Genomic DNA, 121896 nt, shown 5'->3' on the forward strand with positions numbered 1-121896 from the left:
TTCAAACTATTGAAATGTACCTACCTAGGCACCTATTATAATATTGACTTTCATCAGCAAAACGGCGTTCACTATTCGTACGAAACGACAAAACCAGTGGGAACCGTTCGACGTAATTATTATTCGCTCACACAGTTGTTACTCACTATTCTCGTCGTCGTATTACGATAGCCGGCCTATCGTTTTTTTCTACCCATAGTGTAGTGCAGTGCAGACGTTCACTAACAATTTATCATAGCGGCTATTGCGTCGAATTCATTTTGTATTTTTTCTGTAGTTTTTTTCGTATTCTGTTTTTACGCTTTTGGAAAATAGAGTAGTTTAGTTTTGCCGATTTTTCCTATTTTACCGCTATAATGTCATCTAACGTCGGCGATGGAGTGCCGGATGCCGTAGATGGACTTTATGATGTTTACAGCGTGAGCTTTTGGCTTAAAGTGTTGTTGAACGGCAGTCTGGTGGCCATTATCACGTTTCTATTAATGAAAATATTCATGAAACGCAACGAGCCTGAAGTCGAAGAACAAGAAGATGTGACGCTACCAAAAATGAAAAAGAGAGATTTTACCATCCAAGAGCTACGCGAATTTGACGGCACCAAAGGTGACGGACGCATTTTGGTAGCAATCAATGGCAAAGTGTTTGACGTCACTAAAGGAAAACACTTCTATGGACCTGGTATAATATTTCTTATGTTACATGGTCTTTAATTCAGTTCATTTATAACCGACAATTAAATACTTATCTACTCTATCACAGGTGGTGTTTACTCAACATTTGGTGGACATGATGCCTCTCGTGGATTAGCTACATTTTCAGTTAGTGGTAAAGATGAATACGATGACCTAAGTGACCTGAATTCTTTAGAGATTGAGTCTATGTTGGAATGGGAAACTCAATTTATGGGTAAATATAACATTTTATAATCGTTACCATTTTACATAAATTTGAGAGTAAATTATATCATAATTATGGATAATAATATTATAATATCTTAAATAATCATAATACAATAATTGTAGATATTTTAAAAATTAAAATTAAATGATCATGATTCTATTCATATTAAATACATTTTATTGATTTTATGCAATTGTTTTGTTATAACTTATCAATCCTAAGTAGGTAGAAAAATAAATAGGTCACTGTAGCATACTTGTATTAGTTACCTACATTAAGTAATATTCTTATAGTTTAGTTTTTAAAGTGTTTACTTATACTATAAAATCTATTGAAGTATTAAACTATAAGTTATAACTGTAATATTAATTAATTTTAAATAATTATATACAATTATGTTTAAATAATGTATTAGTGTAATACTAATTTTTTGAATTGTCCGCATTCCTTGTCTTTCTATCAATGGCACTGATGGAATTTATTAGCCTACTTAAAAGAATATTTATAACTCTGTAATTTTTAAACCACATACCTAAAGTAATTTTTTTCTAGAAAAACATATATACAACCATACTCAAAACTGCTGTCTATAATAATATAAATTCCATAATTTCTTTGTTTAAATATAATTATTTTGTTTGTTTCCTACAAAAGCTAGAATCTATTTGCATTCATTCTGATAGATGAAAAAACTATGAACCTACCCAAGTCTTAGTCTTGTGTCTCCAAAATACTGTTCATTTTATTTTAATAAACAAAATATTACCATAATAATTATTAACATAACTTTTGTAATTTAGAGTTTAGTGTAGTATTTATTTATTATTTAAACATTTTATAACCTAATTCAAATCTCTATCATTTTTTTGTCATTAAGTTGATTACCTAAATTGTAAGAATTAAAAATAAATGTTATACCTAGATAAATGAAATAAGCATAATATGTATTTATATCCTATATTATATAAATATCACTATTTTTTAGTTATAAATACATATAGGCATATATTGTAGAATTATTTCTCTTCAATTCAATTAACCATTTGTTATTCTGTAAAACTTTTTTCTATTGACATCGAAAATGCACAAGTTAAAAAACATAGGTCATCATGGGTCATACTGATAACTTATTCATTTTATGATAATTTTATATATATAATAAAATAAATACAGATTAATTAGTGTGTGTGTACCAGTGTAAATTTTATTTACATTTATAATATTAATATACATGTATATATTCTTTAAAGACAACTCCTATTCAGTGTTATTATGTTAATGTTTGATTTAATATAATACACATTTATATATTTTATTATACAGTTAGTATATTATATTTTAAGTATTAGCTTAAAAAAATATGTTAACTTAAACGCTAAGACAATAATTATTAATGTACCTGGTATAGTTATAGTAATTAATTTATGTATTGAACTCTTTCCCTTTTATTTGATATTATAATTTATTAGTAAATTTCTTATATCAAAATATTAAATTTAATAATAGAGAAATTCATTTTTTATTATTTATATCGTGTATAGTAAAAGCTTTTTATAAACGATATCTATAATTAATTTTATTTTTTACATGTCATCTTATATAATTACTCATACAACCACATTTATAATTTATTACTATTTCATGTCACAAATCTTTATCTAACAAATTAATCAGGTTTTATTTATGATTATTATTATTGTCACTATTTTCTAAAACCATCATAAACTAAATTATGTTAAGGTAATAAAATGTGTAGGTACCTTCAATTTTTTTTTTTATTTAGTAAATTAACAATTTTACTATTTAAATAATAAATCTGTCATATGACTTATGATTAAAAACCAGACTTTTGTGCAGATTACACCTTAAAAATGTGCGATTAAAATTCTGAAATGTGCAAATTTGTGCAAAAACTAATTGTTATTAAGAGGATGCCAGCATAGTATTTGTTATCTTTCTCTAATCCACATGCAACATTGCAAATTTTATGTTCACAAAAATGACTATAATCATATTAATTTCTCAAATTAGAGTGAAGTGACCTATTATAGAATTTAAAGTTAAGAACATTATCTAGGACATCTCATAAGTGTTTTAATATATTTTTATTTTAAAGCGAGTTAAAATTCTATAATAAGTTATTTCACTCTAATTTGAGAAATTAATATGATTATAGTCATTTTTGTGAATGGAAAATTTGCTATGTTGCGCGTGGGTTAGAGAAAGATAACTAATACTACTCTGGCATCCTCTTAAGAATTACATAACAAGTTTTCCACTATAGGTACTTATTGCTATTTTTTTTGTTAAATTATATATAAGTTGGCATTAACCATTAAGTAATGTATAAAAATATAAAATTTAAACTGATTTACAATATTTTATTAAAATGTTAAAATGTATTATCATATACATATTTAAGTTTTTTTCTGTCACTTAATATGTATTTTAATTATGAAAACACACAATCTACATCAACATTTGTTATTGGGCATTGTTTATAGCAGGATCTTCTTTTAAATCTACTTCATTTCCATTTATTAAATCATTGTATAGTTTCAAGTATTTTATCCATGATTTTTATCAAATACTGATGTGAATTTTTCATATAGTATTTATCCCTTCTCAATTTTCTTAGTCCATCTCTTACTATTTCAACTTCATCTATTTGATAATTAGTAGAATTTTATTTTTCAAGTTTTATAATTAAATTTAGCAACTGAAAATAGTTGTTTATTTATTCAAATAAACGAATGTAAGTCCTATTACAATTTCAAACATGTGAACATAAAATATTTACAAATTAGTAAACAAAAAAGAACAATATAACAAAAATTATACATATAACTAATAGTATTTAAATGAATATAATAAGAAAATTATAAAGTGTGTTAAGGTATATAATAAAGATAATAGACAAGTGATATAAAATCAAAGGGGTAGGTGTTACCAGCTATCATCAGAAGATTAGCAGGAGAATTAAAAAATATATTGAATATATAATCTTATATTATTAGATATAAAAGTCTTATACTATAACAACATAATATAGCAATAATAAAGTAAAAAACAACATCAAATATAAAATAATAGATGTTATAATAGATTATGGAACAAAAAAAATTGTACAAAAGTACTAATTAGGTAGTACATTTTTATAAAAAAAACCTGAAAGATGCAATTTTGTGCAAAATGAAACTTTCTTTAAATTAATCTACATCTCTTGATTTGGATTTGTAGCTTGTTTCTATAGTATTTAGAACACACCATAAAAAGATGCAATTGCATATGAATCTAGTTTTTACTTATGATTAATGCTTATACAGGTATATTTTTTAGATTTCAGCAAGAATTACATATGTTAAACGTTATACCAAATTTTCAAGCCTTAGCTATAAAAATGTTGTACATTTTTGAAATAAAATAATTTTAAAATGTTGATTTTGACATTTTTATTGATGTTTATAAAAATAAAAAAACAGAAAATTTCAAATATCCGTAAACACCTCAAATCGAGTAAAAAGATTTTAAATTATACTATACAAAAAAAAATTTGAACATAAATATTTTGTAAAAATTAAAATTATATAAAGTTATTCATGCTTTTCTCCAATTTTTTTTTTTATTAATTACTAAGAAAAAACAGAAATTTCGACTAAAAACTATTTTTTGACAACATTTATTTCTTTATTTTGTTATAATTCAAAAATGAATAATTGTAAAAACTTAAAATATTCTCTAAATTTTTATATTATCAATACTATACATGATATAATTGACAAAATATTTGTATTGTATTTAAACTATTTATTGAAAATTTAAATTTAAATTTTTTTTTCTATTAATTCCAATAAAAATGTATTGTCGAATAAATACTAATTATGCTTGACAATTTAATACAAGATTTCCCATAAATATTAATTTACTAATTAAAAAATATTGAATATATATAAGTGTTCAAAGTTTGAATTTTGACAAGATGCTTCAAAATCCTAATAATTATGAATTTTATAGTTATAAATTATATTTAGGAATTGAAAGTTGTTTAGGAACTTTTATCAAGGTTCCTAGATTAGTTTTTTTTTTACTTTTAACATTTTAACAAAAATAAAAAGTTAACATAAAAGTTAAATACGTTTTTTATAAGCATATGAAGTTCAAATTTTGAGAAAGTTGAAAATGTTTAAACTGTTCACAATTTATAACTAAGGTATACAATTTTAAAATAAAAGTTCTAATACATAGTTTATAGATACTTTAAAATTTATAAAAGCAAAACTTTTTGTAGACATTTTAATGTAAAATTTGGACAAAATAACATATTTATTTAAATTATGAATAATAATATTTTATTATTTTGTTATATTTCAAAAAAAAATGTTTAATACTTAAAAGTTAAAAATTTTAAACATATTATTGTTTTGTATACAAACAATGACTGAATGGCATTTTTAAATGTTAGAATTGTTTTTCTGTATCAATAATTTATCATTGAATTTAAATTTAACACATCCATCACAATGACCTACTCAATTCCTGCTGTATGGTAGAGTAATTCCCACTTAGCTATATTTTTATTTTTGTATTTTGTGTACTTGATATGAACGCTTTATTCAATTTTCAAAAAATGAATTTGAAAATAAACTAAGGTTTTTTTTATTAATTTGAATGGTTTTTTTAGTTTGTTGATAAGTAACTTACATAGACTTAAGCATAGATTAAACAGCACTATAAATACGCTATACCTATGCAATCATTTATCATTCATTATTTTAATTTGAATTCGAGTCACTAGTAATATATAGAGGCAGGTGACAATTAAATATTTATTTCCCACCTCCTGCCATAATATGCTGCTAATCAATTAAATCTGAATTAATATAAGGAACAATAAATTATTGTATTAGTGTTGCCTTTATAAAGTTAATTTAATCCATGACAATAGTTACACAACTATATAATAAACACTTATTACAAATATTTTATATCTATTATTGAAAAAGAAAATATATATAATATCAATATATCATATATTTATTTACTAGGTTTAGAAAAAATGAATTGTCGAATGTTTTTTATGTTTTTTCATTAACTTATTATTTATACTACGAATTAAATTTAAAATTAATGTACTGTGTGACTCTTATATAGTTAAGTATTTTTCCAAAGTTATTTTTATAATTCTTAATTTTAAAAAATATGGTTATTTATCTTCCAGTGTTTTAAATAAAATAAATATATAAAATTTAATATTTAAAAAGTGTTAATTTATATTTATATGTGTCCAAGAGAGCAAACATGTATGTGTTCTGAGTACCAAATCGATTTATTTCTATTCCAAAAATTTAACCGTAGTTAGTATGTTCTATGTGTTCATCATTTTAATGTTCTAATATTTGTTGTATTTTCTGAAAAAAAATTGTTCGGCACATAGAACAACATATTCACTATTTATATACTTGTATGAAACACTCCTGCAATAAATACCTACCTATTTCCAATTATCATTGACAATAATAATGCTTTATAATAAATACTTAATACTATATTTTAAAAACTGTTGTCAAACAAATATTTCATAATTCATAAATTTTGTTTTTGTAAAGGTACCTAACATTGATATTATATTTTACCTTTTCAAAAATAACTAACAATATTCAATGTAAATAAATTACTTTTATTTTGATTTGATGAACTTAATCTAATTAATTTTAAAAACCATAAATTAGAATTTATACTAATTTATAGTTAATGTCTAAAACTTTAACTTGAACTAATCCATCTTTAAAAAGAACTTTCCATATTGTATTTTTGTATAATTTGTATTAATTTATTAATTATTATAATATTCTATTTATTTTTTTTATATATTTTTATTTTATTTAGAAAAATATGATTATGTTGGGCGTCTATTGAAACCAGGAGAATCTCACAGTTACTATACTGATGAAGAAGAAACTCCTACCAATAAACTCCATCTGGAAAATCCAAAACAATGTGAAACTGAAAAACCTATAAACCATGCTGTAGGAGATTCTGCAAATATTAACGAATTATCAAAAACTGGAACCAAAGATAATGAGGAAATTATAGACAACAACAGTGATGTATCTTCAAATAGTAATGACGAAAAACCTGAGGCCAATAAATTATTAGATATCCCAACCAAGCAAGATGAAATTCATACCTTGGAAAAATAGTACAAATTATTTAAATTAACATCGGTATTTATTTTCAACTATGGGGGACTATGAACGGTTACGTCTGTTACGGTGATGGGATTCATTATATACTGTAAGGGTGTTAAAGTTTTTTGTTTTGTACTTAATAATATGACTGAAATCAACAATTATTATTGAATTTTAATTCTTTTTTTTTCTGTTTCTTCATTATACGAACAAAAATGAAGATAAAAATATCTATTTAAGTTCAAAATATTCAGTGTTAGTGTTTAAAATTTATGAATGAAGAATTATTTGGTTTTGTTCCTTTATTCAGTTTTTGTTGAATATAATTGAAGGAATTACATTTTTATATTTTATAACTATATAATAAGTATAAGTAATGTAGTAGTTGATTTTATCTTTTAGTATCTAAATAATTCAATTATTTTATTAAAATGTACCATTAAGTTACAGGGAACACAAAATATTTTTTTCTGAGAACTTAGAAACTAAGTTAACTACCAAAACTATTTTGATAGTAAATATTTTTTAAATTTTGCTAAATTACACATGGTATAATTATACAGCCTGCACATATATTTTGTTTTACTAATATAGCTTATATCAACAAAAAAAAAATTACTACCCATAAGGGTGTAATAATATTTTAATATATTATATAAGTAACCATTCCTTGAAACACTGTTGATAAAAGTAGATAACTACATAATTTTTGTATTGTATAAAAATTATGTTAATCATAATGAAATTTTCATGTATGCATTCTTATGTTTTTGGTGTGTTTTATTTGATAAAATTATAATTATATTTATACATACATATATAAATATATTGTATATATATATATATATATATATATGTTTTCTTACTATTTTCCTAATAAGTCAACATTACTGAAATGTTAAAAATATTGTTTGTTACATAAAGGTTTCTTACAAATAAAGAATTAAATTATTTTTTATAAACTTATTTAATTATTTATGTAAATTTCAAAAATCATAAGATCCATTACAAATTATCAATACATATAATTGAACAAACAATTAAACCACAATTATACATAATTTTTACACAAATATTAAAATTAAATAATTCAATTTTTGTTTTAATAGCAATGTTATCATTCTAGTTGTATTGATATTTGATAGACAAAACAAAATTGGAAATCCTAAATACTATCGCTATACTCAGAATACTACAAATGTCTATGATCAATTATTATTTATAAGTTTTAATGTACATTCCATATCGGAAATTTCAATATTCTAACATAAGGGAATAAAGATGTAAAAAAAATTTTAATTTTGCATAATAATATGAATTTGTTGATTTCGCCATATCAATTGTTGATAAAATGTTACAATTACATGATAATAACATTATAGGTAAAGGAATTTCATTTAAACGACTTCATACTCGTTCAAATTCTTTAAAAATATGAATTTTGTTTGTTTACATTCTATTTTATATACCAGTGTTGTTCTCAAAATTTCAATGATAACACATTTTTCTTGCAAATATTACTATATTGCTTATATTGCTGGTTAACAAATTGATTATTGTGAAAGCAACACTATAATACTTTATGTGTTTCAACATTCAAACATTTTTGATATAATAGAAAGTAAAAAAGTAGGTTGATAATTCGTCATACTAATATTACTTCTTACATTAAAAGTTAGTAATACAAAGTAGTGTATAGTCTATACATCCTAATAAGCAATAGGTACTGATTTATTTAGTTACCTAAAGTTTTTGCTTTGCAAAAGCAATCATAATTAAAGCGCTCAATTCAAAATTATTAAACTATGAATATTGAGATTTCCTACTACAGCTAGTGGAAAGTATTATCCAGTTTATGTTTTTATTTCTTAGGAAAATATAGTACTTATTAGTGAAGTAATTTTGGTTTTAAATGGGATTATCTATTAGTGCTTAATTATTCAGCATGTATATTTGTAACAAATTACTCTTAACTCTTTCAGTTCTTTGAATAATGTACAGTGCCGGATTGGCAAAATATCAGTCTACCGAGTTTTAAAATTTCTAACGCTTGATTACAGTTACAGCTACTGTACAATTTAAATAATTCAAATCAATTATATCAATATTTTCTACCAATGTTTGTACTAATTTATCACAAAAATAAAATAAAAAATATGACCAAACACTCAAAACCGGCCCACCGAATTATTACTCAGTAGCTCGTCAGATCAATCTGGCCCTAATTATGTAAGCTATGAATTTAGTTAAAATATTTTAATATATAACATCATATTTAAGGACCAAAGATCTGAATTTATGATGAATTTGCTCATCTAAATTACTAGGACTCCATATGAAATTGCGTGGACCCGAAGAGTTTTATAACTATGTTCTTAAATTTTTTCATAACATGTGATAACTTATTTATTTCTATCACATTCCCCAAATCTATTTAAATTTAAAGAAGTAATATTCTTACTAGTTACTACCTATGTTAATAAAATTGAAAATGCATTCATAATTCAAATATTATTCATTATTGACATTTGAAATGATAATGGTAAGTAAATAATTAAAATAATATTTATATATTTAATATGTATTATGTATAATAATTAAATATAAACAATAATAATTGTAATGACACAGAAATTTATATTTAGTGTATTCTACACTAAATCAATGTCTATATTTTGACTGGTTATTTAAAGTGTAAAGTACTAGCTGAAACAAAGTTTGATTGGGCAATTGTAAAAAAATGCAGAAATCATTAAATTGGAAATAGGTAGGTCAATCATTGCTATAATTATTGGAAAACCGAGTATGCTAGTACTTTCAGTCTACTTTAGCTTTTAAGTAACATATTCTTTTAATTTTGAAAACAGCCCCCTTTCTTTTTAAAAATATACTTGAATTCCTTTTAAAGTTTAACTTGTACCTTAAAATATAAATTTATTTTTTCTCTGACCAGATTATGTTGAACTTAAGGTATCAGTTAATTATTTTATATTTTTAAATATATTGCTTGACATGCAATCACACGATTGCAGAGAAGAATTATTATACTATGTATATTAATTTAAAATGTATACTTTTATATGAAAATTATTGACATCTATAGTTGAAAATATATTTGTATTTTTAATATACATAATATAAGGTTATAGTATTACAATTTTAATAGTAGATTTTGCCTAATGTAGACACCAATTAATATAGGCAAAATAGTTTTGTCCATATTCCAAACTATACTAACGAGGCTAAAAAAAATGCATAATATGGGCTCTCAGTTTAGTTTATGTGGGTAATATTTATTTATTTAATGTTAGAATTTATTATACATTTAAAAACAACTAATCTAATTGAATTTCCGTATCTATAAGATTGTGTTTATTAAAAGTAATAAAAATCATTACCTTAATCCAACCCTTAGATATGATCAAGACTCTCAAGGTTAAGAATATAATGAAGTTGGTTAAATTTATTTTTGTAAAAGTTGAGGAAAAAATATTTAATTTATCTACAATTACTAACAACTACTGCTTTTATAGATGCAGTGCCTCTGCTAATATGTAACAGAATAGTTAGTATTTCTGTTATAATATAATTTAGTCGATGTTATCAATGATCTTTAAGTTATAATTTTAATCATAGCTAGGAATCTTAAGTAGTAATATTTCTATAATATTACTTCTGCAGTAAGCAATATGTAACATTATGTGAGTACTAAAATGTTACTTGTTTGTAACATCCATTATAGTGAAAAACAAAATTTAATAAGAAATAGAGAATAAAAGAATATATTATATAAAGTTAATTTCGTCATTGACGGTCCTCAATCTATAAAAAAAAAAGAAGAAAAAAAGGCACTTTGAAAAAAAATTGCTTAATTTTCTGAATTATTAGATTAATTTTAATATAAAATTATGAACATATTATCTTAAATTTTTAAGAAGCAAATTAAATATTTTTGAAATAAATACAAATTTAAATAGTTATCATTTACAAATAAAAACCTTATACTTATTATAATACCTATTTATACTAAATTTAAGAAATTACTTGAAATCATTGAATCCACATAGTTTATAACAGTACTATTGTTTATACCACATCTAAATAAAACTCCCATTACATTTCTTACATTTTTTAAAAAACCATTAAATTATGGAATATTTTATGAATAATATATATTCTCAACTCCTTGTGAAAATATATTGTATCTTGCATGCTGACAGTTAAGTTTTCTTTTAAAAGTCAGGTTAAGTACATGGTTTGCTAATTTTATCAATCAAAGTTCAAAAAACTATTAAATCAAGAAATGAACATATAAAATTTATTGTTCATAAATTAATTTATATTCACTTAATGTATAATATACACCATCTGATATGAATAATTGTCATATGACTGTGAATGGTGGTTATACTAGACTATACATGTATTGCAAATAATATACCATAAAAAAACCAAGTCTATAATATTACAAAAATTTCCAATATTTATTGGAAAAATATATAATAAAAATTATCAAACATAATTTATTATCTTAAAATAAAATCGAAAAGAAATACATTTGTATATTACCTAACCTACATTTATGATACCTTTAACATATTTAAACATTTTAAATGAATAATGCTTACTACTAAATCCAAGTTCTATAGCCTACTTATATTTCACCAAATAAAAATCACTACTAATAGAAAACTGCACATTATTTGTTTCTATCTTAAGCATAATTTATTTGATAGGAAATATAATAATATAAACATCATGAATAATTTTAAATAGTATATTTATTTATAGAAAATATAGGAAACATTTTGGATTTGTCAATTAAATATATAAGACTTAAGTAGGATATTATTTTACAATACTAAGCTGTACAATACGATTCTTTTTAAGCTAAGAAATGAATTTTTAAAAAAATATTCTAGATATTTATTTCAAGTTAAATAAAACTGATTCTCTAAGTGTTATCTAATTATATTTTTGGTGTAGCTTATTACTTATTAGAAATATAACATTAAAATAAGAGTTTAATCTTTAATCTTTAACATCTAGTATTTAATTATTAAAATAAAAATATTAAAATAAATAAAAATAAATATATAATACTAGTAAAAACATATCAATTAGAAATTTATTTAAAAATTTTCAGTTTATAGCAATTCTTTCTATCATAATAATAAATACATACATGACACTTAAAAATCAATTGTTTAACAAATTATAGTATTTTTTTTATAACTAGCTATTTCAAAACAATACATTCATACATTTTTATTAAAATTTAATTAACTAAAATCCAAAAATTCTATAAGAAAAAAATGGCCAATATTTATTATGATACTTGCTATTGATGATTCAATTATAATTTTATAAATATAAACTGTCAACTAAGTAATGCTGTTAATGCATCAAAAAATGTTGGCCGATCTTTAATTTGCATTGAAGCAATAGATGAATCAAAGTAATCTAATGAAATATCTATATTCGTTTTATTGGCTACTTGTTCAAATGCTTTTCCAAAAAAACTGAAACATTAAAAATAATTATAAAAGTACAACTTTAAAATTAAAAATTATAAGTGATTTATAATATTGGAACTTAAAATATTTATAAATACATTAAAAATAAATTACATTCATATTCAATTTTTCAGGAAATCATTGAATGTTTTAATTTAAATTTACTTTTTATGAAACTATACATATATTTTTTTGATAAAAAATAAAAATGTTCACTACTTAATATATGAAAGAATCATTAATTCTATTAGTAATAATTTCAGTAAAAACTAACTTCTTACCAAATCATTATTTTATAATTTAAAGTGGTTTATACTTATTTTAATGTTAGAATAATTCTAAGTTACAATATTAATTAATATTAGTTATCACTTGTCACTTATTACTAATGGTAATTCAAAACTAAAATATAAAATTACAATTTATACCTTCTAGGTAATGATTCTGTTATAGGAGGAATACCAACTATAATACAAGTATCTTTGTCTGAATCAAGAACTGCTGAAGCAATTAATGGTAAACGAGTGTTTTTATTTTTATATGATGATGCAACTTGAGCCCGCAATGCAAATGTAGCTAACATAATTAATAGTTGAGGATTGGAATAATGCTGTGAATTTAATGTACCCTGCAACAATTAATAAAATTATTTTATTTAAAACTGTTAAAAAAATTTGAGCTTGGGAGGTAGATATATATCAGTAATATACTGAAGTTACAGCTAATTTGTTACCTCTTGAACAATTAAATAATAAAATGGACCAGCTAATATCACTTGTCTCATATCCAATGCTGCCTGTATGTGTTTAAACATATTAGTTAATATCCATTTGGCTCTTTCTATTCCTTCATCCAATAAATTTTTTTTGGATCTATAATAATTTTTCATAGTTAAATATTAGTTTAATATAATATAAAATTAATAATTTTATTTATTGTAAATACTTACCGAGACAATGAATCCATTGTATTATAAAAACACTCAGTAGATGAATTTCCATGAATCTAAAATTTATTAATGCTATTGTATATATTACATATACACACATATTGATAATATTTTTTCACAACTTACATTACTTTCTAAAGTAGCAATCATTGAATAAACATAATCAGAACTTTGATACCGGGTTTTAAAACCTTGATGTAATATAAATGAAGGATAAGTCAAGTGTAACAAATTATGAGTGTTAGACATTTTTTCCATCATCCCAAAAAATTGTTTTCGCAAATTTAAATCCATAGAATGGTACATTTGACGACTTTCCGATAAAGGTAACCTTTAACAAAATAGATTTTTTTTTTAAACAGAAAACTATAATTAATAAAACTAATTATTTGTTAAAAAAAACCTACTACAGTAGACTTAATTAAAATTATTTCTATTAACCTAATCTAACTTGAGGTACTAATTATAATTATAATTACCCCATCTCAGCTAAAATTTGTTTTAATCTTTTCTCTCCTTTTACAGTCCAAAGTTTTAAAGATACAGCTGTAAACATAGAATATCGAAGGCTTGATTCAATTGTCCAATGTCTGTATAAAGCTAATAATAAACTGAAAAGTATATTATTAATATTTTAATTTCTATATTTGAATATATGTATAGTTCAGGAAGTATTACTCACTCTTTTTCAGATTCAATTCTTAAATTTGAAGTATCGTTTGAAGATACAGTTTGTGATATAGAATTCAAATCACTATAATTAATAATAGGTTCACAAATACGACCAATATGATCACCAATTAACTCAACTTCTTTTAAATAACGCATATTTTCAGTTTTACCAAAAATGTATTGCTCAGTTACACCAATAATACCCCACCTAAAAATATATTGATATTAAGAATAATAATTAGACACATAACTATAATTTAATAACTGTAAATTAAAAAATAATAAAATAAAATTATTTCTTCCCGCTCCACCATCACTGAAAAAAAATTAAGCTTACCACAATATATCAACAGATTCTCTATGTAATTTCCAAGCAAGATCATACATTAATATAGCACTCTAAAAAAACAAAAATTAATTAATATATACAATATTAGTTAAAGCTTTCTTAAACAAAAAAAAATAAACAAACAGATCTTCCATAATATGAAAATTGAGTGTAATCAAATAAAAGCTTTTTTCTTTTTTCTTCCCAATTTCTTCTTTCTTTTCTTTTTATGAATGCATTTTGTTGAAGCGTTCTTCTTTTGTTTTGACGTTTCTCAATAGAATCATTATTTGAGTCATTGTTTAGATCATCAGAATTAGAATCTTCTTCAGATGACTAGAATTATATATATAAAAAAATATATATTATCTACACGTTTCTAAGAATATGTTATTATTTTACCTCTTCATCAATAAATATATCATCAAACTCAGGTATTTTTTCATCTCCTTCAGGAGTAGTGAGAATTCTTATCTGAAATACAAAATTATAAATTTTAAACTATTATACTACAAGTATATAGAAGGTAGTAATATTTACTTGTGAACTACTATATACATTGCAGATATCTGTAGGTCTATGACTATCAGTAATAAAAAAAATTATATCTTCCTCTGGTTCTAAAATGTCTACTATATCTAATGAACCACCACAGTTAATTAACACTATATGCTTTACCTATAAATTAGAAAATATTTTTTTAGTAGGTTAATAGTTTTTATTTCCAGCAAAGTAAGCTAATGAAGTAAAATCAATTAAAATCATTTACTTCTGCTTTTTGTTCCTCATAAGTTTTTTTTAATTCAGTAGTAGTTTTGACAGGCACAAGTACATAAACTACATTATCAAAACGTAATATATATTGAAATATTTTTGCAGCACAAATTGCATCCACGTCATAATTTACTAAAATTAAAATTTTCTAAACATAATAAAAAAAACAATTAAACAATAATAAAACATTATAATTTTGAAAATTGACATATTAAAATTACAAGACATTTAAGGAGCTTTTGATGTTATATTCTTAATTTGTTTTGTAATATTAGATAATATACTTTCATATAATTCAATTTACAAAATAAGTTATTTAGCTGTAATTTAAAGATACCTAATTGTATTTATATGACTAATTAATAATTTTACTGAAAACTTCTGTTTATTAAATTAATGTATTTTAGGTATATTTAAAAAATATAATTGTTTCAAATTTTTATTTATAAATAATTCAATCAAGGCATGAAAAAAAGAAAATAATTTATATTATTACATAGGAAAATCTAACATATATCCCATGAATAGATCAACAATCAAGAACAGAATTGAATTGAAATGTATATTGATTCTTCAAAGAAATATATCTATATAAATAATAAATTAAAGTAATTAATAATTATAAAACTTATTACCAATAATAGTTTAGTAATGTATTGTGTGTCTACGAAAATAAAAAACATTTTATAACTTAGTACCAACTAATTAAATATTTTTGAAACTGATTTACAGTAAATGAAACTAAACTACTCAACCATAACTTACTCTGTCTCATAATGTTTTAACTCAAATATTCTGCACATAAAAAACATTATTGATAAATGCTGATTGTATCATCATTAGTATTTAAGATTAAGAACAACATAAATTTAAAAAAAAATCAAATAGTTAGTAGTTAATAATAATAGCAAGTAGTGTGATCATAATGACTTTTAAAAAGTTGACCAATTTAAAATCTATGTTTAAAAAAATGAGTTAACTTTTCATGTGCAGAATGTATAAGATAAAAAATTATAAATTAGAGTAATTGATAGTCCAGTAATCTAGTTTATACTCTGCAAACCAAATCAAAATCAAAAATGTATATTTGAGTGTTTCCTTCTTCCACGGACACACAATATTATATAATATATATAATGTGAAGAGCATAGTTATTGTTACATAATCAAATAGGTAATGCTACATTTTAAACATAATATCATAATAAGTATACTTAAATAGTTATATTGTTCATCTATAATATATTAAAAAGTGTAATCATTACCTATTCAAAACCACATGGTATAGATAAACTTTTATTTTAATTCTTACAATATAAGGTACTAATGTTGTAACAAGTCTAATATAGGCAGATTTTATACACCATAATTATTGTTTATTGTCTAACATTATATTATATTATAGATTACTGCCTAACAAAATGTTAAAATTTTGTTTTTAGTACCAAAAAGGCAACAAAAGTTTAATGCGGCCTTGGATGATCCTTATGCTTGTGGATCCAATATAAAATGCTTTTGATTTGTTATAATAAAACTATGAGCACTATATAAATATCAGTGTGTAAGTGAACTAAAACATTGCGTTTCAAAATTAAAAACACGGTCGTGCGCGAGTACTGTGATCTCCTGAGCAAGATTAAACGAACTATTTACGGCGAAACTACTTACATTTTTTGAGACAACGTCGTAAAACTCTTTTACCAGATCGTCGACAAACATAATCACTGAGTTGCTCGACAAGTCCACATCACGCTTAAAATTCAAAATAATATTAATAACGATTAACAACGAAGTAGCTCGATTGCGAATTCGCGACTAATTGACAGTTAGGTATTAATTAAATTGATAACTATATAGGTAATGTTTGCAACGTTCACACAATATCGCACGTACGATTTTATTCATTCAAAAGTAATAGGTGAAATACCGTAAAGCTACCTAACCTAAATTAAATATTTATTACTAATACGAATAGATAAACCCGCGGGTTCGGCATATCGTAAACAACACGGTATATTATGATCGTACAACTTTTTGGCGGTCAGATCTTTCCTAACGTGACGTTTGCATGAGCTTAAACCGAATCTGGATTTTAACGAACATTACCGTGTTCGATGTTGCTTACATCATAAAGTTGGGCGCGAAAAATGAACAGCGGGTGAAATACAAAAACTGTACGATATTCAAACAAATAAACAACGTAGCCCGTACCTATACTCCGTATACTCGTCTACAATTTACTCCATAATCAGTAGTAATAATGTGACAAAATATAATAGTAAATATAGCCTATAGGTATCTATGATATACTATTCAATAATCAATGATGGTATATCTATCGAATAAATCACCACACCACGGTCACTTAAGTACAATAAATGGATATATTTAATATATAAATATATAATAGTAAGTAATTAGTAATGATGATATTGATGAAAGTGCTACCATAAGCGGTGATTGGGGGGCTTAGCCATAAAAAGCCCCACTTAAAAAAAAAAAATTATTGAACATTTTTCAAAGTCATGTAGCCGGGCCAGACATCGGACTTATTTAACAACAATTTCCAAAATCTTGGAACTGTACAAAAAATTATTTTTCCCGAAATTTAGTCAATATAATAATTATTACAACATTTATCTACCTACTCGTCATCGAGACGCACCGGGTGACCGTCATGACGGATTGAAAAATTTAATAACTCTTCAATATTATACATTGAAAAAAATATCAATATCAGTATTGAAAACATTATTAATATATTTGCTAATCAATATAGGTTTATTATACTAAAATGATAAAATATTTATTGTATTATAAATTAATGATTTTAAAGTACATATGTAGTTAGTAGGTTTTTTTTTTTTATTTGGTAATTATTAGTTGGTTATTTAGTTAACACGTATTGGAGGTAATACAGTAGATGCCGCTTATAAGACTTATTTTAGTACTAACACAAAGTGTCTTATAACCAAATGAATCTTATAGGCCAAGTGGGAAAAAAAATTGAATTATAAATTTATGAATTTTATTTTACTATATATTTTGTTATAATTTTAATTTATTTTAATACATATTACATATATATTATTGAATAAATTTAAAAATGCTGATAAAAAAATTAAACTTATAATACATATAATTATTATAAAAATTATTACATATTAATAAAAAATTATAAAAGATGTATAATGTATTTATAATTTATGAAAAAAATTTGTAATTTTGATTTGTTTTGAGTATTAATATTTCGAAAATATATTTCTCGTACTCATATTACAATAACGATAATTGCAAAAAATGTGAAATGCCATAAAATTTGTTGTAAATACACACATTTAAAAACATGAATTGAAACCAGAAATAACCCAAAAAATATGTAATTTTTAAAAACCAACTTATTTCTAAATTTCAACCTCTAAATTTGAGTCTTATAAACGAAGTGGTGAGTCTTATAACCGATTTTTTCTTTAATGTATTTGGATATGTCCGGATCGTTCCAGACGATGTATGTTGAGTCTAATAAGCGCGTGACTGAACCTTTTATCCGTGAGTCTTATAAACGGCGTCCCCTGTATATATTAATATTAGTGAGGAGGTGTGGAGGCAAAGCCCCCACGGCTTTTTTTGCAAAGAAAGAATTAAGCCCCCCTAAAATTTAATCAAATCTCCGCCTATGAGTGCTACACAATTATTATTACACCATTATTACACCATGCAGCATACGATTTTAACGAATATAAAATATCTTAGACGATGAATTTATTCATAGTTTATATAGCATGTAATTTTGTCCAAATTTAAAATTTAGGTATAGATTTAGTTTAGCGCCCACGCAGTTTTCTAAATTTTTTTTCTACCACATTGATGGGGTTTTTTATGCTGAATACGATGGTGCATCAGAATTAAGCGATCAAATTTAGTTTTTGAGTTATAACACTTTGATGTTGTAAAAATGTTAAATAACTTAATAGGGCACAGTTATCAGTACATTATCGTTTATTTATATTTATTTTTTTTAAATTTTTAAATATTATATTCCGTGTATAATAAGCAAATAAACTATAAAGCAATGTGCGAATGCGTAAAACACGTATAATCGCGAACTTCATGAAGCAATAATTTAAAATCTAATGATTTTCGCCAATTTGTTTTTGGACCATAATTCTTAAAAAGTTGACTAGCAGACTTACTTGGGGTGGTGTTGCATACCAAATCAAGGGATATTTTCGTTTTTAATAGTCCGACCGAGAGAGTGACCCCGCTCGGTGACTCGGTGCAACAAAAATGCATTTTATTTACCCTATCGCTAATTTAAGGTGGTGTTACATAATTGCATAGCAAATTAAGGGATATTTTCGTTTCTAAATGTACGAGCGAGCGCAAAAAAAAATGAAAAATTCGCGTAAGTGCTAGGTTATAAAAAAAGTGCAGAAAATCAATTTTTGTAAGAAGTAATTGACCCTGCTCATCAAGAATCATAAGGTATGAACATACCACCACATCACACTTGAAGTATTTCGATATTAAACATACTGGGTATTACGGATTATAATGTAAACAGAAAATTTTGATCAGTTGTAACTTAAAAACTATTGATTTCCGCCAATTTTTTTTTGCCCCATCATTCTTAAAATGTTGATTTACCTAGGTTTCTAAAAAAAAAATTCAAAAATTTATAGCGCTAAACTAGATTTGTTCCAAAATTTATCATAATGAAGTCTATAAACAAAAATTATGTTTATACCTATATTTCTTTAAATTTTTTGATTTCAGTATAAGCTTAATCAGCAACTACTGATGATAAACTTTAAAATTAATACTTAAGACTAGATTATAAAAATTATATATTTTATAAATTTTCAACTGCTAAACAATAATTTTCAAATTTTGTGAATTTGTCAAATGTTAACTCATTAAATTTTTTATAACAAATATTTATAAAAAAAATCAAAATATATTTTTAATACTTTTATACATTTATAAAACGATTTATATGGAATGTTGTATGTATTATTATTTCAAAAATTTCAAATATCTTTAAATAATTCAAAAGAGTAAAAATATTTAAATGTATGTATGGATAAAAATTGGTCATTTACACATTTAGAGAAATTGTCAAGCATATACGGTTCAAACTATATAAAAAAAAATTGATTTTTTGGTTTGTTTTTCCTGGTTATAATTTAAAAAATACTAGAAATATTTTGACGTTTCTAAAGTACAAACACTACAAACTAGATCAAATTTTCTATCTGAAACCACTCTCACAGTTGAAAATCAAAACATTTTTTCGACTATTTATCAAGTGACACACACGCACAATCCACATTATTGTAAAGTCAATATTGCTATTCACTCCGCTCAAAATTTAAATTGTGCTTAGATCCGTCAGTCGTTATTCATTTATATTGTTAATATTGTTAATACGTATAGGTAGCTTATATATATTAATATGTTATGAATAATTCTAATAATTTTTCAGTATGAAAATTAGAATAACTGAATAAGAATTATGATATACCATTGGAATTGGAATTGTCTATTTAAGCCTTGAAAGAAAAAGAAAATATTTTTATGGTAACAATAATTTTTTGCACGTACAATGGTATACATATCATAGAAGGTTGCATAAAAGTCTCGTCAACGCTTATATTTGGTAATGATAATATTTTCGACTAACACACCGACATGGTCGACGGTTGAATGCGTAAGATAATGACAAAGAAGTTGCCTTTAAAATGTTCCTTAAAATTTAATTGCGACTCGCGAAGCTCCTAAAATTAATAAAAACAAATATGATTTATTTTCTCCAGCTATAGATTGTTTGGATTTATTTAATAAAAAATAATATTTCAGAATTGTAATTAATAATTTTAAAAATTATGTTACTTTAATCCTTTAAAGTTTAAATAGGTATTGTAATATATTTCAAGTTTCTTTATCTTAATCTTCTTTAAAATGTCACTGAAGTTGCTAGTATAAACACTATAAGCCCATTGAAAAAAAAATCGATGAGACACTAATATGTTTTTATTTAAACATGACAAAACCAATCATAAGAGAAAAAATTAAGTACCTATCTCAGAGAAAAGCTAAAGATACTGAATAATAATTGTTAATTGTATAACTGAATTAAAATGTATGAGGGCATAAGCGTGCGCACAGTGGAAGCAGTGGAGGCAGCTGCCTCCCCTGCGACATTTTCCGCTTCCCCAAAATCTTATAATATACAATAATACCTACCAATTTTTGATAATATTTAAATAATTATATGTTCAAATGTTCAATATTGGTATATTGATACCTATGCTATTTTAAAATAGTAAATATTAAATAATATTAAAACAAAATAAAATACACATTTAAAATTTATGAAGAAGTAATAGAAATTTTTAAAACATTAGACTCTACCACTAAACGACGTATATGGAACTTTAATAAAACATATTACCTATTTAAAAAGTTGTTCAAATTATGTCTTCTTATTTAGTAATTTTGTTTTACTTTCTTGATTTTTAATCAAGTAAGTATGGTAATTGAAATGAAAAAAGTCTGAATTTTTAGAACTTCAAGAATTTGTGTCAAATTGGAAAATGATAAAAATGTAACTCGGTTATAATGAGTAGGTGGATAATTAAGCTAGCTTTAACATAAAATATTAATGAGATAGATCCGATATCACACCCAAGCGGTATAACGATTTGAATCCACAAAAACGTCGGTGTGAACAGTCCCAAAATTTCTATTTTTTTTAACTTTTTTCCAAAACTATTATAGCTAAAAAATTGGTTGATAGCTCATTAAAAAGGGATTATCAAGTAGATACAAAATTTTCTAAAAAAATTGTTTAATTTTTTACAGTTAAAAAAATAGTTATTTTTTGCTAAATTGTCATTTAGCGTGCTAGATTAACGAAACTGGAGAATGGATTTTGTTATTTGGGGTCTTGTTAGATTCACATCGATTTGGAAAAGTACTGTGAAGATTTTCAGAACTTTATCTTCAATCGTTAACTCATAACAAAGCTATAAAGCTGAAAAATATAAAAAAAACTCTCCATAAAATGTGTTTTAATGTTTTTTGAAGCTCTGTAGTGAATCAGCTATAAAAGATAAAGTTCTGAAAATCTTCACTGCACTTCTCCTAGTTGATGTAAATCTAACAAGACCCCAAATAACAAAATCTGCTTTCCGGTTTCAGAGATCTATCTCACTAAATGAAAATGAAAATAAAATACATTATACATACATATTGCATACAATTAATAAATTTCTAAAAATTGAAATCAAGAAAATTTACATGCCGATCTCTATCTTTGCAAGCGTTTTTGTTATGTATTCTTAATTATTTTTCACTATATCTTCTTGATCGTTAAAAATATTATTATTAAAAAGGACTTATTGAAAACTCTTTGTTTAACCTAACTGTTAACCCTATAGAACAATACCATAGTTTAATAGAACCATATACTTGAGTTTGTGTGAGAATTTATTTAAATTATCAATGCTTCACATCAAGGTCTTAGCTGGAAAAAATCGGGGGAAGGTGTTTGGAGTCTTGCCTCCCCTGCCAAGAAGACCTGCGCACGCTTATGTATGAGGGAGTTGATAATGTTGCTATATTTTTAGCATACATCTAGTTACTTATGCACCGTAGGTCTCTGATTAAGTAATATAATTAATTTAAGTAAACACGGTTGTTTTTTAGATACATACTCGAATTAATACATTAATAATGTGTATTGTGCTCGAGACATTTGTACATATAATGTTTTCAAATGTTAGGAATAAATCATAATATCATAGAACAATCATTACAGATTTACAGGAATATTAAAATATTAAATTGTAATTAAGTTATTAGTAGAGTATATTTAACAATTAATGCTGATTTGACATATTTCAATCTCAGATATGACACTATGGCAGTCCTTATCATAGCCATAATATTATGTTAGATATATAGTGTTTTGGTTAGGCCATTACATGACCCATTGATACTTTACGCTAGTGCGTTGTATCATTTATTTTATTATTATTATCCATCAGTATTAAAATTGTTTTAATTACTTTATTAATCTATATTCTATTTCATTCAACAGCGATAAGCCGATAAAAAACATTTAATGTGAGTACTGAGTAGGAAAGTCGTAATAATCATAATATGTATATTGTATAAGGATTTGAGTGTTAGGATTTATAAAACAATAATCGCCATATCGTCGCTGCATTTTAAATTGTCATTTCAATATATATATCAGAGTCTGAGAAAATTTTAAATAAAAAAAAATATCGATTGGATAATGTAAAACTTATAACTTTTATATATTATTAATTTTGAGTATAACTCTCGGGGGCACATTAAAATATTGAATCATTTGAGAAAATGTACAATTAATAAAAATTATTTTTGGAATAATAGTTTTGACAACAAAGCTCTTTGAAACTCCGATATTAATTTTATTACACCACGTATAAATGTATAATACTTATGTACCTATGTACATATCATTATATTATTCATTATTGTATTATATAATCTAATAATCTATAGATTATAGCCTATAGGTAAGTAGATATTTTTGTATAAAAGTAAATCTATTTAGTTGATAATTATTTTTTTTTAATAACTGATTTAAGTGTTAAGCCTTAGTAAAGATTATTATTGAAATAACTAAATAGCTATATTGATAATATGATTTCCATATGTCCTCCCATAATACGCAGTGCTTGCTTGCTTGCGTGAAGGAAAAATTAAGTGAAATGAGAATGGTCCTGAACATCCAAATAGGCGCATAATATAATATTATGAAAGCTGACGTATGTGGTAACGCCATCTACGACAAACGCTCGGAACTTCGCTTTCCGAATAATACATACATGAATAATAATTACTATACACAGTACAAGTGGTGTCTTCTTCTCATTTGTGACGGTTTCGATGTTTTCCCGTAATATATATAAAGAACAACGCATAACCGTTCATTGTACCGTCGGATGGCGGTGCCCGTTCTGGTGATGGCGGTTGACGGTGCTTGTTGCTTGCATACATTTCTGTTGTCGTCAACATTAATAGGAAACATTCGTCTTTATTCCCGGGCATTAAATGTTAATGCTCCGAAATCAAAAATAATAACGGTATCGTCGTTGTATACGCGCCATGCTGTAAGAATAATACACACACACGCACACATCATCACACAACTCCATTATTTCCTTCTTACTTTTCTATCTGCTGTAGTATTGCTGTCATAGCAGTACCGCGGTGAATTTTTTTTTTATTGTTATAATAAATTAAACGTATATTGTATTAATTTTAATTACATCTATTAAAATATAAAACTAGTGATTAAACATAAATATTTTTAGATTTTAAGCTGAGCGATGTATGTATTTGGTTTTATACGAGTAATTAATAATTATCTGTATATTTTTCACAAGTAAAAACACAATCTATACAAATTAATGCACAATAAGCATTTGAGATAAAAATCTATACATAACATGAATTACTTGAATAAGAAACCATCCATTAGTGACACTTAGCTTAGCTTTGCGAATATTTAAATTGTTGAGAGGTATTTTTAATATAAATGGTCACGACATCATTTCCTTTTGAATCTGCGTTGTGGATTTTCTGGAAGTGTGAAGGTATGTAACTCTTTTAATAGTGGGTTGGACCCGGTTGGGGTGATTTTCTAGTTTAGAAAAAAACCGTTTATAGACGGATACTTTTAACAGTAGAAAAATGATCAGATTTTCAATCTTGAAGGAAATTTCAGGAAGTGAATTTGATCTAATTTGTACTTTAGACGATAAAAGTAAAAATACATTTCTTAATAGTTTATTATCCTCGTTATTTTTATATATATTATTATTTTATTCTTATAAATCTTAATTATTAATGAGAATTTTTTCCAAATCTGCTTTTTGTAAAAAATCTTTTTCCTTACAATTTATTATTATTAAATAAATCAAAATACAAAAATATTTCACATTTTAAATTCTCTAAATATTATTAGCAGACTATGATAAACTAAATCGTCTGACTATAATTTTCACTAATTGGACTAATCTTGTCAGTTGCGCTGTATCTTAGTATTACCTAATTATTTTTGTTTGTCATGTGAACAACAATTTGGTTAGGTTAACGAAAATGATTCGATCGCAATCGAATAAAATATTGTACCTAAAATCATTAAAATTCAATATTAGCATAGGTTGACAGAAAAATAATATTAGGAAATTTATAAAAGATTATCTCCTATGCTACTCAGTCTCTGAAAACATTTGTGTATGTATATTGTCGCTTATATATTATATTGTAAAATCCTTTTTAATCGTAGTTTAAATTTTTAATTTTTAATGATAGAAAGTATAAAATTATCAAGAGATAATAAATTAATAAAATTTATTTTAATGATCATACGTACGTCGTTAAGCATTTTGGGAAAAATAAAATAACATGGCTTTGTATGAATGCGAGTTCTCGCAAATGCATGAGGACAATGTATAAAATATGTATTTAATGTGTAATAAAATTCCATATAATCATTTACCCGATACACAAAAAATAAATGTTACTAAATGTATATAGAAAATTAAGGATCAAGCAACTTCTTCTAATATAATACATTTTGTAGAAATATTTACAAAAAAATGAAAATACATTAAAAATAGAAACAAAAACTCAAGTTAGAATTCTTCTAAAGACACGATACAACGAATGCTAAAAAGAAACAACGATCAAAATACTATACGTATTATCTATTTTTCCCTATAATCGAAAGTAATCACATAAATTAAAACTTATTGTAAAATTAAATAAAAATTTGTTATTATTTATTAATACGTCATTACTCATTGTATTTTATAAACAATTAATTAAAATTATATTAGAAAAATGTAACGAGACGGAAATTTATCTGGATCCTTTCAGAGTCCATGTAGATTTTAATAAGACTATGGTTGGAACCTTGGAACATTAAAAAATACAATTTCATACAAATCATAACTGTATTAAAGGGTGTTTTTATTAGTTCACTCAAATTACATAAAAAAATATAGTCTTGGAATTAAAAATATGTACAAAAATAATAATTTTAGTAAATTTTATAGAAAACTAATAATAAATAATAATAATAGTAAAATTTATATTTACGAGTATGTTTAACATTTTTAAAAAACCTAACTTACTTAAACAAACATTAAAAATATCTCAATATCAATGTAGGTAGGTATATATAATAAATTAATAAAGGTAATTGATTTATTAGAATATCTACTCGACTACTTTCAAATATATGAGAAAAGAGAAAATATAAATCTCGATATTAATTATCCCAAAAACTTAAAGTATTTTTTTTTTTTATTTGAAATATAATTCAATAATTGTTATTTATTACTCAGCTACTTATGTATAAGTAATACGTTTATATGGATAATAATTTATTATTCTGTCGTACGGCATTTATGAAAAAATAATAAAATACCTATTCCAGAAGCCAGTAGATGAGATACCTATAGGCTATAGGTATATATTATCTATTAGGTATATATCAATAAACAAATAGGATTATAAAGTAAAAGTATAATATTATATACATATAGTGAAGAATAAATAATATAATTTATTATATGACTTATTACCTACTTATCTATAAATGTATTATTTATTACTACAGATATTTTTAAATTACATAGGTACTCTATAATATAATTCATAGAACATATAACTTTATTAGTTTATAAAATTGATAACTATTAATTTATTTAAGGTTGTTAATAAATTATAATTGTTTTTTATTTATAAACAAAGTTCTTAGCTTCTTATTGTTTATTATTTATAGTATAGTATTTTTAATTATTTCCATACAATAAATATTAAATTAATTAATAATATTATATAACGTTGCTTATACTAGGTATTTTTATTGTTTTATTTATTGTTTACTGACATTATTTGGGGTAGTTTGTTTATGTTATATACCTATATTATACAATACGTATGTTATAAACTTAAATAATACGCGTCTTTAATATTATATACATACTTAACAATTTTTATTGATTAGTGTTATGTTGAATGACTATTGACTATATGTCTATATGTTATCTAATTTATTAAATGATGTAGTTGTTATTGAACTAATAATACCAGACATAACCCAATTGTTACTTGGTTTATTGTTTTTTTCTGTCTACAGTGTGTGCTATTTTTAATTATTAGTACAGTTATGTAACTCAATGTAACTTATAAGTGATTGTAATTTATATTTCTTTTATTTCATTCTAATAAGCTTTTATTACGAATTGTTTTTCTACTCATTTATAGGAAACACTTTTCATTAACTTGTATTATTTTCCGTTGTGTAATTATGACAAATTAATATAAATAAGTTGGTTACAAAAATATTGATTTGTGACCTATAACTTACGAGTCAATAAATACTAAAGTGAATAATGACAACGACAAGGATAATATGTGATATGGATTTGGTCCATCGCATTTGATTTTTTTTATAAAGCTACCAAAAGTCTAATATAACAGCTTGTTACAATAGAAAAATTAAAACTGCTGAACACAAATTTGCTATGTTGTCCATTTGTAAGTCGGAAACAACACAATGATTTAAGATTTAGTCATTAGTTATCCTGATTATTATTATTGATCTTACTTTTATAATGATCTTTAAATCTTTAATAGAAATATTCCTATTACATCTGACTTCTGAGGAAGTAAGTAATACACAAGTTTAGTATTTTAATTCAACTTCCTATTTAATAATCTAAGATTAACTAATTATTGTAGTTAGTAGTTATACTTACATAGTTACATGTTACATCAATTTATTATGCAGATGCAAGACGTAGGTATTAATTGTCTAATAGGTAAGTAATTTTAATTTGGAGACTTGAGTTTCGCCTAAAACTTTTTTTTTAAGACATTATATAATGCTTTTTTTGTAAATTGTAATAGGTTAGGTTTCTCTATAGATCTTAACCCACCCATATAAAAATTATCTATAATATATCACAGTGTTACTAATCAGTAATCACTATTGCTCTACCAAATAACGAACATGATACATAGGAAATCAGATTTTATATAATATTGTTTAGTTAATCTTCCTGTCTAAATATGTGGCTAGCCACCACTGTTATTGGATGATAATATTAAATATACGTATAGGCAGGCCCTGATTTATGCAAGTGCAGATGGAGCACTTGTACTTGGCCCCCAATTTCTGGGGCCCCCTGGGCTCTGTAAATTGTAGAAAATTGTTTTTTTTTTTAAATTAATTCCACAGAAATGTATTTTTAAAATGTAATACCAACTGTCAATGTTCAAAGTTTAGTATATTCTTATCATTAAATTGTCAGTTAAATTTTGGTTATTTTTGTCATTCCACACCCCAGTGCTAATCAGTTATCATCATAAAATATTAAAATAATAATAATAGAAAATTATTTGACCATCAGAAATATTTGATACCTAATAACTAATTTAAACTTTTTTATGATAAAATGTTATAAAAATAGAAATTATAGAAATTGGTCATTTTTTATTTCATTTTAATTATATAAAATAAATTGTTAAAATAATAAGTTATTTTCCATTTTTATAATTTTATGGAAGACTGAAAATTAATTATTTTAATTTAAATTCATATAATAAAATCCTTAAGTATTTTTAATATTTTAATATAGTATAATTTTGTTATGTTATTTAATTAGTATTGTACTTTCATTGTCCTTAATTTACTAGACCAAGTAACTAAATTGTATTTATAGTACATGAAATAAAGTACAAATATTATATGAGTTTTGAGATAGGTATTTTGGCATTTAACACTTTTAACCATATAGAATATACTCTATGCTTTTAAAATATAGATATTTATTTTTATTATCAACATTCCCCCCTCTATGTAGATTTTTTCTAGAACATTTTTTTGACTTGAGGGCCCCCAAAAAAATTGTGCACTTGGCTCTAATTTTATTAAATCAGGCCCTGCGTATAGGTACGTATTTTAATGTTCTATATTTCTATAGAGGTCCTAATAAAGACGTGACCATATAATACACACCATAGCTAATAATAGGTAATGAACTAATGAACTAATGAATATTATACAAGTTATGTACTTGTAAACTTTGATGCACTAATCAAATAAAATAATTTTAAATAGTTAATTAAAGTATTAAGCATTGAATTTGTAGGTACCTATTTACTAAAGGTCTACGGCATGTCTCTCAATTTGTCTGTCAATAAAGAGAGATAACTTTTGAAATTTTATAAAATTGAGCACCTATCTTATAAAAACAATAAAAGAAAATATGATAATTTCTTTAAAAATTCATGCCTACAAAGTGCATTAGATTTATAAGTAATGGGCAATAATTTGCAAAAATTGTGTTATGAAGTTTAAAAATGTATGATAGAAAAACATGCATAAATGTGTTGATACTTTTCACTTGATAATACGAGTTTATCAATTAAATGTAAATAATGTAATAATCAAAGGCTTTATTACTTTATACAATATTTATATAAAAAGAATTTAAGCACCCTTAGTCCTTCATTTTTCTGAATTAATATGTGCTTATTAAATTGAGTTTAAATATATGTATATATAGGCACTTATATATTTGACATGTGTGTGTGTATTCTACGTACTTACCTATTTAAAAAAATATTTAGGGGGGATAGGCTAATAATAAGTGGAGTAGTTTGCAGACATAAGAAATAAAGCATTTTTATAAATATTATATAAGCCTTATTTATCATTTTATATAAGTTTTATATTAATTTAAAAAAAAAATCTTTAACATTTTGTTAAAACAATAATAAAAAATTTTCCACATCTTCAGAAATCCAAAAAAAAACTTTGACATAAATAATTTTTATAGGTAAAATCGATTTGATTTGTCTACAATTTGACGCAAAATTATTATTATTTCAAAAATATTCCCATAAAATTATCACATATTTGTATTCCAAAATTAACTTTAAGAAGTTAAATATTTTTTTGTATAATATGAAGTCAATACTTTGTTAAAAATAGTTCCAAGTTCCATAAGCCCTTATGATATTTATTCACAAATTTTATACTACATACGATTATTTTAAAACCACGAAAATAAAAAATAGTATACAAAAGTATAATTTATTGTAAAACACATTAAGAGGATGTAGAACCCGCGTGAGTTGTCTCTGTCTTACACACGTGCGACATTACAAATTTTCGTTAACCAGTTTCAATATTGTACTGTTAGTTTTGATATTAGAGTTAACTGACCTATTATAAAATTTAAAGGTAAGATTATTATCCAAGACTTCACGTAGACTTTTATTGATATTATTATTTTTAAGTAAGTTATGATCTTTTTGAAACTGTAAATTTTAAAATGATCATAACTTGTTCTACGTCCTCTTAAAATAAAATAAATTGGTATTGAAAACAAAACGGAATTATAAATTAGAATAATTATTAACCTATAGAAATATTAATATTTAATACTATCTCATTTGGATCATTATATAAAACATTCTAACATGTGTATTATTTCTAACATATAAACAACATTGTAATAATAAAAAAATGATAAAATAGGTTATTATTAATATGTAAAAGTGAATAATAAGTTACAATCTATAATATATTATTATCATAACCCGCAGCCCACAGGCCGCAGGTGGTACGTATAGCCATGTAAGTGACATTTAACCACACAGTATTTAGAAGAAATATATATATGTATATATTATAATATTAAATATATTATATAGCTTCACAACTAACACAAATGACAATAATTATTAATACAGTATAATTTAAATATTTAATATATGTATATATTATTAAGTTTACAATTACAAAATATTAATTTGTATATTATGAAAGGTAGCCTGCAGTAGGTATAAGTACTAGTGTACTACCGCACTAGGTATATATAAATAATATAATATATCTATATCATATTACACAATTGTACTGCATACAAGATTGGCTTACAATTACAAATTATAATAAATTCTTAAGGCTGCAATAAAGACAGCGTATTATAAGTACACCTATAAATTATAATACCTATTTGGCTATTTATAACATATATTATTAAAATTATTTCAATTTAAATATATCTAAATACTTATTATTAAAAAAAATAAAAAAAAAAAAAAATACAATATATATTAACTATTATAATTTAATATATACCTCCTATAGCATTTTTTTTTTTAATAATAATATAGTAAATAATAAGTAATAGTATCTTAAAACATTTTTTTTTATTATCAATACTCATTAAGCTATAGTAAATGTTAGTAAGAATCTAACACGAGAAAGTGATTAATAGTTTAAATTTAATTTCGGATATTTTAAATATAGCCATTCGTCACATAGGAAACAAAATGTTGATATCCCTATATGTAAATATTTAAAAAAAAAGTTGTTAAGTGGTTATCGCTTTGCTGTACAATAGGTGTTGAATGGGTGTTTAACTGTGATGGATATATTGTATTTTATTTAAATTATGTATTGTTGTATACGAAAAACGATTCCGAGTGAAGACAATCTATAGTATCATTAAGTAAATATTTGCATAATATATGTTGTATTTTTTGATATTGCTATTAAATTAATTAATTTTACTAAATATAATACAGTAAGTCAAATTAATTATTGTTGAAAATATTAGATTTGATGATTTTATTGTGTGTAAAACTGAAAAATAATTAAAATATACGTAAAAGTTTTATGTCATCACCAAGAATAATGTTTTTGAATAATAATTTTAACAAAAGAATGAATACCGTTATTCATAGTTTAATATAAAACTAATTATAAATTTGAACTTAAAATGTTTAAAAATTAAAAATATTATTCTTTTATAATTTTTGATTTCAATATCAATTACTTATAATAGAAATTTCGTATTCAATTTTAAAACTTTAGTTATAAAAATTGCACGTTTAAAAATGTCAACATTTTCATGATAAGTATCTACGGTTGTTCTTATTTGTTCTTAAATTACAACAAAATATCAAAAAAAATTTGAGAAGAAATAATTATTCTACGGTTGAATAAAAATGTATAACTCAAATACTCATAGTTAATTTGATTTTCCCATAGAAATTTTTTTTAATAATGTAACTCCTATTAAATTTTCAAATCTTAAATATACAAATAATTTGAAAATTCTCATGATTTTACAAATTTAGTTGACATTTCAAATCTAAATACTTATAATTATATAACAAATATTATGATAATAAATTGTTGATATTTTTTTAGTTGGAATCTATTCAATTTGTATGCATTTTTACCCCACAAATAATATATTTTATGGACATATATTAAAAAAATAAATAAAAATGTATTATATCTAAAAATAGCTTAAAAAGAGTTAAAATGTTATGAAAATTGATAATAGGTGTAGGAAACACTAAACAAATATTCTGTGAAAATTTCAAGTGTTTAAGGTTATTCGTTTTTAAGTTACACAAAAAAAACAAAATCAATTTTGTCGAAAACTGGTTTTGTGTAAAATTTCCGTTTTTCCTTAATTTATTGTTTGACTCTCCCGATTACTTTAAAAAATACTGAAAACTTTTTATTTTGACCTTTAGATCCAATTTCCGTCAGAAACTTCTCTCGAAAGTGAAAATTGAATCATTTTTTTGTTAACTTATTGCATATATAAGTACACACACAAAAAACTATACTTATAGACAGAATAATTTAATTTCACTAACCATCAACTATCAAGACAAAGTTGCAAGGTTTTGAACAATAATGTAAATTATTTGGCTACGATTTAATTTTTCATTTTATATCAGTATTAATGTATATGTTACGATCCAGGTGGATAAATGGTCATTGTAAACACTGCAGACCAGGAATTGTACACAATACCCGAGTTTTTCAAGCCATGTGGATAATTATATAAACAGACTAAACATTGTATACAATAGCCAGACTGATTGTGCCAAGTGGAAAAAATTAATAATAAGCTTAATTTAATAATAATAAAAATTTTAAATTTAAAACTTATTTTATTTTACACGTATTATAGGAAAATTTTTATTTATTTATTTATATTCATTTTTTACTTATTTATTTTGACACGTATTGTCATTATTGCATTTGGAGATGCATAAAATTCTAGTAGCTTTTCACTTGCATATCCTTGTCGTATTTTTTACCACAAATGCAGTGGTTATAGCCTCGACCTCCTATGTTGAAAAACAGCCTAACTACTTCCTTAAGTGACAACTGAATGTTGTGTATATCATCAATATTAAACAACTGTTCCTTGCAAATTGTTAACTGATTTCTACTGTAATAATGTTGTAGGTTACTTTTGGTTGTACCTAATTTGTAATTTCCGGTTTCCACACTGCAAACCAAACAAACCAAACCAAAAGTGGTAAAAAAATCCAATAACATATAAGCAACTTCCTCAGCGCGTAATTTCACAAATAGGTATTTAACTTAATGATTAAATTATACTTCTCTCAGTTCAAATCGATAAAAATTGTTTCTTATGATAAGTTACTGAAATACACATATACTTTTACTTTTTAGTATCTACGTATTAGGTAATGACCACACCAGTTTTAGCATTTTATACAATGACTAGTGTAAATGGGAAATAAATATTTATAATTTTCGTTTCCCAAATATTACGTGCATTATATACATTGCTCGGTCAGTGTTTACAATGTCCAATTTTCGATTTGGACCGTAACATATATATGGAAAAAGATATAGTATAAACACGTAATACATGTATTATGCATAATCTATAGTATATTATAGTATAAATGTTTAATATAGTGCTATAAACAATTATGATTATGCCTCCGACGTAACCTCAAATTTTGTTATTACAAAAACAATAATATTTACCTAATATAATAATGTATTTAATATTTATATTTTTCAGTTTTAAAAAGAAAATTTCAATTACTATGCTGAAATATAGGATCTTAGATGAGTAATCTCGATGAATATAAGTTAATTAAGTATAGTAGGTATACTTGTAAAGTAGTAAGTAGTAACTATATGTAGTATATACTATTTAGTATTATAATTCATTATAATTTTGTGTTATCACGTAAACGTGTATTGATTTACAATTTACAACCAAAAGTTATAAGTCTAGTGGTTAGTGGCATAAGTATTCCGAGTTGTTTCATGTGAGATATGTAAAAAAAATATTTTCAAGCATTTCTTGAATTTTGGATTATTTATTTTTATACGTAGTAACGTAGTACATTATATAATATGATTGAATACGTATATAATTATATAAATAAATTTATGTTGTTTTAGTGATAGTAAGCTATATTATAGTCTATTTAAATATATGTACATGAATACATCATACAACAAGAAATATGAAAACATTTTTGTATGGCATATGTATATCGTATATCATTTTTAGGAGGACCGGCTACATCACAATTTATTTTAGTCACTAAATAGTAAATCACCTTACCAAGAATGTACATGAGAAACAAGGCAGAAGCCCATAACAAAAAAAAAATGTTCACGATGGTAGATATATCTCTTCATCTCCTGCTGTTACATACGCTCTGGTTGTAACTCATAATAATATTAAGGTCGAGTGGAAAAGAGACTTAATCTCATCGCTATGTATATCATCGTGCCTATATACCTTATATACGCGATGTCGCGGTCTGTATATCGATGTGTCGAGACACAGTCGTTATTATTGTTGTCGCTACTCACTATTATAATAAAGCTATAGAATAATATTATAATAGGCAAATGCTTTTGATTATTTTCGCAGCGAATTTAATATATTACGTAGACACCTATATAAATCGTAGTGAACGCAACAATTTAAAACGGTCTAATTCGTAATTGACTTCATAATAGATACCTACTATAATGTTACAACGATAATATAATAACGACAAAGAGGCAGCAATGCAGTTTTTTTTTTATATATAATTTAATATTATATTAAAGAGACGGCAATAAACTGTACACAAACGGTACCGCCGGTCGGGTTATTTATAAGTGCGCGTATGACCGCGCTGTAATATATAACGCTGCGAGCGACGAAAAAAAATTCTCCTTACACGCGTATTATTATTATACGCATTGGTCGTCCGAGCGAAAACGGTGTTTCGTATTTGTATATTATTATTTTTATACACTCTCTCGAAATAATATACCGCCGGCACGCGCGCCAACCGACCAACGACGTATAGACCTCTCGCTCGCTCTGTATGCCGCTTGTGTGCCGTGTGCCAATGACACACACATACGAGACTGCATGGCTAACGGACAACGGTCATCCCTTCACCGCGGACGGCGATGCCAAATGGCCTGTGGGACTGTATAGTCAGTCTGAAGGCACTATGGTGACGGCGCGCCAACGATATCGTGACTGTGCCATGGGGAGGGGAGCATCGTTACACCCATTTGTAAGGAGGGGGAACAAAAATTAAAAGCCCAAACTCGGTATTTGCAGCATATAAGTGCAATTTTAGATAGTGCTCATTATAAAATACAATATATGTATCTATTGTATCCGTCTTATTACACCTGACACCTGACAGGTAGGTAACTTACACGACTAATGCATTATGTTTAGAATTATCTATTTTCTCTTGCTTTTTTTTAATATATTAGTCAAAATAGTAAAATTGACCTATTACTCTACGTATTTTAATATTTCGAAGCATTGTTTAAGTATTTTACAATTTTAAAATCCTCATACAATTCATAATTATTTTAAGATTAAAATATCAAAAAAACTTTATACGGTTCCCTCTAAATAATATTTTTAACTTTAATTTATAATAGGTCAAATTACTCTAATATTAAAAATAAAAACCGTGTAAAATATTTTATTTTGATTTTAAGTTAGTTTAGATGACGTGCAATACATCATGATGCGGGTACGACAATGTTAACCACGCCGTACATGGTACCTATAGACAAACAAATTAATGTAATAATGGTACGAGGTACCTACATTTATTAAAATGTGACTATACGGCTTATTATTAAAATTGAAATGCATACGTATACATTAAAAAATCTTATACATAATCAGATAATCTTGTTAAGAGGACGTCATAGCCGTATGTGTTGTCTCTGTCTTACGAACGTAAGGCATAGCAAACTTGCGTTCAGCAGATTCAATTTAATGCTGCTAGCTTTAATATTAGAGTCAATTTACCTATTATCAAACTTAATGATAACCATCCTATCTATAGAAAATGCCTCCGAGTGGCAAGTATAAAGTATAAAGTCAGTACTAGTCACTTATCTATACCTACCTGTTAAAATGACGTAGAAACGTTTTAATTCTTAAAACACGATTGACTAATAATGACTATAGTTGTAACTTATAAGTATTAAATAATGGTATACATTTTTAAGTTGCACTATTTAAAAATTCGATATCAGTGATATTATAAAATCTTTTATCAGTTATGATTATAAAATAACGACACCAATGCAACGCCAAACCCATGTACATCATACAGTATGTGCAGACGTGCATGCAGTGGGCAGTGGCGTACTTATCGGCGGAGATGAATGGATCACCCTTTTCCTCTCGCCATTTGAGAACGAGCTTTGATTTTCTTATATACCTACCTATACCAATATTTTATCATTATATATTTATTCTATCTATACAGCATAAAATTGTCGGATCCGCATTAAAAATAAAATAAAAATGAATATAAAAGTGGAATAAAAAATTTCAAAAAAGTTGATTTATGTTGGCGTAGAGCGCTCTTCTTACGTAATGATGCGTAGGAGTTGTATTAAAAACTATAAATCATCCCCTCCGGCCTCCACCATTGGCTGTACTTCAGATGTGTCGTCCGCCGGGACGATCGAAACGATTATTACGATCTGGGTTGTTTTATTTATTCATGTAAGAAACAGGCGTGCATCAACACTTCTATACAAATACCAGAAATATAACATGTCCATTGTCCAATAAACAATTTCGCATCAAAAATAAAATACGAATGATGTAGACAATACTAGACAAGGCGAATAAATCGATTGCAAAATTTGGTAAAAATAAATATAAAAGAGATTAGAGAATATTGAAAACAAAAGGAAAAAGTGTTGGTACTTGCAATTGACATAAAGCGGTATTTTATATAATTAAACCTACGAATTCATCAAGTTCGTATACTTATAATTGGTGAACCGGAAAGGAATGGAAAAAGTTTTAGTTGAACGGATTTTCGGACAATCGATTTACCGTCCGCGACTTTGCTCTGGCCCACACACTCGTGTTATGCTGTGTAATTATATATATAACACTACACCCGTTTAATACAACTAGTGTCGATGAGGTGTACCTACAGCGAAATTAGGGCAACAGCTGATCGGATTTTATTCGCGTGGATTCGGCGCGCAAGCGCCCAAGGGTTAGGGATCGCGCCTGCGTGTCCGTGCCTGATAACCCGTCCGGCCGGGAGGAAACAGGGAAAAAGAGTGGACAAAAAAAAATCGCAATCAATGATCGTCACATCTGCCGTCTTCCAGACCGGCCGTCGCGCTATACGCTTTCTGTTTTTTTTTTTTTTTGCATTCACACCGTGCCAACGTAGTGCTGCCGGTCAGGTGCGGTGGTAATCAGTCGGCGTGCGAAACGATTATTTTAATAATAATATCATAATCCACCCGGCGAGTGCAATCCGACACCCGCGCGCGCGTGTCCGCCAGCCAAAGCCGCCGCCGCCTTGCCGAGTACGCGACCGTAGTAGACGCACGTCGTTACGTCGCGCGCTCCGATCACGCAGTAACGCCAGTAACTAACGACGCGACGATACGGACGGACGGGCCGATCAATAACACCGGGCGCCTATAGCGTCGCGTCTCGTACACCACAGTAACCGCGGTCTTCGTAGTCGTCCGTTGTTTTTCGTCGCGTAGCGTATCGCCGTGTCCGCTGACCTGCTCCGCCCTCTCATAGCAACTCCCCAACACCGCTCGCGACTACATAATATATAATAATAGTAATAATAATAATAATAATAATAATAATAGTAATAATATTATCGATAATATTATATTCGTTCCGCCGCCGCCGAGGGTGTTCCGCCGGCCCACCGCCGTATCTCTTCCGCGTCTTATCATGACTGCTGTACGTCTGCGACGACGTTACTCAGCTGCCGTCTCGACACCGTCACTGTTGTCATCATTACCAACGACGTCGGTCGTGACTGCCCAACGGCCGTCTCGCTGAACGTGTCTCCGTGCCGGTCGGACCCACAGACCCACCAGCTGCCCGCGGCTCGGCTGTAAGTATCGGTACAATAAAGTAAACATTTCTATCAAGCCCGCCCTGTTCTGCCTTCGTCACCCGCCCTACCTGCAGTCGGGAGCCCTTCGATTTATGACTTATACATGCCCGACAACGATCGTTTCGCCGTCCGTGTTGCACTACGACGACCACAGTCCGATCTATAATATCACACGATTTGGATTTCAGAATAGTTCGACTGGTCGTGTGCACACCGCTATCGAAATCATGTGCCGAGTAGTTAGATTAATTATTAGTAGTCTGGTAGTGGAACCCTTGGGAAGTTTCTCGCAAGTAGTTATGCCCCGTTCCACCCATCCCCGATCGACGAGCAATACCCTGTTCTACGGGTAAGGGTTCCAGAGGATTGCTGTTGTTACCGTCGTAGTCGGTAAACAAACGGCTGTTATGCTTGTTTTGACAGTCCTGTGGATTTATGATAGAAGATAGGTATTTCTAGGGACGTTTTTAAATAGTCATACACCTCTGTATTTTTTTTAGTATGTACCTAGTTATTATGTCAACAATTTGTTGGCACTTAAGAATTTATAGATGCAACTTTTGAAGTTCAGACATTTTATTTGTTTAGCTTTTTTAAATAATTGCATGACATAATTAATGATTATCTGTGTATTTAGTCTACCCACATATACCCATTTGATATAAATATATATATATGTTTTTATAAATTGTGGTTTTGTTTGCGCAAAGTTTAGTATTAGTTTAGAACCAAGAAAAAAATTTAAAATATTTTTGTTATGTTTAGTTGTATTAGGCCAGATTGAAAGATAACAATTAATTAACATAAATATCGGTTTTGAGCTATCTAATTTGTTTAATACTTGTACCTACATAATTATTGTTTTTTTTTTCTAAATTTCCATATCAACACATATAGTAGTACTATATTTTTTCATCTAGAATAAGGCTGAATCACAATACTTGTTGTGCACAGTGAGATTTTTTTAGGACATTGACTGGTAACTCTAATCTAGTGATTATATGATATATATATTAAATAACATAAATGTTCAAAGTCCAATAGTAGCAGGTTTTGATCCAGATAAATGAAACCATAAATTTTAAGAATCTACATAAATAATAAGTGTTAGGATGAAGGCTCTAAAAAATAGGCAGGTACACTTTGTCAGTACTAATAATACTTAATTTAAGTTATATACGTATATTATAAGTGAGGAGAACAATTTTAACTAATGTGATTTTATCTAAGAAAACATAAATTTATTTTGGTGTCTATATAATGTATATTTGATATGTATACATTTTACAGTAAATATATATTACATTATTTTGTAGTTATAAGTTACAATTTAAAAAATATTATTATTCTAAGTAATAATTTAAAATAATCGTGAAATTGATTTCTTCAATACTAAACAATTTTCTTTCAATTTCTGTGTTACTGTTACATGTATAATATTTATCATTTATGTAGAAATAAAAGACAGAAATGTGTCTATGTATAAATAATTTAAATAATTCATTAAATTTAAATTTGATGACAGATTAATACATTTTCTAATATTTAATTTATTTTAATTCCAACTGTTAAATTTTTATTTTTATCAAAACATATGTATTACTTCCGAAAAATAATTTTTAGTTTATACTGAATGAATTTGAATCTTTATTAAATCACTTACTTGAGTAATCAATGACGATACATTTTAATTTGCAAAAAATTATTTTTGAGAGTTAAGATAAATATTATATTTTAGGTATTTATGTATCGAGTATTTACAGACAAATTATTAAGTTAAACATAAAATTTGTGTCGAAAATAAGTATTTAGTATTTTATAAATCTGTTCAAGTATTTAATTATATTTTAGATGTGTTGTGTATATTTTTAAATGATTTAGTTTTATTTTTGGTTGAACTAAAATTCAATACATTTGCCCTATTGACCTCACAATGTCGCCAATCGAATACTGTATGTACTTATTTTTTTTTTATGACATTCTTTTTAGCATAGTTATACTTCAAATAGTATACCAATAAATTACCTTATTTATTTAAGCTCAATATCATAGAAATCATAGAAATTTTATGAAACCAATCTTAAGAAATAACAACTTTTTGCAATATTTATCTTTTTATAGTTATCAAATATCATATTTATTTATCATATTATTATAGACATCTTATATTTCACAGGAATAAAAATATTTGTGAGATGAATCCCGTATTAATGTACATTAATATCAGTCATACCAGTATTCTTAAATTACCTACTATTATGTAATAAATAATTATATGTACATTATTATTATTTTTTTAATCTTATTGAGTTATAATCTAATATTATGATTAACTTACAAATACAATATGTTACAAATTACAATAACACATTAAATATCAATTATAAATTAACTACTATATTAATATAAAAATATCTCTGCAATATGAACATGTTTTGTACATCTAATTATTTTCTCCATTCTTATTTTTGGATATTCTATTTTTGAATAGGTTACTTTTATGGGATACTTGTAAGTATATTAAATATTAACATTTAAGTAAAATATAATGGTGTAAATTACCTTAGATATTTATAAAGTTTCTTACTGCAATTATTTGTTATACCTATATATACATTAATAATACAAATTTAACTATTTCATTTCTCATTAATTACTTAAAAAATTAACTTTTATTTTAATAAGGTTATAGTGTCATAGTAAAAAGTTTATATTAATGGTATTAAATTATCTTAATAAACAATAATCTATCTTCCTTCTATTGGGTTTCAAGTTTATTTGATACCTAAATAATTGTTATAAATTTAAAATTGATTATTTTTATATTCTTAAATAATTTAATTTGAAGTTTAAAACAATGCAATCAATACATTCTCTCATATTTTAGGCAAATAAAAATAGTATTACAAACTTTTCATTCCTTTTCATTCATTCCTACATATAAATGTTTAGTACTTTTTTTTTAGTTGTGGACAGTCATGTACAGAATTAATAGTGTATTAGTAATGCGTTTATAATAATATTAAATTGTTAAGAATAAAAAAATCATAAATATTTTTATGAGAAGGAAGAAGAATATATTTTAGAGTTATTATATTCATATAAATTACAAGTAATATTTTATAAAGCTTTAGGATATTTAAAAATGTATTACTAATGTTATTTAATAAATTAATTTTAAGATCAACATTTAATGTTGCATACTATTTTAAATAAAAATAAAAATTATGTTTGAACATTTAAAATCTTATATACTATTATTAAAGTCAATTATAATTGTAATTAATGGTATGGTATATTTTGTACATTATTTGTGGAATCATACACAAATTATTTGTATTTTTAAACAAATGTAACTTAATACCATTTTTTAACCTTGTGTAATTATTATATTTTTATCTCTTTCAGTAATGACCAAATATCATTGGTAATAAAACAGTGAATAACAAATCATAGTGTAACTTGAGCATATATAAGTAAAGATGTCTTCTGAAGATCTGTTACAACCAGGACATATAGTAAAAGAAAGGTGGAAAGTTGTAAGTAAACATTTTGTCTCCCACTTATTTTCTGTCTCTATTTATAATTTTCATTGTCCATCTTGTCAACACTACTCTATATTTTTTTTATTCTAAATATTGTTGGTATTTTTTTTTTTTTTTATAATTTAAACTAGAAATGTATTTTAACATAGTTATATAAAACAAGCTTAAAATATAAATTGCCTTTAAGAAACTATTGTACAATGATTAATTTTATCATAATACATTTTTAGGAATGTACAAAATGTGTATTGAATTTTTTTGTTATACTAAAATATACTACAGCCAAATAATTTAGACTTTTAGAGATGCATATTTTTTCTATTTTTTCATAAGTAATTAAAAACAAAAAACAGTTATTATGTACAAAATTATTACTATTTTAATAACTTGATTAATTTTCTAATTTCTTTGTCGTTTAAATAAATAGTTTTGTTTTAAATTTGTGGTTAACTAAATTGTTTACATTTATTACGGTTTATATAATGCATTTATAACTATATCAAAATAATAACTACTGCAGTAAAATCTAAAAAAAAATAAAAGTATTAAACTAAACTATATTTAAATTTTATTTAAAATACATTATATAGATTGAATATACTTAAAAAGTTAATTAAAGTAATAAATTAAAAATATAAAAAATGCATATAGTTTTTTCTTGGAATTTTATAGAATTGTTGATAAAATGATTATCATTTAAACATTTAACCAATACTGATGTATTTCAATTTTGGACAAAGTTCAAATTATTGCTACAGCTTCATTATAGAAAACATTTATATGAAGATAGTATTATAGTCTGTTTATGGCAATAACACTTATTTTATAATAATCTATATTCTACGTATCATTTTAATGTTTATCTTGGTAAATAAATAATAATTATTGCAATAATTAAGTATCCTAATTAATAATCGTTTATGTCAATGTTATATAAAATACCATATCCATTAGAAATTTGACAATTTATAGTATAATTTATTACATCTTATTTTAATTAGGTAGATAACTTACAGTTTTTTAAGAACTTTTAATAAAATATTTCTAGTTGAAATGTAACTGCTTGTTAAATAAAATACCATTTCTAACATTTTTTAGGCTTAATAACTTGATTTTTTATTCCAATTATAATACCATTAAACTATACATTTTTAGGCCAGAAAAATTGGTGGTGGTGGATTTGGAGAGATATATGAAGGTCAAGATCTTATCACAAAAGAACTTATAGCTTTGAAAGTAGAATCGGCTCGTCAACCTAAACAAGTCTTAAAAATGGAAGTAGCTGTGTTAAAAAAATTACAAGGTAAATAATAACTTATTTACATATACATAAAATAAAAAAATTATTATATATTTGTGGGCAAATAAGTTGGATAAGTATTAGTGAATATCGTACATGATATTATCATTATGATTTTATCGTTTACTGTATCCACAAATATTGACCAACAATTATTTGTAACTATCAATTTTGCTATGTATATGACATATATTTTAAATTAATAAAAAACTAACATTGTAATAATAATGGTGATATATTTTTATGTTATTTTTATTATGATGATGTTTTTATAGTTAACTATAGTAGTAACTAACTACAATAATTTGTGGAGGTCTTTCAAATTATAATAATAAAGGCTGGAAACTTATAACAGCATAAAAAACTAAATATATACTATCATATGCAATAAAAGTTAAAAAAAAATTATGTTTTCTAAAAGATTTTAATGAGAAAAATTATAGTAAATATGTGAATTTTAGAAGTTTTTACAAATTTTTATGTGTAGTAGATTTTGTCACTAAAAATATAATCAAATTAATTTTATGAATTATATCATATTTGTAATTTAATGAATTAATTATTTATATCTCCATAATTGCACTATATAAATTATATGTTTGAAAATATTTTTAAATATTTGAATGATTTTTTATTATTTCTATTAATGTTTAGTAAATGAACAGTCTACGTTAACGAATGTGATGAAAGTGTATTTAATTAATGATATCTTTACTAGATAGGTTTTCTGGATAACCATTAAAGTTTTTGCTGTCTCCATTATTAGATAAGATATTATAGATCTCCTTCAGAAACGATGACTAATTACTAATTTTTTTCCATAATTGCTTTTAACTTTGATCATATTCTGACTGTACCTTTTAGTGTCTTAAATGTTTTTAAAACATCCTCAATTATTTGATTTAAGTCAGATAGTAGCACAATCCCTGTTTTTCTAATTTTGTTATTAATATTAAGCGAAAAAAAAATATGATTTTATGTAAACAAGGTTATCTATTATGTTTTTATTAATATATTTTTATGTTTTAGGTAAAGAACACGTTTGTCGTTTCATTGGCTGTGGAAGAAATGAACGATTTAATTATGTTGTAATGCAATTACAAGGAAAAAATTTAGCTGAGCTAAGAAGAGCACAGCCAAGAGGGGCTTTTTCATTATCTACCACTTTAAGATTAGGTGTACAGATTTTAAAAGCCATAGAAAGTATTCATGAAGTTGGATTTTTACACAGAGATATAAAACCTGTAAGATTACTTTAGAAACTATTAAAAGATAATTTTTTTTATTTAATTATTGTTGATGTTTATTAATTTATATAGTCAAATTTTGCTATTGGAAGACTCTATCAAAATTCCCGTTGTGTTTTTATGTTGGATTATGGTCTAGCTAGACAATTCACAACAGCTAATGGGGAAGTACGAACTCCTAGAACTGCAGCTGGTTTCCGTGGTACTGTAAGATATGCCTCATTGAATGCCCACAAAAATAAAGTAAGTTGTTTTTATCTGTTTAAATAAATTTCAAAATCACATGCATAAAATAAAATATTTGTCAAAAAAAAAAAATGTATGCTCTATACACTATTATTTACTATAATTAAAGACTAGTGTTTCAATATGTCAGTTTCTTGGATACTGGCATTTTGGTATACCAAAAAGTAGGCATACTCTGTCTAGCGAGAAAATGTGAAAATTCTATGAATCCCTATGCAACATCCCACCATAATCGGACTAGTCTCGACGGTAGTGATGCACTAAAAAACCGATTTTTGTTGTGCCTTCTTTTATTGGACAGAGTATAAGTACAATTTTTTGCCACAGCCAATCATTGGAAATAAAAGCTGATGACGATAACAAATATTTAATTGATGGTTGTTATAAAACCAGACAAAAACCAATTACTGCCTGAGATTACTTTTGTTTAGACAGAATATAGAAGTGTTGAAAATATTTAAAAAAATTGTATTTATCTTAATAACAATATACTGATGTTGATAGTTGATATATCAATAATTCCAGCCCCAGTGTAATTTTTATTAACATTTATTACAAATTATAATATATGCAATTGATTGTTATTTTATTATAATATTATAATTAAAACAATTATTTTATTTTTTGTACATTATTTACATATATTACAAATACTTAATGTTTATTATAGGATATTTTACATAAAAAATTATAATTTTAAACTCCTAGTACTGGTTTTGTTTAGGAAATGGGAAGACATGATGACTTATGGTCATTATTTTATATGCTGGCGGAGTTTGTAAATGGTCAGTTACCTTGGCGGAAGATTAAAGATAAAGAGCAAGTCGGTGTTATGAAAGAAAATTATGATCATCGCTCACTTCTTAAACATCTTCCATCAGATCTGCGTCAGTTTCTTGAGCATATTCAGGTAAAAACTTTGATCATTGTCTTAATTATTTTAATTTATTTATAAAAAAAATATTAAATAGAGATAATTGATTTAATGCTAATTAATTTTTAAGCTCTACTAAAATTTCATTGATAAAAAAATTGTAGAATTATTTTAAAGTAGAAGGTATTATAAATTTGAAATCATTTTCACATTTATAAAATTTAATTCTAATTCTTTGTACAAATGTACAATTGATAGTTAAACAAATCCTTGGAACATATGTATTTTTATAAAGAAAAGTCCTATCACAAACTATGCAAAATTGAAAACATTTTAACATATTTTTTTCTTTATTAGTCTCTAGAATATGCAGACAAACCAGATTATAATATGTTAACGGGTCTTTTTGAACGATGTATGAAAAGACGTGGTGTTAAAGAATGTGACCAATTTGACTGGGAGAAAACTACTGAAACTGTTCAACCAGCAGTTACAGTTAGTGTTATTACAAATAATACCACACCAGTTATCTCCAGGCCAATCACTTGCACATCCTACGGTGCAGACATTAACAATCAACTAGTCACATCTACTGTAGATAACGGACAAGAGGAAGAACCAGACAATAAAAAAATTGCTCCAGAGGTAAATATTTATTATTAAATCAGTAATATAAATTTGAACTGTTTTGAACTTTTTCTGTTTACAGGAGCAAATACAATGTGATAATAATATAATATACCGACGTGCCCAAAAACTTGAATCTGATGCAAATAATTCAGGTTCTAATAAAATTATTTCTACTGATAAAAATTGTAATGCTACATCCAGCACACCACTAGATCATTTACCTATTCCAAAAAGTAATATTATTTTTTATTATAAATAATACATTTATGTAGCTATAATTTTTATTTATTATAGGTTCTCCTAAGAAAGTAGTTCAACGAAGAGCTGTTTCTATGCCTGGTTTGGAAAGAGAAACAGAAATGTTGGAAGCTTCTAAGCGTAATTCTTCCCAAACTAATTGTACAGTTGATTCTGGTTTCCCACCAACACCATTAAATATAGAAGGTGTTCCTAATTCAGATCTGGGTAATTTAAACACTTCAGTTACAGCAACACAAGAAGCTAATAAAGGTATAATTGATATTTGGAAAAAAGAACCACTATAACAACATTTTATATTTGATTTTATTTTAGTTACAACAGCTAGCTCTCCTCTGGTTGAAGCAGATAGTATTATAAATCAAATTAAAAAAGAACAACGCAGCTTACATTTTGCTAGGCGACAAGCTACTCCTAATAGACAAATTTTAAAATCTTCTGCCACTACTGCCAGAGATGTCACGTATACTCAATTTGCAGTAATTGATGATGATAACTTATCTGCAATGCAACAAGTGACACGTGGTGGAGGAGGTACATTTAACTTTACAATATTATTTAAATTATTAATGTCAAGTTACATAAAAAATAAAACTATTTAATAGCTCTATGAAATGTGATTGAATAGTTATGGGCCACTAAATTATGTTTAAAAATCTTAAACTCAATATTTATTTATTTCATGTTAAATGATTGTTATGCAACATGACACAATAAACTTGCAATACTTTTATATAGGGTTAACTCTTATGTCACAATGGAAATCACAATTTGACGACTCTGAAGAAACTGATAATGAATGGAAAGCAGAAAATCTTCAAAGCCCTGAACATAGATTAAGTTTACATGGTGTCTCTTTTGTATGTGTTTTTTGTGTTCTTTAGTTGGCATTTTTTTTATATTAATTAAAAAATTTTAAATTGTTTTTATACACAGAGTGGAAAAGATAACATTTGTTCTCAATACCCTAACAATTGTAAGACACCAGATAAGATATCTGGTAAAGATCAGTTAGCACAATGTTTTTCAAAATGCACTGATAATCTGATAAATAATTCAGTCTTATCACGAGCTTGGAGTGAAATACAAATTGCTACAAAAATAAGGTAAATTAACATAAACTATTTTTTAAACTATCTTGACTTTTAATATATTTTTTATTAAAATGCATATGTTTAACTAGAACAAACCTTGAACCACCCTGGTTACAAGAAGCCGTCTTTGATGATATTGTGTATGAACTTGATACAAGTAGAAATATAGCTGTAAGGAACTCTGAAAAAAGTATTACAAAGAAATTACAAAGATCTGTTAGTCTAGATGTAAGTTTACTCAGTAGCATGTGCCAAGCTTGATGTTATAGTAACAAAAAATAAAGTTTGTATTTGTTTGTGGTTTATAGAACATTAGTTTGAGCATTATTCCTAAAAAAGAATTTCAAACTCAATTCATACAACAAACAAAAATGAAATTAAAAGTTCCTTCTCTACAAGTTACCACTAACACAACCAGATCTTCCAATGATGGTGATGAATTATCGGGAAAATTATTTGCCGATGAATCACTAAAAAATGGTGAGTGTTATATAAATGTTCTCTCTTTTAGGAAATGTTCAGTTTTAAAAAATTTACTTTTTTAATAAAAAATAAATACATTTTAAATTTATATTATTAGTGTAATATTATATATTTTTGGTAGCTGTAAATAAAATATATTTCAATTTTATATATTATAATATTTTACTTTTAATTTAATATTAGGCTTAATAATTGAATTAAAAAGAAAAGAAAAATTATTAAAATTGAATTAAAATGAAAATAAATTTTTATCTATTTTTTCAAAATTCTCTTAAATTAATTTAAATAAAAATAATGACATAAATTAACTAAAATTAAATGTTTTTGTTTGTTAAATAAAAGTTTATTATTACTAAATATTATTTACCAAATCATTTTAACAATTTCTTTTGATTTCTTTTACTTTCTGAAATATCCAAACTATTTTAGTATTTCTAATTTATAGAATTCCTACATGATATTCGGAATACAAATGTTGTTATGTAAAGAACATTATTCTCTTGGCATAAATATATAATTTTATTTATATAATACATCCTTCGGTCAATTTAAAATCATGTGTATAAATTACGGCATAAATAGGGAATGATGTATCTGAAAATTGCCCAATGGAAACGGTATCTGGAAAATTGGAAATAAGAGTCGTTGATCGACATCTGAATGATAATGATAATTACTGTGACACGACAAGTTCAAAACCGATTGTGTGTATCGAGAAAGATGATGAAGGTCCGTTCTAACAATTGAAAATCATTAACAAATACTTAACAGCATTTTATATTTTATTTTAATATGCAGTAGTTTATCTTATTCTAATATTTTATTAATATTGTTATGAAATGAGTTTTTTCTAACAAATTGAACATCATAATATGTTTGACCATTAAAATTGTTTTTATGCCATAATTAACAGTTTTTAGTTTTAATTTAGTTTAACTTATGCAATTACTATACCAAACTAAAAATATAAAACTTTTTTGTTTGTTTACAGCTCACCGAAAATGGGCTAGAAACAGAAATAGTAGTGATATTATGAACATAAATGGAAAACATTTTGATGAAAACGAATTATCTAACATTAGTGTAAAATCTTATTCCTCTTCTGATCAAAATAACAAAATCTCAGATCATAGCAGGTATATGTCTATCCAAATTAATTAAAAAAAAAAATTAAAAATGGAGTTGACTTTGAGTAGTTATGTTTTAATTGTATTAATATTAGTGTTAATATACTTATTTATTTATAAATCATTTTATTTTGTATTCTTACTATAATTATTTAAAAATGTAAACACCTTTCATATATCTTTCTTTATTGATGAAATAATTATAAAACTCATCCAAAAATGTATCATTTTAGAAGTAAAAAACCACCTCAACCCATAATTCTTAACAAAAACAGTAAAATTCCATTACCCGTCAACCAAAAATTATCAGAATCAAATGAAATAAATTTGGCAATATTCAGGTATATAATAAATATATTTTTTTAATTAATGTTCAATACACATAATTAATTTTTTTATTGAAAAATTGTTTCTCTTTTTTTTTAGTGATGAATCAAAATCAAGTGCGACTAGTAATAGTGGAAAACAACTACCAGAAGCACTTTTAAAATGTCGTGGCCAAAATTTATCCACAGAAGTGCGTAGTAAGCCACCGACTTCTGAAGAAATTGATGATCAGTACACTCCAGGTCTTCGAAGACGGCGACAACTTCAAGATAAATATGTAACTGACCCATCTCAATTAAATTTACGATTTCAAAGACCTCAAATGCGAAAGTCAAGGGAATCATATTATAGATCTAGGTAAATATATTTTTATTTTACATAATTTTAAATATTCACTGTGTAAAAAATTATTTTTTAATTCCTGTAATATAACACTTTAAATTTGTTGAAATGTACTTTTTTTTAATAATTTTGAAGAAAATACTGACTTTTGTGTCATTTTTATTTTTGTATTTTAAATTTCACAAATCGAAATCACCATCTAATTATATTACATTATATTTAAATGTTAAATAGTAAATTACTTATTATATTATTGTATATTTTTGTAGATTTTCTGGTAGTCAAGATGATAATACTGGATTATTTTCAAATTATAGACCTGTATCTGGGTCATCAAGTAGAAGTCTTGAACGAAATTATGAGTCTGATATTTTATCATCTCCTACCTTGATACCACCACCGAGTATGTATTCGTCAGATGTCCAAACTCTTGTCGAAAATAATGCTAGGTATGTAGTATAAATATTTTATATTCTTATTTTTCTGTATATTATAGTGTATATTTTGAAATATTACTTATTCTTACAGATGTCGCCGGTACCAAATTTTTAAACCTACTGAGCTTGCAAGAGATTAAAATAGTATATTATAAATTGATAGATTATATTATTATGTTCATTTTCACTGAAGATATATTACACTATTTTCAGTGTAAATGAATAATTAGTTTAAACTTTTAATCTCGCATAAAACGTGTTTATGAATCATATATTGTATTTTATTTATTTTAACGTAATTATTTAATATTATAATATTGTTTTTTTTTTATTATTATTATTTAAGAGATGCCAATTGAGTTTTTAAATTTAAATCCAAGAAAGACCAAATTTTCTCTGTGGCTTATTTTCATACTACAATTTTCCATTTAACTCAGTTAATTTACTTTCTGCAACTACCTATTTTTCTAAACTAGATTTTAGTTTAACCACAGTTCTTGAACTTTTTTTTACCTGATGGTTATATTTCACATAATCATAAAACAAAATGTAAAATAATAATTAATTATTTAAATTTAATTTAATATTAACAATATTCTATTGTATTAGTGTCTTAAATTTAAATCTATTTATATACATTATACATATATCATTGAAAATAACATTAATCTAATGTAATAATCGTACAACTTTATTCATTCAAATTTTTGAGTAAAATATTGTTGATGGAATTTATAATTTAGTTTAAAATTTTAATTGCTGTACCTTCACCATTGCATCTCATTGGTATTTTTTGTGTGTTGTATACGGTTTTAATTTGTTTTTCACATTTAAAACAACTTTATGTCTTGTGTTCATTTGTTTATTTATTTAGTACATACATAATTTATTTAAATATTGTCAACAACCCCTAAAGGCTGTGATAAAAGTATTATTCTAAGGTTTTTACCTGCTCTATAAATATTTCAAATGACACACGATGATAACATATTTTTGTTTATTCACATTTGTTTTTATGGGAAAAAAAAAAAATTAGCTCTACATTTAAAAGATCTCTTTGACCTGTACGCATACCTACTAATAAGTTAATACATAGATAACCTATTTAAAAGCAGCTCCTATTAACGCACTATTGTCAAGTTCCTAATTGTTACTCGACCTTTACTTTTATTAATATATCTGTCAGTACCTATTATGCTACTAAATAAAGACGTCAAACTCGTTAATCAGATTATTGGTTACTAAAATATTCATCTATTTTTTCTTTACATTTAATAATAAAGTTATACAAAAACAATAAATATGATATTTATGTACAATATTTATACTTGCATTACAATTCGACATACTTTTTGTTAATTGTATGTTTAAATAGAATATAATTGTTAGGAAATTATTGGTTAAAAAGACTGAATGTGTTATTAATATTCAAATCAAAAATGCGAATAATGTAATTCATATAACTTCATAAACCACTAGCTAATTTTATACAAAACAAAAAAAAAAAAATTAAATAACCAATAAGACTTGAATTTTGAGTTTGACAATCTTGTTTTGCAGTCATTAATTGTATAGCTAAAATTTGTATTAGTTAATTATATTCTTTAGATTCATACCATTTTTAGAAATATTTATACAATGATGTATGTGTAATAATCTATTTAATTGTTAATCAGGAAACAATTTTTTACACTATTGAATACTATTTGCGATTATTAATGATGTTATTGATTTTTGTTTTTTCTATTTCTTATAAGACGTAATGTATAATTACCAAAAAACCTAGTCATTTTTATTAAACAAATTTAGAAATTTATTATGTCACTGTGGTGCTTCTAATCAACTCTAGTTACAATTTAATTTAATTTTTTTTTAACTTTGGTTGGTGTTTTTTTTTTTTAATTTTAATTATTAGTTACAACTAAGTTTAGAAGACAATAATTAATTTCCCATCACAATTTTTTTGCAGCATTTTATTTTTTATAATTTTTATTTATATAGTATAATTTAATAAAAAAAATACAATAAATTATTATTGAAATGTATAAAAAAAACTTTTAAATTACATTAATTGTACTGTTTAGATGTAAGTTACTAGCAGTTGACTGATGAATCAGTAATGTATTTTTTTTTCTTTAATTTATTGAAATGTTAATAAGAGCTTGGAGACTACTATTATTTATCGTTTTTTGTGTTTGCTTGTGTAGTAATTTTCAAACTAGTAGTTATGCACTAGGTTTACTCAAACATAATTCACAGAATATTGTTTTTGTGATTTTTCTCTCATGTCATGTAGAACATTTATGAAAATAAATACACTATTACATTATATTAAAATTATAATATTTATATTTATTATTTTAACATTACCTTACATAAAAACTGTGTACATAAACACATATGTTTTGTAAATGCATTGTGTTTAGCTTTATTATTTTAAATGGTTACGTTTTTATTTTTTGCAATAAATAAAGTAGCCAAATATTCATTAGACTTGATGCAGTTATTGTTCTTTTTTAATTCAAACCTTTTTGTTGCAATGGATTTTTAGTTTTGTTTAGTAAATATATAGCATTGTAAAAGATAATTCAGGTTTACTTAAGACAAATTAGTAACTAAAGTTTTAATTAAAAGATTCCAACATCACACACATTCCCATTATAATTTTTTTTTTATCTTACATCACAAATATACATATTCTGTAATAATATTTTAATTATTGTATAAGAATAAACAATAAATAATATTAATATTATTTTATTTTTAATTATCAGTTAGTTAAATTTACAACATAGAAAACACATATAAGATACATGTAATATACTTTGTAGATATATTAACTAAATAACTAACATATTTTTCTTTATTTAAATAAAATGAAATAAACAATTAGATAAATCAAGTGAGAATAAATATAATAGATATTCATTTTATTTCTGATAGTTTTGTAAATTATGTTTAATACAAAATAAGTTTTTATTTTTAATGTTAGATATGATCATTTATTTTAAAGGAAATCTCCGAAGTCTTCCTAAGAATATACGAAGGCGATTAGGTACATATTTCATAAATTAAAAAAAAAAATAACAACAAATTTCACTAAAAATCTTTCATCAGGAATCAGGATCATTTATAATTATTATAACTAATTTAATTTGCAATTATAAGTACAAAAAGACTTCCAATTTTTCGTGTATGTTAAGATTCAGCCATCTTTACTTTTTTCGGTTAAATCGTCTACTAAATGTCTAAATCAATGTCTAAAACAGTATATATGTTCATGGTCTAACTATGAATAGTGTGATAAAAAAAATGAGACAGGAAAACCCAGTCCAATGTATGCAAATAAGTATTAAATTTAAATATTTACAAATTTATTAAAGTTTAATAATAATCTTTTTGGTACTTACTTAAAAAGTATTAGAATTTATATTTTATAATTTATTGAACAATAAATACAGTTTACGAAAAGAAAATTGTTTGCATTATTATGTATAGTGCATAAAATATTAAAATACATTTTTTAAATATATATATTATTATATTTATTATATTATATATAGTAGACCATGACAAAATGTATTATTGATAATTTGTATATTGGCGGTAAGATACCACAATCAATGAGATTAGGTGAACTACAGAAGGAGTGGTGTGCGGAATATTACTAAAATACGGTTATCCGCATCACAAAATGTTTGTACAAATTTATTTTTTATTTAATTTAATTTGGTTTTATTATTTGTTATGTTCGTTTTATAGTGTATATATTATGAAATGCGAGAGCGAGATTATTTTATTATTTATTACGACTTACTCTAATGTACCTATCATACTATACTACTATAGGTATACGTTATACATGCAGTAAACTAGTTTTAAATTTCATTTTTAATGCTTATTTGATTATCCGCACCCCCTTCATCCCAATTAGTACGGATAATCGTCGCGCTACTGTAGTACTGTAATTATATGATTCAATAATATTTTTAGTCGAATTTAATTTTCTTTTTTTGATATCTATCCCGGATTAATTTGATATAGAATATTTGAAAATTTGTATAGGAACCCTATAAAAATTAACCAACCAAATGTTCACACTATGAAAAGGAAAACATTGACTGTGCAACATCGTATTTAATTTTTTGATATCACTAATACGAACAAAGTTCTTATCGTTTCATAATACTTTATTTCTGTGTTTTTACGCAAAAACGACAAATACGAATAACTTTTTTTGTAGTTCTGATGTCAAAAAAATAAAACCAATGTTGTACAGACGTACAGTCAAAGTTCTCCTCTTTGCAGTGTAAACATTTGATTACTTAACTTGAACTACACTACTACAGTCCAAGTTGTTTTGTCTGCGTGAAATAATTATTACCATATTATTTACGTTTTGAAAAACGGAGATAACACGACATGCGTCGCTTTTACTTCTAAGTTCCTATTAGTAGTAATCACTAATCACCACGATTAAAGATATATTTTTAATCACTCTAGAAATACATATATGGTAATCGAAATAATAATAACTGTACTTATGATATTGGTAGTTATTAGTTATTAGCCATGCCGTTAAGATTTGGCGCCTAGGCCAAAATTAAAAAAATATTTGCCCCCTATTTTATTTATCATTATGCATTTAAATTTTTTTGGCGCCCCTTTAAATCCCCCTACGGCACGGCTCTGATTGCAACTAGTATTAAATATTAAATGTAACTAACGAACGGGTTTTTTATTTTGGTTATTGAATATCAACCTGTAGTCTGTACATTGGGGCTCCCAGAGGTGTTACCGGTTATATAAAAATAACCGTGGTTGAAACTAAAAATAAAATTATAATATATTTTATCACATTCATTCACCTATTTCATAATAAGTTTTTATCTAAGAAATGCAAGTTTTCGTTATTTCTGAAATGGTATTTATAAGGGCCGGGAATGTACAATAATATATTATGTCGACATCCCGTGAAAAACTATTACTTTATGGTTCGATGACGGTGAGGTTTTTGGAACTGACTCCCATTATTAATAATTACATGATTATTTCGTCACTAAGAGGACGTTATACCCACATGCGTTGTTTCTGTCTTATTAACATATATCATACCAAATTTGCGTTCAGCCATAGGCGCAACTGGAGCTTTATTTCTGAGTAGGCTAAATTGCTATCAGCAACATATGGACCTTTGCCCCTATACTACTAGTATTGATTATTGGCATTTGACAATAACATAAAAAATTTAAAAACTGGGTGGGCTTAGCCCACCCACCTAGTTGCGCCTATGCGTTCAACAGAACTTATTTTGTGATATTCGCTTTAATATTAAGAGTAAATTTACTTATTATCAAATTTAAAGGTAAAAATATTATCTAGGAAATGTAAAATTATTTTATTTATATTTTCATTTTAAATTGAGTTAAAGCTATGTAAAACCTTACGACCAAGGCGGATATATAGGATAAATATGATAACGACTTAAAAATGTTCATAACTCAATTTAAAATAATAATATCAATAAAAGCATGACATTTTCTTACCTTTTAATTTAATAATAGGTAAAAGCGAACAACATAAAATTAATTCTGCTGAACGAAAATTGTCCATTCTGTATGTATGTACAACAGACGAAAGATGCGGGTATAATATCCTCTTAAATAAAGTTAGATAAAATTATGTAAGTTTGTTTATTTTTATTATTTGTATGGAGGGCGTATATTTGATTTCAAAACTGACTATTAATTTAATCTAACCGAACCGTTTTCAAGAATTCCCCTTTAGTTTAAAATATACATAAAAAATATTTGTTTTATTTTTGTAATATACATTTTACCTGCAGTTAATAATTAGAACAATATTAGTTAAACAAGCAAGGATTTAAATTATGTAAATAGCTCCCCTCAAATAAAAAATACAAATAAAACCAAATTACAATATGTACAATTAATTTTGATAATTGATATGTTTAAAAAGGTAAATTGTTCAATCTAACATACAATATATAAATACCTATAAAGTACGGAGTATACTGAAAATGCTATTAATATGAAATTTTATAGTATGATATAGTATGAAGTAAATCATGTGACATACAACAAAGTATATTGTTAAAAAACTGTTTCTTGATATGCTAATTTGTACAGTGTTACAAGATAAAATCGATTTATCACCCATTTTTTATTATTTATAGAGAATCCTAAATCTAAAATTAACTGTTTTTTTTATACTACACTGATCTCAGATGAAAAAACAATAGTGTACAGATATTTTTTTAAGCTCAAATAACGATTAAAAATAAATCTTTAATCGTAGCTTAAATTACATATAAAACTTAAGTTTCAATTGTTGTTTACAATAAATTAAATATTCTGAAAATATCATCATTTAACTTATACATTTAACACTTTTAATTTATTACTTAGTATCATGTTTGGTTAAACATTAGATTTGATAGTTGAAAATAATTCCTATTATCTTAAAAATTGTTAATAGCTTTAAGTTGTAGGCATTTTTTCTTACATGTTTAACAAAACCATTTTACATTTCAGAATACAGTTAGTTCCGAGTATTTTAATATTTTAAGTTTAATATAAATACACAAATTATCATAACTATAATAATATCAGTGCATTTTACTACCTATAAAACGATAATATTTTTACATCTAAATACTATACATCTGTGAAGAAAATGACTTTAATTCCTATCACAGGTAAATAAATACAAAAATTGGAAATGGTTGATTATCTACCTAAATAACAAGCTTTCTGTTAGATTTCTAAAATTTCTAACACATAAATATGTCATTACTTAAATTTAATTTAAGGGAACACACTAAAATATGACAAATAATATTTAAGTATAAAAAGTAGTTGTACATTCTACATCATTAATATTGTTATTATTAAATATATATTATTCAAGTGTATACATAGGTGTGATACAGTTGATAGTTGTATAACTTCTACAACAACAAAAAACAAGTATATAATAATTATAATAATAATAGATAAGTAAACACGGCTCACAAATATGTAGTTATTACATATGTATATTAAGATAATAAAAGAATGGGTGCTATGTTACGTACATACACACAACATAATAATTAATAATAAATTCACATAAATAAACATGTTTTATATACATAATTATTTTTAATATAATTGTAATGGGAGTAAAATAGTTAAGATAATAAAATAATAATAGTTCATACGTAAATAATAACAATAATTATAAAAAATTGTTTACAACACAATATACCATTAAGGTTTTAGAATAAGAAACATATCACAACATTATTAAAGAAATGGTAATGACACCAGTTGCCGTTGTTTGTTAGACTAATATTAAAACTACTAATTCAAGTAACATTGTGTATATTATTAAAGCCATTATCATAATTGTTATCTTCATATTATTTACAACGCATCTCTGTGCCATACCCATTTCTTATTAGTGTGATCAAATCTATGCGCCAACCACTGATGTTCCAACAGTCTGTATCGTTCTGCACTTAGATATAATGGTTTTCCACGTCTGTTTTAGGACAATAATTAAATATGTCAATATTTAAATACAATTTTTAATTAAATAAATTGATTTATAAAAATTTACTTGAGTTCCCGATCTTCTTCACCAAATGCATCCAGGTAAACAGATCCCCAAAGACATGCTCGTTTGCCACGAATTACTACAACGGAACTTGAAGTCACAACTAAGAACATACCTGTACCACCGCCACATTCCAATGAGTGCTAATATATAAGATAAAACAAATTTAATATTTAAGTAACATCAAGCTATTATTGTTTTAATGAAAAAAAATATAATTAATTTTTATTCAATCGATAATCATTATTTCTTAATAATATTAATGAATATTAAAGATAACATACTTGTACTGCTTCGTAAATGTGATTTGTTTTACAACAATTTTCTTTCAGGCATACCACAGTACCACAAACCAAACACACGCTAGTCTCTCGTGGCACACCATGACACCGATGACAGGCCCTACCATGATAGTATTGGAAAACGTCATCATATAGATGTGGCAGCTTCAACAATCGAGGTCCCGTCCAATTGATTGGTGGGAATAAACTACGGCTGCTATCTAAGATACTAGCATTGGTATCATCAGTGACACCACCACCCTCACAGCAGTCAGCAAAAAGTAACATACGTGCAGCCATTATGATATTAGCTGAAGTGGTGGCTTTTGAATTTGGATCAATTTCAGCAGCAGCAGAAGAAACAATGGTAGTAGTATTTTCACCGATGATAGTGGCTTTAGGTATTTTGGTAGTCAATGATTCACGAAAACATGTGAACCATGTACGAGAAATAGTTGTTGAAATTTTATTACTTATATCGTTGGTATTATATGACCATTGTGGCCAAATGACAGCTTCCATGGCAGACGGTGGCAGCAATGGCATACTTTGTCTTTTTTCATAGTTGTTCTGATTTTGATTGTCATTATTTTCAATGGAACAACTGTAGCTATAGCTTTCTTCACAATGACCACTGACCTCATGAGCTTCTTCATTATTATTTAACAGTTTTAGATACCGAGCGAGCATTAGGAACTCATAATCGTCTTTTGACCAATGTTGATGATGAGGAGAATTTGTACTTGAAAAATTGACGTTGTAGTTAACTTCAACCGATGGTGGTGAAAGTTTATGGCTATGACGCACTTGGCCATCCAATAGTTGTTCCTTTTGTTTGCTTTGTTCTACATTAAAATTACTAAGTTTTGACGATGACATTGTGAACTCAGGGTGGTCTTCTAGATTATCATCATCATCCCCATTAATATATTTTTTCAATAGAGCAGCAAACCGCAAAAATGGCAGTGTACTTCGTCTTCCATAAGATTCTAAGAGCAACATATTTTCTTCATCATTTTCTGAAGCATCTATTGATCTGTCAAGTTTTTCATCACTAACAACATTTTCAACACCCTCATCTTCTTGGTGCATCATAAATTCATCATCATTATTAACTATCGAACCAATGTTGACTATTTCAGTTTCATCATCATCCGATAAAAACACTATTGTTTTGGCCAAAGCTACAACTTGTGAAAATAAAGGTGTTAATGGTAGTGTATTGTCAACTTCGGTTATATCCATAGATAATGATGATAATTTATTATTGTGTTCATCATCTAAATCCATCTGAGCACTAGTGCTTCCATCAGTTTTTTCTTCAGTTCTTGTTGATATTTTTCTTGTATTGAAACTACTGTGATGTCGTCGGCGGTAATAAAGTTGACGATTGAATTTACAGTTACGATTCCATGTAGAGGCGACTTTCAACCCAGCTATATACAATTGCATGTTGTATGTGAGTTTGATTAACGTATCAAACAAATCTAAACATATAATTGAAACTCATATTAGATTTAAGTATGTTATTTACTAAACTACAAGTTATTTTTAACATTTTATGATCAAAAAAAGTACAGTACAAATTAAGAACATTATACATACCACGGTCTAGAGTAGGTAATAACAACACAAGTTGTAAGAGTACAGAGCATGGATCACGCATCATTAATGGTGGATAAGTATTGCTTAATTGTTGTCGAGGCTGATTGCAACCAATTAATTTGTACCATACATCACTAATGGGATTATAATCAGGAGTTTGGTATTTGGCCATCAAAGACCGGGCACTCACACGCAATACTTTTAACAATGGTGCTAGAAAATTGAAATTTAACCATTTAATATAAGTATTAAAAAATAAACAAAATAATTAAAAAACCTATAGTTAATGTGTCACATATATATTGTGTTATAATCTATTTCTTGAAAAATTAATATAATTTTTCAAAGTTGAATTTATTTGATGATTCGTTATTATTAATTTTAATAAGTTTATTATCATTAAATTATAATTTTTAAATAAGTTTGCTATTATCACTTAATACAAATGTCCTGAGTTAAGACTGTAACAGTAGGCTATTTCTAAATATATAAGTAAAAAATAGATAAATAATTCAAATGGTAAGATATTTAAACTACCTTAATAGTTCAAGAAATATAATTTAAAAGTGTTTTTTTAAATTATGTATTTACATTTTATTATATTTATTATTAATAAATAAACTTGGATTTAATTGAAAATAACTTGTAATTCATTATGTAAATTAATATCAGAAAAAAATCAATTAAGTTAATAAAATTATAATACAAACAAATTTAATTTGAATTTGAAAAATAATACTAATTTAACTTTTTACTTGTTTATGCCCAGCATAAATTACTAACTAATGATACCGTCAAAATGTTCTTGTCCGTTGAAAATAATGCTCATATACTAAATGAAACATTTGTTATAAGTCGTAGGTAAAAATAATTATCAAAATCAGTAATAATAAGTTTATCTTAATTTGTATCATTAGAACCGATTTAATTATCTATTGTTACATTCTATCTGCATTGTGAATCATGAAAAATTGGGTGAATTATGTATCTAAAAATGTAAATTGATTATACTAAAAATTGTTGAAAAAGTGAACATAATCAAAATGTAATTCTAGTTGTCATTCATGAATTTGTTTAAATAAATACAAATAAAATGTATAAAAAATACACATTTTTTATTTAAATTAAAGTAAAAATCATTTAAAAAATAAATGTTTTTTTAATAAGTATCTAATAATAATAAATATGTCAAATATATTATAATTAAGGAACAAAAATTTATTTAGATAAATATTTAGGGTAGTTTTAAATATCTGAAAATTAACTGCAGTTGAGTAAATTTCATGAAATTTTGAAGATATTGACACTAATTCTTTTTGAACAATTTTAATATAAATTTGTTTCAAATATATCAGTGATAATGATCAATGGCATGTTTCCTATATAAAAATAAGATTTTTTGTTTTTGTTTATCCATTTATTGTAAAGAATACGAGGGTAATTCCTACAGTTAAAATATCAAAAATTCAAAATTAATTTCAATTGTTTTCAAGGTAATAAAACTAATAGTGATTATGAATTGAACAAAATTAAATATTTATAAATTTTAAATTAATACGTATTCTAATATTTTTACTTTTATTCTAAATTACAATCAGTGCACTAATAATAAAGAATGTCAAATAAATATAAATTGTAATAATGAAATTAATTTTTATTTAACCTAGATTTTAAGGTTTATTGTTTAAGTATGGTAAGGATACCTAAGTAATGGAAAAAATTATATTATTTATATAGTAGGATCCGCTTAATTGGGACACATTGGGCGGTGACCTATTTGTCCCCATTATTCTACTGTCCTGATTAACCGAATAATTAATTAACTGTTACATTTGTTCGGGACTATGCTAATCTGTCCCTATTAAGCAGTTGTCCCCTTTATGTAATGTCCCAAATAAGCGGATTCTACTGTAGTCTTTACATCCATTTCAAGGAATGGATAATAATGAAATATAGATACTACACACATAAATATTGTATTATACTAATGACAATTTAAATTTAAAAATATTATTTGCTATTATATATTTTAATTTAAATGACAAAATCGTTATATCTGCCTTACAAATGCACATAATAATACAAATTCTACATACTAATTTATTTTTAATATTATGATAATGAAACAATTTATAAATATTTTGAAAAATTTAATATTTTTAAATCTTGCATCAAAATTAATATAACAAAAATAGACTACATGGTGCCCTGGATAATTCTTACCTTAAAATTGTAAAATAAGTTAAGTTATTCTTATGTTAAAAATGATAAAGTAAAATAAATTATCCTTGATGTATAATTTGATATATCATGCTTTAATTAAACAGAGATAACACAGAAGTAGACCAAAACATACATACCTATACAATTGCGCTTGGGCAGCATGTTGTAATAATTATTGCTGCCATTAATGTCTGTAGCATTAACTGCAGTAGTAGAAAACAAATTGAGTCGACGATAATAATTATTACTGTGATGTATTGATGACTGATCTTGCTGCAGTTGTTCTATAAGACTGTTGTTGCGCTGCACCAATTCCACTTGGATATTTGTCCAAGCCACAGATACAACACTATGCCATCTTACTTTGTACATTTTTTCTCGTTGAGTTGGTGTCAATAATGTGTGTGGCAATGATACAGTTTGAGCTGCAGCTGTGACTACAGTCGTAGTAATCATATCGCTCACACATCTATTAACAGCACTTAATAAAGGATCTTCTCCACTTTCTAAATCTTCTCCCTCTCCTTCATTGCCACCAATTCCATCTTCTCCACCACCAGCAGGATTAATATTATGTACTTGATCTTGTATCTAAAAATAAAAAATATCTTGTAATATTTCACTGTATTTATAAAACTATCAATATATTATTGAGAATACAAACCAGAAAATAATCATCATCATTAAAACGATGGTTATGAACATTCTGATGCAAGGGATGTCGATTAACAATATTCTCTGTATCACCAATGAAAACAGAGGTTGATGTTTCACTACAGCAAACAGCATCACTAGGTGGTTCTGGATTTGGTGATTCATATTCTTGCTGTTTTACTAGTTCTGTCAATTTACTCACAGCATCAGACATAGCACTTGCGGTAATAATATTACAGCCTCGTTGTTGCTGGTTTTGATCGATAGAAACTTCTGGTATTAATGGCATTAAGGAATTAGCTAATTGCCGACAAAGTGGACAACTATATTCACCACTGTAAAAGTGTTAGCATAATAAATCTATTGTTATTGAATATAAACATCTCTAATAGTCATCATTCATATACAACCAAATTATTGTATATAATATTAATGTTTAAGTCTATTAATTACCGGTCTGCATTAAAACGCTGAGCACCACGTAACGATGCAAGATATGAGCTCCAACACCTCAAATGTAAATGATGGCCACAGGTTTGTACATGGACATTACCACCAACTGGAGTAGCACTAGTAGTAGTTGTAAGAGATCCAACTTCAAAATCAGCCTTATCCAAGTTCTACAAAATCAATATAATATATAAATATAAATAATTATAATGTTAAATTCAAGTATATTATTGTTCAACTGTGCAAAAATTTAAGTTAACAGAAAAAAACTCACATTAAAATATTGTGACATTAAACGTTTGCGGCGATCAGAATGTGAAGCATACGTAGTTGCATCGTAATTATCAGCAATTGTTGTCACAATTGGTTGACTATGTTGTTGCAGTGATTTAGGATCATTTACTACAGATGTAGATTGTTGGTGATGTTGATGCGAATTCAATGGTGGTAGAGCAGGCCAAAAATGATAATAATTTTGTTCATTGATGACTACACAACTATTCTCAACATTATTAATATTTGTGAGACCGGTGGTTTTTTCTGTATCTAATGGTTGTTGCTGATACTCGCTAGTATTTAAATTATTAACATTATATTGATTTGTTGATATTATTGGTTGTGAAGCAATATGCCGTCTGTGTGCTAAAACGTTTGTACCCTACAATAATATAATAGAATTAATTTATAATGATAATAATTAACGTTAGGTAATTAATAATTAATGTATTTATTTTAAAATTTAAAAAGGGACATACTTGAACCAATATCACTAATCCTACTGGATCTTGACGCTGTTGCTCTATCTGTACACTTACAGTTTGATTACAAATTACACAATCAACGGTCAATGTGGTTTCATGTTGATCAGATCCAAGAATATTAGTTGCCGATTCTTTTGTTGTTGTTGTTGTACTATTACTACTACTACTATTTTCATCTATTTCAACTATAGTATTTGCCAACATCGAGGTAGTGGCTGCTTCACTACTACAAGCAGTTGAAGTAGATAGCTCCACAGTAGGAGCCGGTATGTCACATTCCATATTTGAAGTAGTGCCACTGGAAGATTGTAATTGTGTATCAGTAGAATCTAGATCTCCCGAGCGACGTGCACTTTCAAGAAATGCACGTTGGGCTCGTGCCATTTCTTCCATCATCTGTCGTTGCTTGTCACGGGCCCGGCGTTTACGTTCTCGCCGCTCACGCTCCTCATCATCCCTTGAAGCAGTTTCTCGCAATACTACTGAGATTGGCCATAAAGCCTTTTTAGTATACAATATGCAATCATAACATATTTTCGACCTTCTAGCTATCCTATCTAACAAACGACCCACAAAAAATGCCCCATCACCACATGGCGGAACTTCTTGGATATCATCATTTTCTGATGTCATGGTGCCGTCAATTAAATTATTTGAAGTGGTTGATTCATGTGATAATACAGGTGGCTGATATGAATCTGGTTCACCCGACAACTGAGAGTGCAATTTTAAAAGCAAGGAAATGATACTCTCATTTACAGATACCGATGAATTTTGTTGATCATCAACTTCTATCACAGTCTGCTTAAAATAAAAAGGTATAATAATATAGGTGCAATTTAGATATAAACAAATTAATTGCCAATCGTCACTTACATTTTTATCAATTCCCAATATTGATGTTTCATTATCATTAAGAAACTCAAACGGACATTCAGGAAAGGTAAGATCAATAATTGGCACATTATCATATGATGACGATGATGACTGATGTTGCTCATGTGTAAGCGAATCTGTTTTTGGTGGAGGACGTAAGAATTGCAAACGTTGTTTAACACGATTCAACGCAGAATCTGCTAAAAAGAAAAAAATGAAAAGATTGACATTTTTTACATAATTTACACAACATATTGAACCATCAAATAATTAAAAACGTTTTAATATAAACAAAAAAAAATGGTATATTATCGATGGATTGTTGAAGAGTGTAACCAACATTAATTGAAGGTTTATAAATTATTTTATTTTTTCTGAAAATATTAAAAAGTTGATTTTTATAGATTTCACCCTTTTAACAAAACACCAATATTTAATATTAGTATAGTATGGATAAAGTCAATATAATATATTCAAAAACCTTATATTAATATGTATAATATGTATTACCCATTGTAGAAGATGTAGCAGCTGCTGCAGCATTTAAACTATAAAAAGGTGGACGTGTAGGAATAGAAGAACCAGGAAGAGGTATTTCATTGCCAGCTATTGTAGCCAAAGATGGAACAACATTAGGTTGTTGTTGTGAGTTACCTAAGACATAATATGTATATTGATCATTAATAAATAATTAAATTAATTAATTAATTTTATTAATTATTCTTACCAGGTTCAAAGTTATGAGGAACAGTAATTGGTGATGAAGAGCTAGCCACAGAAGCAGCTGCTGCTACAGATGATGTAAAATAATCAAATAAATTGGTTGCCATTGTCGAAGCAGCCGTTACATTAGAAGTAGCATTAGTTGCTTCTCCACCAAAAAAATAACGAGTGAAAGGAGGTGGCAACTCAACATGTGTGATAGTAGTACAAAAATTTAATGCCAAATTATCATGATCATACCAATGGTTCAATAGCAAGAGTGTTGTTTCTTTAGTAGTAACTGGTACACTATTAGGATTTGCCAAAACTAATTTGATCCTTCTTTTTGGTGGAGAGAATTGGCTCTCTTTAAAGAAATATTCTTCAGATAAAGCTGCTGATGATGATGCAGACTGATTAGTTGGTGGATCTGTATCCATTGGTTCTTGATTATAAAATTCACTAGTGTCAATGGGAGCATTATCATAACATATCCATGCTTGGTCAAGGAGATAAACCAGTAAACTAAGTGTATGTTCACTAATATCTCGATAAACTGTTGAACGGTATAAGCAATGCCAGACAACAGCATAAAATATCTTAGTCAACAATGCTCTGCAAGGATTGCGATATGCTGGATGGTGTTTTTGCGGCATCCTATACGGTGGCCAAGTATTTTGATTTTGTTTCAGCACTCCGATAGAACGCATACTACAAAATACATTAAATAATGATCATAAAAAAATGTAAACAATTATGTTAAAAAAAAATGATTGTAACATACAAAGTTGTGTAACGATCCATGGATGATTGGAAGTCACGTCTATGTACAGCTCTTAAAAGGACATGCACTGGATCGTACAATTTTTTCCAGACATGTGCTAAAGGCACATACAGTCCTTGTTGCATGTTACCAGATGCTTCAAATTGAGGTCTTTTATATTCTGCTACCTTTAATTACAATAATAAGTGATTATGAAATATTTGCTATATTATTAAGATTAAGTCAATTTATTTAATCTTACAGCTTGTAATACAGTTTCAAAATCCCGCATAGATGGTGGAGATTCTTGGTCAAGGGGGAGAGGATTTTGAGATGCACCATCCCCACTGGTATTTATAGGACTAGTAGTAGTTGTAGCGCTAGTTTGAATACCACCACAGCGCTCAGGCATTAGTTCCATTAATTGACTGTGCGTTTTATCAGAAACACATAATAATGTGACCATTTCTAATTGTGACTGGCAATAATCATAATCTTCATCAGAACCTAATAAATAATTATTTTTTTTAAATATTAATTTAGGTATGTAAGTAATAAATTCATATTATCAATCATACTTAAATACAATACAACTTACATAAATTGGTACGAACACCTATTAAAGTAGCAAGGAAAACTAATAAGCCTTCCATACTTGGTGCTGCATCATATTCCTCTGAATCCATTACTTGAGGTAATCCACCATTTTTGACTGCATGCATCCAATCATACACTTTAAACCTACAATATTATTAATAAAAGTAATTAACCAACTTATACAATAAAATAATAGTATAGATAATAATTACTTTTCCAATATTAAAGACATGAATATGTTGGCATCTGATAATTCAGATAGACAAAGTTGAAGTAAATATATGTCAGCATCTACCATGGATATACAAAAATTTGATTGGATATACGTCATAGCTTGACCTTTAATTTGTAGGCCATTACGCACCCATGCACCCTGCATAATTTCATAGAAAGCTGATTGAGCGCGTACAGGATGTGAGGCAATTGCTATTAACAATGAGTCTCTTTCAGCTGAATTTTCCTTATTGCTTCGTGGTATAATGTCTTCAATATGAGCACCTTGTGCACGCACAGCTTGACATAAAAATACTGCCAAATACCGGTGCAAAGGCAAGTGAAAAGTGAACTGATGGCGATCATCAAATCGTTGAACTGGGTTCGTGCTAGTAATTATACTGTTACCAGTAGCAGAAGTAATATCATCAAATCTCCGATTCTCATTCTGATTAGAGTAGTAACCTACATCTACAAGCCATTTACGGAGACGTTTAAGACAAGCACGTAACACACGAGAGGATAACGACAAAGTCTCAGCAGATGTAAGATGTGACAGCATGGCCCACATAGGATATGCACTAGCTTCAAGTTCAGCACTAAAAGCAGCATAATAAGTGTTTGGTTCAAATTCAACATGATGTCCCAATTCTCGACAATTAACATTCATTCCTATAAACATTAAAGTTTTTATTAATATATTTATTTACAGTATAACTAATTTATCAATTTAGATTATTTAACCAAGAAACACAAAATTTACCTTGAAACATTGATAAATATGAAAACCATGAATCCAATAAACGGTCATCACACATGAATTTAACTGCAATTGGCTTATGTGATAAAACATTGTTTAGATCGCTGACCAGTGGCCAATAACAATGCTCTTTCATAACAGCCTTTGAACAATCTACAACCCTGTGTCTGTTTTTCGTGGGATCTATAACAAAACATAAATAATATATAAATATATGTAGGTATATGCAATATAATAGTAACATTATACATGATTAAAAATTATTATTCTATACATAATTTATGCATGGTAATTCAAAATTCATTGGGGAAAAAAGTTATCAAGTTATCGAGAATCTAAAAAAAAAATTATTATTAAAACTGATAAATTAAATAATTAAATTACAAGCTCGTATATATATACTCATGTTAATTTCTTTTTAAAGTAATAGTGTAGAGATAATTTGTTTTATTTAATTAATACATTTTTATTAATAAATTATACTCTTTAAACAATTTAGTAGTTTGATCTTCCATACCTTCATTGCTTTCAATATATTTATTTTATGTTTCACTTCTACCACTTACAAAAATATGTTTAATTTATGGATGTTCTTCATCATCACAATCTAATAAGTCATTAAGGTAAATTGAAATGTATTTATAATGAAAACAATTTGAGATGAATCAAAAATTTGCCTATTACTTATTAAATAAATAACATTATTAAATTATTTAACAATAAGAAGATGGACCATCTACGTTATTGTTTTCATCTAATAAACATAAAACATAGCAAAATTTAAGTTGACAATAATTCATTTAACTTTATTGTTTACACAACTACAGTGAATTGGCCTATTATAATATTATCTCTGAGGTTTATTGGTATTTTAATTTTGAAGCAATTTAATTACTATTAAAAAAATTACAAAAAATTTATACTTTTAAAATTCTTGTAAAACAGCTTAACTTGCTTTGTAATTAACACTTTGACTGCTGACGTTTACAAATCATATTTGTTCTATGCGGTGGGCGTCGATGCATCATCGACAACCTGTATTACTTTCTGAACTCTCCCAATAATACCAGCATACAACAAGCTAATTGTGCATGCGCCACCGCACAGATAAACGGTTGAAATTGTTTAATTTGCAATGGTTTGAGATTCAGGGTATTTTTTAAATTTTTATTATACTTACTACTCTTATTATGAAAAATGTTCCACATAGGGGAACGCACAGGTTAAACCATACCACAGTCAAAGTGTTAGCCAACATGTCTTAGATAATAGAACAAATTTGAGTTATCAAAACTCGAGTGTATTTAAAAAAGTTAAATTTCTTATTTTAAGTTTATAATTAAATTTATCAATTACCAAGTAACGTTGAAGGTATCAATATTTTTGTCATCATGCGCCTTAAGCTTGATACCATTATTCTGAGTAATCCTAATTTGTCGACCATGCGTGTAGCTAATGCTTCATTACTAAACAATTGAACACTAATGTGAACAATATGGTTAGAAAGAGTATCCGAGTCTCTTGTTGTAGCCAAAACACGTGCAACACATCCATAATGCATAACAAATGCTTCAGTCAATGCTTCCTTGTATGCCGCATCAGGTAACATGTTCAACAGAAAGCAGACCATCTTTTGAGGAAACTCATATCGAACAGTCCAAAAAACAATCTCTTGCAAAAAACTGGAATGATTCAATTTGTTCTTTCGTCCACTACTATTCTGACCATCAACAAGCCAATCATCTAAAAAAAATTAATCCATATTTCATACTCAATAACAATGTAATAATAAACAATATATCGTATAAAATATAAAAAAAAAAAACATATTAAATTATTTACTTGAGTATAAAAAATTGTATAAAAATACATAACTATGGAAACTACCTATTTATCAAAAAAAAAAAATTTTATCAGTCTACAAAATGGAAGATAAATATACCTATAGTTACAATTAATTATAAATTAAATATGATAAAAATCTAACTTTAATTTATGTATTTTAAATTATTTCCTATGTCATAATTAATGCAATATAGAAATATCTTTATGAATATTTCGAATTATTTAAAGAAAATCCAATAATATTCTTTTAAGAAACCATTCAATGTATGAAAATTAAACTTCAACGGTCTGCATAATAATAATAAAAAAATAACTATTTAAAAATTTTTATAACATATAAGTTACTTTTTCAATTGGTAACATTAAGCCAGTGTTTCTCATCCGATGTTCCGCGGCACATAAGTGTGCCTGCTGTGAAACTAGCTGTAGATGTGCTGAGTCGCGACCGTGGTACACGCATATAGTAATATTAGGTATTAAAAATAGAACTTCCCAGTACTTAATTTTTTTAGTGTTCAGTCATAATGTATAGTTATAAAAAATGTGTCGTGAGCTTAAAAAAGTTAAGAACAACTGCATCAAGGTAACATTTCTAACATTAATTACTTTTTTAGAAAATTTATTATTATAAATATTAATTATATATTTATGAAATTTTGTTTTATAGTAACTCCCAAGTAATTTCAATCTAAGTTATAGTTATAAATTTAAAAGATAGAAATGCTAGTTTATATTAAAATATATATTGACAGTATTTAGATACTTTTGCTTTAGTGTATTGCAATTATAAATATAAATTTATTAAATCTAAAAAAAATAATATCCTCATCACAAAATTAAAACTTTGATATAAATGTATGTATAAAAAGTATAAATATTGGTTTAGTTCTTTACATTAAGAACAATTTTAAATTTTAAAATTGTTTAGGAGGTAATAATATTAAAAATTGTATGATTTATACACACTATATTTCATGTATACTGGTGTTTAATATAAATTTAAAAAGTAACTATAAATTAATTTGTGAATTAACTGTAAAATAAGATAGTTAATAATAACTAGTACCAATACAATTTATTATTACTAGTTTTATTTTTTACTTATACAGCAATCATTTTATTATAATTTTGGGTAACCTATCTAATATTATCTTGAACAAAAAAAATATTTAAGCCAAAAAGTTATTTGAATTATTTTAAAAGCTAAGATTTTACAAAACACAATTTTAAAAATAATTTTTAGCATTGTAAAAAGTAGTTGCTAAACATAAAAATATAATCAATTAAAAATTATTTTTTATAAAAAAAATTAATGTTACTTTTGAAACATTTTGATTTAAGAACCATACTTCCATTTAAAAAAAAAAAAAATAAAATATGAAATATTAAATTGAAAATATTCCATATAGGTAGGTACTAACAAATATATTAATAAAAGATAACAAGCAGAAACTCATTTATCTACAAAAGTATAAAATCTAAGCCTTTATTAAAATAGTATTATTTTTTCAAAAGCATTAAAATTTCACACTTTTATCTTATATTTAATTTAATAGTATAAGATATTATAATGTTTAAAATTTACCTTGTCCAAATTCATCATCTTCATCATCGTCGTCGTCTTCAGAATTACTAAGACTATTACTGTCGTGTATAACATCTCCAATCCTTGTGTTACTGCGACGTCGTCGACGACTGCTTGATGATGACGACGATGATGATGTTGAGGTAGTGTATTGATGTATAGCTTCAGCATAATAACGACGCACCTTATCTGTGTATATAGTATAAATAGTCTGTTGTTGCTGCTGCTGTTGTTGCTGTATATTAGAATCATTAACAAAATTGCCAGTGCTACTGTAATAATCACAAGCCCATCGGTATATCTATAGAAAAATAAAAATAAAATCTATTAGTTATTTTTCATGCTCTTTTATTATATCAATTATATTTCAATAAACATACTCTTTCATTGGTTAAAGATACAGTCATGACACGTCGCATAGCAGCTCCAAGAGCACCAAGATCGTGTAACATACCCAAAAACGGGTCTAAGTCTATAAGTAATAAATTTTGTTGCTGATTTGGTAATCCAGCAGCAGCAGCAGCAGCAGCCGCAGCACTTGCAACACCTGATGGTACGTGTGTATTGCTTGCTCTAGAATCAGCAATTTTACTAAAAAAAAATTATTATTTAAAATTTGTAATAAACAAGTAAATCAGTAATTAAATATGAACTACCTGTTTTCACGTAAATACTGCACAAGTCGTAACAAAAGTCTTGGCATTATTCTCTCAGCTACCCTCAACAAATCGGCTGGAGGTTGTTTACAACCACTATTACTGCTGGTACTAGTACCGTCAATATTATTTGTACTGCTATGTTTACGACAAAACCTTGAAAAATAATAATATATATTTTATTCAACAAATATTGTTTACATATTGGATCATACTTTATACAATTAAATAGTTGTATTTTATATAGATGTTTGAATCATTTTTTTTGTACATTAGCCTGATAATTTATATATAATCTACCTACATACCTGACTTGGTAAAGTACTTTGATAAAATTTTTAGTTATAAAAAATTGTCTTTAATATAACATAAGCAATGATATTACCCATCTTAAATGTTAGAAAAGAGGTATCTGATTTCATATATGCATATTCTTAATCAGTTATCGAAAAGTTTAAGTATTTAAATTAATAAATTAATTGAAGAGTGATAATCATATATATTTAATGGAATCAATATATTATGACATATAATTAGAAATTAAAAATGTGAAATTTAACTAAAATCAAAACAAATAAATTTATTTACTTCTATAAAAACGAATAGTTTTCACTTAATTATCAACTATTATTATTTTCTAATTTTGTAATCTTGATTTTATTTTATGAGTTAATAATTTAAAAGGTACCTATTTAATTATTAAATTATTAATATTATACTTATTTTAAAAGCTACATGAAAGTATTTTAAAATAATATGTTTAATTAATTACCTATTAGTAATATAGTAAATTGAAACTAAAAACTTGTCAAGTATCTATGTTAAATTATAACCGTATTTTATTAATTATTTACTTTATCCTAATGAATATTGTTTATATTCCCTAGATAAGATCCATATTGTCCTAAATTTGGGTATTAACATTCACAAGTTAGGTTGCCAGTACATGTTATATATAAAAATGGAACTATGTTGTTTGAATAATTAGAACATTAACTGTTTTTATACATTATTCATAATATATCAGAGTTGAAATTTTAACAGATATTAAAACAACTTAAAACTACTTACCATAAATTGTAATATTATTAATTTTAACCCTATTAAATATTATTATCCTTCATAACCAATATAAGATGAACTAAATATCACAAATACATTTGTACACATTATTTTTTTTAATTGTAATTTAATAAAAAATTAATTTTTACTTTAGAAATAAGTTTGACCACTAAAGAAATAAAAAAAAACAATATTGTGATGATTTAATTATTTATAACTATAATTGTATACTTATAAAATTTCCCTACCAAAATACTGTGATTGGTGTAAAATATTTATACTATAAATTAAGATGTGAAAATAAAAATAAAGAGATATATTTTAATATATATTACCCATCAGGTTTCATTACACTCGTATCTCCACAATCACATGCCCCTCCAGCTTGAGAACGAAACATATTGAAATCATGACCTGTATGATCACCACGCTTAAAACAATCTCCACACAGAGACATACAAGGAGATATACTACAAGTACGACATCTATATGCTACATAATTGGCTGTCCAAACGAGGCCACAACATGTGCCGTAGTCATATACTTTAACTAAAAAGAAAAAGAATATTTGAATAATAAATAATAGGTAAATAATTAAATAGTTAAAATTAAAACTTACCTGCACTACTAAATTCATCTAGGGTTTTACCACCAGCCATTAACCAACGTAACCAGTCTAAATTATTCCACTCGCCAATCGCATCGTATGGATTAAGCAGCACGTCCAGCATATCGTCCAGTAATTTACAACGGGTTAGAGCGGAATCAGCTGCAGCTGCATCTCCGCTACCATCATCTTGCTGCTGTTGTTGGATGGTAGCCGCATCAGCTGCAGCATTACAACAATCAGCTGCAATGAGTGCAGCTGCACCACGTTTCCCTCGTTTCATGAGTCCATAAGCAGGCGACTGCTGCTGTGCAATATTAGCAGTCGACGTAGTGTCCATTATCATAGTATATCAATTATATGTCTAAACGTATAGAACAAACAAGTTTTTATATTTTATGTAGAAGGACGACATCAGCATCATAGCAGGCAGAGCATTCGACTCGTTCAACATTCTGAAAATTTCTCCATATGTCGCATGTGAAATAAAAGTTAAGACACTACGAATTTGTAATCACGGAAAATAATACTATTTACTACAGTTAGTTTGCTTTACGACGCGATAATTGAACAGCAGATATTCACAATATGATAACACGCGCTTATACGCTCACACACTCGTTAAACACAACACCACGACCGGCGCAATATTCATGCTACTACGATGGTATGAAAACGAACTCTGCAAAACACGCACCACGTGTAATGGCGTCCTCGGAGACGCTCAAAACATTTGCAATTGTTGGTAAAATTCAGCTGGAAAATTTTGCCACTGGGTACCTCCGCGTCCGGTACGTAGTCCGTTTGTGCACAGCGAAAAGTGACACAACACAACGACAATGATAATAATAATGTGTATGACGTATGTGCGCGTTTCAACGATAATGCGAAAAAATAATCAGATAATCGAACTCACAAATAGTGACCCTGTTAAATTTAAAAGATTCAAACAAAAACAAAAACAAAAAAAAGTAAAAAATAAAATTTCCTTGTAAAACGTATCGCGTTAACATGCGAGTATGACAACGGGCATGAAAAAGAAGAAAAGGAAGAACGAAACGATTATATCACTTGTCGGCACCACAACCACCACCACTACCACCGTCCGCCATAAACACCAGTCGGACAATACATAGAAGCATTCGTCCGAACGCGCACGGTAGTAGGGAAAATACTGTGGTAGTATGGTTCGATGTATACGGATGTCCGTGATAGCACGGAGGATACCACGGTGTCTACTACGACCGTGGCTGTGGTACTCATCACCGTAACCGGCTGGACCGCGATTATGATAACATTGATGAAGGTACATGGGACTGCGGTCACATTCACATTATAGATTTGTGGCATTTATTTTATATATGCCATTACGGCGTACTACGTCAATTCGACAATCAATATACGAGTCCTATACGATATACGAATACAATCCTAACGCATTATGAATTATAATCTTTATTTATTACTTATTACTAAACTGAACTAAAACATACTTGCCATGATATACCATACTACAATATATGGTGAACGCGTAAACGATATTGTCTACATCATCACATAAAATATTTTACGTTGTTCGAGTATGGCTGATTAAATAGCCATATTACGCATAGATTTTCGTACACAATATTCTTTGCGATATTTTAGAAACTTCATTTTTAACATTTAAGGTTTCCTCGCACTGCAAATATGACATTAAAAATGTAGTGGGACACATTTTAACGCTACACTGCGCACCTTAAAGTATAAAGATCAAATCATGTTAGGACAATTTATTCTATTTAAGATAAAACTAAATAAATACACAAGGCCTTTATTCCAAGAGATTTTCCTTATTATTGTGTTGATAGTTTGATACGATTAGAAGATTAACCTTTCATACATTTTTAAAACCAACAATTTTCTTCTTTTTTTTTTTTTTTGTAAGTATGTAGTGTGTACCTAGTATAACCTATCTATTTTATAATATTATTATAGGACAGAATGACGGATAAAAAAAAATTAATAAAAAAAACTGACGCACAACTATCACAGTTATATAATAGGTATCTATAAAAGAAGAGTCAGGCACTCAGACCCTGTTATGTCTTTTTTTAATAGCAAACGCCAATTATTGTAACACTTAGGAACAATGATTATTATGAATTTATGATTATTTTCAATAAACGATGGCGATATCGAAAATATACTACAAAAGCATCCATAGCGTCGTCGATTGAAATACAAATTACAAATAATATAAAACTATACTACTATTTTATTCTAACTAGTTCAATCCGTTGAGTTACTAGTTCAATACTCAATTGCACTTTTGACGTACATTTTTTTTCAATTGGTTAGTCTACATCATATGTCTGCTTGAAAAATGAATGAGGATGTATGTTATATTAAAATATATGTTACCTAGGTATATGACTATATACTAATTCCAAAATCGTCTATTTCGCAGAGTGTATAGTGATTTTTGTGTGAAGGCGTTAACTGTACAATTATGCTGTAAGTACAAAATAGATAGTTTGTACTAGTTACAAGTTAGTCAAAAATTTGAGAACCCATGACTTTAATACATGTAAGACCTAATAGCTATTTTTTTTAAATTGGCAAAATCGAATATCTTTGCATGCCTTTAAAATAGTTAAAATATCTTGCACACTTATATTAGCCTTTCTATACTATTTTTTCGACTCTGAAAATGATGAAGTTACCCATGTACAATTTTAAGATATGGTCATATATTTTTTAATTTATTAAATATATAATTAACGAAATCACAGCCACTGTCTATAACTATAAAATTGAAGATGTTTCAATTTCAAATTGCAAAATATTGGTAGGTTTATGTTTTAAATCAAAATGATAAATTCGGAGTACTTTGAAAGGCGGGTAAGTTAAAGTAAGTTTCCAATACTATTCTCAACAATTACGAAAACAAAAAAAAAAAATTATAAAATAAAAACGGGAATTTTTACGATAAACCATATTTTAATAAAATTGATTTCTTTATTTTTCCATAATTTAAAAACAAATAACCTTGAAAACTTGAAATTTTCACAAAGTAATTAAATTATCATTTTTCTTACAAGATATAATTTTTAAAATATTTTGTTTCTTTTTAAGTTGTTTGTATACAATAGAAATTATATATATATATACATAGTAACATTACTAGCATGGAGCTCCCACATAAGTTGTAATTCTATATTTGTATAAAAATATGAAAAATACATATGCACAATTTTTTACATACATTTAAAATTATACAATTGACAAAATTGGTAAAAATCGCAAAAATTTGCAAACTCTTTGAAAATGTATTAAAAAAATGTCTTTATGTCTAAAATTTGATAATTTTTTTTAATTCATACTGGAACTAAAATCAAAAAATATAATAAAATCACAATTATTTTTATAAATATTTAAAATTCAAATTTAGTTTACATTTATTTAAAGATTAATAACAATGTTAGGTAATTATTTTGTTATAATTCAAAAACATTATAATTTGTGGAGACTTAACATTTTTAAATATATTATTATTTATTGTAAATGTTATAGTCAGTAAATTTTTTTAAACGTGTAGACATTGGCGTGTTTACAAGATGGGCCGACTAGGCTCGGGCCTACCCAATTTTTATTTGACTGTATGGTTCCATGTGATAGGAAAAATCTTCCCTAATAGTTATAAACACACTTACACACTACAGAACAAAAGTGGCCTACCCAATTATTTTATGCTGGTCACGCCACTGCGTGTAGATTAATTATAGGTCATTACATATTTTCAGTACTTGAATTAAGAAGGCACGGGTCCCCCTTATTTTTAAAAATATTTATACATACCTCTTCTAGTTGTATACTCGTATATTAATAAATAAAACATTTAAATACTGAGTTACGCACATTGGCATATTTCATTGATTTTCATACTCATATTAAGTATATTTAATACTTTTAAACATTTATTTTTCTTTCTTAAATGACTTTACTTATGTATTTTAAATAATGTTGCATATAAAATTCAATATTACTTTAAGTAAGTATTTATTGTCATGATGACAATGTCATCGACACAGTCAAATATTACGTAATTTGACGACATAATATTATAATATATATATATATATATATATGGTTATTTAATCCATATCGCGATAAATACCGAAAATATCTTATCGTCGAAAGGTTATCGACCTAACTTATTGTAAATATAATTTTTTTCAGAATTTTAAATTATTTTAATTAATATTATAATTATTATACCTATTTAAAAATTATTCATGCATATTTTTATTGTCTCTTATAAATTTCTGAACCCTATCAACTAATAATATAATAAATCAATAAATGGAATGTTTTCAAAAAATAAAAATAAATCAACCTCCTATATTATAGCATTATGCTATTAGTAAAAAAAATTACATTAATAGCAACAATAGAAATATCGAATTTAGTGATGATTCATGGTTATTCATAAACATGATATATCATTAAATTCAAATTCAACACATCGATTACAGTGACTAACTCGACACTTACTGTCCAGTTGAATGGTATCTTTGCCCACTTTATTTTTCAAACATAAGCTTTCGTATTTTTGATATTTTCAGTTACTTTTACGTAATAATATCTTCATTGGTCAGGCTCTAAGTAAAATTTAATATTTTTTCTAGATTCTTGATCTAACCGTTTTATTTTATCTTTTGGGCGTTTATTTGTCTAATTCAATAAAAATAATTCATAGTTTTCTTCAGTTAAATATTTAATGGATTAGTACTTATTAGTAATATTGGATCATATGAAATTACGGAAACATGTTTTAAATTCAAGATGGTTGAGGTTTCCTGACTGCCGGTACATGGTGATACTAATACTGACGTATTGAAAACACTTTGCTGATATTTTCGCTTATCTGAAAACATTTACAGACAAAATTTGTAATACGTGTTAAAAATAATATTTTATTACCGATAAATGATAAGTAGATACGCGAGTTACTCTGAATCTATGTAGACAATCTACATACTATTACTATACATAGCCACATAGGTACCTAATAATGTAAGACGTAGGTAATATGAAATATTTCTTATTTATATATTATATATATATATATATCATATATGTATATTGTATAAAAAATATAATATATTTTAGTAAAAATACTTTGTGAGTATCCGTAAATTACACTATTTTATAAGTATTTTAAAAGTATTTTTAATACTTTTTTACAAGACTGCTGAAGAGGCATACTAGATGTCTAAATAAGTAAAAAAAATAAATTTCAAACGATGTTTGCACAAAAAGAGTATAAATTTTAATGAGATTTATTTTTTGTGTGTCAATTAAAATTATTTTTAAAATAAATACTTGTTGACTACTGCTCTAATAAACAAATATATAATAGTTTAACATTTTCAAAATGAGATTTTTTGACGGAAGGGGGGCACATACACCCAATAATTTGCCTCAGGCGTCAAATGAGTTTGTTACGGCTCTGCCAGGGCCTCCTACTTTTTTTAATGAAATTCAATAAATATATTATTTTTAATAATTTTAATTCATAACTATTAAATATGGAGAATGCCTACATAGAAAATAGAAAAAGATACGTAAGTACATAAAAGGCAATTAACCATTTTTGTTAGTAATAATTCTGATAAATCAAATTTTAGTGGATAACACTCTACATGGATCGTGGATGTATTTATACTTATTATACGTGTGCTGTTTAGAAATGCAGACTTGTTTATCAAAAACATATATATTTAATTAAAACTTTTATGAATTGTAATTTGTATTATTTGTAATAGATATTCAATAATGGCAATATGACATGCGAGAACACAATAGAATGATAACACATATTATCCGCCTATACCTATATTATTAATATTGACAAAAATTAAATTCTGAAACTTTATACTTGTGTATTGTGTGTATATTATATTTTAGACTTTATTACTAAATCGCCTAAATCAAAGTTCTAACAAATAGTTTCGAGACCTTATCAATAATACAATAATGACAATAGTTGTTACGTTATCATAAAATTATACAAGAAAATGGTTTCACACAAAAATTAATCAAACACTTATATTATTTACTTAAATAATTAAAAAACCAAGTGTATTGTGGTTTGTGTATAAACGATAAATAAGACAATATTTGCTATGTCATACCTATCGGTTTGTAATGTTTATATTATTTCTTATAAAATTAATACAAATTAATATTGTATTAAAATCCATTAGATACTTACCTATTTGATACCGTTCAAACTTCAAACTTAAATAACATTTACATTTTAAGTATAGCGACAAATGTACCTATTAATTTTACTATGATAATATCGGTTTTTTGTGTATGTACCATAATTGTACAAACATACCATAAATACTTACCTACACGGTTACATGTTTCTTATAGAATGAATCCTTTAATTTTCAATTTCAATTTATTTTCTGGTAGAAAATTAAATGTATTTGGAACTGTTACAGGAGGTAAAAACTAAACATTCTCGGTATTTATTTTTCTTAATAACTGCCAAAAGTAAAATAAAATCAGTTTTTAATAAAATGGAATTTTTTTCATTTTATTGTAGTTTTAAAATACCTATATAACTGTATAGAATATGCTAAAATTTTTCACAGTTTATTACACAATTTTCAATACATGACATCAATTTTAAAATTGATAGGTATATATAGCTCTTTTTTTCTATGAATTTCTAAAAAAATTTTTTTACTCAATCAAAGTTTGTAAATTCATTATAAACTTCTTCATAATAGTAGTTTATTCTGAAACAAAAATATCCAAGAACATTTCTTTTTTATGACACTTGAATTTAGATACCTATTTAAAAGGAATTGAAAAATATATAAGTATATAAATCAATCGATAGACCAATTGTCATAATACTAATAGTAAAATAATTTAATAGCAAAGTCAAAATCATATTATGAAATAAATTTAGTAATATATTAATATGTATATGTATATATATATATATATATATATATATATATAAACATAGGATGACAAACTAATTTTGTTCAAAATTATTTTTCTTTTACAATAATTTATCATTGAATTCAAATTTAATATATACATTATACTATTACAGTGACTTAGATTATTCAATGACAAGGCACATTTGACATCTACTGATGTACGTCTATACTGCAAAGTAGTTGCCCTTTTTTGTTTATATTAATGATATTAAAAAAATGTATTTTGTTTTTGATTAAAATAATTAATATTATAATAAGACATAAATATTTTCTCGATTATGACTGTAGGTCACGAGTCCAGGGGGTTCAAAAAATATATTTTAAAATGTTTATTTTAACTAATAAATACCGAGGAAATAAAATAAGACCATTAGATTAGGCTGAAATATACAAATATACAATAATCATTTTGTTTGTTACAAGGAAATTTTTTAAAGCCACCAAAATAGAAAAAAACTTATTTCATTCATAACTAATACTTAAATACTTATTAGTTATTACCTAATATTACTAAACAACTCATAATTAACCAATAATAACATACATGTATATTAAATTATAATATTACCTAATATAGTAATTTTTAATTAATTTTTGTGACTTAATGGATACTTAGTCGAATCTAATTTAGAGATGTTTGACTACTAGGTTTGGGTAAATATCCTAAATAACTTTTGTTTTAAATATTTTTGTAACATTATTAAATGCTATTATATCCACCATGGAATAATTATAATAAACTTTATTTTTATATCTAAGTAGATATTTAGTATTTTTATAATGAAAGAGTTCTTATTAATAAAACCGAGTAACTCTCTCGACATTTATTGAGTAAGACACTTTAATGGATATGCTAGTTAGAATTCAATAATATAATTTTCAATATAAAAAATAATTTTAAGCAGAAACAGTTATTCATTTTCTATTATTAAGAATTTGTTTATAAATATATTTATTATTTGTGCTACTCATTATAATAATAAGTTATTTTTCCATAAGTTAATATATAGGTTGAACTATTTTTAACAAAATCATTGCAGGTTATATATTATTAATTTAAAACTTATACTAATTATACTCTGTATATTCTCATTATACCTAACTGTTATGCGAATTAGAAGCGGAGAATTTCTGTTTTTGTCTAACACACATGGGATGTAAGAATTTAGATGTGTTTTTATTCTAACTTATGCGTTGATCTATAAAGCGATACCTAAGAATTCTAAAAACAAATTTACTCTTAATCTACTAAAGACAGGCTTTTTCCAAATTTTTTATTTTATACCCCTAAATCCAAAAAAAATCATATTAAAAAAGGAATAGTTAAAATATTATTTCAATTTTTGGAGAATTTAAATCAAAAAATTAAAACTGGGAAAGTTGATCTCAATTAGATTTGACAAAAAGTTAAAATTTGTTTTTACAATCCTTATCACCTGAGTAGATCAAACAGTATACATTTGAATGAAAACACGTCTAAATTCATACATCCCACATGTGTTAGACAAAAATAGAAAATCACTGCTTCCAATCCCAAGTTTATTGTATACTAATTTACATGAAATAAATTTAAGTTTCTATGATTTTTAATTTTGACGAAAACATTTGAAAAAATAATTATTTATGCTTTTTGGTGATTAGTTATCTGAGATATCAACAATTAATTCTTATTTGAATTTATAAGCATATATTTATGCTATAAGACAAACATAGTTGTATAGAGTGGGTGTAAAAATTAATATTTTTTTTAAACAATTTTGATAATATAATAAAATATTTTCAATTTATTACTAATAATAATAATTATTATGTGTATTATGCATATTAAGCTTTAAAAAAATGTAAATTTATTGTATAATCTTACATTTAGGTATTAATTTCTATATAATATTCATGTACATTAAATTTTTTACAGTTATTGTAAACCTAGTTATTCTTTATTCATTTCTAATCATATTAAATTAGATATTTTTATGAAAGAATCTAGTTAATAATATGTATATCAATACAAAATAATATTAATCTACCAAATAAAACAGACATAAACTATGTGTTTATCCTATAAATTGTGATGATTATTATATTTACATTTAATGTTTAAATATTAACATAGTATTTTAAATCAAATAATTCAATTTCCATAGTTGCAATATTTCATGTTATTTTTTTCAATACAAGCATTGTATATTAACAGTTTATATTTTAAAATTGCATGAATTACTTTATAAAATGAAAAATTTTAACCTATCCTACATATTAGAAACATACTATTATTTTATATAATATAAAATTGATAAGGTCCAACGTATTATTTAATTATGTACAGCAGGTATATACACAGGTACTTTATAACATACTAATGTAAATAAATTTGTAATGCCAATATAATTATTATAATAAAATTGATTGTTCTTCTTTAATTTTTATTATTAATACCATTAACATTTTACATTAGATATATTTTATATATTTATGAATTAAGTTTATAAGTTGAAAAAAAAATAATGTTATAGTTGTAACAAAACAAACAAAAACACACACACACACACACTCACACCATTGTTTATGATTTTTATAGAAAATAAACCAGATACATTATACTTAACTCTAACATGCATGTTATTTTTAAAATTATAGGACATAATAATATATTATGATTATAATATATATGCATAAATAAATTATACTTCATACACAATACAAAATTGCATTGTCTTCATCTTCTAAACTATTGTTTTACACTGTGAACATTTAGTAGATGATCACCTTAATCTTTTTTATTTGGTTGTGATTTTCGTTTATCAGTTTTTTGTTGTTGATGAGCAGCCATTGCAGTAGCAGCCATTATGAGCATTTGCTGCTGCTGATTTTGATGCAAAGAAGATGTTGTAGAAGAAGTAGTAGTAGTAACAGTAGATGTTGCTGTTACAGACATACTACTACCATTACGCTGTTGATGGTTTCGACTTCTGCCTCCACATAACATGTCTACGATTGATGCCGATGCAGAAGCTGTTGAAACTGCTGCTGCATTCCGGCGTTGTAGCTGTTGTCTAACCGTCATCGGACCAGAAGAACTAGTAGCAGAACTACTGCTGGTTGAACTATTATGAGTTGCTGCTGACGAACTACGTTTATGTTGCTGTTGTGAGAGAAGTCTCGATGAATTAGTAGGGACAGAAGTTGTAACAGGTACAATTGTAATTTCCAAGTTAGTCGCAGGAGTTGACGGTCCTGTAGTGGTAGTAGAATGGAATGGTATTAAACCTTTTCGGTTTTGCTGATTTTGTAGGTTGCTGTTCATGATTGTTGATGTTGATCTTTGTTGCCTAGTGGTGTTTGATGCTGTGGACGGCTTAACAGTAAGGTCCAACAGGGCCGCTGTCTGTTGTTGCCGGACTACACCACCATTTTTACGCTGTCTTTGCTGTTGCCTATTATTATCACCAATAGGATTTCTATTTTTAGTATTACCGGTCAATAATACGTTATTAGTGACTGGTTTGTCTTCGTTAGGCTTTTGTTGCTGCTGTTGTAGTTTCAGTGAATCAATTGCTCGATTTATTTTGTCATGCAACGCTGCTGCTGCTGCTGCTGCGGTATGCTGTTGGCCACCAATAGTACTGTGGTTCATATTAACTGATCGCCGTCGTTGCTGATGGTGATGACTCATTGTTACCGAGGTTGTTGAAGTGGAACCACTTCCTGGCGATGTCTGTCTTTGATGAGATATTTGCTGTTGATGTTGCTGAGATTTGTTTAATAGGCACACAACATCAGGCGTTACGGTCATCACTACAGAATCTGAGTCTGAATCTAAATTTGAATCATCGTCAGTACCACCGTGGCATGGTTCGTTCCGAACGCCACCATTGAAGTCTTCATTATTGGTGGACAACAATGATTCAAATGAAACACCACGCCGTCGAAGCTGTTGTGAAGTTACTGCAGCACTAGCTTCTTTTCCAACACTATTTCCACTGTTAGTAGTTGCATTTAAAGGTACTGCTGTCACTTCCAATCCACCCAATCGCAAAGCATCTACCAGCCATCTACGCTGTCTCTCTTCGTCTTCTCGCTGTTGTCTTTGCTCATCATTAAAATGTTGGTGTGAAACACGTCTTTGGCAAGCTACCATAGCTGCTGCTACTGTAGATTTTTTGTATCGACCATTATCATCAGATCCATACTCTCGGTTGTCATCGTCATCGTCGTATTCTATTATGACAGGTGGAAGTGGTGTTTGTTGTCGTTCAATGTTATTATTTCTTCGCTGAGAAGTGACCGGTAAAACTGTAGCCGACGCATGGATTTTTTGCCGATTTTGTAGTCGATTGTTGAATTTCTGTAGCTGTTGGTGAGGAGAACTATTACTAGATGGGACTATGACTGGCATAATAGATACCGAAGGTGGTAAGTGATGATGTATTATTCTAGTTGTTGAAGATTGTAATGATGAAATAGGTGGTGGCAGTCGCCTGTTTAACGGTTGTAGTTTTTGTTGTTGCTGTTGAGCAGCGAGGATGTGCTGTTGACGCTGTGATTGGCTAAGCTGATTTAATTGTTCCAATTGTTTAGATCGGTGACTAGACTGCTGTTGTTGCTGCGGCTGTTTAGGTCTTGGATGTGATTGCTGTTGCTGGTAAATTACTCGCGGTTGTTGATTCTGAAGTTGTTCTGTGGTATATACAACGCGGCGACGTTTAGTCGGTTGTTGCTGACCAGGTTGCCCGACAGCTGTCGCTGGACGCTTGTTAATCACAGCTGCAGATACAGTAGTAGCACCGTTAATTACGATCATATTACCGGGAGATGATGTTGAGATAGTTTTTTTGTTGCTATGATGAATGTTAACTTTTGTGGTGGAATTATTCTTGTTGGCAGTTTTAGATACTACTGTAGATGGTGGTGGTGCGCTATCTGAATCTGAGGTCGAAGCTTCAGTAGTGGTGTTTGTGGCAGCATCGTTTGTCGCAGAAGACGCATCATCGGAATCGGAATCGTCTGAATCGTTATCATCGGTTGATGACGAATAATTCATTCCCACTGTCGCTCCACTGGCTCCATTTTGTTGTCGACTGCATTTCTTCTTAAGCTTTCGGCGTCGATGACGTCTACGTCGGTCGTCGTTGCTGTCACCACCACGTTCTAGGTGACGTAACCGACGGCGCACTCGGTTCCACCGGAATGACATCCAGGATGCTGGATGAGAAGGCCACCCTTTGAGTTTAGGCGCTGTAAAAGTAATGATAAACATAATATAAATGATAATACAAATAATTTATAACATCACGATTATAATAATAACAAATACTAAGTATTTACATATATTTGTAACTATATACATTGATTCGTGATAACCCGAAGTTGAAGGGAGATAAAAATTCGCTTCGAGATATCTAACTCAAATTCATGATATTAATTTATATTTCTAAGCCTCTAAAGTCTAAGGGAATATAAAAAAATTCGAATTGACAAGTTTTTCGAGTTATCGTAACTCGACTGTATTTATATATAAACTAGTAATTGAAAATTCAAGAGAAAAAATAAAAATACAACAATGTGTCTCAAAAGTCCAGTATCACCCTTAGAATCTCAGATCATTAAACATGTTAGCAAAACACAAATCTCATGATTAAATCAATCTCGATTAGAACGCTGATTTTCGTTTTAAAATTAATTTGTCGGTAAAAATAATTTATCTTTAAGTATTGTATCTTTTCTTATTCTATGTAGTGCTCTATCACAAATTGTAAACGTCATTCTTCATCACTAACATAAAACGATTTGGTTTTGTATATCTTTATTTTATTTGGTGTAAAATTCTATGAGCGCATAATTCATTAATTTGCTTACTAACTTCAAGTTCTATGTAACAATAATGTAAGGATTATTTTGGAGATACAACTACACTTCTAAGACGTTTATGATATGGTCAATATTTTTTGCATTTATTGCTCAATATGACCTATTTAACTCATTGATATTACAAAAAAGTTTAAATACAATTTTTAATAAAATTAGAAAATCAATGAAATAGGGTACTTATTTATACGTAGTACCTAATATTTATGTAAATTGGTCAGTTTTTAATTATTTTTCTTAAAAACACAAATAAAAATAATATCCTTCTTTAAAATTTAAAAAGATAATTTTTTTTAAAAATATGCATTTTTGAAAAATAAATTAAAAATGTATGCTATAAGTACAATTAGAATTTTTTGTTTTACTAATTACACTTAAATACATTAATTTGCACGGAAATACTAAGGCCTAGAGACTTTTAGGACACAGTGTATAGAATATACAAAAAAATATCTGCTATTTTTAAATTAAATTAAAAATTGACTTTGATTCAATTAAATTATAATAACTAAATTTCAGTTAAAAAAAAAGTACTTATTTGTTAGGTAATATTAAAAAAAAAGTGTATTGCTATAAAATTATAAAAATAATGTAATAATTTATATTATATTTTTCATATAATTCTTGTTAAGTTTTAATTACATAATTATGTATAAATTGTTTCAATAATATTTTATTTTATTAATATATAATATAATATTTATTATCTGTGCTATAATTTAAATTTGAGCTCAAAACAATATTACTCACATTTAGATAATTTTTATAACAGTATACATGATGTATAATATTATACTTCATTAACCATTATTGTTCAACTAAAACGAATAAATAATAGAAATGAGTTTAAAAATAAAATAAGACAATAAAAATGTGTTATCACATAATTAAAATCATTTAAAATACAAAAGGTTCTAATTGTTAGAATAAAAAAATAATTAACCAAAAATATAATCATTCTATGTATTCTTAACATTTTTAATTTAAATTGTTAAATCCTTTAAAATACCATATAAAATTAAAATTCATCAATTTACAAAGCCAATTGTTTTTAATTGTTGGCATAAACACTAAGATACAATTAGAAATTTTGGGAATTCTTTCAAATTTTATAATATTGATCAATAATAATGTTCATGTTTCTAAACTTTAGCACGCTAATTGGGAGTACACATTTTCTTAAACCTTGTCTTTGCTTAAGATTTATGAAATTATACATTATTTTAGTTTGTATTACGTGATTACTAATAATAAATACTAATACTGGAATAAATATGACAATGAATATACACATACCCATATGGTTGACCAACACTGCAGTGTTTTGCTGATGGTTTTGTTGTGCATTAAAAGGTTCCAACAGAAGTTCAGCCGGATAATCATATGTGTCTCGACAAAATAAAACTCGAGTCATAGAATCTATTCCACGGTATGTGGGTGTTATCAACTTTTCTTTATCATTATCTATGACAACAGCAGTATTTCCCTTGTTCATTTGCTCTTCACGCTTACGTTGTAATTGTGCTCTATATCGGCAGTATCTAGAGTAGCTCATAACCACTAATCGTTGTTTTATACTATTACCACCACTAACATTGCTTTTCATTCTTTTATCATTACGTTGGTAACTTTGACGACGTTTACAACAATAGCAGCAGCATTTTTGATCATTGTCCTGCTTCTTTTCAACTATAAAAAAAAAAAAATATTAAAAATAACAAAAAATGTCATTAAATCAGATATAGTGTGTTAGTACCTTTATTAATCACCGCTGATACATTATCATGATGATCATCATTTTTCTTAGCAACAGTACTTGTGCTATCACCATTAACCAATGACCAATGATTTAAACGATGACGCTGACGATGGCAGTGCCGATGATGGTAAGTAACACGTTCACAGTGCTTATTGTGAATTCTAGCTGCAGCTAAGGGAACATGTTCTGCTTCTACAGCCTCGTCAACAGTATATTTTGAGTAACAACTACTGTTACTATTGTCGAGGTTTTGCTTTATTGGTTTACTACCATCGACTACAAGATCAACAGCTGCTGTTAGATCTTCTTGTTCCTTTTTCACCTCGACTGGAATTACAGAAAGTAATTCTTCTTTCATTACCACATCGTTGGTCAGAGTCGATTCTAATTTCACTTCATTGTTTTTATCGTCTGGCCAAGTTTTTAATTTATCTTTCTGACATTGTTTTACATCACCCTTTATATCCGTTACTAATGATGATAATTCCGATAGTTGTTCATCAATAGGTTTCGAAATTTCTATCCTGTTGGATTTTTGATCATTAGAGCTATTTTCATTACATTCTGATTCCGATGACTCATCATCAGACTCTGTATCTTCATTTTCGTCATCATCGTTCATTAGTCCACCACGAACCCATTCGACAAAATCTTCAGCCCGCAATACTAATCCCGAACAACCGGATGGCAGTGTTCCTGACGAATGACTTCCACTACCATATCCATAATCGTCAACGCTACCGCCACCGTTGTAGATAGATCCTACACCACTGCTGCCATTAATAAAAATGTTACTCGGCCATCTATCTGCACCGCTACTGGCATTCCAAGTGTTGATCTCTAGCACTTCGTCTTCACCATGTACACCACCAAGTCGACCGGCGGCCGTCTGATCAGGCATCACGTATAATCGAACGCTGCACAGTACGTTTCCATGATTATACTGAGTGTCTGGCGACAAAAGTGGAACACTCACAGAGGTAGGATCCGACGGTGTAGCTGTAGATAACCTATTGCGGTTGTACGGTGACGGTGACGGGAGGTGGTTATCAGACGATGCTGCAGCTGCCACTGCGGCATAAGATTCTGCAGCCTCAAGTTTTTTAGCTGACGGCTGGCGAGTGCGTCTTGGCAAAGTTCGACGACGTGGTAATGATGTTGCCGAATCATCGTCGAATCCACCACTAACACCGTCGTCATCATCTGAACTGGCCATAGCACTACTATTTATCATGGTATCTGCTCTGTCACCGCCGCCATTAGATGCCTCTGTTAACAATGCAGATGGCACAATTCTATTACTATTACGTTTCTTTAGTTGCAACGAAGACGATGGAGCTGTTGTTGACGTTACCACGCTATCGTCACGCCATAATAACTCCAATTCACCAATACAAACAGATTGCTGATAGTGATGTTGACGTCTCTCTGCTGCCGCAGTAGTTGTTTTCGATAATTTTTGGGAGTTTTTTCGTTGATGTCTTCGCTGCCGCTGCTGCTGCCGGTCATTACTACTACTATTTCTCTTGCTATACCATGGGCGGACAGCATAGAAATGATTCATGCGCACAACAGACCATTCAGAATGAGACGATGAAGAAGACGATCCATCGTCACAGAAACACAATTCGTTACCGGCATCATTATTGGCACAACAACATGATGACGATGAATCGTAAGACTCGACAGCGTTATCACTTTCATTGTCCACCCCTGTCATAGGCTTTTTCCATCGCCGTCTCTTCTTTTTTGTTATATCATCACGTTTACGGTAGGCTAACTCACTGTAAAATGTATACGGCCCGTGTGTGGCCAGTGGCTCACCTACCAGACGTAGAGTGGTTAACATCTCGTCCTCTTTCGACGGGCCGCCTTCCTTTTCTTCATTATCATTATTTTTCTTACGGTGTTCTAGTGAATCAGGCTCAGTCTCTACAAATGTCATTGGAATGTCCGCTTCGGCAACTTTTGGTGACGTCTGCTGCTCCTCAATATTTTCGTCACCAACAGCTTTGACTTCATTATTCACGTCGCTCATTGAGTCTTCGTCTGCAATAGTTTCAATACTGCCGTTTTTAGCTACACATGAAATAAACAATAATCATTATTTACTTTAGTAAGTTTCATACATGGTATATAATATAATATAAAAATATTTGTGCAAATAATTCCCTTTATTAACTATATTATAAAACTTGTGTTTAAAGAGGTAAATATATTGTTTGTCATCTTTTAACATTCCGTTGGAAAAAATGTATGTTATGTTAAAATATTTTTTTATATTTATAGTTACTTCTGTATCCTTTATTTGTTTTTTATCCATTTATAAACATAGAGACAAAATTAAAAATAAATACCATTATTAAAATATTTTATCTCACAGACCCCATTTGGACTAAACAAATATATTCCAAAACAAGAGGTAGTCATATATATCTTTTTTTATGCAGGTATTAATATTTAAAGAAGTAAAAGAATTATGAAATGGATGTTGTATCAGTAATCAAGAAAAGTTTATGTTGAATATTATTGAGATCTAATTTAAGTAAAATAATCTTATGAAAATAATGCATATTGATGGTACATTTTTGGTAGATTTATTACATTATATATTATAATAACATAAATTATTAACATTTATGTACAAGATGTAAAATATAATATCTTGATGCCCAGCTTATTGTTATATGCAATATATACACGAAAATATGTAAAACATAAGAATATTTGTATAATAAATAGAATATTAATTATGTACAAATTTACATTGATAAAATGTTTTAGCATATTATATCTACCGCCTACTGACAAGACAACTAAGAAAAAATGCTTATTCATTTTTGGTATAGATTAGAAAATGTATATTTAAATAATTTTTTTTTTTTAATTTGAAGTATTGAAAATACCGCATTATAACTAAATTAGTACAATGATATAAATACATACATATACGTATAATATATTATAAATAAAATAATAATAATAATAATAATAATAATCTAACACTATTACACTTGTTTTAAAATTTTAGACAGATACTAATAAATAAATGTTTATAACTTTTGTTTATAACTTAACTCTGAAAGTGTTAGACAAAAATTAACTAGTTAAAGAAAGTACTGATTAACGTGTAATATATTGATCATAAATAAAATAATGGATTAAAATTAAATAGATAGTAATTAGTTTTATATAAAGTACTTTTAATCATAATTATAAGAAAAATTACTAAGTTTTAAATTTGAATTATATTCATTAAAATGTATTAGACATTTATTGAATAAAAACAAATATTAATATTATAAATTAAGCTAATCTGTACCCCATATACATAGTACACATGTGTCCTACATGAATTTAATTTTCAGTTTTTAACTGTATTTATGGTATTATTAAGTTGATAAAGTGTTTAATTAAATTAAACACACACAAATATAATTCAACACGTAAAATTAAACTTTAATTTGGATTCGTTGGACTCAATGAGTAATATTTTAAAACATATATTATTAATTATTTACCTATTAAAAGTTTATTTAAGTACTTATAATGTATTTCTTTGAATACCTAATGCAAGTGAAAAGTTAACTAATTTTGTTTTGGATTGTAGATAATTATACTACTGCATTGAAAAATAACACAAAAGAATAATAAATGTGAAGGTACTTAATTTCAAGTTATGTAAATACAATTTTGGAGAATAGAATTATTTTAAATGGTAACTTACTTTATAATAACATATTAACATCAGAATAAACATTTAGAATGCAAATTAGACTAAATTTAATATCACAAACACAGAATATTTTGTAATGTTAAAAACTGTGACTTTTTTAAACACTCTCTTTTTTAACAAATACAATGTTATAGTTAATATATATATATATGTGTTAATTTTAGCCAATAGCGTGCTGAACGGTTTATAGTATAAATATTATTATTAAAAACTTTTTATTGCACTAAATCTATAGTCCAGTACCCAACTGAGGGTAAATCTCCAATTTTGGTCTCTAGGCAAAAAGCTTACTTCAACACGCCACTGATTTTAAATGATATTTGTATACATTATGTTAAAATATCTCAATAAGAAAAATCTCTATTTGCAACTAAGGTTACATAAAAATTACTAAATATTAAATCATTAATTTAAACAAAAAAAGATTCAAATTTAAAAAATTAATTTTTGTTCTAATTCCTAAAAGTAAGAAAAAATATTATTTAAAATATATCATTTGAAATTTAAAATTATAGGATTACTTTACGGTAAATTTTGTTTTTTTTTTTTTACAAAACATAATATCATTAATTTAGAAAAAAAATAGCATAAAAAATAATTTATATATTATTTATTCAAAAAATAAATAATACAGTGAACCTGAACTAATAAACCTCTAAACAGTGGACAGTCTTGGTTTGGTAGTTGCATTTTTGTCTACTATTCAGACTTCAAAGGGTTCAGTTTATAGAAAGTTTAATAGTTTGTTCCCCAAAAAAATATACACTATTTAAAGTTCTGTTAGGAAAGGTTTCACAGTACTAGATAAGGATATTAAAAACATGACAGTAATAGTTTCATTTCTTCCACAATTTTAATTAAAAGATATACATAATATTTTTAAGATAATTAGTTATATTACTTGTCTATAAATGCAATTATAACCATTATTTTTCTGAGAGCAACAGGCCTTATAGTTTTTCTTAATTAATCTATATGAATAGTTTTCTCTTAAGACTATACTAGGTTTATAAACATTTTGACTATTATTTATAGTAAGTATACATTTTTATCAACAATTATTTACCCTTTGCTGAAAGGGTATAAAGGGATGCTGAAGTTAATTTTTAATTTTATCATTAACTTAAACCAAGTTAATAATATTTATTAAACATTTGTATGAATATTTTTATTATTAGTTAAATAAATGCTTATGACATCACTTCGTTATCAATATTTGTGGATGATTTTCTAACATCGTTAAAATGGAATGATATTTTATTAATTGATTAGAATTATTTTAAAAACTATAAAAGAATTATGAAAGCACATAATTTAGAGATGTGTGTTTCTTTTACAAAAGTTTTCATAGTAAAATTACTATGAAAAATAAGTTGGAAATAAATGGTGTAAATACCATTGAATATCATACATTGCAATATTTTACGGAATGTAAAATTTTAGATTACTAAAATTCTATTTAAGTTTGATTTTGCGTTACACAATACACAAATTAATACACGGGATCAGTGGTGGATTGAGCATCAAGCAAAGTAGGCAGTTGTTTAGGACGCCAAATTTATTCAAAAAAATGGTGATAGATTATAGTTTAATAAATATTATATTAGTATACTATTTTCTTGATTAGAACAGTTTATAAACATATCCCAATGATTATTGTTTAGTATCAGTCTTTATGATTTATTGTTTTAGTAATTATGTTAAATAAGTATTTAAAAATATGTCATCTCGTTGATAAGTTTAATGGGGCGGGAAAATAAAATTTGTCTAGGAACAGCAATTGTGTAATTCCATCTCTGCACGGGATACATTTTTAAAAACCATTACGTTTTTTATAACCTGACCTGAATTTAAAGGATACCAGTACCATGTATAGAAAATATTACTGTCCTACCGTACGGGGACAAATGAAACTCCTAGTATATAAACATTACTTCCATTATGCAGTTTGTACTTAAAATATTTGGTAATTGAATTAGGAGGAAATTATACTTATGATATCTAATCTATGAATTTAGGAACCTTGTATAAATAAATAGCATAGAAAAGTACCATAAAATATTATGTTTTCTTTAATACTCTGATATTATAAGTATTTTTTTATTCTTATCTTAAATTATAGCCTATAGATAAAAAATTCTTGTATCCAATTTTCAATCAAATAATGTATACAATATTTTGAAGCATATTAATATAAAGCAATGGGTATAACTTTAAAAAAACTTATCATCCTAAGTTTAAAAAAATTATATTCATAAATTTTATTTCAATGAAACAATGGAATTCACAATGTATTCAATTTAACGAATTGCAATAAACAACAAAATGTTATAATATTTCTTAAGTACAAGCGTTATTTTTTCGAACAATATTATGAATGATCGGTTATCACAACAACGAATAAAAAAGTAAAATAATATATTAGTGTTAAAATATACCTGAAGTAATGATGTTTTGATGTTAGTGTGAGTGATCGTTTTCGTGTCAAACGTCGTCCATCCTGTCGGTGTTGAATACTCGTAATAATAAGCTCGTAGGCGACAAATCGAGCCGAAAAACTTTTGTATCTGAAATCGGATCGCTGAGTTGCTTATTGTTTAATATTTGCCGAGAAACAGGAATTGATTAATCAAAAGAGCGTCGAATAATAACAATAATAAAAAAAATAATATGCGTGTGTAATACGACGCGATACACATACACGACTGAATAATAACATCAATTTAATTAGTCACCATCGTCGATTTACGCGTAAATTGTCGTATTATAATAATTAACGCGAGTGGAAGTATAATTTTAAACTAGTGATATTATTTTTTTTTTTCTGTTATCGGAATGAAATTTATTGTATACATTATTATTATAGGTTCACTATCGGGTAAATAATATATTTTAATAAAATAATTATATGCGCGCGCGCTACAGTGTTCCTGTGTGTGTGTGTGCGCGCGCGAGTGTGTTCGGGTGCGCGTGCATGCGCGTCTGTAAGAGCCGAGCTTGTGCGTGCGTGTGCGTCCGTGAGCGTATACGAGTGTGCGTCTGTGTTATAAAATACATAATAATATTATAATCTATATACCAATACTACGACAACAAGTTTGACTAACGCACTAACGAATGTATATTGTGTACGGCGGCGCGGCGGGGGAGGTCCCGGACACGAAAATAGATAAATAATGATAATAATAATAATAATAATAGTAGTTAATATTTTGTAGATATTGTTATTGTTATTATTTTTTCATGGCGGTGTTGTGGAGGTTGACTTTATAATACTCGACCGTGTAGTCGGCTACCTATATATTGTGTGATAGCTGCAGCAGCGGCGGCGGCAGTGTAGTGTGCGCCGCTGCCAACATGGGAACGACTTGGGTTGGAGGGCAGTAGGGACGCGCTAACCAAATGAATGTATAACAGTAAAATATTATATATACTCTATATATAGTGCAATAATAACATGCACGTAATGTCGTACGTTCGTACGCCGCCGTGGCGGTAGTAGTGAGTGGCCGCCGCCGCTTCTACTACTTTGTTGTATACATATAGCAGCGGTAGCTAGCTGTAGCGCACTAGCTCCGTACTATGTCGAGCTAGATGGTTTTGAGCGCGCGCGGGTCTGGGGGCGCCGACCGCCGCCGAGCCGCTGCGGACCGATCCGCGTAGCGCGGCGGCTGTGGTGGCGGTGGGTGGTGTTGATGGCTGGAAACGGAGGGCCGGCGAGTGGTGGAGGAGGAGGCGGCGGCGGCGGCGGCTGTCTAGCTGCTACGCGTTCAGTGGACTACGGTAAGAAGTGAGAACGACGACGACGACGGGTGGCGATGGATTCGGCCGCCGCCGCCGGGGAGAGAGCTATTAGGAAGAGGAGTCTAGCTTGCTGCAGGAGAGTGAATTTCGATTTCGTCGTCGTCGTCGCCGCCGCCGCCGCTCGTTGGTGGTGGTGGCGGCGGCGGAACAGTGGATTGGAGGGGAGAACACCGCCACCATGGTCGCGGCGACGGGCGCCCGTCGCTACCGCCTCCGCCACCGCCGCCGCATAGTTGCCGATGACAGGAGCGGAGGAGAAAAAGATTGCTTTTCCCGAGATTATGTGCATATACTACACTCGCTTGTATATGGTACATAGAAATTATGTGTACATGCATATAAAAATATGTTATATGTCATCGAAAGAGGTTTTTTACGTACAAATACACATGGTTGTGATCATATTTATAATATACAATGTTATATTACATTATAATGTATGTATGTATATATAATACATATATACAGTAATACAGACAAACAGTATTATATTTTAAACTTACAAATACACACAACATACACAGTCCCACGTACCTACACGCACACACACGGTCACTGATATTTTGTATAAGTGCTAATGAACGTATTATATTATATATTATATTATATTATATTATACTATTTAATATTATTTTATAATATATACGTTGTAATATTATATTATTAATAATTGTATTGAATAAACTTGCTACTTACGCATATACTATTAGGTATATTAGGATATTAGCCAATAAAGCTATATAAACCTTATATCGAGTGGAAGAAAACTAACAATAGTAATTATGATTTTATAAAAATTTAAAATTGATTTGATGGCATACATAGATACTATTGAATTTGTTTTCACTAATATATATACCTATATATATATATATATATATATAAATTACCTATATTAACCAATGTCGGTCAGCTGGCGAGACTTGTAAATTCTATATAGGTAGCCTCACGAACATGTATTTTCCACCGATAGTACTCAAAAATTTTTAATCTCGTAACCAAATTCATAAGAAAAAATGTAATTTGATTTTTAGTTCAACGTCTGAAATTATTAAAAAAAATATAATGTATTATTATACTATTATAGCGCAGTATTATTATAGACTATTGTATGTATATTTTTATAATGATGGGCGTGCGCAGGTGTGCGCAGGTCTTTATTTTTCTTGGTAGTGACTAGGGAACAAATTAAGGGGATATTGGGAGGGTGGGGAGGATTAGCCGCTCAAAATTCAATATCTTTTGTACAAAATCAAAATTATACTCTAAAACATAACTGTAATTTATAAGGCATAAATATTTAATCAATTCAACTTGACAACAACGATTTGACCTTTTAAAACAAAGCAAAAGTTAACATTTTAAATATTATAAAATAATAAATAATTGTTCAAAAAGTATATCATAATTTTGGCAATAATCAATATTAAAGCTGATAAATTATGAGGCTATATAATTAAAATATTATATTCTATTATAAAATCTGTAATTATTTTTAATCTATTATCTAAGTAATTATAACTAATGGCCTTTGTAGCCCAGTTGTTAAAAAGATCAATAAAAACTAAGAGGCATACAGTTATGTTAAAAGTATGAGTAATACAAATATAAGCCGCGGTTTTATAAAATTATTAAAATTAATATTTATTTTAATAAGTAAACAGTTAATAATTTTATCGCAGCAATTTTTATACTTATATTTGTATTATTCGTTTTAATTTATAATATAAACTATAAATTCCTAATGTATAATGATTTTTACCGTATCATGCAATTGATGTGATGTGAATAATTTTAATCTCATAGTTATTTGTTGTTAGTTTGTCAATTTTCTAATTTATTTTATATGCTTCATCAAATTATATGACAAATCACATATAACATGAATGCATGATACTGATAATACACGATAATTAAACATTTAAACATAATAATAAATGATCAGTGATCAAAGGTCAAAATAAATTGATTTTTAAATGTCAACATTACTAACATTACTAGGTTTCTTCGTATACATAATTTTCATTAAATGAGAATTCAATACGGTGCGTTTTTAAGTTCATTATAGGCGAGTGCATATCGTGTAAATGTGTGGCGTGTGCGTACTAAGTGATTACCTATTAATGTGCGTGACCGACGACTATGGAATTGTAGTGAAAAATAACAGAGCGATCCTACACGTGTATCCACATTCTATATGTCAAAAAGACAACACGAATATTATTTATTTTTTATCTAGAATATCAATATTTAATTATTGTAGTATTAACTAATTTATTTATCAGATATAAATTCTGGAAACATATTTGATTTCGTAATGAAATATGTTTAAAAATTACTTTTTTACATTTTTAAATTAATTTTTTCACTTCTTTAAAAATTTGAGTTTTGATAAGAGTTAAATTTCAAAATAGTGATAAAATCGTTTTCAAGTAAACTTCATAGCAAATTTATTTATGTTTTTTGAAATTATATATTCATATTCAATAACTATAGGATAGTCGGTACAATTGGCATAAGATAGATCTGTTATTGGTAGAAAATACAATCGGGATTGAATACCCTTAAAATAAAATTCTACAATAAATATTTGGTATAGCATCTAAACATAAAATAAAAAAAAAATGTATAGATACATTTCCGCCTCAATTAATAAATAGGAATCAAAGAACTTTTTTCACTTTCAAAACATACTGATGTTTATTAATTTATAATTAAAATTATTCAAATAGGATATATTACTAAATTCAACTGTCTAAATATAGTAGCAGATATATTCCAGCTAGTTTATAGTGGCATACTGGCATATTTTGAAATTATATGATTCTCTACTTTTTAGTTGTATTATATTGTTATAAAAATAAATATTTACATTTCTTATCAACTATAATAGTATAACTATTAACTATACTATATTATTTGTTTTGCCTTGGACCTTGTTCCATGGTCGTATTTAAAGGTGGAGAAAACAGGGAGCTGTTAATCTGGGCAGTGGCTAATTAGTAATTTATTATTACGAGATGTAGTTGTTTTAATAATCCTCTCATAACTTTATTCACTTATTTCCTACACAATTAATATTACTCATATTTTAAAATTTTTTCATTTGTTACCATACTTTATTATATAAGTTATTACTTCTAGTATTATAGCATAAAATAATTAAAATATAAATACCTTAGCCGTATTAAACATAAAAAATTATATCATATCTTCCACCATAATTTATGATTATATAATTTAAGAGGATGTCAGCGTAATATTTGTTTTCTCTTTCAGACTCACGTTCAATAAAAAATGCTTAAAATACCTAAAAACGTTATCCAAGACTTTTGAGTAATTTTATCGATCTTTAGAGCAAAATTACCTATTACAAAAATTATTAAGGATAATATTTTCAAGGGAATGACATATCGGTTAACGGTTTTATATTTTATTGTTATTTGATTTTGTATTCGACTTAATAAAAATAAAAGTGATGTAAATTTAAATGATTTTAAATTGTTTTCAGACAATATTCAGACAAATTGATATGTCGTACCCTCAACATTTTTATCCTCTATCGTTTTTGCAGTAATGGGTGATCACTGATCTCCTTCTTAAGAACTTTGTGACTCAGAAAATACGTAATTTACAGGAATACGAGTTACAATTTTAACTATCATTTAGTTTTTATATAATTACAGTTTTTTCGAGCCCGTGATGTTATCCCAAATGTGGATATGGCTTCGCTTACAAGTTACAATATCTAATATATCGGGAAGTGATATTATAACAACTTTTTTAAAAAATCACATAAATTTGATGTATGAAGCTCAAGAAGACACGAAGTACTTTTATCAGTTTTATCCTGCAGACAGTGACGCCATTTGAGTTTTATAATAAGTGTGCCAAAATTTAAGTAGGCTAATTTTTTTTTATCAGGCCACTTTAAATAGTAAACACTACTAAAAAATAGTAAATACAGATATAGTTTGTGTGTAAGTCGCTTGTATGGGGTTAAACTCTTGAATGGTATATTTTAATATTTAATGAATTCAAATTATTAATTAATAATTTATTTGCCTTGGGTATCCAAAAATATTTAGTATAGGTACTAAGTTTATAAAGTATAGGGATACAAGACGTCCTCTTTTCACCGGACATGTCCTCTTATTAAGCTTAAATAAAAACGTCCAGGGATGTTTTTTCAATATTGGAAAATGTCAAGGTTTTTCATGAAATGTAAATTTATTAAATAATCAAACCTCGATATATCGATATCAGTACATAGGTATTTATATAATATGTTCAATGTTCACAAGCGAGATTATGGTCATAATCACATTATTAGAAAAACAGAAAAATATTGATATTGACAAACTACCTATACCCTAATGTACCTGATTAATATTATAATTTATGCTATGATTTTCTTTATTTTTATTATTTTTTTATTTTATATTTACAAATATTTGATAAATACTATACAAATAAAACAGCATATTATGATAAAAATGTTAGTATTTATTTATTTCTAAATTACGAAGAAATTCTATAGTATTTAATTTATTTTCTTAAGTCTAAATGTCAACTAATAAATGTTTACAATTAAATATAACTTATACCTAATGATATATCATGTATATCATATTATCATTGCAGTAGGTACATTATAAAAAAAATAAAATGTACCTATTAATTATTTTCATAATCTTGAAAAAAATGTCCCATTTTATTGTCAACCATAAATGGTAACCCTAATAAAGTACTATTAAAGTACTTATATTTAATCAATGCAATTTATTCTAAATAAAATTAATATTTTATAATTATTTATTAACATATTATAATAAATAATAATACAATATTCCATGAAAAATACATTAGTTTTTATTTTAGAAAATCTATCTACTAGCTGCTTTGTCTAAATTTATTTTGTTAGCATCTTCTTTTTCTATCGCTATGACCATTGAATCACTTAATCGTTTGTCACCCATTGAAGATATTATAATATTATACTAAGTGTAACCGTAGGTAGTCTGCAACGACATCATAGAAATTTTAGAAATATAGGATTATTCTGAATTGTAAGCATAATTTATTGTATAATGGAATAGTGGAATACCCACATACGCCGATACGTATCTATTATATATTTATACTATATTTTATTATACCACATTTATACATCTATTTACTAATGAAAAAAACATGACCTGGATAGTTGGAAATAGCTTTGATTAATGATCATAGACGTATAGTTCGTGCTAAAATTTACTAAGAATCTAAAAATATATTAATTATTATGCATTATTATTTATTACCTATCTATACATACATACATAATAATATTATATTATACATTTATATTTTGTACCTACGCGGCCACGCATTATAATGGTATTCATAACAATTAATAATACATTTAAATTTTTACTCATAGGGCCATGGGCTGTCGCCCGTGCACCGTAGGCGCATTGTAAATTTTAATCCAGGCCAATAAGACTCGGAAAAAAATAGGTTAGCCAAAGTATACCCTACGCCCCCCTCAAATGGCACCCCTGCCTACAGGATTATAATTAATTACCTATATCTTAATAATTAACGTATATCTAATAGTTATCAAAAACCCAACAATACTTAGGCATTTGAATCGGTGTCTACTACGTTTCGTTTACGTAATCAAAATTTGAAACTAAAACAAAACCAAAAATGACTGAAATGTATAAATGTATAATTGGATATATATGAACAGCGATTAATTCTGTGATTATCACAAATTGTTATCGACGATCACTAAAGTTTGTATTAGGTATTTATAATTTTATAATTCATTTTTAAGGTCACTGGAATTTGTTACAGTAATCAAAACTTTTTTTCTAAGTGTATATTATTCGTTATTAATGTCTAATATTAATAAACTTCAGAACCTGCATATTATTAATTCTTTATATAATTATTTTAGTTATAATAAATATTATAAATAAAGATTGTCCTTTTATAAAACCGTTATGTATTATACTTTTTTTATACAAAGAAAGTATACTGATTGTAAGTAAAGGATTTCCCCTTCCAAACAATGGCGGCTTTTAGGGGGGGCATAGGGGCTATAGCCTCCCTAAGATATCTTACTCTTTATTTTGTCAAATATTTTCATTGATTTAATTATTATATAATATTAATGTAAAAAAAATATTACTCTCCCCCCAGGCAAAGAACTAAAGCCGCCCCTGCTTTCTATTCACACCATTTACACGGGTACTACAACAATCAGCCGACACTCGGGTATGCGCCCTCCCGTTTCTAGGAAACAACGCAAACTTACCAGCTACCAATGTAAGCGCGTCGCCCGTACAGTGCGTAATGATTTCTATCATAGCGCTAGCTTGTACATTTGTACCGCGGTAATTATAACTTATTAATTATCACTGCAACGATCACAGCCGCCGACGGGCAATAAGAGCATCACTCGACTGTACAAGTAACTGCGGTTAATGGTCAGCACTCGGCAATAAAACTAAACGTCGGACCTATGGAGCAACGTTATCTCGAGCGTCGACGGTCGGTGGTGGAGGTACCTACCTGTCCGTCGTCGCGTACGGACGACTACGGAGGCGAACTGCCGTCCGGAACCGGTGCGCGAACCGTTCCGGTACGTTCGTTGCGCGTCGGTGCGGCGACGCCGTCGCTCGATTGCCTTCCACTCAGCACACAACGCCATCACCCGCCCGCCGATCCCACAACCCCACCATCGCGACGCGAACGTCCGTACCCACCGCCATCGCCCGCCCGCCAATCCACCCGCCAGTGCGACAACACCGCCGACCGCCCACCGACCGCTATTATAGCACATACGTATTATATACACTGGCTGACGCACGCACGCACACACGCTCACGCGCGCGCACATTATTATCGATATCTCTCGGCGGCCGACGGCTACGGCGGCGATGACAAGGTAGCAGCGGCAGCGTCGTACGGCGTCTATCTCTATATAATAGTAATATACGCGCGACAGCAGCGGCAAACCACCAACCGACCGCGACCACCAGTTACCGCCGCGATTCTGTACCGTCTGCCACTGCTCGCGTCCGTGCACCGACACGCCAAGCACCGACATCGGCGGCACCGACCACCGTCTCCGACTTTGCCGTAAACACGTCGTGGCCGAACGACGCGCGCGGAACCACTCTTGACGGTGCGTATAACTATGAGCGCGATTCGCGGCTAGTCCGATCCCGTGCACAGTTCGCCGACGGTTCCCGTTATTCGCTCGCCGAATTCGTCGCCGTCGCCGTAAACACAAGCCGTTTATTGTTATTGTCGTGTTCGCGGCGCGCCCGCCGCAAGTACGCGTCCACACTCCGCCGCGCCGGTCGTCGCTCCTCTACCAGTGCGGTGCAGCCGTTTCGCGCGTTCGAGCCGCCCGCCGGATGAGTGTCCAGTGCATATTTTTTTCGTATGAATTTTTGTTGTGGCGCGTATTCCGTGTATTTCTGTGTAGTCCGTCGTATCTCGCGACGCCGGCGAATCGTCACGGGACAGTATCGCCCGTTCGGTAATTTTAGCTAAACACGCACAATACATACGGCCAGTGAATAGCAGTGTTCACGCTCCAATTCACTTGTTCGTTCGCGAAATCATAATCATGTCCGAGGAGTCGACGACTGCAGTCAACGCAATGATGGTGCCAGATACGAGTGGCAGTGGAGGCGGTTACCGTCACAAACACTGGTACTGATACCGACAACATCAGAAACTGTCTGCACACGATCGCTCAAAGAGTAGAATTTTCTTTTAGAAATTGGAATTAAAAAATATTCATCATTTACCGAAAAAAGACTAATATGAGGCAGGGACGTGGTGGCCAACGTAGTAAAAAGTGTAAGTATAATTACCAAGTATTCGTTTTTCAAAGTATATACATTTAATTATACTTCTGCAGTGTAGTAATTATTAACGACTACCTACATAATGTAATTTATCAATAACCAATACAACCAACAAGATATATACAAATACATTTAGATTAAGATAAATCTAATATTTATCCAGTATACCTGTTTTATATCTTTACATGTAACCCAAACATTTGATGAATAGAAATAGTGATTCTTAAACATGGCCATAATATTCATTTTTTTTTATTTACATTACACTATAGACTAATGCCGAAGATACAGTTTAGTAGAAAGATAAGAACAGTAAAACAACATACATTAATATTACAATTAAGTATTAATACATGTAATGACTTAAAGACTAGAGAGGTTCTCATTTACTAATCGCAACATTCGGCGGATAGAGTGGTTTCAGCCATAATTTGTGTTATGTCAAAGGATGTAGTAAGGAGCTCATAGTCAACATTTTTTTTTAGAAAAGTTGAAATTATAAAGTTAAAATTATTTAAATCATAAGATATTAATATGTTAATAATCATACGCTGGTGGTTTGTGTACAACATTTATTTATGTAAGAGATAATTTATAAGCCAAAATGCCAAATCATGTTTAAGTTTAATCTGTTTACTTTATTGATTCAATAAATATCTCATTAAAAAATAAGTGTTCATGTAATCAGGCATTAATATTATTCAACAAATTTAAATATTGTGTATGCATAGAAACAAGACTATCTACTATTGTGATATATTAAGTATTAGTTAGGCATTAATAGTATTAATTTATAGAAATGAAAAAAAAAAACCGGCGAGTTTAAAACCAAACCACAGTAGGGAATACAAAATTATACAATATTGAGATTGTAAAATGTTGTACCATCTAAAATATCATTTAATGCAAATGTATACCTAGATGCTTACCATTTAACATTCATAATGATTAAACATCAATTTATAACAACAACAAAAAACTTATAGGTACTGTACTATATCTTTTGTCGTTTTAGCATTTTAATAGATAATCTAATAAATTTTATTTTTTCCATACATAAATATAAAAATTAAGATACTAAATTTATAATAGGTATGTAAGTATTTATAAAAGATTTGAGTATAATAATTCATTCAAATTCCTAATTTTATAACTACTTACGTAAGAAATGTTTGACAAAGATATTATATGTATGTATTTCTAATATTTTCAGAATATATTCATAGATAAAAAATTAATTTTGAAATTTGAAAATGTACAAAGAAGTTCAATATTAATTTTTTTTTTACTTCAAAGCTAGAGTTCTTAATAATAATTTTGCTGTTTTTGCTTTTTGATAAAGGCAATATTATCAAATTACAAATATTCCAAATACCTACAAAATTATTACAATTTTTTTTTTTTTTTTTGCCTTATTTTAGCCGGTTGCAGTAGACGGGGTGGAGGAGCCGGAGGTGGAAGTGTTGGCGGAGCCGGTAATACAGGAGGTGGTGGTGGTTCAGCTGTAGCTTTAGCTGCAACTCTAGTAGATGATGGTATAGGTGGCGGTGGTGTGCCTGGCGGACCCGGAGGCTCAGCAGCAGCCGCAGCCGCCGCTGCTGCCGCTGCTGCAGCGGCAGCTGCGTCTTCATGGAAAACTGGTGGTGGTCCAGGAGGACCAGGCAGTGGTCCAGGAGATCCATTTGGTATGGGTTATGGAGGTGGCCCCGGAGGACCTGGAAGTGGTGGTCCATACCAGCAACATCATCAACAACAAGGTCACCAGTCTCCGTCATTGTTCCATCAGCAACAAGGATCGCCCGCGCCCGGAGGCGGCCCTTATGGAGGCGGCGGTGGTGGTAATAGTACTCCACAACACCAACAACAGCAACATTATAGCCCATCTACTCCAGGCGGCGGTGGATCTTCAACCCCAGTACCTTATGGTGGTGGACCAGGCACACCGAATAGCCAGCATGGAGGTGGCGGTGGACCATTTAATGGTGGTGGCGGTGGAGCACAGATGCCTTTTGGATCACCATCTTCAGTCAGTTCTGGTGGTGGGGGATTTGGTAGTGGTGGCCCTGGAAGCAATCGACCCGGGTCTGGACCTCCGCCTCCTCAGCAATCACCATTTGGTGGTCAACAATTCTATGGGAGTAGTGGTGGTGGTCCCATGCCTCCAGGATCGCCCTTTAGTCAACAACAACAAATGATGAATCATCATGGCGGGGGTGGTGGAGCTGGCGGAGGAATGATGAATGCCACAGACGCTGGTCCTGGCGGTCGCATGATGGTTGATCATCCATCGTAAGTTAATCAACTAAAAGATAATTAATTTATTTCTAATTCAATATTTAGTTACATGTTTATTTTTGTACTATAATAAGTAGTAACATAATATATATTTTTTTAAATTCAGGTGTTTCCCATCGTCAATGGTAGGAGGACCAAGTGGTCCTGGTGGTGGAGGAGGTCGTCGAGGGTACGGAGGACCCGGAGGATATGGTGGTGGACCACCTGGTCATCATGGTGGTGGACCGCCTGGACATCATGGTGGTAGTGTGTTAGGAGGTCCGCATGGTGGACCTCCGGGACATTTAGGGGGTGGTGTGCACCACAGTGGTCCCTCAGGACACCATGGAGGACCACCAGGTGGTCCTCCTCATCATGGTGGTGGTGGACCCCCGGGACACCATGGAGGTCCTCCACACCATGGTGGTCCACCTGGAAGTGGGCCCCATGGTGGACCTCCTCACCCACATAGTGGCGGTGGACCACCGCATCACGGAGGTGGCGTCCCTCTTCATCCACACGGTGGTGCAGGAGTTCCACCACATGGGCCACCACATCATCCACATGGCCCTCCGCATCATGGTGGTCCACATGGACCTCCACCACCTCCACACCCACATCCACCACATGCACATCATGTGCAGCCTGATTATCGGATATTTGAATTAAATAAGAGGCTGCAAAATCGCAATGAGGTAACTTGGCCGGTATATAACTAGAATTTAAAAATTGTAATTTTATAATTTTCATGACAAGTTGTGAAAAATATGATCAAATTAAAGTTCACAGTATATTTATATTTTTATGGCTTTTATTTATATAATCTGTTTGTTTGGTTATAGGATAGTGACAACGTATGGTGGGACCAGTTTGCAACTGAGTTTTTTGAAGATGATGCCACATTGACACTTACATTTTGCTTAGAAGATGGGCCAAAGCGATACTGTAAGTACAATAAGCGGTCTTTAAGATTCTTTTTAGTACAATATTAATTGCATTTATTTGTTTTTTAACATATCTAACCAACATTGAACAGCCATCGGACGGACCTTGATCCCTAGATACTTTAGGTCAATATTTGAGGGTGGAGTTACTGATCTATATTATCATTTGAGAGCTAATGCCACCAAAGAGTCTTTCCACAATACCAGCCTTACTTTGGACTGTGATCACTGTACCATGGTGACTACGCATTTGACATCAAGCCCTGGTAGTGGGCCACCGTCTTCCATTGCTCAGTCACCAGGACCTGGTGGTCCAGGTAGTGTCGGAGGAGGACCTCCTGCATCGCTAAACGGTGGTATTGGAATGCAAAAATCATTGGTGGCTCAGGGTCCTCCGTCATCACAGCAATCAGGTATGCATATTTAAATTTCATTGATGATTACATAATCCCTTGTATGTTAATTGTATATAGAAACAGTTATGCTAGTGAATTTGCAAAAAAAAATTATATACTTTCTGTTTAATGACTAAACATTTAGTGTATAATTTTATATAAACATATGATAAATAAATTTTTATTTTTTCATAGTGCTTGGTGGCGGTGGACCGATGGGTGGTGGCGGAGGACCTCCATCACCGCCTGTATATACCAGGGTGTGCACTGAGGGTAGACTAACGTTAGAATTTACTTATGACGATATGATGCGTATTCGAACGTGGCATTTAGCAGTCAGGCAACATAGAGAATTGGTTCCAAGATCATCTGCAGCTGCAGCTGTTGCAGCGGTTGTTATGATGCAGCAAGGAGGACCTGGAGGTGGTGGTGATGGAGGGCCACCAGGTGGACCCCCACCACCTAATGCTGAAATTGTTCATCAACAAGTAGCAAAAAATATCACACGACAGGGCATTACAAACTCAACGCTTAATTATCTGAGAGTAAGTATTGGACTACTAGGCACTAGTTTTTAATTACATTATCATTGCTCCTTAACTCATCAGTTATTACAGTGTAATAGCAATATTTTACCTCCTAGGAAATATTAATTAAATCAAGATTAAATAATGCTAAAATAATATGGACCACAAAAATGTATTAATTTATTTTTAAATAACAAACAGTTTGTCTAACTTGCAATGTTGATGATATAAAAACTAAATAACTAACCTATATACTATTAATATAAGATAAACAATTAAATTATAGTAATAAAGTTACGCATTTTTAGCTTAAGATGCTTTGATTCAATTACATCAACCCCATTAAGGGATATACCATTGCAAGTAGAAATTTTTAAATCTTTCTGTAAATTTCACTATTGCTCCTTTTTTAAATTAATGTTTGCTGTTGTGTATTTTAATTAGCTAAAGTTATATTGGTTTAAATTAATTAAATTTTTTTTTTGCAAATAGTTATGCGTCATATTAGAACCCATGCAAGAATTGATGTCCAGACACAAAGCTTATGCGCTCAGTCCTAGAGATTGCCTGAAGACCACTCTATTTCAAAAGTGGCAACGTATGGTTGCACCTCCAGGTAATATTAACAATAAGATAATAGTATTATAGCATATCAACACATTTAGTAATGTGTATTACAGTTTTTTTTAAGATTAAAATTCAAAAACAAAATTACATACATTAACAAACATAACAATTGACACATACTCAGTGTTAAATAAAATTGCTTCAGGCAGCGACCCATTTCATCTGATTCGGTTGATTCTATTTTTGTCAGATTTCATAGTCAGTTATCGTTTCCAATGATCACTTATGCTCAAAACAGTGCTCTATCATATTAATTTATAAAGTAACAAACAAGCGTTTGTTGAATCGGGTAGAATAATTAATTAAATATTATTACATAACTGAACTAACTGCATTTGAATTAGGTCTCAAATACAAAAATTAAATCAAAAGATTTACTGGTTTGTTACTGGATGTACTAATTCAGTCTTGTGTTATATTTTCATTATTGCAGTACAATTAGAATGTAAAGTTTAATTCTACTTTAAGAAAAAGATGCTACACTAATTTAAAACTGAACTGATATTAAATGTAAACTATACTTAACTAAAACATAAAATGTAAAACTTAAGAACATCAACAGGTAATCAAATTCAACAATATTATATTATAAACTTATGAACGATTAAATTATTAAAATGTTCTTATATTTTAGTTAACCTTTTAATTAGGTGTAGAATTCATACATTTTTTTCGACTGGGAAAGAATTAGTATATATCTTAGCTTGGATGGAATTGGCATAAACCTTTTTTTTTAACCAGGAAGGAATTAATATGTATATTGTTCTTAACCAGACAGAATTTATATAAACATTTTTATTTATTGGGACGGAATTACTAACTTAATTTTTTCAGCCAGGACTGGACGGAATTAGTGTGAATACTTTTCTTAAAGGGAACGGGATGGATATTTATTTCTTTTTGAATGGGACGGAATTAGTATATTTCTTTTTTTCAACCAGGACCTAACCTAACCGGACGGAATAGTGTGATATTTTTTTTTATTCCGGAGAAATTAGTAAATACGTTCTTTAGCCTCTGTCCCGGCTTTTTAACTTTTTTAGTATTTTAAACCAGGATGGAATTATAGTATGTAAGTATATATTTCTAAATCAATACGGAATTGTTATATATTTTTTTGATGGACGGAATTGACATATATCTTTTTTTAAAGCAGGACAACATTAGTATGTTTATTTTTCTGAATCGGGACGCAATCGACGTATAATTCTTTGATTGGGACGGAATTAGTATATATAATTTTATAGCTAGGATAGAATTCATATTTATTTTTTTATCATTTTATTAGTTTTTGCAAATAATTAACGGAAGAGTTTATTTGCTCTATTTTTGTTACAAAAGTGGTGGTAATCATGCGTGTTTTTATTAAGTCAACAATTAGCTATTAAGTAATTAACTATCAGCTATTAGCTCTAACTTTTAAGCCTGTTAAAAGTTATATGATAAAATATAAAAAATATTAATACATGTTTTTTGTGTACTTGATAGAATCACAGAGACCAGCCAACAAAAGGCGCAAGCGTAAGGGTAGTAACTCTGGAGCTGGTGGAGGTCCTCCAACTACACTTGGTGGTGGTGGACCAGGTGGCGGACCGGGTGGCGGACCTACTGCTGCTTCAAAGAAACGGAGCCCTGGACCAAACGGTGGTGGAGGTGGGGGTGGTGGAGCCGGTGGCGCAGGGTTCAACCTAGCATCACAGGTACGGTTACGGTATATAAAAGCATATGACATGCGTAATCATGTTTAGATAATTAATATAATGATGAACTATGAATTTATTTGTATTTATAATTGTGTTTGTACCAAGCAGGACGTGATGGTTGTTGGAGAACCTTCGTTAATGGGTGGTGAATTTGGGGACGAAGATGAACGTTTGATCACACGTCTGGAAAACACTCAGTATGATGCTGCTGCAGCAGCTGCTGCCGCCGCCGCCGCCGCAGCAGCAGCAGCTGCAGCTGCTAACTCAGCTGCGGCTTCAGTGATGGGTGTTGGTCCTGGTGGTCCAGGATCTGTAGGTTCAGCTGGAGGCAATGATCTTCAACAACATATAGGTGGTGGTGGAGGCGGACCTGGTGGTATGGGACCAGGTAGTGGAGGTGGACCTGGTGGTATGGGATCAGTCAGTGGCGGAGGAGGACCGATGGGACCTGGAGGACCGATGAATGTTGGTGGACCTGGAGGGCAGATGGGACCAGGAGGTCTTATGGGTAGCGATTCTCTATTTCCACCACCTGGATCTGGAGCAGATGGCAGCGCCCCAGGAACGCCAACTAGTGGTAGTGGTGGTGGAGGTGTGGTTTCTCAGTCGTCATCTTCAAATAACAATGGCCTTCAGCAACAACAGAACTCTTGGGTCACTGGACCACCTAGTGGTGGTGGCAGCGGTGGGGGACCTCCAAATGGTGGCCAATCTGGACAAAATAGTGGTGGTGGGCAACAGCAACAAAATCCAGGAAGTAATCCTGGAGCTGGAGGTGGATCATCTATTGGAGGTAATGGTAACCCCGGAAGCAATGGTGGTCCAAATAGTGTCGGTGATTCGATATCATCTGGTGGTGGAGATAAAAAGTCTCCAGCATCTGCTGCTTCCCAACAACAGCAACAGCAACAACACATGGGATTGTAAATAACACTGCCAATCAATACACATAATACTTAAAATGTCTTGTCATTTTTTGTTAATGTGCACACCAAACATACACAGTATAAAACAAACAATGTTTATATCATGAAATATTTACATCGCTTAATAAGTATACGCAAAAATCAGCGAATTTTATTGATTGTTTTATTTTAATTTTATTATTATTATTATTATTATTATTATTATTATTATTATTATATTATTATTATTATTATCTTGTAAATACAATGACAATTATTACAATTGAAAGAAATTCATTTTTAGAATTTTTATAGACGCGGACAATTTTTGACTACTATTATTACTTAATATTATTATTACTATTCTATCAATATTGATTATACATTATATTAATTATTATTACACTATTGTGACTACAACAATATATTGTGTGTATATATTATTACTTGAAACGGTTTAAAAAAACAATTACATTTTTTACAATTAAGATTTTTCGTCCGTATTTAGATTTAATTAATTTGATTATTATTACTATCAATGTATATATATAAATAAATCACGATAAGAATATGTATAACAATGATTGATTCGCGTTTAAGGGTTTTTATAACGTAATAGAAATATATCAACGATTAATTGTAATAATTATTCGTAAATATATATATTTATATATATAATTACAACCAAGATTATTATTTCAACCAAATGTAAATGTGTATGATGTTTTTTTGTCTTGTGAACAATAATAAATCGTGTATAAAATGAACAAATGTTATTTTATTAGAGTGTGTTACCTTTTACATATTATCCTAAACAAAATTTAAAATTGCTTTTACAATTAATTATATGGTTATAAGTCAGAATTTTTAACTTAATAAGTTAATCTTATATCATATACTTGAAATAATTAATATAAACAAAATATTGTGCTAGATTAATTAGTAATTAAAACAATAAACAAATTATTTTTATATGAATTATTAGGAATATAAAATATTTAATAGGATATTCAAAAGTTATCAATACAACAAATTATTACAAATTTAAATTTGTTTTAATTATATATATATATCATATTTAAATTAATTTATGTATACCAGTTGTTCAGTTAGATATTAATCTTTTAAAAATAGGTGACTAAATTATTACTTCAAAACATTTGTTTATTTTTCAGACTATAAAATTTAAAAATTATAAAAAATATAAAATGTTGTATAGACTCACAATAACATAAAATATAATTTATAATTAGTAATGCATGTATCTAGATAAGAATAATACATTTAAAGTTAAGACAATTACTAGGGATATAAAAATGTAAATTGATTGTATGTATGGATTTATATTGTACATTTTATAAATGTAGATACAATTTTTAATTTTCGATTTAGTTTCTGTGAGGTAATTTGTATTGCATTCAAATATTTTAAGGATGAATTTAAGCTATTTTATAATGTACTCATGAATGTCTAGGACATCCTAGTTATACAATCGTTCTATCCGTTCTAGGTATATTACTTTAGGGTTTAGATTGTGACCAGACGATAAATATAAACTTATATCGGTTTTAAAGTGTATTTTTCGACTGTATGTATACACGATACACAGTCAAAAAAATATAAAATATATTTTCAACTTTGAGGGTAGTTTTTGATGTTTATTTTATACTCTAAAGGAGTTAAAAATTAAGAATTACTAGTATGTTTACTATAAAAACAAATAAAATTAATAAAAATCCGAATTTTTATTAAGTTTTCTAAAAAATCGATTTTATTAACTCAAAAACGAATAACTATAGAAATTTGAAATGTTAAATAAATGGATATATGATGATTTTCAAAATATTATATTTTTTTGAGTTATTTTGAGACATTTGAAAATATAAAATTTTTATTTGTTTTATTACTATAAAATAAATGCAACTTTAAAATAGTTTTATTATATCAATATCATTATTCAAAATTAAAATATTAAAAAATCTTAAGGTAGACACTAAATTATATTTATGATTTTATAAATAAAATAATAATTTTTTTTGTCAAAATCAGTGAAGTATTTTTTTAGTACCTATTACCCATATAAATCTCAACCACACACTTTGCACCTTGCACTCATATTTATAATAGTTGTTTGATGGGTATTCAATGGTACATATTATATTATTACATATGTACATAGAATAGCTTTATTGTCCTATAATTTAGGCTCTAAATGACAAAATATAATACGATATTGAAAATTATATTCAATTGTAATAACTGTTCTATTAGAACTAGATATCTCGTATCGAGTTGCAAATATAAATAAAAAACTAATCAATTTTAGGGAGTTAGAACTAAGTTTATGTAAGAGTAATCCTATAGGCCAGCGTTTCTCAAAGTGTGGGTCGCAGCCCCCTGGTGGGACGTTAGTCAATTTTTAGTGGGTCACGAACAATTTTTTAAATTATGATGTCAATGCTGTTATTAACCATAACAGAAAACAAGCACACATTTCGCATACACCTCATTATTAAAAGTACATTTATAAAAATAAATTGATTATAAAATACTACAAAATACTACAAATTTTGTTTTTTATTACTACTTTTTTAAAAGTGAAATGATGTGGGCCACGAAAGATTTTTTGGGGTAAATTTGGTCCGTAGTACTAAAAAGATTGAGAACCACTGCTGTAGGCTATAGTGATCTATATGGGTTGGATACAGGGGCGTAATTAGTAATTACGGGGGGATATGGTGAGATAGACCCCCCCATGAGCTGTATTTTTATATTGTCGTATACCTAAAAATAGTTCAAATACAAACTTATAATATATTATTAAACTAAAATAAAATATTTAGTTGTGTTAGTAATTAGTATGGAGTATGGGGTTATTAAAATTTACTCGGTAAACGATAAGTATGATTTTAAAATAAATGGCCCGTTTCATTTTAATTCTTGAGTAATAAACGAATATCTAAACGACAAGTAAATCGAGCAAATCCAGATCCAAATTTAAGTGTTGAAGAATATTACAAGTCTAAAAGTGTCAGTATTATTACCCTACCTGGACTTTTTTATACAACTTGAAGAAAGATTTTCACATAGGCATAAACTGTAGGGACTTGGAGGGCTTAGACCCCTACATTTTTTCAAAAAGTTTTAGGATATTTATTAGAGAAAATCATAAAATGTAAAACATAATACTAATCAGGATATCCGATAGGTATGTATGTGTTATGTGAACATTAAAGCTTCATATATGAATTTTGTATTGTAAATTTGTAATAAAATTAAAATGATTGAGCTATATGTTAATATTTTATAACGACAATGATAAAAAGTTATGTATGATACGCCGTTAAATAAACAATTCTGAAGTTTTTATATAATAAATGTTATAATAAAATCGTAAAAGTCCCCACAAGTTCTCTATACAAATTTATTTTGATCCCCTCCCCTCCATGAAACATTCTCAATTACACCAAAAAAATAATGAATAATGAATTTACAAACCCTTCGTAAGTTTCAGGAATCTATTAATATAAGCAAATTGTATTTAAAATGGTCCAGTAGTAGGTATTCAAATCTATATTGACAACGAAGTAGGTACGAACAAAGAAAGAAATATTCATATATATATATATATATATATATATGAAAAAACATTGCCCGTGACCGTTGTCATTTGAGTAGTATTGTCAGTATTTAACTATTATAATATTTAATAATATAAAGATGTAACTTTTGTTAAATGCGCACTTCGAATTTTTATAAGTATCTAACATTTAACAAAATCTTTTAACAATTTACTGTATCAAGTTATAAACCAATTAAAATATAACTTAATGAATTATTAATATTATAATCAAAATTTTCATTAATTCTAATACAAATTTAATATATTTTATAATTAAATTAACAAACAATTATTTATTTTAACAAAATCAAATTATTAGACCAGATCAGTTTAATAAAAACATATTTATTTCAACAAAATCAAATAGTTGAAACAACTAATTATTTAGGGTTATGAAAATATAATTTGTTTAATTTAAAACACATATTTAACTATTATTTATATTTTATATAATACTAGCTAACCCAGAAAACGCTGTTTTGAGAGTGGTGAATAAAGTCAATTGACTATAATTTTTCAGTAGGTATTTATATTTAAAAAAAAGATGGACCCCCTCAGAAATTTTTTTTCTGTTGCAGCCTTAGCATAGCCCAAGGCATAGTTCATACGCGCTTATACGGCCCTGCAGTGTCCAGTATTTAAATATAGGTATAAAACTTTCTGTTTAAGAAAGGAAGTGTTAAATTTCGGTGTTAATCCTTTAAAAACAAAAAAAAATTCAAATTAAACTTTTATACGATAATAATTTTAATTAAAATTAATTTTACTCCGAGTCTTTAAATATATATAGAATTACGAAATGTTAAAAACCAATTACACCAATTTGAATATTTCTGTATTCCTCGTAATTAAGTACAAAACAAGATAATTGTAACAAAAAAAAATAGTAGCCACACATTTTGTGTTTGTAAACCCTAAAAATGTTCGTAGGCCCTAGGCACAGTGTCTATAGTGCCTATGCGCTAATACGGCCCTGGATATTATTAATCAATAATCATATAATGCCTGTTGTTTTTTGGCAAAAACCGATAAAAACGGTTCTAATCAGATATTTATCTTTAAGATAGTATAAATTATCTGTAATCGCAACTAACTACTAAGTATGATAATATATTACATGGTATAATTTCAAGCCGTTAGATGGCAGAATACGATTGAAAAATTGGACTATTGATGGATATCGATGGATCAGTCGGTACGTAATATACCATTGCAGCTTATACATTTATACTTATTACTTACGTACGAGTGTGAAAATATTCTGGTATTTTTTTAATAATTTATGACCGTAAAATATGTCTATAGAGAATGATACAAATATAAATGTGTTGATAATGTTGATATACCTATGTAAACTTTAGATCATTTCCAAGGTTTTACAGATAAGTTAAATATTTTATTTATAAATCAATAATGCACGAGCATTGCTGATACGCAACAGTATGCTTTTAATATTACACGGGACGTACATTTTTTTCCGACGTATTTCAGTACAGTATATTTGCGTGTTTCATTATTTTACTTTTCATCATAAATTGATACTTTTTTTTTATAATGTGTAGAAGAATGTTTTTTGATAGAGAAATAGTACAATTGTTTGAACATAAATCTCCATTTAATTCAGAAAACGACTTGGAATCTACTGACGAAAAGGAATATATAGAGCGATGAAAACATAGTTGATTTAGAGGTACTAGAATACATTTTTATAAAAATTGTTAAAGAACAACTAGATTGGTTTCTTCATTCTATAAACTTATTAAATAATGATTTGGATAATAATGTTGTTATGAAAAATTTTTAAAAGTGAACCAGACACTTTTTAGCAACAGGCTAAAAGAATGGATAGGTATTACTTGGAAACGTGTACATTTTTTAACCAAAATGTAGACTTTACTGGCAATCCCGAACTTACTGATCTAATTTTAAATTTAAGTAGGTACTTTATTTCTATCAAATATTCGACTACTTTTTCCAAGACGATTTAATTGAACGTATTTTTTATGAAACAATGATATATACTATATAATAGTGTACACATAGACTCAAACAAAATTTTTAAAATAATTTCTAATGACGTGAAAAAAATATACAGGAGTCTATCTCTTAATGGGATTAATAAATGTCGAAAAAAGTCAAGTTAGATTATGTGTTGGAAAAGGAAAGAACGTATTTAAAAAAATATCATACTACCTAATCAAATAATAAATATTGTGTGACTTATTTAGTTAATAATAAAATGTCTATATTTTGGTTAATTTTTGGTATAGGCACCAAGTTTTAAAAAACTTAATGTGTGCCTTGGTATCATAGGCATAAAAGCAAAATTTTGGCGATGAAACTTAGCCTGTGGTCAATGTCCCCATAAAATCCAATATTATAATAGGTGCCCAGCACCCCATAATAATTTCAATGGGAGCCTGAGCCCTCAGATACTCAGAAACATGGCGCCTACGATTTTAGGTATCTATTTTATGAAATTTTATAAATTAAAAATTAAAGTATATTAATTTATTCCAATTTTTGTAGTCATTAAATTTAATGAACATGTAACTCTAAAGCAACAACCAACTTTTTAAGTTTTTAAATTTTTAAAATTAAAATAAATTTTTTAAATTATTTTTAAGTTTTTAACATATTGTATAAGTTTAGAACTATCCAAAAACAATTTTTTAATAAAAAAATCATACATAGTAGGTTTAAATTAGGAATAAATGTTTACATAATATATTATATAACTCGTATCTAGATAGTACTAGATAGATACTTATAATGAGACTAATTAGAATAATTATTGTAACTATAGGGTACAGCTACATAATTATAAGCCATAACTTGTCAACCAGGACTGAAGGAAATATAAATTTCCCATAAAGAAATAATAGCAATTATTAGTATATAATTAGTGTAAAATTCCTATGAACAGTTAGTTATATTTGCTATTTATGTAATAATGATATATTTTAAATGTTGTCAAATCAAATTAAAATCATTTTGTTAGTACCTACCTAACCTATATAGTTACTATACCGTCTATACTTATTTCTGTAATTTTTTTAAATACTGTATGTTCAAATAGTCTGATAATTTATAATAAATATATGATTTTAGTTTTCACGAATGGGCTATGACAAATTAATTATTGAAATGTTCAATACAGCTAGTGGCGTATCTAGATGGAAATGGTATATTAAGCACCCCTATTCTAAGATAAAAACTGGAAATTTATCTTCCGTGTAGTTAATGACAAGTGCCAGTTGGTAGATTAAACTGATTTTTACCAAAAAAGCAAAAACATATCACTGAAAGCGTTCGCCGGCTGCACGAGTACGCGGATCACGGTACGATGATACCTGCAATATCATATTAAATAAGAAAAAATATTAAAAATCAAGAGATTAATGAAATAAAATGTTGAAATGTCAATATTTTCAGAAAAATGAACTCTACAAAGAAAATAATTAAATAAAAAATATATTCTTTAACTTTTTTACCAAAACATTAAAATAAATTAAAACATGAAATATTTGTAGATATTGTCCCTGTAGTTTATGAATTTTATAAAAAAAAAATCAGAACTATATCTCCATTATTTCAGCCATTTCAGGAGATATCACAATGGATAAATCCTCACGGGACACTGTATATAAACAATTTTTCTTGAAATATAATTAAAATAATATTGATTTTTTTATACTTTTAATATATTTACGTTAGTTAGTACGTTACTATAAGATTGTCAAATAAGGAAAATTATATTATATTTATAAGCATTAAATTTTCTAATTTATGAATATTTAATAAGTAGGAATAAATTTCCTTATACCTAAATAACTACATTACGTCATGTAGATAAATAATATATTAAGCTTGTGATGGAGTAGTCAGTTAATATTCGTATTGTATATTGTGCAGAAATTAAATAAAATAATGAACTTATAATAAAAATAAAAAAAATAAATATTTTAATGATATATAACACCTTATTTAACTTTATTAACTTATCAGCCGCTAGAACTTACCTATATCTACTCACACCTTAAAGAAGTGAAGCGATCGCTTCACATTAAACATAAATTTGTTGTTACTAACTATAGGTCGACTTAAAACGTCTTTGGAAACGTTAGATTGTCGGACCTTGCATTGATGATAATTTTTTCGTAAAATACCTCTAAATATTGAAGAAATTGTTAATGTTTTTATTAAAAAAATAGAAAAATGAATCAATTAAATGTTTTCATGTTGATTTTTCAAAAACATTTAAGTCTACCTATTGTTGAACAATGCTTAATTTATTATATAATGTAATAATAAACATGTATGTTATGTATAAATTAAAATTCCTTCATTTGTATTATTTATACATTGTTGCATGTTCAGTATAATTGTTTATTAATTTTAGTTTAAATATTAGTAATATTACAAATTGGTATGTTTGCATGAGTATATGATTTATTGGGTTTGACTAGTCTTGATCTTCGTGGTATTCAAGATCTATAAAATTATATGTTTAGAATAAATTATGTTTTTACTTAAACGTATATATTTTACCTTTAAAGTAGTTATTGCATTGTACAGTCAACAATTTTTTCAGATTGTCAAACTTGAGAGGCCTTCTGTTTGGCGCCAACAAAGTTTTATATAAAGAAAAGGAGCGTTCAACGTCATGTCGCTACTGGTTAAGTCATCTGTTAAAGTGGTATTTAAACTTACGGTCTCTTTTTCACCAGTTAATATTTCTGAAATATTACACATAATTTGAAATCCATTGTTTTTTTATTGAGAACTGTTTGTAATTTTTCTATTAATAGCAATTAGTAGTTCCAGCTTTGCCTGTTAATTGAATAAACTTTGCAGTGGATATTTTAGGGAATGGTCACTGAGCGATATTAAAAAAAAAAAATTTCAAAGTATAAATGTCATGATCAAAATCGACATATTTCGAACCTAAAAAAACTTTTCTATTTTAATACATGAAACATTACCTATATCGGTTATATCTAACAATCACAACTCACAATACGTATAAGTAAGTTGGTACAAATAATTTATAAGTTAAATTTATTATGTTTAGTTAAAAAAAATGGAATCAATTGTTAATGAGTAATGACATACAATATACATTTATGATATATTATGTGAATATAAAAACAACATTATACATAAGAAATAATATTAATTATTTAATAATTTCAAACGTCGTCATTTTTACAAAAACATAGTTGTTGCCCAGTAATTAAATAATAAATATATCATCTACTAGGTGACAACAATTTTTTTTTTTTTTGGGTAACATAAATGCGGCCCAGTTTATTAGTTAAAATATCCACTGAAACTTTGTCAAAACATCTTGTGCAATTTCAATAGCTTTAGATAAGGGAATACCTTGTTTTTGTAGACGCGATATAACTATAGAAAGACATGTAACATTTTAATGTAAGTACCTAAGCCAAATTTCCTTTTATTTGATTAAGTTTAAAATATTTCCACGTACCCTAACGTATCAAAATCGGTTCAGGGATAGTGCCTGTTAGGTATGAGTATATGCATGAGTATGAAATTTTTGAATACGATAAAGCGCCGTTTTAAATACTCGTTTGACGTTTGCGATCAGTTTATCGACTTTTGGAAATTGAATGCGGATTTGTTCGGCAGTTCTATGCGATCCATGAGAATTACTAGTTACGCGAACCATTTTTGTATATACAGCACTTTTAATGTTATCACCTGCCTTCGTCATATATACAAGGTAGGTAAATCATCACTTAAAAAAAGTAATATGTCGTTTCGATCTATTTCGTTAGGTCATAATAAATACAGAAAATTTTCAAATACTGAACATATTGTACTATGATTTATTTTTTGTAAATGTTCAAGGTTGAACAAAAAAATTTCACCAGCACGATCCGGGACTCGGGAGTAATGTGCCAATAATAACTAAAGCGATAAAACGACCCTTAACATCTGTCATCTCGTCTATCAACAATACGATAGTATTGTATACAACAATATAATTAACGATAATAATTTAATATCGTTGGTATAAAATAAAAGTAGGATAATAGTTGGTGACTACAATGTGTAACTTAGGTATTATATTTATATGTTATATCTGATTAAAAACTCAGTAATAGAGAAGCTATGCATAATAGATAAATAAATATTTTAAGTGAAATGATAAGGTATTAAATATTATCAAAACATACTCTAAAAAATGTCTAAAATACAACACATAGTTACATTATAACTTCAGCATCCTTGTAAATTCTAAATGTTCAATTTATTTTAGAAACTTTTCTCAATATAATAACGCTATCCAGACAAACAAAATCATTAGATACTTACAGGTTAAATGGTTAATTTATATTGTAATGGTAAACAGCGCAACAGATTGCTCTGTTCTAAATCTGATGTGATACATAACAAGCTTCATTTTAACAAAATACTTTTGTGTAAATAATTCATTGAAAAATACAATTTTACTTTATATAAAAGAAAAAAATTAAATCTAATAAAAAAAATTTGCTAGTTGAAATATAGTAATATAAATAGTCTCATCTATTTTCCTATGAAACTGTTAGGATTTTAGACTTTATTAGTACCTATACTTTTTATCAGTTTTATCATAAGTGCAAATCCGGTATTCTCATTACAGATTACGTGTGAGCATAGGCGTATAAGTAGTCCTTTTAGTTAGGACTTAAAAGGGGCGAGATTCCTAAAAATGTTTTATAGCAAATTTTTTTTATTAGATTATTATTTATTATTGTTTCAATTGGTGTTTTTATAACTGACGAATGATTATTCGTTTATATGAAACATTATATACTTTTTTAAATTGTAGGCAAAAATAAAGTTAATACTAAAATGTTTATAAGAACATAAAAAACCCGAAATTTCTGGGGAACTGAAGCCCTCCTAAGCCCCTCCCTAGTTACGCCTATACATTTGGGTTAAGTCGGTTTAAAATTATTTTAAATAAACAATTAACTCTTAATGGGTAGAAAAATAGAAAAAAAATTGATAATGA

The 121896-nt window shown here is 27.6% G+C and overlaps 6 protein-coding genes across 8 annotated transcripts in view; 3 read left to right on the forward strand and 3 right to left on the reverse strand.

Annotated features, from left to right (window-relative positions):
- LOC113555962 (membrane-associated progesterone receptor component 2-like) overlaps positions 1–7260 on the forward strand; it is a 7381-nt gene extending 121 nt beyond the window's left edge. Inside the window, exons 1-3 of the mRNA XM_026960618.2 lie at positions 1–678; positions 760–906; positions 6787–7260. The exon at positions 1–678 is cut by the window's left edge and continues 121 nt beyond it. Of these exons, the coding sequence (XP_026816419.1) occupies positions 357–678; positions 760–906; positions 6787–7100 (783 nt within the window). The 5' untranslated portion in view covers positions 1–356 and the 3' untranslated portion in view covers positions 7101–7260. The remainder of the gene's footprint in view (positions 679–759; positions 907–6786) is intronic.
- Positions 7261–12412: 5152 nt separating this feature from the next.
- On the reverse strand, positions 12413–17241 carry LOC113557720 (cell division control protein 45 homolog). Its single transcript, XM_026963273.1, has 13 exons — positions 16995–17241; positions 15323–15475; positions 15094–15231; positions 14956–15027; positions 14698–14889; positions 14563–14624; positions 14236–14433; positions 14033–14164; positions 13680–13884; positions 13554–13609; positions 13338–13476; positions 13033–13232; positions 12413–12610 (listed from the first exon to the last, which is right to left on the reverse strand). Exons 1-13 carry the CDS (start codon positions 17043–17045, stop codon positions 12469–12471), a joined length of 1740 nt encoding a protein of 579 aa, XP_026819074.1. The 5' UTR covers positions 17046–17241; the 3' UTR covers positions 12413–12468.
- A 20793-nt stretch (positions 17242–38034) lies between these two features.
- LOC113555748 (tau-tubulin kinase homolog Asator) lies at positions 38035–51066 on the forward strand. 2 transcript variants are annotated; one of them, XM_026960271.2, is made up of 20 exons: positions 38035–38648; positions 42060–42190; positions 43352–43499; positions 44526–44740; positions 44816–44986; positions 45714–45899; positions 46221–46508; positions 46573–46726; positions 46788–47003; positions 47067–47285; positions 47490–47611; positions 47688–47857; positions 47935–48073; positions 48154–48325; positions 48911–49057; positions 49320–49464; positions 49689–49796; positions 49882–50139; positions 50394–50573; positions 50653–51066. In XM_026960271.2, the coding sequence occupies exons 2-20, from the start codon at positions 42134–42136 to the stop codon at positions 50699–50701; spliced, it is 3144 nt and encodes a 1047-aa protein (XP_026816072.1). In that variant the 5' UTR covers positions 38035–38648; positions 42060–42133; the 3' UTR covers positions 50702–51066. The 2 variants fall into 2 exon arrangements, with proteins under 2 accessions (XP_026816072.1, XP_026816073.1); XM_026960272.2 differs by lacking the exon at positions 48911–49057 and having other exon boundaries at positions 38038–38648; positions 50653–51065.
- A 6379-nt stretch (positions 51067–57445) lies between these two features.
- LOC113559407 (E3 ubiquitin-protein ligase Ubr3) lies at positions 57446–74889 on the reverse strand. Of its 2 annotated transcripts, none has more exons than XM_026965212.2 (23): positions 73834–74889; positions 73550–73763; positions 72153–72308; positions 71877–72087; positions 71497–71797; positions 69423–69809; positions 68070–68249; positions 67306–67978; positions 67095–67237; positions 66759–67003; positions 66518–66684; positions 65759–66444; positions 65542–65685; positions 65032–65228; positions 64150–64956; positions 63669–64052; positions 63398–63564; positions 62955–63279; positions 62428–62881; positions 60068–60280; positions 58466–59949; positions 58185–58324; positions 57446–58106 (listed from the first exon to the last, which is right to left on the reverse strand). In XM_026965212.2, the coding sequence occupies exons 1-23, from the start codon at positions 74165–74167 to the stop codon at positions 57989–57991; spliced, it is 8130 nt and encodes a 2709-aa protein (XP_026821013.1). In that variant the 5' UTR covers positions 74168–74889; the 3' UTR covers positions 57446–57988. The 2 variants fall into 2 exon arrangements, with proteins under 2 accessions (XP_026821013.1, XP_026821012.1); XM_026965211.2 differs by having other exon boundaries at positions 65032–65231.
- An 8506-nt stretch (positions 74890–83395) lies between these two features.
- LOC113556098 lies at positions 83396–95086 on the reverse strand. The gene is made up of 4 exons (XM_026960839.2): positions 94630–95086; positions 88453–90534; positions 87993–88385; positions 83396–86066 (listed from the first exon to the last, which is right to left on the reverse strand). Exons 2-4 carry the CDS (start codon positions 90491–90493, stop codon positions 83599–83601), a joined length of 4902 nt encoding a protein of 1633 aa, XP_026816640.1. The 5' UTR covers positions 90494–90534; positions 94630–95086; the 3' UTR covers positions 83396–83598.
- A 7825-nt stretch (positions 95087–102911) lies between these two features.
- LOC113556164 (AT-rich interactive domain-containing protein 1A) lies at positions 102912–111492 on the forward strand. Its single transcript, XM_026960953.2, has 9 exons — positions 102912–103861; positions 105291–106158; positions 106271–106838; positions 106986–107088; positions 107180–107500; positions 107678–108027; positions 108502–108625; positions 110125–110336; positions 110448–111492. The coding sequence occupies exons 1-9, from the start codon at positions 103825–103827 to the stop codon at positions 111264–111266; spliced, it is 3402 nt and encodes a 1133-aa protein (XP_026816754.1). The 5' UTR covers positions 102912–103824; the 3' UTR covers positions 111267–111492.
- The last annotated feature ends 10404 nt before the right edge of the window (positions 111493–121896 follow it).

The sequence above is a fragment of the Rhopalosiphum maidis genome, chromosome 3 (genome assembly GCF_003676215.2).
Source record: "Rhopalosiphum maidis isolate BTI-1 chromosome 3, ASM367621v3, whole genome shotgun sequence".
NCBI lineage: Eukaryota > Metazoa > Arthropoda > Insecta > Hemiptera > Aphididae > Rhopalosiphum > Rhopalosiphum maidis.

What these genes read in the sequence shown, in the direction of transcription:
- LOC113557720 (XM_026963273.1), bottom strand. Translation starts at nt 17,045, where the DNA reads ATGTTTGTCGACGATCTGGTAAAAGAGTTTTACGACGTTGTCTCAAAA. An exon ending in TTTCATATTATGGAAGATCT is followed by an intron (nt 14,625 to 14,697) that starts GTTTGTTTATTT and finishes TTGTTTTTTTAG; the next exon opens with AGTGCTATATTAATGTATGA. An exon ending in ACAATGGATTCATTGTCTCG is followed by an intron (nt 13,477 to 13,553) that starts GTAAGTATTTAC and finishes AAATTATTATAG; the next exon opens with ATCCAAAAAAAATTTATTGG.
- LOC113555748 (XM_026960271.2), top strand. Translation starts at nt 42,134, where the DNA reads ATGTCTTCTGAAGATCTGTTACAACCAGGACATATAGTAAAAGAAAGG. An exon ending in CGATGAATCACTAAAAAATG is followed by an intron (nt 48,326 to 48,910) that starts GTGAGTGTTATA and finishes CGGCATAAATAG; the next exon opens with GGAATGATGTATCTGAAAAT. An exon ending in AAAATCTCAGATCATAGCAG is followed by an intron (nt 49,465 to 49,688) that starts GTATATGTCTAT and finishes GTATCATTTTAG; the next exon opens with AAGTAAAAAACCACCTCAAC.
- LOC113559407 (XM_026965211.2), bottom strand. Translation starts at nt 74,167, where the DNA reads ATGATAATGGACACTACGTCGACTGCTAATATTGCACAGCAGCAGTCG. An exon ending in TATCTTTAACCAATGAAAGA is followed by an intron (nt 71,798 to 71,876) that starts GTATGTTTATTG and finishes ATTTTTCTATAG; the next exon opens with ATATACCGATGGGCTTGTGA. An exon ending in AGATGATGAATTTGGACAAG is followed by an intron (nt 69,810 to 71,496) that starts GTAAATTTTAAA and finishes AATTTTTTTTAG; the next exon opens with ATGATTGGCTTGTTGATGGT.
- LOC113556098 (XM_026960839.2), bottom strand. Translation starts at nt 90,493, where the DNA reads ATGAGCGACGTGAATAATGAAGTCAAAGCTGTTGGTGACGAAAATATT. An exon ending in ATCAGCGGTGATTAATAAAG is followed by an intron (nt 88,386 to 88,452) that starts GTACTAACACAC and finishes TTTTTTTTATAG; the next exon opens with TTGAAAAGAAGCAGGACAAT. An exon ending in AGTGTTGGTCAACCATATGG is followed by an intron (nt 86,067 to 87,992) that starts GTATGTGTATAT and finishes TTACTTTTACAG; the next exon opens with CGCCTAAACTCAAAGGGTGG.
- LOC113556164 (XM_026960953.2), top strand. Translation starts at nt 103,825, where the DNA reads ATGAGGCAGGGACGTGGTGGCCAACGTAGTAAAAAGT. An exon ending in TGGCCAACGTAGTAAAAAGT is followed by an intron (nt 103,862 to 105,290) that starts GTAAGTATAATT and finishes GCCTTATTTTAG; the next exon opens with CCGGTTGCAGTAGACGGGGT. An exon ending in CAACGCTTAATTATCTGAGA is followed by an intron (nt 108,028 to 108,501) that starts GTAAGTATTGGA and finishes TTTTGCAAATAG; the next exon opens with TTATGCGTCATATTAGAACC.